We start from the raw sequence: 108,028 nt of genomic DNA, 5'->3' as shown, positions 1-108,028 counted from the left end.
TATTATTTTAGACAATTTATACTTGAGACAAAAAGTTGGCAAGTTCATTTCCCAAAAAGACTCGGCCATAGAACTAGCTCACTACTCCCTAAGTTTACTCCACCATCACCCCACTACTCCATATAATCTCTCAACTAGTCCCTCCATGATCTCCTATGACACTCCTATATATAAGGCATCACAAACATCAGGAAGGATCACGTTCTCCATTCACCAAATTACTGGGAAAACTGGAGATCATACCCTAGCATCATGCTAGCCCGATAATCACATTCTACATACTACTCATCACCAAGACTTAGACCTAGAACATCATCTAGCTAAGTATATACCCACAGTTCTTAGCAGGAACAAGTTTTAATTGTGTCATCTAGTCGATATTCTATAAATCTCTCCCAAATTATTGTTTTTAACTTGTATTTATTTATTTATTTATCATAAGAGTGCTTTTTTCGCGCCCATCGACCTTCTCACACGACCTTTGGCCTTCCAATTTTATCCCCCTCGCATCATAGGCAACGAGTGTGTAAATAGAAAAAACTGGGAAAAAATAGTCTGCATCGTATCCTAGGATGCGAACTAAGTTCGCTCCCTACGATGCGAACCTTGTAGAAATCAAATTTTTTTGTCTTCTTCACCCTTCTCTCTCACCTCCCATGAAACAATTTTGAATGAAACACAATTCGCAAGTTAAAGTGTGAACTTTTCCTTTATTCACCCCAAAAATATATTTTGAATGAAACATTGTATGAACGAGTGATTGAAAAAAGAGGTTTCAATCTATAGAATCTATAGAATCGGATGGGGGGTGGGTGTGTGTGTGGATGATACTTTCACAACCACTCTAGTGGCCAATTAAAATATGGTATTGATCGGTAGCCAAGTTTTTTATAAGGTTCACTAGTTAAAGTGCAAACTGAGCTTGCACTATAAGTAGCGAATTATGCCTTAGTTCTCACTCTAATAGCGAACTGTATTTTTTTATAATATTTTCATTCACCCCGCTTGAAGGGTGTAGACGTTGGAGTTGAATAAAACAAAATTGTCACTCACTACGTAGGGTGCAAACTGAATTCGCTACCTAAATAACGAAAGAGCATTTGATCATTTCAGAAGACTATATTGTTTTTAAAGTATTAAATGCACAAATTTTAAAATAAAATTTTGCGATCGGGAGGGGCCTGTAACCACTTGATGCCATCAAAACTAACCGTCGAACCAGATTATGCGGTTCAGTGGATTGAATACTGATGGTGAAAACAAAAAAAATAAAATCAAATTTTTATATTAGTATACTTAACTAGTGCTCTGAAGGCATAGTTTAGCATTTTTCTAATATTAATTACTCTTTTTTTTTACTTATAATATTAATTACTCTTCTATTATTTTATATGATTTTTCACTTTAAAATATTGTAATTATGAATACACCAATAGAACTTCATAAGATTAAATTATTAAAATTACAATTATTTTTATTTTATTTATAATATTTCTTTCATATGTGTGAAATAAAAAACTGCGTCGAAGTGTGCTAACAAGTGTCTTGAAGTATGGTACATTTATTGATTTTTACATGTCCTCCACTTAACTAGCGAATTCGTCCTCTACTTAAGCAGTGGGCGTAATGAGAAAGCTACTTATGTAACAGACGTTATAAGAATGAAACTTTTTGAGAAAAAACACTCCTACCAAAAAAAATTCAAGATTTTAAAAGTAATATTCACTATTTAAATAGCAAACAGAAATATTTTGATCATTTTGTAGAACGCACGAAAAAAGTAGAGTGGAAAAATTAAATCTCAAACTTTTTTAAGCTGGCCGTTTTGCTACCCCTGAAACTTATTTGGACAATCCATCTTTTTATTACAAAATAATTTTAGCACCGGTGCCTCATATAGTTATTATGAAAAAATAACACCATATAGATAATGGTTTAAATGATCATATATCATATACAGACTCATAATAAATCTAGCAAATTCATTTAATCCAAGACAAGAATTTCTTTTGAAAATGTTTCAGCCCTTGTACATTTAATCCAAAAGCAGGATAAACATGATCACAATACAATATTGATTGCACTTGAAAAGGGGGTTCATATGCAACCACGCAAAAATACACAGTTGTGTGCCATTCATTAGAGTTAGAGGTATTCACAAAGAGGAAGAGTCTTCTATGTCTCAATTTCTTCAAAATAACCGTCTAAATAATTTAGCCGCTGGCAGAGTGTATAATTTGATATTCTCTAGTTGAAAGGAACCTCGTTTTCACTTTTTTGGTTGAAGGGAAGAAAGAACGCCGCGGTAAAATTCCCAAGATTCACTTGTCTCACTGATACGTTGTTGACCAAATGGGTGCTGCTCTACAAACTTCAACATATCTTCAGCCTTTGCCAATCTACGCAGATATTTTCGTAGAGCACCTTTAGGAGCTGTCACAAATCATTTTTTGTTATTAATCAATGCATATCATACACTTTGAAGGGCATGAAAAGGAGTACTCTCTAGTCCCCACTATAAAATAGCCCTTCGACAATAAACAAATGTCCAATTTAAGCATTGAGTTTTTTTTGGGATAGACAAATGATTACACCCCAATCTTTTAACTAATTATCTCCTTTGGTATCATGGGTTTGCTTAAATCACGGTGTTTCCCTATGATTATACAAAAGCTACAGTCTATCACTTTTGTAAAATCACAATGGCTTACCGTAATTTCGGCAAACATGCACTAGGCTCCCAAACCCCCCAAACTTTAGGAAATAACTTGCGTGTGTTTCTTAGTATACCATACAGATGATAGTATAAAATGGTTTCCCTTTGTTTTTTGGCAGATGTGGTGAAATGTTAAAATAAAGCTCTATAAAATGAAGTACACATTGGAGCTATAGAGAAAGAATATAAAAGTCGTCCTAGTTCATTAGCATAATCGAGCAAAACATTTTGAACATGCAAATAAATAGGTCATTCTGTAGCATACCTAGTGCTTTGTCTTGCTGATTCCGACAATCGAATGTATATGGAAAGACTGAGTTGTATGGCTACAATAATTTATTTATCAAAATATTAACCATAAGTCAGTACATATCATTATATATGATAATTGAGAATCAAAAATGAGAATTTAAAAAAGAAAGAGTTGGTATATTTACAGGATTAAGTAACGCCTTGTAGGGAGAGTCATCCAAAAGTAATGTATTTGATTCGTTGTAGTATCCTTTCTCCCAAGGAAGATCAGGATCATACTTATCCCAAATTTTCCTCAGATCCTTAAAAACCAATGTCTTGCGGTTGTCTTCAAGAGTTGCGATAGTTGTCGTAGTACATTGCGAAACGTTCTGTCATGAATATATAGAATGAGATGAAAGTAGACCGTTTTTCGAAGTAATTTAAACAAAATAGACCGAACAGGTTAAGCAGAAACAATGAAACTGTATCAATAAAGAATCATCCTATGCTATTATGATAAAATAGTATTCCAAAATGTAAAAATGAATCAGATTATCAAGTTGATGCAATGTCATGTTTTATGCAAAACAAACAGACTAACAAGAATAACGAAGAGACATCCATATTTAAATTTAGTTTCCGGCAAAGTGGCAATACCACCACAAAATTGAGTTATAGATGTACAATTCAAAACCTGGCTGGTTGCCAAACAATGAATGAAGTATAAAATACATGATTAAAACATCTCATCTTAATACATCATGTCAGGAACAGAACATGGTCCACCGAAAACTCACAAGTCTAACTATATATACATGTGAAAACAGTTATTTGATAATGAACGGCAACAAAAGTATCAGTGTGGAAGTCAAAGCTAACAGATGAAGTGCTCGGTACTCACCCAGCAGAAAATCAACTTCTGACTCATGTCTCCCATCAAACAACTAACGATATTGTTGACATTTCTCCTACAAAATTATAAAACCCAAGAGTTAATAAGCAACAGCTAATTGATTGCTTACCATAGGTCCCTGCAAAAAGGGGCAGCTATTGAAACATAAATGCAGACAAAGTGAGAACAGGATAGTTGTTGAGTGATATTTTTAGAACAAAGTTGAAGTTGAAGAGTACTCTAATCTTGAAGACCAAACAGCCACATCAAATCTCTTGAAGCAAAAGTTCAGAAATTCACTACAAAAAGGCCTCTTGAATACTGAAATAAAATAAAATTCAATTAACACCGAAGTCTTAATTCATTGAAAAAAGTAAAAATAACAAAGTAATTTCTTACATGCTTTGTTAGCTATCATTGCATCTCTTTTTATTTTCATTGGGAAAGGATGTGAAACTACGTCAGCAAGAATCCCGTTAACATCAAGAACAAGAAGCTTCTTCTTCATACATTGAACAGACTTTCCAATGGGAGGAATTTGCAAATCTTTTGGCCTATCTTCTTCATCCATAACCGATAATTTTTGCATTTCATTAGTACGTGAATTGTAACACCTCGGTTACATTGGGTTTATATAGTTGGAAAAAAGTGGAAATTTATAATAAATAAATAAAGTAAGCATTTACCATATGATAAATAGTAGTATGAAAATAGCTTCATAAAAATTATCATCAAAGGCAATAAATCGTACATCTAAAAGATTCAATAATAAATCCAAAAATCACAAAAACTTGACGGCTTTTAAACAAACCCAAAATAAATAACTTTCCCACCCAGTCAAAAGTTGCTATAATCTCCGATTACTAACCAAAAGAAAAAAATAATCATCCATTTCAAAAATATCATTAATAATAACTAATAACAACTTAAAAAATCATTTACACTAAAACTTATCATTGTAATTCATAGAATGACAAATCAATTCAATTACCACCATTGCATTCTCAATTTCCGTTCAAATCATTTAATAATAAAAATAATTAAACACGATACCATGGCGTCTCATCTGCCTCATCCCATTGGAACAGTGTCTATTATCACTTCCCAGAAGGTGATAGTACGCAAATCTTTGGAAGACCAGCTCATCTCATGTGGGTAATCAAGTCTATCTTTGTGGAGCTCAAAGTTCATCTGTGTGGGGTACGATGACCGTCTATATGGAGCACATAGCTCATATCGACGTAAAATATTTGTGGACTACGAGACCCATCCATGTGGAGTACACAGCTCAATATCTTGGTAAATAACCATGGACTAATCGGCACATGCATATGGAGCACATAGCTCATCTTGGGTAAATAACCATGAGATACAAGAACCATCAATATGGAGCATGTAGCTCTTTCAAGGTAAATAACTGTGGAACGCATGGCTCGTCTTGTACATATGGCTCATCCTGGGCAAGTAACCATGAGACACAACCATCCATCGATAAGGAGCACATAGCTCATCCTGGGTAAATAACCGTGAGACATACGATCCATGGATAGGGAGCACATAGCTCATCTTGGGTAAATAACTACGGAACACATGGCTCGTCTCATACATATGGTTGAGCATGGGTAAAAAACCGAGATAGATAGGATCCATCGATAGGGAGCACATAGCTCATCCTGGGTAAATAACTATGGAACACATGGCTCATCTCATACATATGGCTCATCCTGGTTAAATAACTGTGAGATATAGGACCCATCGATAGGGAGCACATAGCTCATTCCGGGTAAATAACTATGGAACACATAGCTCGTCACATACATATGCATCATTGTGGGTAAATAACCATGAGATACAGGACCGGTCGATAGAGAGCACATAGCTCATCTTGGGTAAATAACCGAGGAACACATGCTCATCTCCCACATATAGCCTCATCTCATGCATATGTAAATAACCGAGATACAGTACCCATCCATAGGGAGCACATAGCTCATCCCATAAATAACTGTGCAACACATGGCTCATCTCAAACGACCACCCAACAATCATCGATCAAATTCCCTTCTCATTTCATACAAACATGTCTAAAATTGATTATTCATACCAATCATTCCTTCTAAATCCATTTTTTCACAACTATCATAAAATCAAATTTCATAAAAGGATTTAATTCATATAATTTCTTTGATAGTAACCAACAATTACCAATCATATAAACATCATCAATAATCATTGAAACAGCAGATCAATTGAATACATAACAATCATCAATTTCATAAAATCCAGCATTTCATTAATCCCGCAATTTACAGAGTTGGGTTTTCATTAAAAACCCTAACTTTTGCCAAATTCCATAAAAATTGGGGGAAAAAAGTTTAATTACTAACCTGCCGCAGTGTTTTCAGATTCACAAATCATGTTACAGTTCAAATTATCATTTTCTTGTGGTGCTACTGCTACCTTCTTCTTCTTCTTCTTATGCTTTTTCTTTCGGATTTTCTTACTCATTGGAGCAAGATTATTATCCATACCTGTTTCGGATTTTCTGATTCTGATAACGAATTTACCAGCTTCAGTATGATACTGAACTAAGGAAATTCACAATTGAGAATGTGATGAATTTCTGAGAGCAATAGACGGTGGTGTTGTGCCGCCGCCAGCGGTGGTTTAGAGAGGAACGGTGGCAGTTTCGTTTGTTAGGGTTTCAGAAACTGAACGCGCACTTCTCTTTTCATTTTTTAATATAAAAATAAATAAAAATATATAGTATTGCTAAACTGGACTAAGGCCCAATAAAGCCCACTTACATACAGTCCATTAGGATTTTTATATTTGCCGAAAAAACATTAACTCAAGTAGTTAATGAGCTTTCATATACGAACTATATTCGAGTTTGATAAAAAAAAAATTAATTTTTATATAAAATTTTGAACCTTTAGTGGGAACAGTTATGGTAACTTAACCAATTGTTGATTGGTTATGTGGTGCACTGAACTTAGTAGGGGCATGATATTAGAACTGACCTCAAACCATATTATACGGTCCAATAAACTAGTGGTAAAAATAAATAAATAAATAAATCTGGTAACCTACAACATACTTTCTTTTTGAAATCTAAAAAGTATTACATATGGTTTCTCAATTAGTCTTGTATATTCATAATAAAGAAAAATATATTTAATATAATTCTGTGTTTGTGTATAAATAAATACGCTATTTTTTTGGGGGATTAAAATACACTATATATTTAGTCTTGTGACAAACACTTTTTTTATACGATGCTTTCTTAAAGAATGGGTCTCCAATATTTAAGAAAAATGCTTATTATATGAAAATGTGTACAGTAAAAGAGCTTCGTCATGTCATGTGATAATTAAAGACATTGAATCTAAAATCACAAGTACAGCTTCACTGAAGTACATAGTATATTATTTGGACATCAATGTTTAGGTTGTTGGTAGTTAGTTGCATTGTTGGTTAGTTAGTACGTCAAATTCCCAGATACTGTAATGGGGGCAACAAATGAGAAGCATGTGAAAAGTGAAACTTTACCATGAATAGTATATATAGCATTGTACCCAAAAAAAAAAGTATATATAGCAAAAATTCTTCTTGCAATCAGCAAGAGAATAATGATATTATTGATTGAATAAAATCCAAAAGGGAGTCTCTATAGTAGCGCAAATAGAGCATTGACGGGAGCTCTAAAATTCTTCGTATATAAAGAAGATGCGTAGTTATTTTCCGTTATGATGTTTCAGTCTGAACCTCGTATGTTGTAGGGGTTGGTGTACCTCTTGTATTCATTTTCATTTTAAAATAAATATCTTTTTAATAAATAGGTCCACTTTAGTAGAGATAATCTCCTTTGAAGCATGTGCAAAACCAAATATAAGCATCTACCTTTCAAATATCGGTTCACCATGTTGCGGGAGTTTACTTCTCTTTTGCTAGACCTAATTTCGTTGGTTATAATTTATTTTTTTCATTTACAGTGGAGCAGAAAATCGAACACAAGACCTCATGCATACTAGCTACCTCAAATCCCTCACCACTAGACCAAACATAGTGGCTTGGTTATAATTTAATTTTTACTTCTTTTTTTATTTTTTTTTAAATAAGTGTAATGTAACATTGATTTTAATTTAAGTATATATTGTAAAAAATTAAAATGATATTGTGCCCAAAAAAAACTTAAAATGACATTCACCCACTTTTACTAACAAGAATAAAATTAAGCTTTGATTGGGGAACAAAGAAAAGGAACCATCATAACAAGATTTAAATGGAACTTATAATTATTGATACACATAGTTACATGCTCGTGGTTGGAGAATCATAATCATGTGTTAATAAAAAAGCACTCAAAGTAGAAATGATAAGTTATAAATTTAATTTAAGTGGGAATAAAAATTGACCAGATCCTTAAAGTTGATTTGATCATGCCAACAAGTTCAATAAATTCATGTAACTTGTTAGTTGCTTAATTAGTTGCTACTACTACTTTGCAGAGATATCCCTATAGGATCATGTGCATTTGATGCAAGCCATGATGGTATATTCACATGCTTGAACATATATATTGTACTTCATCCTAACTATATATATGTAAGATTAATTTGTGACATATGCTTTTGGTAATGCCCCCCTTATGCATCTTTGATCAGATTATAAGCTAAAGAAAGTAGGAAGTGAAGTGGTCCTCACTTAGGAATATTAGCTAAAGTGTGGTCCTATAAGTGAAACACATCATAAATTGGACATAATTTGTATTTAGATCATTAAACATATTTTTTTATGTTATTTCATACTTATAAACTATTTAAACAACTAATTTAATCGAACATTACAAATCTAATCAGCCAGCATATTAGTTGTAAGTTAAATGATAGCTTATAAGTTCATCCGATATAAGTTAACTTATTCTATTTATTAGAGCTTTTAAAAAAAAGTTTATACTCCCTCCGTACCACAATATATGTCACTTTTGAGAAAAATTTTGTACCACAATATATGCCGCTTTATATTACCAATGAAGTATTTAATGTTATTTTTCTTATTATACCCTTAACTATTTATTACTTTATCTTCTTTCAATTCTTCAATTTATTTTTTCCATACCATAAATGAAGGACAATCTTGTAAATCAACTCATAATCTTTTTTTTTCATACAACATTAATTATATTTCTTAATATGTGTAAAAGTGTCAAAACGACATATATTGTGGTACGGAAGAAGTCCTAACAAAAGATAATTTGGTTGGCGTGAAATTTTGAATTCGGATTCTCTTGTTTGCTTAGAAATATGTGTAGAGGGACGAAAACTTACCCCATTATTTATTGTTTGGCAGTGAATTTCTTAGGAGCATTTGGAATTGGAACTCTTCAATTTCATTTCATGTCCTACATTTGTAGTATTAAAAAATATTCAAACAAAGACTTCAAATGATTTAGTTGACTTTTTGAGTAATTTAGAAAGAAGAAAATAGTAGGCTATTTGGTCAAAATGAAACATTCGTGATGAATATTGTTGATAAGGTAAAAATTCATTCATGATGGTGGATTCAAGCAAATTCTACATTATTATGAATTAATAGTGTGGATCGTTGGATTGAGATTTTCTGCCGTTCATTTTACATGCTGTATTAAATCTCAGTCATTCATTCAAGATCTAACAGTTATAATATTTCATACAGTTTTATGATCAAATCAATCTCAACTACCGATTTTAAACCGGACAATTGAAATCAGTTACAGCGAGATGTTGTATCCTATTACGTGGATTGTTAGTGTGTTTTATCTTGGTTGAGTATCATATTCGTTATTGGTGTTGTATGATGTAATTTATTTGTATTGGTATTTGGTAGAGGGTATTGTTAAGGGCTAAGGGTAGGGTGCTCTATGTTTTTATTTTCTTGATTTATAATAGGTATGTCATGTTCCCGCAAATCTTTTGGTGGGTTGTAACGATATTTTGTTCATTAATTTATGGCTTAACTACACATTTGATCCCTTATGTTTATTTTAGGTTTCAATTTGGTCCCTTACGTTTAAAAAGTATTAATTTGGTCCCTTACGTTTATTTTAGGTTTCAAGTTAGTCCTTTCCGTTAGTTTTGTCACTAACACCGTTTGAACAGTACACGTGTCAGCATGTCCAAGTGCCACGTGTCAGTCCACATATGCAAATTGACTGCCACATGTGACAAAATTGACGGAAAGGACTAACTTGAAACCTAAAATAAACGTAAGGGACCAAATTGATACTTTTTAAACGTAAGGGACCAAATTGAAACCTAAAATAAACGTAAGGGACCAAATGTATAGTTAAGCCTTAATTTATAGTATATTCCCGCACACCTTTATTTGAATAACAATTTTTCTTTTTTTGGTACAATATTTGTAACAATTTACTAATCTTTTATATTATAAACTTGTATACACAAGCAAACTCTAAACCCTAATTTGCTTTTCCCATTTTCCCTCCATTTTATCTTGCAATTTTTATTAAAAATTAATACAATTTTGTCTTGACTGAGATTCGAACTTGCAACCCTTCAGTGCAAGGCAATATTTCAAACCATTATGGCAAGTATACCAATTGTGATTAAAATTATGTGCAATAATTGATAATCACCATCAATTTTAAAAGTATATCATATCAAAATTATTGTTGACTATATTATTCATCACGAAATATTTTCAACGAAATTCCACTTATATTATAAGCTTGTATACACAAGCAAACCATTAACCTAATTTGTTTTCCCTCCACTTTTATCTTGCAATTTTTATTAAAAACTAATATAATTTGAATTTAATTTATATGCACCGTCGGTGCAAAGTTATTTTGCACATGCGTCCAATAATATACCGACAGATCATGTATGGTAATTAAAAACACATGATGTGTCACCTTCTTTAAATGATGTGGCAACACGTCATTGGATATATGTATAAAAAAAATTTACACCGACGGTGTACAACAATTAAACTCATATAATTTTATCTTGACTAGGATTCGGCCCTTCAATGCAAGACAATATTTTCAACCACTATGGCAAATATATCAAATGTGATTAAAATTATGTGCAATAATTGATAATCACCAATGATTTTGATAGGAAAAATTTCATACAACAATTAAACACCATCAAATTACGTTGCACAGTTTAAACAATTAAAAACCGATAATTAGAAATCTAACAAATCATTAAATCATACATTTTCTTAGTGTTTTATTTTTTGAAAAAAATTTACATTTTTTATCCTAATTCAATATTTTTTACAAATTAACTAATCATGTTAACTATTTTCTTAGTGTTTTTTTTTACGGAAAGAAAAAAATCATTGGACTTAAAACTTACTTTTTTTTTTAACTAAACATGGTAAGAAAAATATATTTTTTTATGCAAATAGTAGTTGACTTCATGTATATATCAACGTGACTATATTATTAATTACGAAAAAATTCATTGATTCACATTTGTTTCTTTTGCTTACAATGTATCTTAACCTTTCCGGATCAAAGAAGGTTGTTTTCTGAATGAGTTTTGGGTGTTGGCGATGGAGAAATTGAAGATAACAACGACGATCATTTAGAACTTGACATTCCATCAGATTTATTGATTCCAAATTCAGGTGATCCTTTTGCTTCTATCGTTGAAAGCACATATCCCCAGCTTTTACAAAACATGAAAGATATAACGTGTTTCCAAAATAGAGCTATATTAGCTCCTAAAAATTCAATAGTCGACACAATAAATGATTTCTACGTCGAGACTCCGAAATCACGAGTTGAGACTTAAAGTTGGAGTTCCTGTTATGCTGTTAAGGAATTTGAATAAAAAATTAGGATTATGCAATGGAACAAGACTTATTATTACAAGATTGGGAAAACGTGTTCTTGAAGGAAAAATTATTTCAGAAAGTAATATTGGTGATCAGGTTTTCATACCTAGATTTTTTTCTGACACCATCTGACGTAAGAATTCCTTTTAAATTTCAACGGAGACAATTTCCTTTAATGATTTCTTTTGCGATTACTATTAATAAGAGTCAGTGACAATCTTTAAAGCATGTAAGAATATATCTTCCGTCGCCAGTGGTTTCACATGGTCAGCTGTATGTTGCGATTTCAAGAGTTACTTTTAGAGCAGAATTAAAAATATTGATCATCGACGATGACGCGAAGATACGACTAAGACTTCGAATGTGGTCTATAAGAAAGTTTTCCGTAATATACCTTCCTTTGTATGAATATTTACCAAAAATTATTGTTGAACTATCGTTTAATGTTACTAAAAAAAATTCATATACCTTATATTATTGCAATTATCATATCTAATTTATAATTACATATCTTACAGCTAATTAGACCCGTGCACCGCACGGGTCGATGTTCTAGTTCTTATGAATATTATTAGTGGATATCCTTATAGGTTATTGGTTCATGTAATTGGCTCATTATGTTTATCTATATATAGATATCATGTATTTTCCTATAAATAGGACTCACATTGTAATATAACATACACCTTGATGAAAATAATATTTTTTCTCTCTTCTCTTATTATCTTCTCTATACTTATATATTATTACTTTTGCTTATATTTCCCGCACACCTTTATTTGAATATCAATTTACTAATAAATTTTTTGATTTTCATAAAAAATATAAACCGACTTGCTTGCTGGGATCAACTAATTTTGCTATCCAAATTTATTCTCCATGGCAGGTATTCAATGTTGTGTCGCTCTTTTTTTTTTACAACGTAAATTGAGTATCTATGGCACACAATTGTTTTTGAAACTCAAATAATGATAATTTTTTTTATGTCCAAATTAGAGTTCAAACCCAAAATCTTAATTAAATTAGAAAAAATTCGTATCATTTCATCTAAGTGCTATTTAATTGTATCACTATTTTTATTATGCTTGTGTACCATTAATTTGACAAATATTGACCCAAGAGGGCAATTAGATGGAATGGTTTGAATTTTTTCTAACTTGATTAAAGTCTTTAGTTTGATCGTTGATTTTGATTTGAGCAATAACGTTAACTTTTTATATTAATTTTGTGTCAACATCTTTTATTTTTATAATAAAAATGAATATATATACACCAATATTTAAGATTATTTAGTAAGAATATTGGGGGTAGCAGGTGTTATATGATATTTTGACCAAAGCTAGTAGAATATATATAGACTTAATCAGTAAAATGATCCTTAAAGACATTTTTGATTTTAGATTGGTCCCTTAAAAAAAAAAAGGTTTGAATAGGTCCCTTAAAGAAGAAAAAAAAGGTCCGAATAAGTCCCTTAAAGATATCCCCGTTAATCAGTTTCCTAAAATGACAAGTAATTTGAAACAGAGGGAGTATATATATAAAAGTTGTAATTCGAACTCCAGACGTTTCACTTATCCACTTTAAAATGAAATTTTTAGCCGGTAAACTACTTGACAAAAAAAAAAGGGTCTAGAAAGAAAATGATAACCAACAATGAATTGGTCCAAGTGGTAAAGATGTTGGTTCCATTAAGCATGTAGTCAGATGTTCAATTCATGGCTCATGCGTATGAAGAAATTTTGGTCGGGAGGGAGAATTCACCTTGTGTGCCCCTCAGGTTTCCCGACAGAAATTAGTCATCGTTAACGACGGTGAAAACTTTGTACCAATTTCATGGTAAAAAAAAAATGACAAGTTATGTCTTATAGCTGAATTTGTGAAAGTATTTAATTCAATAAAAGAAAGAATAATAAGGTGTCCCCGTGAATTTAACTCAATTGACAGAGAAATCGCACTACGTTTGATTTGCTAAAAAACAGGGGACTGGACAGGACAACTTTTGTTGTACTCAGTTTGATTTGAAATTGATTATGAGACTGGACAAATTAGGTAGCAAGAGACAGAACAAAAACAATATTTTTTGTCCATCACTAAACCACGAGACAACTTTTTGTCCACAGTAAAACTATAAAAAATACGAAAATACCCATTTTATTTTTGAATATAAAAATATTATCGTTATATATCTTTCCGGTACAGTATTGTCTTGTCCTATATTATCTTGTTATGTGTTGTACTGTTCTATTCAGTTCTTGCTGTTTTACAAATCAAACGCTACGGACTCCGAACACTTCGTTTATTCATCTTTAAGGTGAATTTTTTAACTACTACTCGGTATTAGACTATTTTAAACAAAAAAAAAACTGATATATCAAGGAAATTGGAAAAAGGATGAAAATTAATGAGGCACAGTTGAGGAATTGTTGTGCGTTCTAGTGGCTGACATTTGATAACATCATCAATACAGTATCATTAAATTTTGTGTGGCAGCTTCCAACCTTCACGATAAAGTCAAAAAATGCAGCCTCATAAGTCAACCAATCAATGAAACCTTACCCCAAGTAAGAGGGACATGCATCTAAGGAGATGTTGAATCCTCTCCTTCTATGTTCTCAAAAAATAGTCTAATAAAATAGATGTTGCATCTAAGGCTTACACAAAAAATATTGAGCAAATCAATAAGAAATATTAAAATAATAAAAGAGATAAAATGTAATAGAGAGAATTAAATATAAGTAATTGAAGGAGAAGTTTCAAGCATAGAATTATGTATGTTTTTGTTCTTAGATAAGATTTTGAGTAAGCACCTCTAACAAGTAATAACAAGCAAATTTAAGAGGGATTTTTTTTTTCTACCTTTTCATGCATGTAAGTAATTAGATCTTTAATCTCAGAGTTTGAGTTTTACATTGAATAAAAAATAAAGTTATAGTCTGTTTTCTAAGAAGTCACTTGGTTGAAAAATCATTCGGCAACTGAGAGGTACTTGATTCAAAACTTAACATAAGAGAAAAGCAGAAAAATGATGTTATAAATTTTAATTTGACTTTAATGCACTTTTGATCCCCCTATTTTGAAAAACTTGAACTTTTGATCCCCCTATTTTAAAAACCAACTTTTTGATCCCCCTATTTTAGTTTTTTCTGAATTTTGGTCCCCCATCTCAATTTGGTCAAAGTTTTGCTTATGTGTCATGCTCATTGATGATGTGGCAGTGTCCATATTTACATATCATATTCCATGTCATTATTATTATTTTTTAAAATCAAATATTATGTTTTAAAAATATTAAAATAATAAAAAATAATTAATTAAATAATTAAAGATAGTAAATTACCCAAATATATAATTAAAAATTACTAAATAACCCAAATATTTAATTAAAAATTAATAAATTACTCAAATATATAATTAAAAATAGTAAATTACTCGAAAATATAATTAAAAATTAATAAATTACCCAAAAAAAAATTGAACAAGTAAATTACCCAAATGTATAATTAAAAATTACTAGATTACCCAGATATTTAATTAAAAATTAATAAATTACACACACACACACATATATATATATATATATATATATATATATATATATATATATATATATATATATATATATATAATTAGAAATCAGTAATAATGTTGTATAATTAGTTATATAATGTCTTAATACTTTTAATAATTACTGATTTTTTTTATAAAATTAATTACTGATTTTTTATTAACTATTTTTTATTATTTTAATATTTGATTTTAAAAAATAATAATAATGACATGGAATATGATATGTAAATATGGACACTGCCACATCATCAATGAGCATGACACATAAGCAAAACTTTGACCAAATTTAGATGGGGACCAAAATTCAGAAAAAACTAAAATAGAGGGATCAAAAAGTTAGCTTTTAAAATAGGGGGATCAAAAGTTCAAGTTTTTCAAAATAGGGGGATCAAAAGTGCATTAAAGCCTTTTAATTTTAATTGAGTCCTATAACTATTAATTTGTGCACTATTATTGTAAATAAATATTTTTTCACTAAAATAATTAAAATCCCAAACCGGATATTATATGTTTGTTAAAAAGATCTGGACACTACATTAGATTAATTATTTAGATTAATTATTGTCTTAAAAAAAAGGATTAATTATTAATTGCACAGACACACGTTTTCTAAAAGGAAAATTCAATTCAAACTATCATTATCATTATTAATTTACGTTCTAATTCTCATCCCATTATTCTGATTATTATATTCTTATAATAAAATACTATTTCATGTCACAGTAGACTTATTTTGAATCGTTTGTCAAATATTCTTTCCAATACTTTTAATAAAATACAATTTTTGGTAGATTTTACTTAATTCATAATTAAACTCTGAATTATCGATTATCTTTTTCAAAAATCAGAAAATTAACACAAAAAAAAAATCAACTCTAAAATACATCCGTTCAAATGATTAATCTATACATTTTTGGTAAACTAAATATATCTTTCGCACACAATTGCATAGACTAATTCTCTCGAGATAAGGATTGACTCCGACCGAGAATCAAACCCAATACCAAATGATTAAAGGATCCAAGTATCTACCACTTATGCCGCATTATATTGATGATTAATTTATACATTTACGCGCACTATAATAATACTTTGATTAAAAATCCAAAAAATGTTCTTTCCTATAAACAAACACACATTCCCATTCCCATCTCACAAATTCTCTCTTTCTTACTACACCAACTTCCCCTGAACCTTCCTTAACCACAACCCCACAAAAAAACACTTTCCCTCTTTCTTATACCCTCTTCTTCCTCTGCATGCACCACAACAACAACACCAACACCAACAATGGGTAATCTCTGTGCTCTTCTCAAACCAAAACAACAACAACCCTTTACATCCAAAAAACAGCGTTACTCAAACGCACCTTCAACAAGTCGCAGAGAGAAGAAAAAGCTAGATGATGCTGTGATTCGAGAACAAGCAATTGCTGCTGCTTTACTATACAAACAACATCAACAGAATCAACAATTTGATCGATCAAGTTCGTTAAGGTATCCAAATGGAGTGTCAAAAAGGAATAATGGTAGTAATTCTTTGCCTCGTAGTTCAAGTTCCAGAGCTAGATCACTTACCGACCCACTTCTTCAACCTCATCAACTTATTAATCAGGTAGTTTGAAATGGTTAAAATTATTATTTTTTTTAATTGGGTTGTTGAGAAATTTTATAAAAATTTGATCTTTTTATATGGGTTGGTTGATTTTGTTGTTTTATGTTAGTTTTGAAAATTTGTTGATTTGGTCAATTTTGGAGTTAGTTTTTTTTTTTTTTGTTGAAGAAATTGAAAGTTTCTAAATTGAGGCTTTGTTGAAGCCATGATCCTAAAATAATTACTTGATGAAGTTTATTTGTGTTGGAAAATGTGAGTGATTTGTATATATTGACTATGAATGAACTAAATGATTGATGTATATGAGAGATGATGATATACTTAATGTCTTAAGGTTTTGAGGGGAGTTGTGGATTTTGATCAATTGGCTGTTGTTGATTCTGACCCTCTCTCAGACTCCCCAACAAGTGGTATTAGAGGTTTGGTTGGCTTGGTGGGGGAGCGAGAGTGGATCCGAGTGAAATGGATCATAGCATCAAAAGTTTTCTCTGCGGCGGAGATTTTTGTTTTTTGACTGTTAGTTTGGTTTTTTTAAGAAATTGAGTAATTCCGAATTGAGGCCTTTGCTGAAGCTATAGCCTTAAAAATGATTACTTGATGAGGTTTATAGGATGTTGTACTTTCTTAGGCCTAAAGTTGGTGATGAAATTCTAGAAGGGATTGGTATGTTAATGACACATGATCAGGTTTCTTAGACTTCTAAAATCAGTAAAGTGGCCGCAATTAAAATAATCTATTTGATTTATATCCATTACTTCTGTTATTAGTTTAATGAGCCAGAACATTGTCGTGAAATAAAGTAAAATGTATTACATTGTCGACAAATCACAGCCAAAAAATGTTTCTTAAAAAATGTTTTTAATGGATCTGTCGATAATGATTGATTGACTATGTAAAAAATCTGTATGCCAACAGTGTTATGGTTGATTTGGGTTATTATGTTTTTGTTGAAAATTTGTTGATTCCGTCAATTTTGGAGTTATGGAGATTTTCTTCTTCTATTTATCAGTTTTATTTAAAAAAAAAATGAAATTTTTTAAACTGATGCTTTTGTTTTTGTTGAAAATTTGTTGATTCGGTCAATTTTGGAGTTATGGAGATATATTTTTTTCTATTTATCAGTTTTATTTAACAAAAAATGAAATTTTTTAAATTGATGCTTTTGTTGGAGCTATGGCTTTAAAATATTTACTTGATGAGGTTTATAGGATGATTTACTTTCTTAGACCTAAAGTAGGTGATGAAATTCTATAGATGAGATTGGTATTATGACACATAACCAGGTTCCTTAGACTTGTAAAATCAGAAAAGTGCCGGCAAATAAAATAATCTGTTTGATTTAATGGTTTATGTCCATTATTTCTGTTATTAGTTCAATGAATCAGAACATTGTCGTGAAATAAAGTAACTTGTTTGATTTGTATCCATTAATGTTAGAGTATAATTTTGATAAGTTATCTGCATAAAAAGTTTTACAGTGTATATGAATTAAATCCTTAATGTTTACCAGTTGAAGAGGGAATTCTACGGGCGTGTGTTAAAGCCGTATAGGTGGCATTTTATATTCTTAAATTAGAAGTATTTTTTATAACAATGTGTTCAAGTATTGAGTAGTTTGAATGCTTTTGAAGAAACTGAGATTTGACCTTTTGAAGTGTTTTTTACTAGTAGTTAAGTTTAACTTTGAAGGTAACCTTGTTTTTGCCTCTTTATTGTTACAATAGAGATGTCGAGGTTTCTAAAATGACATTGTAACTTAGATGGAGTTCAGTACTTCTCATCTGGTTTGATGCTGTAAATAAATGAAGTGTCATTTTCTTAATAAACATAATTTTTTTCTTAAAATATTTTTTGATTCTGGTATGGTGTCGCATAAAGCAGGAATCCATTTATGGTATGTTATTTATTATTTTCTAACTATAACACTGTCGTCTGTATGTGACACACATCGACACTTGTAATAATTTGAGAAAATAAATAATTGAATGTAACCACATGTGTCAGTGTCGGACACCAGACACATCTTCAATTTAAAGTGTCGGTGCTACATAGGGTGGTATTTTCTGTATATTATTAGTTTTCCATGTCATCTTTGTTGCTGTATTTTCTTTAGCTTACACATGCAAGTTTTCAATTTGACAGGGTATAAAGGTTGACGATCTTGAAACCAATCATTTTGTTCTTGTTCATGGAGGTGGCTTCGGGGCCTGGTGTTGGTACAAAACTATTGCACTTCTTGAAGAAAGTGGTTATAAAGTATCTGCTATAGATTTAACTGGTTCTGGAGTTCATTCATTTGATACAAACAACATTACAAGCTTGTCGCAATACGTAACGCCTCTTACTGACTTCCTTGAAAAATTTCCTGAAGGCAAAAAGGTACTTATTGTTTTATTCTATCTTTAATATATACATGTCAACATTTTTTACACTAAAAAAAAAGCATGAAGTCATGCACTCAATAGATCAGCTCTGTTGGATCAAAATCAGATGGTTCATGTTTCAACTTTACGAAATCTGATTCAAAATACCAACTTGGAACATAAGTGATATTGATCAAACGGTGGCGAGTGCTTGACTGCGGCATCTGCGTCATTCTTTGACCTCAATGTCATCACAACCACCGACGTTGAGAAAAATCCATAACATAACCAAATGTCATCACAAACACCGACGTTAATTGGTATTACGAAATCCATGTTTGAGAGAGTAGCTATCTACAGAATATTTCGTCTATTTAGTTCTGACTTTATATCTGCTTATTTTGAAGGTGATCTTGGTTGGACATGATTTTGGTGGGGCATGTATATCATATGCAATGGAGTTGTTTCCGCTTAAGATTTCAAAGGCCGTCTTTATAGCTGCCGCAATGCCGACTAATGGACAAAGTACTCTCGACATCATTTCACAACAGGTGTTTCATCTCATGCTAGCTTAATTTTCACTTGTTCCGTGATCAAACTTGGATAAGCTCTACCAAAATTAACGCAGAGCTTGATCTGCTAGTGTTTTACAATTTCTACTGGTCGTGTGAAATGCACTTACATTTTATATAAATGAATAAATCTTCTAACTGTTCATTGATGATATGATTGTAATTATCTGTTGCAGGCCAGTTCAAATGATCTCATGCCAAAGGCTCAGAATTTTTTGTATGCTAATGGAAATGATCGCCCTCCCACTGCTTTTGATCTGGACAAATCATTGTTAAGAGATTTGTTATTCAACCAAAGTCCTACCAAAGTAAGTAGTAGTATACGTCAAAAGACTCAACATTTTATTTGTAAAATAAAAAAACTTCGAATTTTTTAACCTTTATTTATTTCAATTAAAATTTGACGAATAACTATATAGGTGTAAACCATTTAATTAGTTCCGAGACATATTGTAGACTATACTGCTCTTAAAAGTGAAGTTTTGACTCATGAAAAGTGAATTTTTGCTACTAGTCGAATAACTAGTACAAGAAACTGGTTTTTCAGTGCTTCACAATTTTCATATTGATAGTTGTCAAATTTATCTGTTGAACTCTAGTAGTTTAACAACAATAACAGCAAAAGCCTTTCTCACTGTGCAAAGAAACGTAACTGTTTGATGATAATGAGATTCGAAATTTGAACTTACACGACTGTGTAAATTACCTAAGACAAACTCCTCCTCACTAGCCCAATCTTATCAAATGTTTTGGTAATTTAAGTTAGAGTAAACAAGCAAAATGGTCATTGAAATTGTAAGCATCGGTCAAAATAGTCTCATTTTTGTAATCGGCATTAAGAAATGACACATGCAACATGGTCCATGAAGATATAGTATACTCACTCTAGCTTTAGGGGCTGCATTTGTAAATATACTGATTATCAAATAATGCATTAATGTGATTAGGAATCTATACATTTGATTGTTTCTACCCTCTCTTTCAATTTCTCCTGACCCTCTTTGTTTGTTCATTGTTCTCTAAATACAGGATGTTGCATTAGCATCTGTCTCGATGAGGTCAGTACCATTCGCACCAGTTTTAGAGAAACTTTCCCTTTCAGACCCGAAATACGGAACTGTTAGGCGGTTTTATATAAAAACACTCGAAGACAATGCCATACCTACTACACTCCAAGAAAACATGATAAATGCAAGCCCTCCGGAGAAGGTTTTCCAACTGAAGGGTGCTGATCATTCTCCTTTCTTCTCAAAGCCTCAAGCTCTGCATAAGTTGTTGGTAGAAATCTCAACAATCCTTTGAGAACATTCATTACCTAAATTGTTTGTGAAGCCTCACTCATGCAGCTAAAGCTTCACCAACATGAAACTCTAATGTACAGTTTTTTTTATCATGAAAGAGAGTATTGTGTGCAAGTTAGAAGGTTCCTTCTTCCTCTTTTTTGGAGTTAAAACCAGGAAAACTAGCTTGTACAACCTTAGCACCAATACTTCAGATTGAAGACATGTTTGATGTCTGACATATGTCGGTGTTTGACGTACAAACACACGTGGTTGGTTAATTCAATTATTTATATTTTTTTGAAATGATTATCAATGTCAATAGGACAATATTAGTGTCGTTTCTGGTGTTTGTGTCAAGTGTTTCATAGTCTTCAACTCATAAACATGTATTACTTGCAACATAAAAACCTTGTTATATTGCTAGTGTTACTTGTTAGAAATACCAAGGTTTGATTTTTTTTGTTTTTCACCACCAGTATCCGGTCCACTTGACCGCCTAATCTGGTTCGTTCGGGGTCAGTTCTGACATGAAGTGGTTCTAGCCTCCTCCCGATTGCAGTTGCGTGAGATCGAATCGTGATCCTCCCTACCAAGTCCAGCACCAATCACCACCAGACCGACTAACGATCGGTAAGATTTGATGTTTTAACTTGCAAGTGACCCTAATTGGCAATTAGAGAATAATTGGGAGTAATGTAAAAAAATAACAATGCTGATTTTGGAACGTAGAAGATCAAATTAAAAAAATTAAAAGACTAAAATATTAGTTGAAATTACGTTAAGAAACTTAGAAACTACAAGATCAATTTTGTCCATTTTTTTTTAGAACTAAAATAAATCTTCACTCATAAATTTAGTTCTTAAAACTGGTAATTTTCGATCCACATATACCATATCGTGAATTGGGTAGACGAAGACTTGTGAAGACTTCACCAAGTCTTTGATGATAAAATAATTCCACTACGATAAATTAAAAAATGGTGTCACCACACAATCTGCCAAAAACTACAAATTGACTATTTTGTCACTAAGCCATAGCTATATAGCTGTTAACTAGTTTATAGTTTGAAAAAGTCTCTCATACCATATTTTGGAAAAAAAAATAGATATGACTTACAGGCCTAACTTACATGAGAATTCAAGATATGATCAAACAATGCCTTTCATGCGGTGCTGAAATAGTTTCGTATTGATATTATATCGTTTACACTATACTTATAAAAACACGGGTTTTCATAATAATTGCTAAATATAAACTTTGAGGTTTTGACATGAATATGATCGTGGTCTTGGATTCGGAATCTCCGAGAAAGGATGTTCTTGACTACTTGGCCATGCTGAGAGTGTACTCTCCTTGTAGGTGTGGGATCTTACGAAATGCAAATCACTTTCTTCATCACTCATAAACTGCGAGAATTGTGGTCCTTTCATATATCTTCCCTCTTTTTCGGCCTTACCAAATTGGCTACCTTCTTCGCTCACCACCAATTGCAACGCAAACTCTAAATCCCCAACCACTTGACTCATTGTGGGACGTTGAGTCCCATCGTCATGCAAACAACTCAAAGCCAACTTGCAATAACATTTCAAACACTCACCTGTGATAGAATCCCTAAGGAATGGATCAACTATTTGTTCAATCGCAACACCTTCGTCATAGCATTTTTGAAACCAACAAACTAGACTAGCTGTCTTCTTATCCAAATCGCGAACCAAAGGTGGCCTAGCACACAATACCTCAAGAAGAACAACACCGAAGGAGTACACATCAGATTTCAATGTAAGCCTTTGGAACATATAGTACTCGGGATCTAAATACCCAAGGCTCCCCTTCACCATTGTGCTGACATGGGTTGTCGATATCCCCGTGGGTCCCACTTTGGATAATCCGAAGTCGGAAACCTTAGCCACCCATTTCTCATCCAACAATATGTTGGTGCTCTTCACGTCACGATGTATTATTTTGTGTTTCACTTCTGCATGAAGATAATGTAGCCCTTTCGCTGCACCCAATAGAATCTCAAGCCTTTGCTTCCATGGTAAGGGATGGTTATTGGAACCATAGAGATACTCACAGAGAGTACCGTGTTGCATGAACTCATAAACAAGAATCATCTCTGTGTCGTCGTTGCAATAACCGACGAGGGATACCAAGTGAACGTGGCGAAGTTGAGAGAGCAACTCAATCTCGTTCATGAACTCGTTGGCTCCTTGTTGAGAGCCTGATTTGAGGCGTTTTATCGCAACGGGTGTGGATCCATCGATGCAACCTTTGTATACGTTGCCAAACCCTCCAACACCAATGATGAAAACATCATCGAAGTTGTTCGTTGCTGCTCTGATCTCTGTAATTGTAAAGTAGCGGCATAAATGTGGTGGCAAAGATAACGACCCTTCATTTTTCGTCTTAGAGTTATCTTCCCTTTCACCGTGAAACCTTCTCCACAGCCAAGAAACTGTTTTACCGACAACAATTACTAGCACGAGGCCTAAAAATGGAATCACAACTAAGATAGCTATGGTGATCTTATTTTTTTTTATGGATTGGGTTGAAACTACTTGATGCGGGAGAGGTAGAGCAATGGATTTTGGGTTTGGTCCTGCGAGATTTTTATTTTTGCCACTTATTTTTAGAATCTCGATTCCATTCAATAGGACATCACGAAAATATCTTTTGTTGTTGATATTTGCTGGTAATAGTTGTAGCTTGATTGAAAGATTGACTCTTTCAATTTTAGAGCTACCTTCCTGAGAGTACATAGTCACAACATAATCCTTGTGAACAGGAACCAAACGAGCACCACTCCACATAATCACATCAGCGTATTCCTCAGCCAAAGTGTTGTCTATGAAAATCTGAAAGACTCTATCACCCACTTGCTTTATTTCTTGCTCAAACTCACAAAAATATAACCTTACCATATAGGTAAAAGAAGAATCAACTTCAAAATTCCAAGTTACATTATAATTATCTTTCGCATCCAATCCATAAGTTCTTGCAGTTAAGTATACAAGTTCTGGTGCAGTGTAATTTGGAATGGTATTTTCTAAATAGTTTAGCTGATCTCCATAATCATTTTGTACACTATATGGATATTGTTTCTCCAAATAAAGAGGATAATCATTATCCCAATTACGAAACATACCTGTATCATTGCTTGGTGGAACTTGAATATCACCAACATTGACTCTATAAACCATCTCCAAAGCTTTATCTTTTTGAATTTTGTAATCTGTGGTGCCTGTGTCAACTGATCTTATATTATAATTCAAGTCATCAAGGTCTGAGTAATAGAGAAAAGAAGGCATAGACACAATTTCAATTCCGTTAATGAAAGCATAATAACGATTGGATTCGTCTATGCTGTAGGGAATGAAAGTTATGTTTAGCAGATTCTCATTTGGTTTGATTTGAATGCAATATTCTTTGATGATTGTTTCCCCATTATCATCATGATGAAGCCAAAGTGAAGCGTTGAAGTTTTTAAGAAGGGTAAGGTTGTTGTTTACTTTGACAGAGAAAATTGCATTGGAGGGATCAAAGTTTTGGTATGAAGTTGGGTAAAAATGAAGGCGAAGAAAAACAGTGGAATTATTAGTAATGTTGATAGGAATAGAGTATGTGAAATTTGAGAAAAAGAAACGTGCGGTTGTGTATGGAACTTTGGTAATGTTAAGGGGATTGTATATGGGCTTTTGGTCAATATAAGTAATGGGATCGAAGTTATCACCAACCCAAGTGCGATTATCAGATGCAGTAGCGTTTTTTGAGGAGCCACAATTAATGGCTAAATTGTAATCAGGGTTGTATGAGTTAGTAACTAGAGGGTACAATAGTAAAATGAGAGATAGTAGGGTGATTTTAGTGTGCAATTTGTTGTTCATTAACGAGTTTGCCATAGTTGTGAGTTGTGTGAGAAGGAGTGAAGAATGGGATGGTATAATGAGAAGGAGAGAAAATTCTATGAAACAGTACTAGAGACTAGTCATGAAATCGACCTTGAAATGGTCAAAATATCTCTTTGGTCAAAATATCAATGACAGTAAAGAGATTGGTTTTATCGCCAACCCAAGTTCGATTATCTAAGGCAGGAGTGTTTTTTGAGGAGCCACAGTTGATGGCTAAATTGTAATCAGGGTTGTATATGTTAGCAGCAACTAGTACTTTGAAACAGTGTTTTAAAAACTGGACTGGTCATCGAACCGGCGAGGGTATTGGGTCACTGGTTCATTGGTCGAACCACTAGATCACTGGTCGAACCGCATGACAAACCGGATTAAACCGAATTAAACCGATGGAATGAACCGATCTCCATAATAAAATTATATAGTTATTAAACCGGTCGAATCGTAAAATTTAGTTGAATAAATTGGTCTCTATAACAAAATTAACAACCAAGTTAGTAAGAAATGTGTTTTTAATTATAATATATTACTATTACTATTGCTATAAATTAAAATGAAGTTAAAAATATTTAAAATAAGGGAATTTTTTTTATCGAAAAATGTTGTTTAAGAAATTGGAGTTTGAGTTTAAGAGGAAAAAAAAAAGGTAAAAGTTTATATAATAAATTCATATCTCAATTTAGATACAATTGGAGTATATGTATTATAATAATTCATAATAAAAATTACTATTTACCACACACAGCTGTCTACCACTTTATTAGGAGTATTTGTTTTTTTTTTTCCACGTCAAATATTTACCTTCCATTTATACTTTTTCGTTTGAGACCCTAGTTTCAATCTCTCTCTCTCTGGTTTTCTTTCAAATGTATGTTGTCATGTTCTTTGTATTTTTATTCTCCTCTCAGCTAAACATCAAAGCAGGCAAAAACATCATGATTAAACTGATCTATTGGCTTCCTTCGTCCTGCTATTTCCTAATCTTCTTCTCTTTCTAAAAATCTCAATGTTAAATCTGGACTTCTTTGTTGATACTTTTTTGTATAATGAATTTGTTAGATCTGGATCTGGAATTGTTTATTGATACTTTTATGTATAATGAATTTGTTAGATCTGGATTTGGACTTGTTTGTTGATGTTTCTGTTCGTCCGATGAAGAGGAAAAAAAAAAAAACAGTCAAGTAGTCAACCCGCCGGTTTTCAAAACCGCCGGTTCGTCGGTTTTTCCGATTTTTTCCGGTTTACACCAGTTCAATTGCATACCCGGTCCAGATGTCGAACCAGACCGATATACCTCCGGTTTACGGTCCGACCGGTCCGACCGACCGGTCCGGTTTTTAAAACACTGCTTTGAAATCGACTAGTCTTTAGTCAGGAAAAAAAACACACTACAGACTAGTGTTGAAATCGACTAGTACTTTGAAATGGTCAAAATATCACTATGGAATCATTTAGGATCATATAATTGTGGGGAGGAAAACACTCATATATGTTGGATATCTTTTTCGTAAAAAAAATTAATACAGTCTTTTTAAAAAAATAATAAACCATAAATTGCCACAATGAGACAATTATTTATTTGAAGAAAATATGTACCCATCGTGCCATGACAGAAGCCATCATGCCATGATTAATGTTTGTGAGACATCGTGCCACGATGGAAAAACCCAAGTCCAAGAAAAAAGCTATAAATAGAGTCTTTCTCTACCACAATTATTCCTTCAGAAATTCGGAGAAATACAAACCTCTTAAGGAGCAAAGGAGGAGAAATAAGGAAGACAATGAGCTCTCAAGGGAAGGCACACTCCCACCATTGGGAGGGTAACTTCCTTCGCAAGGCAACAAGGTTACTTTGTATGCATAATTTTACTCTTTTGTTTTAATTATACCTATGAGTAGCTAAACATCTAATGTTAGGTCGAGTAGATGAACTCATCTATGAATGTTTGATTTGTGTAATTTGGTTTGAAAAAGATTATATTACTTACGGTTAATTCTATTATTTCTAATTTCTAATTTTATTATCATGTTTTACATTATAATTTATAAGTAGACGTATCTATGAATTGCTCATAAGAATTAAGTGTCGTCCTAACAGAGCCCTAAGGTTGAAACCGAAATAGTTAGTATTGCCTGTATGGGGAACAGTAGCTCAAGCACCCCACAACATGATGGCAATAGGATTAACATTCACACAAATAATTAATGCATAGATGAATTCTTGCTAGTCTTAGTACTCGTGTTTCAATTGTATAGGGTGATTTTAGTACTCGAAAGCACATTTCACTATTAAAGAGGTAATCCGCTAACTTAATATAAATAATTGCAAGTGATATAACCTCAATTACCAAGCAGGAGTAGGGGAAGGATTCTAAAGCGCCTAACCTATCTTTTTCTTCTATTTTAACCTATCTTTCTTCAAATCTATCTTTTACTACAAAGCGAATGCAATATCTTTACGTGTTAATTCCTAAACGAAACTAGTTATCTTTGCATGATTCCTATGGAGACGAACTCATTCAAGTAAAAACTTATTATTCGACGATACACTGATGCACTTGTCAAGGACTAGTCAGGATCAAAACCACATTATTAGTGTTCCAATTCCATGATTACATTCATTTATCTTTTCTTATTTTCATATAGACTTAATTTGCCCTTTTACTTTGATTATAATTTAAGATGGATTGGTTTTTCTTCCCATTAACATCTTATTTTATGATTTGGAAATTTTGAGAATTTCTTTGATGCTTTTGAACATTAAATTGTTGTCTATGAAAGGTTATGAAATATTGGTTTTTTATGCAATTCTATTTAATTGGGTTTGGTTGCAATTTTGGCTGCATTCATACCTAGTGTGGAAAGCTACTCTCTCTCTCTCTCTCTCTCTCTCTCTCTATATATATATATATATATATATATATATATATATATATATATATATATATATATATATATATGTGTGTGTGTTTTACTTGAAGAAAAATAATTTCGATTTAACCTGGGCTATAAATTGAGGTTGCTAGGATCCAATTTAAAAAATAAACTTTTCAATTTGACCATTAACATATTTATAAAGTTTTTTTTTATATTAAAACTTATTAAATCGGCTGAATATAAATCAAACGCACAACCAATTCAAAATGTCTTTTTTAACTGATCAAAATTGTGTTTTTTTCGCACCAGTGTTCTTATAAAACTGACTTGTAAACTATGAATATCATTTTTTCTAAACTTCAAGTATCAATTTATTTGACATTATATTTCTTTTAAATCCGAGATTTAGGTTTTTCATCCTACTTCTTCCTTCCCCACTTCATCTCGTATGTAACAACAAATTAAAAAGAATGAAATTACAAACTATAATTAATTGGCTTGTTATATAGTTATATTTTGTAAAACATACATTTGGAAACTTTAGAATGTAGGATCAACTATCTATCGAGCTCTTGGATTACCATTCTCGGAAAAAATCGTAGCAGAAAACAGCGGTTGGTCTTCAGTAGTGGCTGAAATGGAACTTACCTTGCTGGTATGGGACTCATCATAATCATCACCACTACTTGTGAATTGCGAGTCACTCGCGTCATCAATCGTAAATTCCGACAACTTTACCCTCTGCTCACTTTTTTCCTTGATTTCACCAAACTTACTATCCTCCTCACTCATATTCAGCTGCAATGCAAACTCTAAAGCTCCAACCACATCACTCATCGACAATCGTTGATTTCCATCCTCGTGCAAACAACTCAACACCATTTGACAATAACACTTGAAACATTCATCTGTAATAGAATCTTTTATGAACGGGTCCACCATCTCTTCAATTACCACACCTTCATTGTAACATCTTTGGAACCAAACAGCCAAACTCGCTTTTTTCTTATCCAAAGAACGAATCAAAGGAGGTCTTGCACACAACACTTCAAGAAGCACCACACCGAAAGAGTACACGTCAGACTTTAGAGTCAACCGTTGTCGCATGTAGTATTCTGGATCCAAATACCCGAGACTACCCTTCACAATTGTAGTGATATGGGTCATCGACATTCCAGACGGTCCCATTTTTGATAACCCAAAATCAGAAACCTTAGCCACCCATTTTTCATCCAACAATATGTTGGTACTCTTCACATCGCGATGTATGATGTTGTGCTTCGCACCTGCATGAAGATAATGCAACCCCCTTGCTGCACCCAACAGAATCTCGAGTCTCTGCTTCCAGGTAAGAGGTTCATTATCTGAACCATAGAGATATTCAGTGAGAGTGCCACGTTGCATGAAATCGTAAACGAGAATCATCTCTGCACCTTCGTTGCAATATCCAATGAGGGAAACTAAGTGAATATGACGAAGTTGAGAGAGCAACTCGATTTCATTCATGAACTCATTTACACCTTGTTGAGAACCTGGTTTAAGACGTTTTATCGCAACAGGTGTAACACCATCAATGTAACCTTTGTACACGTTCCCGAACCCTCCAACCCCGATGATAAAAATATCATCAAAGTTGTTTGTAGCAGCTTTTATCTCCGCTATTGTAAAATAGCGACACAAATGGGATGGTAAAGACGACGAACCTTCTTTCTTTTTCTTCCATGATATATCTTCCATTTCAACTAGAGATTTAGATCTTTTTCTCCTTTGAACAATTTTTTTAATTCCGATAACATATGCTAGCATGAGGCATGTAACCGCAACCACAACAAGGATAATTATGGTTGACATCTTGAATTGTTTATTGGGTGAATGTGAATCTATTTCTTTGGAAGACAAATTAATCGGTTTTGGATTCGACCCAAAGAGATTATTATTTTTATCATTTATTTTGAAAATCTCTATTCCATTCAATAAGACATCACTGTATAGTGTGTACTCAGCTGGTAATCGTTGAAGCTTGATTGAAAGATTAACTCTTTCAATTTGAGAGATTCCTTCTTGAGAGTACATAGGCACGGCATAATCCTTATGAACAGGAACCCTGTTATCACCACTCCACCTAATCACATCAGCAAATTCCTCAGCCAAAGTGTTAGCTATGAAAATCCGAAAGACTCTATCACGTTGATTTTTTATAGCCATATCAAACTCACAAAAATGTAACCTTACAGTGTAAGTAAAAGCATTATCAACTTCAAAATTCCAAGTTACATTATAATCCTCTGTCACATTCATTCCATAACTTCTTGCAGTAAAGTATACAGCTTCTGGTGCAGTGTAATTTGGAATGGTATTGTTTACAAAGTTGAGATGATCTCCAAAATCAACTGGGTCACTTAGTGGATATTCTTTCTCCAAGTAAAGAGGAAAATCATTTTTCCAATCACGAAACATACCTGTATCATTACTTGGTGGAACTTGATTATCACCAACATTCACTCTATAAACCATCTCCAAAGCTTTGTCGTTTTGAATTTTGTAATCTGTGGTGTCTGTGTCAACTGATCTTATCTGATAATTCAAGTCAGAAAGGTCTGAGTAATAGAGAAAAGGTGGCATGGACACAACTTCGATTCCGTTAATGAAAGCATAATAAACATTTGATTGGTTTATGTTGCTTGGAATGAAAGTTATGTTTAGCAAATTCTCATTTGGTTTGATTTGGATGCAATATTCTTTCGTGATTCTGTCCTCATCATTGCGAATCCAAAGTGAAGGGTTGAAGTTTTCAAGAAGGGTAAGGTTGTTGTTTACTACAACAGAAAAAATTGCATTGGAGGGTTCAAAGGCTTGATAAGTTGTTGGGTGAAAATGAAGGCGAAGAAAAACAGGGGAAGTAGTGATGCTAGAAATTGAGTATGTGAAATTTGAGAGAGAGACACGTGCCATTGTGAATGGAATTTGGATATTTGAAAGGGAATTTGGAGGTAATTTAAGAGATGGGTTTGTGGTTTTTGGTTCAATGAAAGTAAAGAGATTGGAGTTATGAATATCATCATCACCAATCCAAATTCGATTGTCTAAGGCAGTAGTGTTTGTTGAGGAGCCACAAGTGACGGCTAAATTGTAAATAGGGTTGTATGAGTTAGCAACTAGAGGGACAAGTAACCAAATGAAAGATAGTATGGTGAGTTTAGTGAGAAAGTTTTTGTTTATCGAGGTTGCCATAGTTGAGTGAGAAAAGAGTGTGAAGAACGGGATAGTATAAGTTGCATATTTATATATTGTTTAAAAGGAGAAAACAAATTATCAAAAAAGATAGAGGGAAAATTTCTTTGACGGAAAATAGTAGACTCCAGATTACTAAAGAAATTTCTTTGACATGGTCAGGATGTGATGGATAGTTCATCTGGTTAAATTAATTGAACTAAGGTTAAAGAGTTGGAGGTTTAGGGTTCAAGTCCTGACAAAAGAAAAAAAAATTAATACTACCTCTATTTATAATTATAAGGGTCTGTTTGACCACTACACGTTGCCTAAAAAAATACGGTCAAAACAAAGTAAATGAATAGTATATTTTTGTCAAAATAGGATCTTATAATTGGTGACGGAGGTAGTATAATATTGTAATATACTAAAAATTTGCTTATTAAAAAATAAAACTACTTTGAAATGGTCAAAATATCTCCTTGAGAATCATTGTGGATCACAAAATAGTGGAGAGAGTACGGGCGGCTCTTGTTGGCCCAATTTTCTGTTGAGAATCCAATGAGTGTTTAATAAAATTTGGTATTGTTTCAAACAATAAAAATTAATAAAAGATATTAAGGAAAAAAAAATTGCATACGTACACCGTCAATCTTATATAGATTTTTTTTCTTAATCAAACAAGCTTAATGCATTTATTAACCAACAAAGTTGTAATATAAAAAGGAATAACATGAAAATAATGGCGACCAGCATAAAAAATGGTCACCCTTATAAGGTTAGGTTAATTGTGGAGAGGACATCTTGAGTTATAAGCTATTCCTAATACTCGTAAATAAGAGAACTAAATGTATTCCACCCATAATAAATAGCTAAATGTATAGCCTTAAGCATTGCCAAGCCTTCTCTCCCCCTGCCGTCAAAAACCGTGTGTTAAAATTGACGGGTTGGTGCCAATGAAATTCGTCGTTGTTGTCTCTCATATATAGATTAAAAAAACAGTAAAATATGTAAATAAATTGGTGAAGTATATTATGTAAATAAACAGTAAAATATGTAAATAAATTAGCGGAGTATAACATAATAAAGTCATTATAAATATATTATTTTGCCCAATAGACAACATGAATGACTTGATAATGGGACTTCTAATTTTATTGTATGGATTTTCATCTCTCACAATGCAAGCCTTAAACAAAACGAGTGCGGGGGCAAAATGAGAAAAAGATAAAGAAAGAAACTTTTAGAAAATGATTAAGATAACGGTTTGTTTAATTCTTTTTTTTTTGGTGAATAACGGTTTGTTTAATTTAATGCTAATGATTAGTGGTAAAAATACAAGTTTTAAATTGGAGATTTTCTGGGTCTGAGCTCCATTTCTGTTATTGAAGAAAAATAAATATAAATATTTTCGCAAATATTTTTTGAGCCTTCAAATATTTCATGGCTTGGATTTGTTGGAATATTTTATATTTAATTATTATATTCCAATAATTGTTATGTGGGCATTTATATTTAAATTAATTATATTAGCTATTTATCATAATAAAAGCCTTAGTTGATAAGTGATCAGATAAAGTTAAAAGGCTAAATGGATTTCTATTAAGATATTAATTAATGAACTAATTAGTGGATATGGACGAAAATACGAGTGGATGTCAGGATGGCCAATTCCGGAATAATGGGAACCCTAATTGGCCATCACACTATATATAGGCTATGGTCCCCAATATACCGTACACAAGCAAATAACCTCTTCTCCCCATCTGAAGAGAATTCAAGGCATAAGGAGTACCAGTTGAGGAAGAACCACACTAGCCAATGGATACTTGTCGTCCGTCTCTCTCTTTACGTTTCAGGATCGGTTTGTTCTACTTCCATCTAACGGTTAGTATCTAATGGATTCTTCTATCCAGGTATTCCTAATACTAATTCTTTATAAATCAACATGTCGTAGATCCTGTTTTATATGCATGCTCCTTCTGTTCTTTCTAGCTTCCGCACTATTTGTATAAGAGCATGACTTGTATGTAATTAATTGGTAAATTAATTATTAAAATCTATCAATTGGTATCAGAGCGGGTCTTCATAGTTGATTTATCGGGAATGGTCAAAATAAAGATTTAAGTTTTTGGTTTGTAAATTATGCGTGAACCGTTTGAAATTTGGGGAATTTTTTTGTTTATCGACAATTCCTTATTTTTGTTGTGTCTTGTTATAAAACTGGAAATTGGTTTGGATAACAGGGAATTAAACATCTTTTGATTAAGTGTAGTGTTTTATTTTACACTACTTTTATGAGTATTCTGTTTTCGGTTTCCATACTGTTGTTTTTTTTTTTTTGGTTTGGAAATAAAGCCCTAATCTTTTGGATTAATTAATTCAAATTATCATTCTCATATAACAAAAGAATTTGGTTCAATATAAAGATTTAAGAATTTGGTTCAGTATAAAGAATTTGGTCGTTTGAAACTTAAGTTTAGATTAAAATTTAAGAGATGGTTACATGATTGTCCATCGTATATAAAGATTTACTTTTGGTTTAAGTGAACATATGTGTTTTTTTTTGTTTCATCTCTTCGGATTCTAGACTTATTTTTTATACGGATTTATCGATCCATAAGGTTTATTTGGAATGATTAGGTTAATTTCGGTGTTCAAATCAAATTTTTTAATTTGACTTATTCATAAAGTTTGTTGTCTAAAAGTAAGGATTTAAATTTGATTTGATTTGATTTGATTTTTTTTTTTTTGTGACTTTAGTTTTTAAATCAAATCTTTCAATCTATATTTATAACATTTCTTATATTGTTATACTATTTTGAATGAGTTTATTTTAGTGATTCGAAAATTAAACTTATTTGAATCTTTATACTCAATATTTATTTTGAGAAAGAAGGTAAATAAAGAATTGTCATACATATTTGGTTATTATATACTTTACGGAAGATTATTTACCTTTATATAGCACTTATCAGTGATTCTCAAAATATTATGATCCAATCTGGTATGTATAAAATTAAAGGTTTCGATTCTTTAAAATTTTTGGAAATATAGATTCTATAATTATTTGTTTAAATATAGAGTTATGAAGTTTTTTGTTTCCTTTTGTTTAAGAAAAAAAAAATAATAATAATAATTATAGAATTTTATTTATTGATTTAAAGAATCATTGAGTATATATATGTGAACTAGTTCTAGCATGACAGTATTTTGCTACATAAAGATGCAATTTTTATTTGATTTAAAATTGAATATTTGGACTATAGCATGATTATGATGTTTGAGGTTATTGTTATTAAGTTTCTACAATAATTTTTTCCATGCTTTTCAAATTTATTTCATGCTAATGTTTGTTTAATAGTGAGATTTTATTCTCACATAAGGGATGTCATTTAATCTTATGATTATCAAGCGACGTCATAAAGAAAAATGGCCTACATTTTGTGGGTAGTGCCTTGTAAATTAAAGAACTTTCCCATTTTAATTTATTAAATTGTCTAGTAATGACGATTGAGTTGGTTGAAACAACATGTTGCCGAAGTAACCTCTGTTGCGTAGATTTGATTCAATTGAACTTACAAAAGATGTAGTGTGAAATTATTCATGTGAGTTGTCGTCGGGCCGAAGCAAGGCAAAACTTGACCGGATAACTGCATACTTGTGATGGTAAATGTGTGGTGATTATAAAGTTATTTACCATGTGGATAATAGGATGCCCGAAGGTGACTATTGTTTGACAGGACTTATCACCAATGTTTGATCATTGCATTGAGAGTACCACTTGCAATTAATTCTTACAATCCGAAGATTGGGGATTGATGGTGCGCTTGGTATCTTGTTTGAGTATTTTAATTTACAAATAAAGTTTTGCATGTCTCTATAATAATTTATTGACATGTCGAATAAAGTGGTGTTGGTGTAAATCCATACAAGTATTTAATTAGTGGATTGCATTGACACTTATAATGGTAAACATGTGACGATTATAAGGAATTTTTTTTTTTTTTTTTGTCAATGTTTGATCATTGTCACGAAATACCACTAGCAATTGATGTGATTTTCTAAGGGCTTGACAACAATGGTGCACTAGGTATCTTGGTGAGTAAGTTTTGTTCTCTATAAACTAATATAGTTTATGTATCTGCAAATTCATGTTAGAACTTTAATTCTTAAAATTCTAGCGATTATCAATAAAGGAAGAACATTGTGTTCTCGGATTTAGACCTTATGTAAAAGTGGAGAAACTCAAATTCTCTCACAATTTAGTATATTTTAAGTGAGACTCAGGTTAACAAAGTGAGTATACTCCAAATCACATAAGTCATATGGTAATAAAGTTTTGAATTCCAGAGACATTTGAGGTATTATTTAAGATCACATAATATTTTGTCATGTTTTCTTTGCTTAAATTAAAGTGCTTCTAAAGCAATGAAGCGAAAAATAAGCTCTCGTCGGAGAGATAATATTTCATTCGGATTATTAAGCAAAGAAAATCTCAAGAGCACATTAGGTAACTATTTAATCTTGCTAAAGCGTTGTGGTATCGACAATCAGGTAACTTGGTCGAAAATTTAGCATTTAGTATTTTATTTGCACAATTAGTCTTGTTAGAAATGATTTATGCAAGTAGTTTATCGTATCATATTTTTTGTGCACCATTCGGTGATCGATTGAAAATATGTTGTTAAAGTTTTGGAATTTTAATTTAGTTCATAAAGTGTTCGTTAATTGATCACGGATAAAATATTTTCCTTTTCATGTTAGCCTGTGTGTTTCGTTGCCTGTTATGTTTACATATATGGGTTCTTGAGGTACACATACAAAATTTGTATGTAGCTATTTGGTTAAACTTCCTGAAATTTGTTTTATAAGCTATTAGTACCCATAGGAGACTTATTTTAATTGTGGATTCGGATTCTGAAAATTTTCTACAATTTTTCGAACATAAAACTTCTATTTTGTATTGATGACATGTTTTCTTTTTAAAGAACATTTCATAAAGTGTCCAATGAAGAAAATATTGAAGCAAGAGAAAATAATATAGTGCTCATTATGTAAATACCTCAAAGGATAAAGGTAAATAAAGAATAATAAGAAAATTTGATCTAAACTGACAAATTTCCATTGATGTTGAAAAACACATCAATCTGGCGGGGAAATAAGTCGGTGAAGATTGATGGTTTTTCAACTATTTGTTAAATTGTTGTTACTAACATATATTTGTATTTAAAAGACAATTTGGTGAATCATCATGTGAATTAAATTTTTTGCTTTAATGTTATAAATTCTTTATTATTATTATTTTAAACGAGAGATTCAATTTGTCTTTTAAATTCAAATATTATTATAATCAATTCAGTTATGACTTGTGACAAACTATAATTGTTGAAAATCTTGAGAAATATAAACTTTGGTCCCAAGTTAAGGAACATTTTGAGACAAAAACTACAAGTCTCTTGAAGATATTGAGTTTGGGGGAGAGATATGGTAAAAAGAACAAAATTGAGTGAGGAAGAATTGGTTCTAAATCAATTCATATAGTTACTATTTATATAGTAAATTTGGATCCTCATAAGGACATTAGCGTTCTTCCTCTCAATTAAAGTTAAGAGATTAATTCATTAAGATCAAACTCAATACCTTCAAGAATTAAAGTATCAAGTGTCATAAAGTATTGACGGAAAAGAGAAATCATATTCGTTTTGTTTTGAAAACTCTATTAGGACAGTCACGACACTTGTTATTTATTATAGTTTTTGGAGCTAAATAATATGGATATCAAGATAGTGATTTTTTAATGGCAACATTAAGAAACACAATAAAGTGCAATCAGGTTAAACTTTATGTCAATAGACACAAAGTAGATAATGTGCAAACAAAAGAAATCCATTCATTTGTTAAGAAATATTGTCACACAAAAGTCTCATAAGGTGATTGTCTCATTTGGTTTTGAGATACATATTATGGAGAGTTGTGGGTTATACAGATTCAGTGGGAGTATGCTTATATTTCTAATAAGTTTAATGAGTCGATTTTATTTTATTTAGTCAACATTGATATATGATTGTTGTGTGAAACCAAGAAATCACTAACAAAAGTTTAGTGACAAAAGATCTTGGGCACATCTCTTTTGTATTAGGCACTTTGATACTTAGATTTCTCAATGTATTATTCGGTTATCACAAAAGAGTTGTATCAATAAAGTTGAAAGTAAATTCGACATGAAAGTCAATAAACTAAGGGATTGCCTTAATCACAAAGGGAGATTGTTTAGTCTCAATCATTGTCCAAAAGAAAATCTGGAAATTTAGAAAATAAAGCATTTTCCTATATGCTTTAGCATTGAGGAACTTATGTATAATCTTACTTATACGCATCCGGAAATAGTGTATATAATAAGATCATTTGGCAGATACTTGAGCAATTCAAAAACTTGAATTGTTGAAATGAGGCAACCATAAAGATTGTTATAGAGGACAATAATTTGTGCTCACATATCGGAGATTTAACAATTTGGAGATCATATGGATGTTCAACTCCGATCCTTTTAAATGTCTATATATAATGGACAATCTAACTCAAGAAATGACTGTAAGTATATATGTCACTTGGTTGCATAAAGTAAAAGATTTTGAAAGATAACTCAAGTTATATTGTGACATACATCGGTCGGATAATGTTTCAACATCTATTTTATAAAGTTTCTTGACTTATTAGTTGTTGTTGAATGATAGAACATATAGAGATAAAGTTTATGCTAGCTGACTCATTAATCAAAGACGTGACACCTAAGGTCTTTCATATTATTTTTGTCACTAAGGATGTCTTGGATTAGTGGGAGTCTCTCCTTCGTTATGTTCTAACTTTGGTTTTAACACTTTATTAAAGTTTTCTGCAGAAATAAAGTTTAAGGTTATTATTGTTATAACCGGTTCTGTACCTTTTGTGCAAATATTGAATTTGCAAACTTCAGTTTGATCTCACTAAAGTTTTTAGTTGGACTAGTTGGAAATTGACATGATTTAGAGATCACATTGCATGTAATTTCCATGCCACTCATCCATATCGATCTATGTCATCAAGCACATTGATGTGGTGGTCGTCGGGGTTCCGTCACGTTATACATCAGTGACTAGAGCCGCGGTGGTCCCATTATTAATGTGTGAGGTGGACCGGATTGTAAAGTTGAAATCTAAAAGATAAATAGCATTCAGAAGCGCGCCTAAAGAACCATGATATAATTATCAATATATATTGCCCAGGTGGGAGATTGTTGGAATATTTTATATTTAATTATTATATTCCAATAATTGTTATGTGGGCATTTATATTTAAATTAATTATATTAGCTATTTATCATAATAAGAGCCTTAGTTGATAAGTGATCAGATAAAGTTAAAAGGCTAAATGGATTTCTATTAAGATATTAATTAATGAACTAATTAGTGGATATGGACGAAAATATGAGTGGATGTCAGGATGGCCAATTCCGGAATAATGGGAACCCTAATTGGCCATCACACTATATATAGGCTATGGTCCCCAATATACCGTACACAAGCAAATAACCTCTTCTCCCCATCTGAAGAGAATTCAAGGCATAAGGAGTACCGGTTGAGGAAGAACCACACTAGCCAACGGATACTTGTCGTCCGTCTCTCTCTTTACGTTTCAGGATCGGTTTGTTCTACTTCCATCTAACGGTTAGTATCTAATGGATTCTTCTATCCAGGTATTCCTAATACTAATTCTTCATAAATCAACATGTCGTAGATCCTGTTTTATATGCATGCTCCTTCTGTTCTTTCTAGCTTCCGCACTATTTGTATAAGAGCATGACTTGTATGTAATTAATTGGTAAATTAATTATTAAAATCTATCAGGATTAAGACACCATCCTATCATCGTAAATTTATATTAACAATTTTTTTGCCATAGTATGGTGAGTTTAGTGTCTAAGGAAGTAGTGTTTGTTGAGGAGCCACAATTGATAGCTAATTAAATTGTAAATAGGGTTGTATGAGAAAGTAACTATAGTGTACAATAGCAAAATGAGAAATAGTACGGTGAGTTTAGTGGGAAAGTTTTTGTTTATCGAGTTTGCCATAGATGTGTGAAAGAGACTGAAAAGTGGGATGGTATTGTAATTAACTTGGATTTGTTTTTTAAAGTGAAATTTATATGAAACATTATAGTATAGACTAGACTACTCATGAATCAATTACTTTGAAATGGTCAAAACATCTTTGTGAATTATTTAGGATCACATATATAATTGTGGAGAGGAAATTTCTTAAAGAGTTTCCACAAGGTCAAGCACTTTTGGATTATGCAAGAAGTCGGAGTATTGCAGTAGGACATACGTAAGTAAATAAATTAGTGAGTATTTTTTTTTGGTTATCATGATATTAGTATGAAGTTTTCACCACCTTTAGTGATGACTAATCTCCATCGGACAATCTGTAGAGCACATAAGGTGTATTCTCTCCTTCCAACTGAATTTTCATCAGTATGTAATCGAACCTCCGACCACATGCTTAAGGAAACCAACTGACCAAAACTCTTACCACTTGGATCAATTCATCGTTGGTGAAGTATGTATAATTATCTCCATCATAATGAAAAAATATTTTTAAAATATAAAATGTTTTAACAAAATAAACGGTCTCAATTTTTTTTATTTGAGCCCAATTGGTAATTTGTTAAGACATCTAGAGTACGTTTGTTTGTTTTAGTCGGTTAGAGCATCTTCAATAAAAGTATCTAAGAGAGTTTCACAGACTAATGGTACGGTGCCTTATATTTTTTATCATTGGAGTTCCGTAACGTGACACATAGAGTATCAAAATTGATGACATCGGTACCTTAAATAAGGTACCGTATCATCAATTTAATGTTATTATTAGCTTCCATATATGTCAAAATACTACCGTTGACATTCAATGACCAGATCTTCTATTTCTTTTTTTTACTATAGGAAGGTTTTATTTTTTTGTTACCTTTCATTTCATAAGTTTTCCTTCAATTTTGTTTCTTCAACAACAGTGCAGAAAAGATTTTTTTCTTCTTGTAGTTGGATGTTAATTTGATGATATTTCATATTATCTATATATATATATTACATAATTTTTATTTGTTTTGTTCTCAAGTCATATTTTATTTGTTTTCTTCACATTTTTTATTTATTGTCATATATTTCTCACTATATTTAACTATTAATTTATTTAACTACGTATTTTTTAAATTAAATAATTTTTATTTTTATTTAGACAAAATAAAAAAATAAATATAAAAGAGACCACTTGTTATTAATATATGATACTCAAAAAGTGGTATCACCATTGGAGCAAAATATGTATGAGTTGCATAAATATTATATGGCATTGTATGAACCACTTTTTAGTAATGTATGATACGCAAAATGATATCACCATTGGAGATATGCTGTTAGTCAATTAAAAATTAGTTGTTCAATTAATTAATGCAATTCATTAGACTCTTATAAGTAGACTACTACATCAACTCTTAATCATTGAATTCACATGTCCAGTGTCCGTGACTTTCCATACATACATATGGCAAGAGAGAACCATACTGTATTCCTTTTCGGAATTAGATTTGATGTAGTAATCTCGTTAACGTAGTTATTGTTCTCAACCGTTTGATCTCAATCAAACACTAGTTGAGATTAATTAATGAGTTAAAATTGATGTACAATCCTAGACCATCTAATCTAAAATTAACAGATGTAATTAGTTTTACACATGTTAATCTTATTTTAGTTACCTTAATCTTATAATTATTTATATACTAGACAAATCAACATATTATAAGTAGAACAAAAATTGGAATTCAGTTCATAAAATTTAAGAAAAAAAAAACTCATAAAATTTAAGTATATTAATAATTCGTACCATTTACTTTTTTGTTTCTGGTCTAGTAGTATAATGGTTAGAATTTCACATTTTAAAGATGAATAGTAGGAGTACAAAGGTTCGAGCCTCAATTGCTGCATATTACATGCGATGTTACTACCAATTGAGCTACACTCACCACAACTATATGCCACTTTAAATTAAATAAAGATGTAGGACATTGCAAGAGACCGAAAATATGGTCTTATTTAAATTTTGTTTTGTCCTCTGCTCTCAATTTGTTCGGTTTGAAACGCAATTTGAGAAAGAAAAAAAAAAAGCATTTAAGTTATCTTGTCTAGTGCTATATTTTTGTCAAAAAAAATACAAGTGTTCCTAATAGAGTCATTTTATTTGGTGGGGGTAGGGACAAGAGAGTGAGTGAAAGAACAATTTTTATATATGCACTCCATATTATATGCTTTAATTATTTATATATAAAATACCGACAAGTTACCTATATAATTGAATTGGCACAAACTAAATAATTTCTTTTAATTTTTGAAGAAAATGAGAGGATTATTTTCTTTAATTTTGCTGGTAGCACATTTTTTATAGTGTCATTTTATTTGGTGGGGGAAGGGACAAGAGAGTGAATGAAATATCATTTTTTTTTTATGCATTGTGCACTATATGACATAAAGTATATCATGGTAGACGATTTGATGGTTGAGATCAAGATGGTAAAGGAATGGGGATTCAGCTTAAGGGAGGATGCGTGCCTGTATGAGGAGGGGGATACACAGGAATCGAATTCGAAACATACAGTGGAACACAACGATCAAGAACGTAGAATCATGTCGATATATTGGTAGAAAAAATAGCAGAAGAGTTAGCTCATGTGGAGGGAGAGTTTGCTGAGACTCCTGAAAAACACTTGGATGAAGGAAAGTCAGACAATCGAGATACGCCGCGTGACGTGAGGAACCAGTTCTACAACATAACATTAGCGACACTGAGACCACTGTTACAACGAAACCTATTGATACTGCAGTAATGAGCAGCGCTCAGGAGTTACCAGAGGTTATGACAATGGAAGGTGGTGTACGGACACCAACGGATAGCAGTCCTAATCTTATAAGCGAAATTTGTCGTGCCCCCCAGACGGAGAGCGGCCAAGGAGCTTTGAGTGGCTCAATGATGACTTTTAGGCATTGCATGCTATTTCAAGTTATTTAAAGACAAAAGTATAGGAAAATAATGTAAGTTTTAGACCTAAACAAGGGAAGAATTGCACGGAAAGTGAGATAGCTTACTCCACATGAAAGTGAAGGTTTTTGGAGTGTTTGCCTGCACGTGGCGCGGAGTAACTTGTGCGTAGCGCAATTTGAAGCATTGGAAGTGAATGTTATTTGGTCAATCTGGATTTTCCGAAACAACTTAATATTTGTTGGGGGGAATGTCATATGTTGAATATTTGGTTGATAGAGTGAAACTTCTTTCTTGGAAGTGGTATAAGGCAAAAACAACCTGGCCACTCTTGCTCTTTATATGAATGGGAGGTGAAACCTTTTCCTTTTTGTGCTAGAGCCATAATCTTGTTGGACATGGAGGGTTCTCAGTACGTCTTGTACTCCATCTATTTGGATATGTTGTAACTCGATTTTCTTTTATTACTTTGGCATTAAAAAAAATTCTAAATATAATTAACAATAATTGTTCAAATTCGTAGTACAAAAGATACAACAATTCTTACAACAAAAATGAAAGTCCAGATCCAGCAAAACAACTATGTCCACTTTTATAAACGGTTGTATAAATTCCATCAAATAATGCAACAATATATCAATTCCAAACAAAGGTGGAGAAATACATGACAATGAACAAAATGACACCTCCACGATCCTCACCCCAGACAATTGTGATATTTAACACTCATATTTTATTTACCTTCATGCCAAACTCTTAAGAATTAAAGATAAAAAAAATTAAAATTTCAACATATTATACATATATATTAATTTTACCTTAATCTCATGGAAATTATTCAACATATTATACAAATCAAACCATATATTCACAACGATTTCTCAAATTTTATGATACATCAACAAAAGACTATATAAAATTTTAAAATATTTATAAATACATGAAAATAATTTATTCATAATTATTAACATAAGTGGCAACTGTACAAAAAAAAATAGTAAAATATAACCGCAAATAATAATATGTAATGTTTCAAAAAAAAATCTAGAAAAACGTAATAATACAAGCAAAACGTTAACATAATAACAAACAGAATATACATTGTAATAAAAAATAAAAAAGTAATAATTTAGTCCAAAAAAAAAAATATTGAGGGCACGCAAAAGAAACTTTTTTTACCCACAACAAATAAAATATGTAGGATATAGCATGAATAATAGAGAGATAATTCCCGTAAACAATGTATCAAAAAAAAAATCCCGTAAACAAAAAATAGAGATAATTAATTTTTAAAATTTTAATAATGATAGTTTTAGATTTCAACATAAAATTAGGGATAATTTTGTGAATATATGTCTTGACAGGAATATTTTTGTTTTGATGATTGACAAAAGAAGTTCAAGAATGACAAGGATGCAAAAAGCGGGAAAGAGGATTAAGCTTACAAGACTTGAGTTATAGTCTTATTTAGGGGTGATCGCGGTGCGGTTTGGTTCGGTTTTGAGCATAAAAGTCATCCTAACCGCGAGATAAAAATGCATGCGGTTCGGTTTGGTTCGGTTGATTTTTAAAAAGTCATCCAAACCAAACCAAACCAAACCAATGCGGTTTGGATCGGTTCGGTTGGTGCGGTTTAAAACATAACGATTGTACCGAACAATTTTAAGCATAAAAAAAAAATAAAAAATTGAAGTTCCAAAATAACATTGTAGTACCAACAAAAATTATTTATCCAAAATAACATTATAATAACTTACAATTTTAAATATATAAAAAAATTGAATTTTCAAAATAACATCACGGGTACCGATAAAATTTGTTTATTTAAAATAACATTACAACACCAAAATAAAATTTCAGTACAAAAAATAAAAACAACTTGAAGTTCGATTAATTTGGTCGACTGACTTGGTAATTGGGCATGTATATTGGAATATAAATATATTTTCTTTTACGATATTGGAATATAAATATATAATAGTAACTTAATGCGGTTTTTGCGGTTATCCGCGGTTTTTGCGGTTTTTGCGGTTTTTGCGGTTTGCGGTTCAGTAAGAAAGCCATCCAAATACATCCAAACCAAATGCGGTTTTTGCGGTTTTCGGTTTGGTTTTGGTTCGATTTGCGGTTTTACTTTTGGATTGGTTCGGATACGATCACTCCTAGTCTTATTGAGTTATATATAATCCATGTTATTTTAGGATCCTTATGCGAGTAGTAGAAAAAGTTATCTTGAAAATATATCACAAACTCACAATAATTTTTATTTAAATATAATTTTTCATAAAAATATTTTGGCATAATTATTTTATAAATTGCATAAATATTATTTACCTTAAAAATATGTTTTAGCATGCATACTCATTTAAGGGGGCAATAATCGATTATGATGATATCAGAGTTTATATTTGTTACTGTTGGCACAATTATGGTAATGCCTATATGAACACATTCATTTGGAAATGAAACTCATATTTTTATATAAGGCATACTTTCATTTGGAAACAAATAATCTTATATATTCATAGCAATTGTCCAACGGCTATTTATCATTAATATGATACAACGGCTATTTTATTAATACACCTCACTTTCATTTATCCTATAAATATATATATGTGTATTACCGTAGCTCATAGAACTAATACATTTTGCATAAAAATATAATAAGAATATTACTCATCATTTTACACTTGCTAATATATTTACTTGAGAATTTTTTTATATTACATAGTTTACCTGTAGTATTTGTGTTTTAATTTGTTTTATCTACACATATGGTGTAATATCTTGTAACTCAATTTATTCCACTTGTATATATTGGGTGTGATCCCAAGGTTTTCAAGAGAGGTGATATCTGCTTATCAAAAAAAAAAAAGAGGTGATATCTCTTGGTTTAGAGGCTCTTGCACAAGGGAGGTGAGATCCCATTATTTGTGTTGAGAGTTCTCGGTTGTAAAAGTTATTAGCTTATCCTATTATAAAAGCTTAGTTTAGTGAAATCTCAAGGTACTTTCCTTGGGGATTGGAGTAGGCTCTTTGTCTTTGGCCGAACCAGAATAATTTCTTTGTGTTTTTCTTCTTACCCTTTCATCTCTTTTATTTCTTGCTACAAGTTATTTTTATTTGGTTAAAATATTTTAAGTGCTCATTTTTAATCATTTTTTGAGTACACAATTCACCCCCGCCTCTTGTGTCGTTTGGAGTCACTTGACCAACAAATTTTACTTAAGATTTTCTTAGTATTTTCTTGAATTGTGATTTAAGAAAAGTATAGCACCTTCAATTTTATATAAATTGCGAGACTTATTTCCCTTTATTTATTTAGTTTATCAATTTGGTGTGGAAATTATATAATAGTCATTTTGCTTGATTAGTTATTTGATAAATAAAATTCTATAGTAATTATTTTATATTCTATTTTATTATAGTATTTGATGAGACAATGGTTATTTTAATTATTTAACTAATTTGTGAGTTTTTGAAATTAATTTTATATTAGTCTTAGATGGGGAGTGGTAAGTAAAAATTTTACTAAGTCTTTTTATTCTGGTGAGTTGCAAGTGTGGTATATCACACGTGCATGTCCTCAACAAGCATTGACTACCTTATTGTTTTTTTAAGTTATAATCCTAAAACCAATTACCCTACTTAATAGCATTACTTAAGCTAATTTTCCACTTACTCAAAGCCACTCACATAGTCAAAATTATTGACCATTGATATCATGAAAATTTCTCACACCCACGTTTCCCATGATCTGCATCATTATTATAGCTTAACTCATTGTTTCTCTCATGTAAGTGCCTAACTTATGCCACTTAATCCTAATTATGTTTATATATATGATTTGCCTGCCATTTCTTTCTCTGATCATCAATGAACCTGATGCGAACTAATCCACATAAAACCCAAATGAATGGCTATCCCCTATTTCTTTCCTCTACTCTATCATCTCGTTTCTTCCTTAAACCTATAAGCAACTTCTTTCGACAATTCTTGGTTCACACTTTCTTTTGCATAAGAATATGTCAAGACCATTAATCAATTCCTAGCATCTACTTCTCCTATATTTCATTAGGGTTATGGCACGTGATTCTTCATATTTAGCGGTCGCATAGTCAAAACGGACTCTGTTGTGAGAGATATTGCATGAGTACTACAGCTGCAAATTTTAGGCTTAGGGTTTTGTGCTTGGAAGGAAAGCGGCTAAGGTAAGGGCTTTTTCCCCATACACTCGTGCACTTAAGGTTTATGTTATAGATTGATAATGGAGTATTTAACCGATAGAAAGAGATGGAAATAGAAGGAATGACAAAGACTTATTTTTATAACATTTTATGCTATGTTAATATATGAAGTACTTATGTGTGTGGCTGATTGTATATTTAATTTCATGATTTTGTGTGTGGTTGATTGTCAATTTGAGTATTCTGTCAGTTTCGATAAATGGTGAATTTGTCGGGTTTAAAAGAAAGTTTTACACTTTCAATTGATTTAACCAAATGGTGCTTGTTTTAAAAGGTGTCTATAGTATGCATAGCATGGCATATAGTTGTTGTTATAGGTTTGGTGTGGTTCGGAATAATACCCAACGGTGGGGTACCGAACCTTAATACCCAACGGTGGGGTATTGTGTCCAACGGTGGGACACTGTCCAATGGTGGGACACTTTATTTTGCTCTGCGGAGAGGTGATATCCGGATCATGGTTTAAATGCATTTCATGCATTATTAACTGGTATAGAGTGTTATTAAGAATAGTTTCTGGTATTGACTTTATTTTATTTCTTCTTTATGGCCGAGTATTTTATTGTTACTTTATGACATTTACCTTCCGTTCGGCATGATTCAATTTGGATAAGGAAATTGACCCTTGCATTAAATATGGTTGTAGGTACCAAAGAAAAATGAAGTTGATGTGTTGCTTGTACATGCGTGGGGATAAATCGAAGGGTTTTTATTAGAGTATAATTGTAAATTTAAATAAGGCTTCTTAACAATTATATAGCTACTTTATTGTAAATTTAACATATTTTGAAATTGACAACTTGTAGTATTCTGGACTTAATAAGTCTTTTTAAATTTTTACAATAATTAGATAGCTATATATCTTGATATTTTGAGAAAATAATTATGATGACTTGTTTTCAAATCTATTATAAAACTAAAAAGGAAAACAGTGTAGTGTTTTTCAATTAAATGAAAGAATTGGTCTTAATGTCTCGGAATAAAAATCCGGGATGTTACAGTTGGTATCAGAGCAGTGATCCTCGGACAAATATTTTTGGGATGGGACGATCTTATATGACGCATGTCTTGTGTGACTTATATATGTTGCTGATTCTTAATGGTTATGAGTGTTATTCTTCGGCGTGACAAGTTGTTTTTGAACTTATTACCTTAATCCTGGTTTTGTTGTCATTGCTTCACAAAGGGAGTGTTACTATTTGACCAGTTTGGAGTACTTGCTGGCTACTTATGTTCATGGGGTTGGTTTTGGATTGTGTTGTGTTGTTGTATGGGGTAGTATGTTAATCTTTGGAGATGAATAATGGAAAGGAGAGAAATACTTTTCTCTAATCCAAAATTTCCACATCTCATTTAATTTGGGGGGGTTTTATGAGGGTTTTACAAAAGTGTTAAATTTATCAGATTTTTATGCATAACTTGTTGAAATACATGTTGTATGATGATTCTATATCATAAAAATGAATCCTTGCCTTATGTTTGTTTCTATTTTGAATTCCATGAAAATGTGGTTCTGTATGATTGTGATTGATGATGAAATGGTGCATATATAATTAAATGATGTTGTTTTGATCTTCTGTGTTGTGTGAAATATGATATACGTATAAGTATGTATAGATGTTCTTTATTATTTGTTAGCCTGGGCGTGTTTTTGTTGTGTCGGTATAGCAGAAGTGGCGTGCTCAGTTTGTTTGTTTGCTGCATTGACACCTCTTACTAGTCATGCTGTAAAACCATAGTGAATTTGGTCTAGTGAGTTCTAGTGAGTAATATAGTGCCTCTATACTAGGGAGGATTATTTTAGTGCCCCGAATTCATTGGCTTGTGATCATCTAGTGATCCTAGTTCTTTTGTTCTATCCCTGCGTTTTGTTGACCTACTGGAAGTGGTAGAGTATTCATTAACCCTATGGTGGCTTATATTTGTCTTAGTGGGTATTGTTTGTATCTTTTGGTAGTGTACCTTGTTTGGCTTTATTTTGAGAATTTAATTGAGTCTAAATAATTCTTTTCACAATAAATTTAGTAAGTAGTTTAGGAGAGAATTATTTGGAAAATAAAATGACTTAGTAGATAATTAACTAAGTGGTTAGAGTGTGTAATTGAGTAGAGATAAGATTAGTTAAATTATTTTATCTAATCTTCGGAATGTTGATTTTTGGTAGTAAAATACTGATACTTGATTGAGTAAATTGGTTGTGGTTCATGAATACTTTTAAATGATGACAAGTTCATGATGTGTTTGTTTTATGAATTCATTTGGTGTTATGTGAATTATATTGATGCTGAATCCGTTTTTTTTTTTTTTTTTATGAATTATGAATAAATTGGTGGTGAATATTGATGGTGATTAATGATGATGAGTATTGATGTCACTTTTGAATGAGATGAATAGATATACTAGGCCAATGAAGTGAAGGACTAGGTGTTAGAAGCCTTGAAGTGAATCATTTGATTTATAGGGTTGGTATGATGCAGTATCATTGAGAGAAGTATCATGCCAGATGTGGCACAGTATCACTTGGGAGAAGTGACCACATGGTGCAGTATCATCGAGAGAAGCACACTCGCATTTATATCATGAGGTGTAGTATCGAAGGAGAAGTATTTCGGAGTAGAATAATATTAGTATCATAGAAACCAGAGGAGTTTGTAGCTATAGTTTGTGATTTTGAATTGTTTTCTTTGTTGTTCTCCGGTGTGCAAGATGTGAGTGGGTTGATTTGCTTGATGATTAGTTATTTAATTGGTTTGTGTGTCCGAATAATTTGTGATGATAAGTGGTTAGACTATTCTTATTAGACAAACGATTTTTACAAAATGTGATAACCGTAATTTGTGAGATAGAATTACTTTGATATTGATATATGGTTTTATAAATAATTTTGTTGGATTAGTATAATAATTTTGTAATTTAGGATTTACTACTATATTTTATTTTGTTGTTGTCTGTCACTAAAGGTTATATTATGTATACTTAGTTTCTGTCACTAAATATTAATCCTTGTGCAATCTGTCACTATAATTCATTTTTGGAGTTCTGTTTTTCTTCTGTCCGTCACTATAACATGTTTTCTGGATGTGTTATTTTTCTGCTATCTGTCACTATAATTTTTGGGTGTTCTGTTTTCTGTTGTCTCTAAAAGTTGTTCTCTATGAAAATCGGTTTTCTGCCTTTTGTCGCTATTAGTGATGACGTTTTATGTTATTTTTGTGTTGAAATTTCTATTCATTCAATGATGCTACTACCAAAATAATTTTTGGGAGGAAATTGAACAATTTATGATTTGGTGTAAATGATTATTTTGGATTGACGATATATAACTGTGGGTTAAAGAAAGGAGTTGGAAACATGAAAACGGTGTGTGTGAATGCATGTCTTGTATGTTATGTGTCTTCTTCTTGTTGTTGGGTTGTTGGTTGATCTTGTTTCGTTTTGTAATTTTTAAGTGAGATGTTACTTGTGTGGCCCTGAGTTAACATTAGATCGTGAAGATCTTTTCAGACTCAACTTAGGTAGAATGTAGGTAACTCGTCATTCATCTTCAAGAGATAGTGTGTACCACTCGAACCTCGTTTGAAATATTTTGAATAGCATGTCCTTTAGGCACAAATACTTGGAATCCCGACGTTGGTTGTGATAAGTCGTATCATTCTGTGAGGAGAGTGAATCAAGAGTGTGACTACTATCGAAAACTCGACAGATGCTAAGTGCAAGATGTAATGAACAAGATGACTTTTGGAGTGGATGGTCTATACCACCATTATGATTGTTGGCTTACTATTGATAAATTGGGGAATTGATCTCCCTCAATCTCTTGTTAATAGTAGACGGGATCATGGTGGCGGGAATGGACCAACCGTTAGAGCGTGCAGAGTCAAGGCAACATTTTTGTGCCAAGGGGTAGGTGACAAATTATCGGATTTACTGAATAGTTTGTGGCACGATTAGATTTAAGTAGTTAGTCCTTGTTTTCGAACCTTTCTGACTTATTACTTTACATGATTATTTGATTTTATGAGTGACTTATTTTGATATAAAGGTATTTAAACTATTTTTTTTTCTTCCATCTCTCTAAAGTGATATTACTATACTAGGAGTTTGTCAAAACAAAGTGGGAATCACTATTTTCTTACATGATATTTTATCTTGAGCCGTATCAAACTTTTATGTTGATGAATTATTTTATCTTTATAAATTATTTAGTAATTTCTGCTAATGACTTTTATTAGAATTTTTTCTTTGAAAGTTTCTGGTTATGATTGATATATATTTGACATCAGAGTGCGCAGCGGAAAAATGACATTTTACTTCATTCTTATACTTGATCATCTTGTTGATATTTACATAAAGAGGTTTTCAAAAATTTGTCCTCAAATCTTTTTACCTTCTAGTTTCGAGGGCGAAACTATTTTAAGGGGGTGAGAATGTAACATCCCAAAATTTTACTTAAGATTTTCTTAATATTTTCTTGAATTGTGATTTAAGAAAAGTATAGCACCTTCAATTTTATATAAATTGCGAGACTTATTTCCCTTTATTTATTTAGTTTATCAATTTGGTGTGGAAATTATATAATAGTCATTTTGCTTGATTAGTTATTTGATAAATAAAATTCTATAGTAATTATTTTATATTCTATTTTATTATAGTATTTGATGAGACAATGGTTATTTTAATTATTTAACTAATTTGTGAGTTTTTGAAATTAATTTTATATTAGTCTTAGATGGGGAGTGGTAAGTAAAAATTTTACTAAGTCTTTTTATTCTGGTGAGTTGCAAGTGTGGTATATCACACGTGCATGTCCTCAACAAGCATTGACTACCTTATTGTTTTTTTAAGTTATAATCCTAAAACCAATTACCCTACTTAATAGCATTACTTAAGCTAATTTTCCACTTACTCAAAGCCACTCACATAGTCAAAATTATTGACCATTGATATCATGAAAATTTCTCACACCCACGTTTCCCATGATCTGCATCATTATTATAGCTTAACTCATTGTTTCTCTCATGTAAGTGCCTAACTTATGCCACTTAATCCTAATTATGTTTATATATATGATTTGCCTGCCATTTCTTTCTCTGATCATCAATGAACCTGATGCGAACTAATCCACATAAAACCCAAATGAATGGCTATCCCCTATTTCTTTCCTCTACTCTATCATCTCGTTTCTTCCTTAAACCTATAAGCAACTTCTTTCGACAATTCTTGGTTCACACTTTCTTTTGCATAAGAATATGTCAAGACCATTAATCAATTCCTAGCATCTACTTCTCCTATATTTCATTAGGGTTATGGCACGTGATTCTTCATATTTAGCGGTCGCATAGTCAAAACGGACTCTGTTGTGAGAGATATTGCATGAGTACTACAGCTGCAAATTTTAGGCTTAGGGTTTTGTGCTTGGAAGGAAAGCGGCTAAGGTAAGGGCTTTTTCCCCATACACTCGTGCACTTAAGGTTTATGTTATAGATTGATAATGGAGTATTTAACCGATAGAAAGAGATGGAAATAGAAGGAATGACAAAGACTTATTTTTATAACATTTTATGCTATGTTAATATATGAAGTACTTATGTGTGTGGCTGATTGTATATTTAATTTCATGATTTTGTGTGTGGTTGATTGTCAATTTGAGTATTCTGTCAGTTTCGATAAATGGTGAATTTGTCGGGTTTAAAAGAAAGTTTTACACTTTCAATTGATTTAACCAAATGGTGCTTGTTTTAAAAGGTGTCTATAGTATGCATAGCATGGCATATAGTTGTTGTTATAGGTTTGGTGTGGTTCGGAATAATACCCAACGGTGGGGTACCGAACCTTAATACCCAACGGTGGGGTATTGTGTCCAACGGTGGGACACTGTCCAATGGTGGGACACTTTATTTTGCTCTGCGGAGAGGTGATATCCGGATCATGGTTTAAATGCATTTCATGCATTATTAACTGGTATAGAGTGTTATTAAGAATAGTTTCTGGTATTGACTTTATTTTATTTCTTCTTTATGGCCGAGTATTTTATTGTTACTTTATGACATTTACCTTCCGTTCGGCATGATTCAATTTGGATAAGGAAATTGACCCTTGCATTAAATATGGTTGTAGGTACCAAAGAAAAATGAAGTTGATGTGTTGCTTGTACATGCGTGGGGATAAATCGAAGGGTTTTTATTAGAGTATAATTGTAAATTTAAATAAGGCTTCTTAACAATTATATAGCTACTTTATTGTAAATTTAACATATTTTGAAATTGACAACTTGTAGTATTCTGGACTTAATAAGTCTTTTTAAATTTTTACAATAATTAGATAGCTATATATCTTGATATTTTGAGAAAATAATTATGATGACTTGTTTTCAAATCTATTATAAAACTAAAAAGGAAAACAGTGTAGTGTTTTTCAATTAAATGAAAGAATTGGTCTTAATGTCTCGGAATAAAAATCCGGGATGTTACACTCTCCCCTCAAAATCCTCCAATTTGGGGGTTGCAAAAAATGATTTTACGAGGGATTTGGCTCACCTCCCCTCCCCTCCAAAAAAATGAACCAAATACATAAAATCTAAAATATTCCCTCACCTCCCTTCCCCTCCCCTCGAGAAACCCCGAACCAAACAGACCCTTACGGTTTCCGAATTTTGACTATTAAAAAATTGTTCATTCCAAATATCGAAATTTTGTCTTTAATTTTTTCTTGATATTAACTAGTAAAACGTTTTGTAGCAAATTTTTGGTAGCAAATCAAGTATTTTTCTTATAGTGGCCGAATTAAAGACAAACTTGTCCATAATTTCTAGCGTCGGATGTCATGATCGGGGTTTGAACCCCAGTTACTCAACTTTGTGTGTGTGAATTTCAATGACTTTGTATTTTGTCTATCAACCAAAAAAAATTAAAGACAAAATTTATATTTTTCTGTTAAAAAAATTTAGTAGCAATTTCAACTTTTTCGGTGGCTATATGACATATTCTTTGAAGGGAATAAATAACTTTATAACTAAAACATTCAAGAAAATACTAGTCCTTAACCATTTTTTTATTTCTTTTTTAACAACAAATGTATTAGATATAAATATAAAATGAAAAAAAAAAATTCAGAAAAACAAGGAGGTACTAGAAGTACACTCCACAAGAATCCAACAATCTCTAACGTAAGAGAGAAAAACAAACAAATAAATAAGAATGCAAGGGAATAAGGAGGCACACCACTACCAAAATAAAACTCCTCAAAGGCACCACCACGAGAAAAAGAAAATCCATAAGGAAAAGAGAGATAAAAATCAACCACAGGTATGACAAAAACAACAAGAGCGACTCAAATTCCCCCGACCCAACGAGACCCCACATGACACCCAAACAACCTCTATCGGTTCCAGCATAAAGTAGGGTGGATATCCCACTCGTAAAAGAAACAGGGAAACCCGAATTTTTACCTAAAAATCATTTCCGCAATAAAAATTTCATTTTATCAACTAGATACTCGATGGAAAAGGTCTCTTCAAAGAATAAGACGTCATTACGAGAATTAGTCGTTAACTATTATTATTGCACCAAGTGGGACACAAAAGATAAAGCTCATAATTCACCAATTTTTTTATTTTTTTCTGACAAAATAATTCACCAATTTACATATAATATTCTTTGGTCAAAAAAATAATATTATCCTCAATTATTATTTATCCAAATACGTGATTTGGCATTTTTCAAAGAAAAAATTAAAATAATAATAATAATAATAATAGCCTAGTTGTCCTGCCCCTTTCACAAAGGGTGAAAAAAGAATAGTTAAATTAACATGACATCTATATCTGGAAATTAACAAAAAGACATTTTGGATCTTTCTCCTTGTCTCTGCTTAAAATTTCTTCGATGCCTTTAATTATTCAAGGAGAGTGGTTTTAAAACTAATATATTGTAATATAAGCTTGTATGCATCAAATATTAGTTAGTTTAGTGGTGATTGGTGCTGGACTTGGTAGGAAGGATCACGGTTCGATCCCTCGCAACTGCATTTGGGAGGGGACTGGAACCACTTGATGCCAGAACTCGCCCCGAACTCTGGACTACTAGGGCCCCATTTCCCAAGATCCATAGGGTGAAAACCAAAAATAAACTTGTATACACAAGCAAACCCTAAACCTAATTTTTTTAATCCTCTATTTTTATATTGCAGATTTTTATTAAAAAAATACAACTTTGTCTTGACTAGGATTCAAACCAACATTTTTTTATTACAATACAACATTTCAACCACTACGACATGTAGACCAATTGAGATTAAAACTATGTCCACAAAGTGTTAAATCTCACTAACGTTATGAATCAATTATATTTATTGCGGAATTAATTTACATCCATATTGAGGAATCAATTATCATCAATCAAATAGGAATCAATTTCATTACAAATTTTACAAAATCCACCGTTGGATTGAAAATTTATATCATATAGATCATTCATGTTAAATTTTATAAAAAATCTAAAATCGTTTGATATGTTATTGAGATTGATCAAGCTTAATGGTATTCAATAAAAACACATAAAGCGTTAATCTTGATCAGTCTCAATAACATGTCAAACAATTTTAGATTTTTGTAAAATTGAACATGGATGATCTATATGATATAAACTTTCAATCCAACGGTGGATTTTGTAAAATTTGTATTCATTAAAGCGTTATTGAGCGGTGTAACATTACTCAAATAACACCAACTAGTTTGACATCATATGTTACACCTTTCAATAACGTTTTAACCGATATAAATTTCATAAAATCCAGCGTTGGATTGAAAGTTTATATCATATAAATCATTTGATATGCTATTGCGACACTATTATCTCGAATTTTTGACCTTATAAATTTAATGCTAATTTGGTGCGACATTTTAATGCGTGACTAAGTTAAATGAATGGAAATAATAATTGGAATGTATCTATGAAAGTCCAATATAAACGTATTGAATAAGTTAATAAAGGATATGAAAAGGCGATTTAATTGCCTAATTAAGCCTATTTAAAGTCTTAATATCATAAACGTTTTATTAACAAAAAGGAAAAAGTGCCTTCGAATCCAACAGGGATTTTTGAAACTTAGTATTCGAAAGCGTTCTGGACTTAAGAATTATTTTCATTATTTTTAAGCAGGAGATAGCAAGAGTTTCGAAGGCAAGGTTCGAGCGACGGTTGAAATTAAAGAAGCAGTTACTTTCTCCAAACTTGGTCAAGAGTTCGTGGGTTCATGGGTTTGGGAAGCTGGCGAAGCACGTCTTGCACAAACATTTATTCATCCTTGTGCCTATAAATAGTAGTTCTTTTAGTTGGAATAAGGGTCACAATTCATATACAAAAATTCACAAACCTAAAGTATCCATGCGTTCGAGAGAAAAGGGTGAAGTGAAAAACATGTATGAATTCATGAACCATCTATTTTTCTTGTAAAACTTTTACACTTTAATGCAATTTTAATTTTCCTTTACAATTTGTCTTTTCAATTCCTCTCGTTTGAGGGAATCTTGTTTGATTTACATCCTTCTTTGTAAATTATCTTTTTAAACTGGTTTACCAAATGTTTATTGCGTTGATGAACATTAAAACTCACACACGAAACATGTCCTAAGATTTTCTAGTTGATCCTGCAAGTAATTAAATTAAAACTAGCGATTGTTTACGAAAAACCAGCGTAAACAGACACATAAAGATTAACGGCATATAAAAAAGACGCAAACCGTTAATTTTGATGTATCTCAATAGCATATCAAATGAGTTTGAATCTGTCTGAAATTTTACACAAATGATCTTCATAATATAAACTTTTAATCAAACGGTGGATTTTATAAAATTTATACCGGTTAAAACGTTATTGAAAGGTGTACCATTTAGTGTCAAACGTTATTGAAAGGTGTACCACTATGTTGCCCGGGTGCGGGTACGGTACCGGTATCCGATACCGGTACCGGTACGGGGTACGTCATTTTTATAAAAACTAAGGTACGGGTACATCCCTATAATTTTTTTAAAAAATATAATTATATATATCAAATAATATAGTTATATTGTTAAAACAAATAATTAAACATAAAAAATATCACAACACACTTTAAATGTAATTTAAATTGTTCGAAACATCAAAATATGAAATTAAAACCAATTAGCTCAAAAAGAGTCAATTATTTCCCTCTTCATCATCACTAAAAAGAGTGACCTCTAGTTAGGTTCACCGCGAGAAAGACTAGCAATTTCAAGAATATCAACTATATATTAAATAAATCTCATTCATCTCTACGAATATCCCACATTTTTGTTGCACTTTCATTATAAGTATTAATATTTCTCTTTCTTGAGAGAAGACGAAGATTGGTATGAATAAAAACTAGATCTTCATCTCTCTTTGAATTTAGTCTATTCCTTTTCAACGAATGAGTGAATAATTCCGGCGGCTACTTTGTTATTGTTTTTTAGCAATAATTGCTACTTTATATTATAAACAAATAAAAAACGTAAATCTTCCTATAAAAAAAACTAATAATAAAAGAAAAAGGAGAAAAAAAAATCGTGTTTTTTTGAATTGGTGTACCACGCGAGTACCACAGGTGTACCACGCGTGTACCCGTTGCAAAAAACAAAAAAAAAAATTAGGTACGGCGTCGGTGCGTACCGGGGGAGTACCATACGCGTACCGGTACCCGGTACGTATCCGGTACCGGTACTCGGTCTAAAATGGAGTACTCATGCAACATAGGTGTACCATCTATCGTTGAACGCACATATCCACAATTTTACAAAACATAAATGATATAACGTATTTCGAAAATAGAACTATAGTAGCTCCAAACAATAATTAAAACATGTATTTTAATAAACTACGACGAGTAACAGGAAACGAAAAACAAGTGGAATTAAGATGCAACGTTATACAAAGGTTCAACCCCATAAACATATAATACATAGTTTACCTCAAAGCATGGACATTATATTTTGCAGAAAATAGTAGTAGACCAACAAGAAGAAAAAAAAATACATTATACACGGATCTAATTCATATACGTTTGTCAGTGTAAAATAACAATATTCAAATCATTAAAAACGTTTGCCTTGTTTCATTTTTCTTAAATGGGCTCCTCTGTTTTTGATTATGATCCGGTGAGTTTTACACTGACACAATGTATAGAAATTAAATAAACAGCATAACACATACTATTTTGTTACTCTGCAAGGATAGTTGGATGAGGGTGCTCTGTCCGTTGGTTCACACGTTCTCGTTACGTCATTCATCATGCCTAACTTGTTGTTCGGAATACATGAAGTGCTGTACAATACAGTACCAGGCGGACACACCGGTCCTTCTTTTGGTGTTGATTCTGTTTTGGAATTATCACTGCCGCCGAGCATTCTGCTCGATCTTGCAGTCAGTTGATCCATGAACAAATCGTCTTCCACAAAATTGACCTCAATTAGGCATTGAAGTCCAATGCATCCATTAGCTTCTTGATCAGTATTGTTTTGTGATGCTGCTGAGATTTGTTGTGCTTGAAAGAGTAAAGTTACCAATAGTGTTGTTAAAACCAGAGAAATTAATGATCCTTTCATAGTGAAGCTCTTTTATGACACTTGTGTTGTTGTAGCCAATATCGAAATGTATAGCATATATAAAGGATAATATATATAAGGATATATAAAGGATAATATATATATAAGGATATAAGAAGGATAATAAGATATGAGGATGAGGTTCATTTGAATTATTTGTAACTTTTACACCGACACATATAGCAAAGGAGCGAGGCCTATTGGATTCAAATGTTGAACTAATTAAAGTTTATGGTAATTGAATAAGATGGGTTTATCTTTATCAAAAAATAAATGTGCTTATAAAATATTAGTATTGTATAGTTATAAAAAGTATATGAAAATATATATATATTCGCTAAAATAAAAAAAACCAACATACATTAGTCAATCCTTCAAAAACTATTTTGGATATTTGAATTTTTTATAGATATTAAAAATGAAATTTGAGATTTTTAAAAATTTATTATGGATTGGACTAAAATCCAATACACCAAAGGCTCAGTAAAGTAATGAGGCGCAAAGCTCCGATGCATGTTACTAATCATAGGATAACTCCTCTAAGATAAGCACATGCACATTCTAGAAAGCACATGGCTTCGGCCAATAGAAATCCAGTATAGTACTAAATAAATACTATTCTAACCTCCACCAACATAATGGAACTGTTATTCTCTTTGCATAGTCATGCAATGTTTGACTTATAAACGCGCATATACCTCAAACACCTAAGGAATGCAATATTCATCCTATTTCCTTAGTATTTCCCTTATTTAAATATTGACTTGAATGTTGGAGTACCAACATTATTACAGAAATATTTCCTCTCTGTGCCTGAATCCCTAAACAACCACAAATTGCCTTCATCTCATCATAAGGAGTTGTTCCTGTTGTATCTATTCAGAGCAAAACCAAAAACTTCATTAACCTTAAAAAAAAAAAAAACTGAAATAAAAAAAAAAATAAAAGTTCAATGATATGACTAAAATATTCCTCTTTTATTTTTGTGATGAAATTTAATTTAATTTATTTATTTGTGCATATGTGCTCAAACATTTATTTATTTATTTCGAGTTGTGTACAAACAATCAGACTTGCTGATACAATTATTGTTAAGCTCAAGGCCCATAAATTATGTGGACCTTACTTGTTGTCACGTTGATAAAAGGTGTTACTATTTTTTATTTTGTGATACTATTTTTTATGTTATTAGACAATATTTCATAAAATAAAACTAAATAAACTACAATAATTTCATTTACTTAATAAAATAAATTATTTCCATAAATATTTATACACTGAATTATATTATATTATTTCATCTAATATTTTTTAAAAAAGTATTAGTAATAGATTCAATTCGGTTCATGAGTTCATCAATTTTTAAAATTAAAATCCAAAACTCAAACCAAACTAAAGAGGATAGATATATAAATAAACGATAAGTAGCTTCTGGTTTCTAAAAAGTGACTCAGCCACACTTATTAACATTTTCCACATTAATATTTTTTTAATATCAGTATTCGATTTATTGAACCATTTAATCTTGTTTGGTGATCATTTCTAACATCAATTGATTCAAGCTCCCTCTTAATCGCAGTTGTGATTGATCAAACCGCGTTCTTCCCTATCAAGTCCAGCGCCAACCACCATTAAACTAATTAACGATCGATTGTATTTTTTTGACTTAAATATCACATTGGTCCTGGTATGTTCCCGTTTTTTTGGTTTTAGCCTCTGTATATATTTTTTTTTTTTAAAAAGTCCCTGCATGTCCAGTTCCTTTTGGTTTTCGTCCCTCCCCTCTCAAAAATGCTGATGTGGCTAACGGCATGACATGTAACATGTAGCCAAGTGACTAGAAATTTTACCTTAAAATGAAAAAGTCAAGTGTCCAGGATTCGAATTTAGCTCCTGCAAATAAAATCGGTTGTATTTTTCTTATTATAATAACTACACAAATTCATTGTCAATAAAATAAACAAACATGTGAATTATGGGGTGCATCGCTTTGCCATAAATAAAGGTGGTTTGATTAGTTGGGGAAACAAACAGAACAGTATAAATGATTTATTTTCATTTTTTTTTAACAAGAAATAATATATTTTCATTATTTTAATAGCATTTGGTATAAATGATTTTAAAAAAAATCTTTAAAATGAAAAGTTAATCCTAATCATATTTTAATTTTTATCTTTAAAATGAAAAGTCAATCCTAATCATATTTTAAGAATTTATTTTTTCAAAGAACGAAAAACTTAAATGTAGAAACTTCAAATTTTAAAAATAATTTTCATGATAATAAACAAATGAAAAATAATTTTAGATTATTTAATTTTAAAAAAAAATATCTAATTTTTTTTAAAAGCTTTAAATCCCCAACAAGTTGTTGCGAAAATATGACATAGAATCATTTCGTGACTTTTTCATCTTTAAGGTCAAATTTCTACGAAAATATTGGTACAAATTAATACAATACATAATAAAATAAAATATTGGTACAAATGTGTTGGGCTTAAGAGTATTTTGCCATTATAGGTAAGTTATCCAGTGTAGTTACACTTCAACGTACAACAGTCACATCTTGCTAACATCGCACGTGAATTAGCAAAGTCTCATGAACTACTTTTCAATGCTCAAGGAAATTTAGGATTATATTTCTCATCATATATGTTTATAAGTATATTATATTATTCTTTGTATATCGGCCTGTTATACATATACGATCTTTCTATAGTTTTGTGATATTATTGATATTTATTCCTTTTAATTAGGCAATTTAAATCAAATTGAAGCACACTTAAAAAAATGATTAACGGCAACATATGACCAAGTCAAGAGAATAAACAAATCATTAATATAATAATGAACTTTAAGATAAAATATCCAACAATCCCTCACAATATTTATTTTAAAGTTTTAGATTTTAAGTGTTCCCAAGAGCGTGAGACATCAACGCATAAACACTAGTGTCTTTTGAACTATGCACATAGAGTAAATAAAGTTTGACCCACTAGAATGTCGGTGAAACTATAACTTCTATGAACTTCATTCCATATGTGAATCAGTGATCTCATCACTCACATTGATCTCTCGTTCAAAGTTGTTCAACGCGGTGTGGTGCATTTTGGCCTTGCACCTATACCTGAATTTCATGAGTGGCTCTAGAAAGTCTGTCCAAGCTTTCCTAGAGGCGACCCCATCTCAACACTCATATAGGTGAATCTATCAAATGTACACCACAGTCAAACACACCACTCATTCATGAGCTATAGATTCATTATACACTATCCTACATCATAGGGTTGAACGCTAAAAAAAATGGATAGTGTCTCTTCAAATTGACACGTGACTTGTTCTTACCACCTGAATAAACTATTAACACATACATAAGAAAACTATGGGAAATTAATCCACAAAATGATGATAGAAAACTCCGTATACTTCATTCAAATATCTTTTTCTTTTATAGTAATATATTTCCATGCTTGATACCAAAAAATCAAGAATATTAACCCAAACATCCAAAAATCATAAAGATAATTTCTAAGATTTTATATTGAATCAATATAACAATTTTCTTAAGTATCATTACAGCTTATCTGTGATTTTGCAATTTGCAAAATAGGATTCATCACAACAATTGTATGTGTCACCTGTTAGTTTTCGGTTTTAAAAATCGTTTTGAAAATAATAGCAACTGTGAATTTATCGGCCGAGTCGCGGTTCGATACGCTCTCTTTAAGACGTTTCACGGCACTACCCAAATTGTGCAAGGTAGACTATCAACCGTGAAGTCCCCAGGATAAAACAGTCAATTCAAGCGAAAATACCGTTAACTACTGCACTGTAGAAAACGGTCAGAAAAACACCTCCGATGGTTACTACGAACCAGTCTAGATTGATATACGAATATCAATTCGAAGTGGTAAACCACTTTCTCTGAAACAACAAGAAAATAAATTTAGAATTAAGAATATTGAGAGAGAGAGAGAGAGAGAGAGAGAAGAGAGTTGCAGTTTTAACGTGAAAAATAATTGTGAGAACTGATGTGTATTTATAGGGAAAGAATGCAACTGATGTGGAGCAAGAAGTGGGAGAGAATCAGGGCCAGCACATCAAAAACTTCGAATTGATATTCGTATATCAATCTAGACTGGTTCGTAGTAACCATCGGAAGTGTTTTTCTGACCGTTTTCTACAGTGCAGTAGTTAACGGTATTTTCGCTTGAATTGGCTGTTTTATTCTGGGGACTTCACGGTTGATAGTCTACCTTGCACAATTTGGGTAGTGCCGTGAAACTTCTTAAAGAGAGCGTATCGAACCGCGACTCGGCCGATAAATTCACAGTTGCTATTATTTTCAAAACAGTTATGACTGAGTTCAAATTAATAACGGTAATAATTCCGTTTGACTTGACATTTGAACCGGTTACACTTAGTGAAAATTAATTATTAATTAATTTTTTCACTTCTGAGTATTAAAAATTAAGATATCACCAAGCCCGAACCGAACCGAGCCGAGCCGGCCGGACGGCGGCGGCGCGCGCGTGATATTCGACATTGTGTGCGGTCTCCCTTTCTTACAAAAGTGGGTACCCCAAGGGCACATCCTTGATTGCCACTTTGTGGTATATAAAAACTACTAAAGGTAGTGACCCAGCCAATGTGAACTTTTTCAAATTCACAACTTTAGTTATTTCACTTGTGTTTACATCTATGCCAAGTTCATCATACAAGTAGCTAAGTTGCTAACTTGTTCAACCATGTTCCAACACCAAAGTAAAAATAAAAGAATGATACATACCTTTATAATGAACAACATTTTAGAACTATACTCAAACCATGTTTGGCTTCCAATTTAGTGAAGTGAGCAACTTCAAATTTGTAGTATCAATTTGATTTCATTTCATAAATTAAAATTCTCCTTCTCATCGACAAATAAATCAATTACTAATCAAAATAAAAATTAATAATAACTCTATGCCAAAGAAATAATCTTAATATTGTTAGGAAAATATGACATAGAATTATCTCATTAATATAAATCAAAGAAAATAATTAATCTGATACATAATAGAATAAAATTAGAACGAGAAGAACTTATCGAATTGTTGACTTAGGTCGGGTGATGGCCATTGGGGTTTAGGTCTGGTACTGCGGAGGGAGGATGGCCACTGCATTGGAGCTGCAACGAAGATGATTCAAGGGACGGACGATGTGTGTATGGCGGAGGTGATGGGTTGCTGCGAAGCTTTAGAGCTTATTTGGAAACTTCAACTCCCACAGGTCGTTATTGAGATGGATGCGGCTACGATGGTGCGAGCGATTCTGAAGCAACAATTTCCTCCAAGCCATTGGGGTCAAGCGGCTCGTCGTTGTGCTAGGGCACTCTCTCAAGACAGTCAATCTCATTTATCTATATTCGTTGGATTGCAAGGGATGGGAATAGAGCTGCACATGCTCTGGCTCGATGGGCCTTAATTGAGCCCAATAAGCTTTGGACCAATGAATTCCCTACTTGTCTTATTCACCATATCCAAAAAGATATGGAATTTGTACCCTAATTTTGTTTCAATAAAAGTTTGTTTGCATTAAAAAAAAATATATATATGGAGATCAAAATTCTCTTTTTATTAAAACACCACTAGATGATTAAAATTGCAATTAAATTCTTGACAAAAAATGCAAATAAATCTATTATTCATAAAATTAACCAACCTAATTACATTGTGTGACCCATAAAATACTACTAGACATGTATTTTCTATATTCCACAATTATGTGATCCATAATGCTTCCCAAAGACATCCTTTGACTATTTCAAAGTAGTCGATTTCATGACTAGTCTGTGGTGTAGCTTCATAGAAATTTCCCTTCCCACCTCTGAAAATATATATAACAATAAATAAATGCATCATCCACCATCCCAAACTTCAACAACAACAACGAAAGATTTTACACTAAAATTCTCTTCTGCACTCTCAAATTCTCCCAACTATGGCAAATCCAGTAAATAAAAGATTTTACACCAAAATCAATCTACTTTCTCTGTTTTTTCTATCGTACCCTCTAGTTGCTAACTCATACAACCCAGATTACAATATAGCTATCAGTTGTGGCTCCTTAAAAAACACTTCTGGCTTAGACCATCGAATTTGGGTTGGTGATAGCATTGATAACTCTAAGATCTTTTCTTTCATTGAACCAAAAACCAAAAACCTATCTTTTAATACAAAGCCTATTTCCACCTATACCAACATTCTTTACACAACCGCACGCGTCTCTCACTCAAATTTCACATACTCAATTTCTACTATCACTACTTCCCCTGTTTTTATTCGCCTTCATTTTTACCCGTCTTCATACCAGAACTTTGATCCCTCCAATGCACTTTTCTCAGTTCAGGTAAACAACAATCTTACCCTTCTTAAAAACTTCAACCCATTACTTTGGCTTGATCATGTTGATGATGTGACTCCAATCATCAAAGAATATTGCATCCAAATCAAACCAAATGAGAAGCTAAACATAACTTTTATTCCCAACAACATAAATCATTCTAATCCTTGTTATGCTTTCGTTAACGGAATTGAAGTTGTGTCTATGCCTCAATTTCTCTATTACAGTGCCCCAGATTATCATTTCAATTACCTTACCCTTAACAGCAACGAATACCAAATTCATAGTGATAGTGCACTTGAGATGGTTTATAGAGTCAACGTTGGTCAAAATCAAGTTCCAACAAACCAAGATACAGGTATGTTTCGTAATTGGGAAGCTGATTATCCTCTTTACTTGGAGAAACAATATCCACAAAGTTTGTCAAGTGATTTTGGAGAACGTGTAAACTATTCACTAAATACCAATCCAAATTACACTGCACCAGAAGATGTTTACAGAACTTCAAGAAGTTATGGAATGGATAGCACAGAGGATTACAATGTAACTTGGAATTTTGAAGTTGATTCTACTTTTACTTATATGGTAAGGTTACATTTTTGTGAGTATGATTACCATATCAGGATTGCAGGTGATAGAGTTTTTCAGATTTTTATAAATGACACTTTGGCCGAAGAAACTGCAGATGTGATTCTTTGGGCTGGTGGTCGATTGATTCCTGTTCATAAGGATTATGCTGTATCCATGTACTCTCAAGAAGGTAACTCTAAAATTGAAAGAGTTAATCTTTCGATCAAGCTACAACGATTACCAAAATCTATGTCGTATGTGTTTACAAATTATCATGAAGTCATCTTGAACGGAATCGAGATTTTCAAAATAAGCGACACAAACTACAGTCTTGCAGGGTCGAATCGCAAATCCATTATTTTAAATCCCAAGCAACAATTTTTACCAAGTGAAAAATCGAAGAAGTCAATCTTAGTTGTTGTTGTTGTTGTAGTTTCATGTTTCTTGTTAGCATCTGTTATTGGAATGATAGTTTTTGTTCGAAGGAGAAGAAGATTTGAATCTCATCCTGAAATGGAAGAAAGTACACGGAGGATAAAAAAAGAAGGTTCATCAACTTTACCATCCCATTTGTGTCGCTATTTTACAATAGCGGAGATAAAAGCTGCTACAAACAACTTTGATGAAATTTTTATCATCGGGGTTGGAGGGTTTGGCAACGTGTACAAAGGTTACATCGATGGAGTTACACCTGTTGCGATAAAACGTCTTAAACCGGGTTCTCAACAAGGTGTGAACGAGTTCATGAATGAGATCGAGTTGCTCTCTCAGCTTCGTCATATTCATTTGGTTTCCCTCATAGGATATTGCAACGATGGTGTGGAGATGATTCTCGTTTACGACTTCATGCAACGTGGCACTCTTCGTGAATATTTATATGGTTCCGATAACGAACGCCTTACTTGGAAGCAGAGACTCGAGATTCTATTGGGTGCGGCAAGAGGGTTGCATTATCTTCATACTGGTGCGAAGCACAGTATCATACATCGTGATGTGAAGAGTACTAACATACTCTTGGATGAGAAATGGGTGGCTAAGGTTTCTGATTTCGGGTTATCAAAAGCGGGACCAACGGGAATGGCTATGACCCATGTCAGCACTGTGGTGAAGGGTAGTATAGGGTATTTGGATCCAGAATACTACCTCCGTCAAAGGTTGACTCTAAAGTCTGACGTGTACTCTTTCGGTGTTGTGCTTCTTGAAGTGTTGTGTGCAAGACCTCCTTTGGTTCGTTCTTCGGAAAAGAAAAAAGCAAGTTTGGTTATTTGGTTCCAAAGATGTTACAAGCAAGGTCTGATAGTCGAAGAATTGGTTGACCCGTTCATAAAGGATTCTATAACAAGTGAGAGTTTGAAATGCTATTGTCAAATGGTGTTGAGTTGTTTGCATGATGATGGAAATCAACGAATGTCGATGAGTGATGTGGTCGGGGCTTTAGAATTTGCATTGCAGTTGGTAACGACGGAGGAGGATAGTAAATTTGGATGGACCAAAGAAAAAGAAAAAAGTGAGCAAAGACTGTTACCGCATTTTACGAGTGAGGACGGTAGCGACGTGTTCACGAGTAGTAGTGATGACTATGGATCTCAAACAAGTAAGGTAAGCACCATTTCAACCAGTACTGAAGGACAACCTATGTTATCTGCGACTGTGTTTTCTGAGATTGGGAATCCAAAAGCACGATAGATAGATAGATGTCATGTATCCTAAAATTTTCAATTGTGTATTTTTCAAAAGATAAGCCAAATAATTATAATGTATAATTTGATCATTTCTAATTTGTTGTTACCTACTCGATGAATTGAAGTTTAATATTGTAAAGTTTGATCAAGTTCTCACTCGAAATCAAATTCAGGTTTTCCTGAACAATTTAGTTTAAAAAGAGTTTTGTTATTTACTTGTCTAATATCTTAATTTATCTTACAAATCAATTCTATTAAGAATGAGTTAAATTTTATTAACAACTAGTAAGAGACCCCTGCGAAGAGACCCGTGCGATATACGATGATATTTTTTTAAGTTATAGTCTGGTAATCAAAATTAGTTGTAATTATAAATATTTAAATTGAAAGAAACAATAATATAGAACATATTTATATATCAGTTAGAATTTACCCATTGTAAAATAGTTTTTTTTTTTAAATTTTTATTAGTTAGAACTTGTTTCACATATGATAATTATTTTTAATTTTTTTATCAGTGATAATTTATCCCGTGTATGATAGTTAAAATTTATATATCAGTTAGAATTTACCCCGTATAAAATAGTTTTTTTTTAAAAAATTTTTATTAGTAAGAACTTGTCTCACATATGATAATTATTTGGAATTTTTTATCAGTGATCATTTATCCCGTATATGATAGCTAAAATTTATATATCAGTTAGAATTTACCCTGTGTAAAAGAGGAGAGGAGAGGAAATAAGAAGTAAGTGATGATGTGTATGAAGCTGCATTTCTTCTACTCATTTGAGTGCATATAGCAAGCCAATGACTTCCCCAATCTCTACGTCGAGTATTGTCTCTGTCCACTTTGTTCTGGCAACCACAGTTATACCTAGCAATTTTGTTTTTTGGCAAATTAATTTCGCAATTTCCAAACGTCTAATTTACATATAATACTTTTTCAAACACGTGATTTGGAATTTTCAAAGAAAAACTTTAATGTTTTAGGAAAAATCTAAAATGATAATAGCCTAGTTGCCCTGCCCCTTTCACAAAGTGGGGAAAAAGTATAGTCTTTCTTTCCACTCTTTCTGCATGTGGTCATGAAACATCTTATCTTCAAATCAACAAAACAACGTTTTGGAGCTTTCTCCTTATCTCTTTTTAAAATTTCTTTGATGCCAAATATTCCAAAGACTTCACTAAGTCCTCGTCTTTACTCGAGTTTGGGATGTAGAAAATCTATTCAAAGAAAAATGCTAACTTGGCTATTGGAAACATTTGCTGCGGCTTATTTAGAAACTAACTTGAATAGAATTATATGGATTGGCAAATGTTCTATATTTTCTATGTTTTGTCACAACAATCATAAAAAATATTTAAGTTTAAATATTTGATTAGTCTATGCAAATATACAATTTATCTGTTTTTTTCTTGCAAAAAAAATTATTCAATCTAATCCTTGCAATCTTATAACCCATATGAAAAAGTACTCTTTACCATCTAAATCTGTTCCTTACAAAAAGATACTATATTATTTAAGAATCTAAAGAGTTATTCCCCAGAGTTAGTTTTGTAATAAAACATACTATATTATTTAAGAATTAATAATAACAAAAATAAAGTTCTTTGGTCTGTGTAGGTTTTTTTTAAATATATTCTTTATAAAAAGGACATGAGGAAGTATATTAATATTTCTCTCAAAAATTGTACATTCAACTTTTCAAAAGTCAAATTGTCCTATTTTTCAATCCATTATTTCTACTTTTAAGTTCCTTAACATGCGACTCTGGACATACATTAATAGGACCCTAAAATTTTGATCCTTTGAAACACTTTTTATATCAATTATCTAGGAGTATCGGAAGCACTTAAATAGCTACATAATTCACACATAGTATCTAACTATATTGAAATTTGCAAGTGGTGCAAGCTATTAGCATTGGCCTAAAACTAATACTGAGTTTGGTGTTATTATTGAAACCGTAGAGTTAATTATGTTATGAGATAAGCTAAGTGGATAGTTCATAATTTAAGTCAAGTAACTCATTTTAATTGTAGTCCCAAATTTATGATTATTGTCCATTTTGTATTGAAATAACTATTATAAAAGAAACGCACAAAGTTTGATTTTGATTGTGTAAAAAAAAATATTATAAAATTTAAAACCATTTTCAAACCCAAAATGCTTCCCGAATTCAAAGTAAGTCGATTTCATGACTATTTACTAATGTTTCTTTTTTTATAACAACTAGTAACTAGTGTTGTTTCTTAGAAATTTCCCTTCCAACCTCTCAATAAATAAATGCAACTTCTAGCATCCTAAACCACACCAACAACAAAATTATACCTCACTCTCTTCTTCCACAACCATGGCAAAAATAACCATACTATCTCTCATTTTACTATTGTACCCTCTAGTTACTAACTCATACAACCCTGATTACAATTTAGCCATCAATTGTGGTTACTCAACAAACACTACTTCCTTAGACAATAGAATTTGGGTTGGTGATGATGATATTGAAAATTCCAATCTCCTTTCCTTCACAGAACCAAAAATTACAAACCAATCTTTTATAACAAAACCTATTTCCCTCTCAAATACTCAAATTCCATTCACAACTGCACGTGTCTCTATCTCAAATTTCACATACTCTTTTCCTATCAATATCACTAATTCCCCTGTTTTTATTCGCCTTCATTTTTACCCAACTTCATACCAAAACTTTGAACTTTCTGATGCAATTTTTTCTGTTGAAGTAAACAACAACCTCACTCTTCTTAAAAACTTCAACGCTTCACTTTGGCTTCATCATGATGATAATGAGGAAAACATCATCAAAGAATATTGCATCCAAATCAAACCAAATGAGAATTTGCTAAACATAACTTTCATTCCAAACAACAAAAATAATGTTTCTTATGCTTTCATTAACGGGATCGAAGTTGTGTCCATGCCATCTTTTCTCTATTACTCAGACCTTGATGACTTGAATTATCATATAAGATCAGTTGACACAGGCACCACAGATTACAAAATTCTAAAAGATAAAGCTTTAGAGATGGTTTATAGAGTCAACGTTGGTGAAAATCAAGTTCCACCAAATGATGATACAGGTATGTTTCGTAATTGGGACAAAGATTATCCTCTTTACTTGAAGAAACAGTATTCAAATAGCATATCTAGTGGTTATAGAGACCATCTAAACTATTTAAACAACACCGTTCCAAATTACACTGCACCGGAAGTTGTATACTTAACTTCAAGAAGTTATGGAATGAATGCGAACGAGGATTATAATGTAACTTGGAGTTTTGAAGTTGATTCTAGTTTTACTTATATGGTAAGGTTACATTTTTGTGAGTTTGATATTCATATAATAGACCAAACTTATAGAGTTTTTAAGATTTTTATAGATGATACTTTGGCCGAAGGACTAGTTGATGTATTTTTTTTGAGTGGTGGTCGATTGATTCCTATTCATAGGGATTATGCTGTGACTATGTACCCTAAAGAAGGAAACTCTCATATTGAAAGAGTTAATCTTTCAATCAAACTTCAACGATTGCCAGATCATACCCCCCTCACAACATATCGCGATGTCTTGTTGAATGGAATCGAGATTTTCAAGATAAGTGACAACAATAAAAATCTTGCAGGAGTAAATCCCAAATATTTACCTCCAAAGGAACCATTATTACCTAGTCCACAATCAAATTCAAAGAACTCAACCATAGTCATTTTTATTGCGGTTGGAGTTTCATGTCTCTTGTTAGCATCTGTTGTTGGAATGATAGTTTTTGTTCGAAGGAGAAGAAAATTTCAATCTCATCTTGAAACGGAAGAAAGGTCATGGCAGACCAAGAAAGAAGGTTCGTCAACTTTACCATCCTATTTGTGTCGCTATTTTACAATAGCGGAGATAAAAGCTGCTACAAACAACTTTGATGATATATTTATCATCGGGGTTGGAGGGTTCGGGAACGTGTACAAAGGTTACATCGATGGTGTTACACCTGTTGCGATAAAACGTCTTAAACCGGGTTCTCAACAAGGTGTAAACGAGTTCATGAATGAGATAGAGTTGCTCTCTCAGCTTCGTCATATTCATTTGGTTTCTCTCATTGGATATTGCAACGAAGGTGCTGAGATGATTCTCGTCTACGATTTCATGCAACGTGGCACTCTTTGTGAATATTTATATGGTTCAGATAACGAGCTTCTTACTTGGAAGCAAAGGCTTGAGATTCTATTAGGTGCGGCGAGGGGGTTACATTATCTTCATACAGGTGCGAAACAAAATATCATACATCGTGATGTTAAGAGTACCAACATATTGTTGGATGAAAAATGGGTGGCTAAGGTTTCTGATTTCGGGTTATCAAAAGTGGGACCAACGGGAATGTCAATGACGCATGTTAGCACCATGGTGAAAGGTAGTCTTGGGTATTTGGATCCAGAATACTACATGCGTCAAAGGTTGACCGTAAAGTCTGATGTATACTCCTTCGGTGTTGTGCTTCTTGAGGTATTGTGCGCGAGACCTCCTTTGGTTCGTTCTTTGGATAAGAAAACATCGAGTTTGGTTATTTGGTTCCAAAGATGTTACAAAGAAGATTTGATAATGGAAGAGATGGTGGATCCGTTTATAAAGGATTCCATAACAACCGAGTGTTTGAAATGTTATTGTCAAATGGTGTTGAGTTGCTTGCATGATGATGGAAATCAACGAATGTCGATGAGTGATGTCGTCGGGGCTTTGGAGTTTGCATTGCAGCTGGTGATGAGTGAGGAGGATAGTAGGTTAAGTGAGACCCAAGAAAAGGAAAAAAGTGTGCAAAGGCTACCATTGCTTCAGTTTACGAGTGATGACGCGAGTGACAAATGTTTCACGAGTAGTAGCGATGACTATGGGTCTCATACCAGTAAAGCAAGCACCATTTCAGCTGGTACTGAAGATCAACTAATGCTTTCTGGTTCTGCGTTCTCTGAGATTGGGAACCCAAGAGCACGATAGGGAGGTGTCTTTTATTCTATATTGTATAATTTGATCATTTCTAATTTTTCGTTAGTTACATGATGAATTCGGTCTAAATCTAATAAAAGAGTTAACATCCAAAATTAGTTTATAAATGTGACGTTTATATATTACAAACTAATTTTATAAGAATGAATTAAATTTAATATAAAAATCTAATTATATCAAGATAGATTATATATATGTCGCTAAACTAATATGTCCAATGAAAAATCAAATAATCATTTGTCAAATGGTCGCATACGTTGTCTCTTACATTTTGCGATAAAATTAAATACATATTTTTTTTGAACAAGAAAATTAAATACATATTTTACTTTTCAGTATATGAATTTATGTCACTATTTTAACTTTTCCGGTAGTTTTTTTTTATAATTTATAACACATTCTTTGGGATAATAAGAAAATAAATTTTAACTTTAATTTAACTAAAACACCCAAGAAAATATTCGTCTCTAAGGGATTATTGCATGGAAAGAAAAAGCTTCTTAATTCACGAATTTTATCAGCAATTATTATCAGAAATTCATAGAAGATTAGAGCAAGCTAGGAAAGGTAAGGCTATTATCAGCATAATCACTTACTAATAAACCATGAACAGAAGAGGCTGACCGGTGAAGAAGTGGTCGATTTGATTCACCTAATAAGCTATAAAAGATAGCAAGTAAGATTGGTCAAATAATTGCAAACGATAAATCAAAGGGGTATTAAATAATGTTAAAGTTTAATGTAAACAAATAATTCTCAACTTATATATGACTACTTGACAATTGATGTTTTCTTTCATTTTAGATTTGATTAATAGTATTTAGTCAATAACATTTTGTTTAAATAAACTATAGAGCGTGCTCATACGTTATGAGAAGAAAATGAAAGAAAACTATAAATTGTATTGTAATCCTTATTTTGTTAAGTAATGCAATTCTGATATTATTGAAACCCTAGCCGTCTTTTTATATTTGTATCTGAATTTTAACATGGTATCTAGAGTAAGGTTCGATCCGCCTTGAACTGTTCTTTGCTTCCGCTGCTTGTGTTCCCAAAAGTTTGGGAATAAAATCGTGTTTGGTTTTTGAATTTTGAGTTAAGGTCACTTTACTGATTTTCGTTTGATTTGCGGGAGGGTTATTCATTGGTTCGTTTGGTAGGTACCTCTGATTTGCTTCTCGTCGGTATTGTAGGTGCCTTTTTTGATTTGCTTGCTTTCAATTAATGTTTGTGAGGCTTTGAATTATTTGATTATGTGAAGGATGATGTCTACAACTAGGACAAGGAAGTATTTGAATATGTCTGGATTTTTTTTGTTGCTATTTATTCAATTGGTGTTTTGGTTTTGATTTGTTTAATCGGTTCAATTTAGTTAGGTTCCATTTGATTTGATCCTGTTTCGTTAGTTTAGTTTCTTGCGGTTTGTTTTGTTCCGGTTTTGTTTGGTTCTGTCTGTTAGAACTATGAACAATGAATGGATGAATGTGAATGAACAAATTGTGAGAAAGAATGAGAGAAAGGGGGTAACTTTATTGATGATCAATTGGAATAGGTTTTACAATGTGTAGGCATGGTTTTATATACAACCATTTAGTTAGAATCATCTAACTATAGTTACTTGTTAACTAAGTAACTAACTCAACCAACTAATCCTACTCATCTCTAACTAACTTTTGTTACTTGTTACACAAGTAACAACTTTTGCAACAACTAACTAACTACTTTCTTAACTAACTTTGAATTATTCTCAATACACCCCTTTAATTCAAAGTCTCAAGGCTTTGAACATTCATCATTCTTCTTAGAACCTTGAATCTGTCAATCTTCAATGGCTTAGTGAACACATCTGCCATTTGTTTCTCTGTGTTGCAGTAGGTCATTTTGATCTTCCCCTTTGTAACTTGATCTCTCAAAAAATGAAACTTTGTTTCTATATGTTTGCTTCTTCCATGAGCTATAGGGTTTTTGGCCAGATTAATGGCTGATTTGTTGTCAACCATTAGCTCTACTTCCTGTTCAATATCAATCTTCATTTCCTGCAGTAATGCTAGCAACCAAATTCCTTGGCAAGCAGCATTGCAGGCAGAGATGTATTCTGCTTCACATGTGGACAAGGCAACTACACTTTGCTTTTTTGAACTCCATGAGATTGGACAATTGAACAATGTGAAGATGTATCCCATTGTGCTTCTTCTTTCAACTTTATCACCTGACCAGTCAGAGTCACAATAACCAATAAGCTTCTTTTGGTTCTCATCTGTTTTGGTGTACAAGACACCATAGTCAATTGTGCCCTGTAGGTATCTTAGGATTCTCTTCACTGCTTGCATATGTGACAGTTTAGGTGATTGCATAAATCTGCTAACAATCCCTACACTATGACATATATCTGGCTTGGAATTGCAAGCATATCTAAGGCTTCCTACCATTTGTTTATAGTGAGTACTATTCACAGATTTGCCTTCATCATCAGCATTCAAATTTGATGCAGTTTCCATTGGAGTGTTGGCTGGATTACAATCCATCATGTTGAATCTCTTTAGTATATCTGAAGCATACTTCCTCTGATGTATCAGCATACCACTACTTGTCTTAGTGAATTCCAGCCCAAGAAAATATTTCAAACCTCCTAAATTGGTCATGTCAAATTCTGAGCTTAGCAGACTTGTCAGCTTCTTAACTTCATCTTTACTACTGCCAGTTATCAGTAAGTCATCAACATATAGACACACTATGCAAAGTCTATTCTGTGATGTACCTTTGACATAGATTCCATGTTCAACAGTGCATTTTGAGTATCCATTTTTGCTAAGAAACTCATCTATTCTCATGTTCCAAGCTCTTGGTGCTTGTTTTAGGCCATACAATGCTTTGTTCAGCTTCAACACATGATCTTCCTTTCCTTTAACTATGAAACCCTGAGGTTGTTCAATATATACTTCCTCCTCAAGTTTGCCATTGAGAAATGCAGACTTGACATCCAATTGAACAAATTCCCAGTCAAAGTGATTTGCAATAGCAACAACTAGTCTCACAGTTTCAATCCTTGCCACAGGTGCAAAGATTTCAGTAAAGCCAATACCTTGTTTCTGTAGGAATCCTTTGGCAACCAATCGTGCTTTGTACTTTGCTATAGTGCCATCTGGTAGGTATTTCAATTTGTATATCCATTTGACTGCTATAGGCCTCTTGTTTGCAGGCAGATGGACCAAGTTCCATGTGTTGTTCTTTTCAATTGAGGCTATTTCTTCCTCCATTGCTCCCCTCCATTCTTCATATTTTGCTGCTTGTTGATATGTCAAGGGCTCAGTGTCTACATATAATGCAAAATGCACTATATCACCATCTGGTGTGATCATGTCATCTGAGATTGTTTCATACCCTTGCAAATTTCTGTTTGGAATACCTCCTCTTTCTGATCTTCTTAGCACAACTGGTTCATTTGCAGTTGTTGGAGGTGTTAGCATAGTGTTTTCTTCAATTGCTTCTTCATCAAGTAACTGAAATGGAACATACTTTTTATCTTGTGCTGTATTTCCATTCCAATCCCAGCTCTTATCCTCTTCAACAGTGACATCCCTACTGTTGTTTACCTTTTTTGTGATTGGATTGTAGAGTTTATAGGCACCTGTAGTGTGATATCCTATCATGATCATCATTTCACTTTTATCATCAAGTTTCTTCCTCTTTTGATCTGGTATGTGTCTGTGACAAAGACATCCAAATACCCTAAATAGGCCGGCATGTTTACATAAATAGGTCAGGCTTAGGTTTCTAAAAAGGCCTACGAAGCCTGATAGGCCGGCCTGTTTATAATAATTATAATTTATATAATATTATTATTTATATCTTATAAAAAAATATTATTTATAATAATTATTATTTTTCGTAATCGTATTTGTTATTTTATTAGTTTTTAATTATTGTGTTAATCATATTATTAGCTTTTTCTTAATGTTGTAGAAATTATAAAATTTTAAATGTGAACTTTTTAAGGCCTGTTTAGCCTATTTAAAAAAATTATATAAAGAAGCTTTAATGTAACACAGACTTTTAAACAGGCTACAAGGCCAGACCAGGCTTTTAAAAGGCTCAGGCCAGGCCAAAAAAAATAACATTTGATAGGCCGCAGGCCAGGCTTAGGCGTGAAAAAAAATCGTAGGCCAGGCTTAGGCCTGTTGATGACAAATCGTCACACTCTCTAATCCATGCCTATTTTAGCAACATTAGATACATTTTAGTAGGTTTTTAGCAATAAATATAAGAGAAATCTAACCATAAGCTTGATTACTTGTTTTGCAAGAAAACAGGAAAAAGTGCAAGAAATGGAGGATTTTCACTACGCTGGGGGCGTAGCCCATCACGCGCCGCGTGATGGAGTTCACAGGGAGCCAAGATTTTTACTCTGATCACGCGCGGCGTGATACCTGACCACGCGCGGCGTGATGCTCTGATCAAAAGAAGATTGCTCTCTGACTTGATCACGCGCCGCGTGATACCGTTATCACGCGCGACGTAGTTGATGGATCTGCAACCACGCGCGGCGTGATAGATCTGGCGCGCGGCGTGGTTGCATTCTGTATATATAGTTTCTGCATAATTCTGTTTTCTGGTTGGAAAAATTCTGCAACTTTGATCTACATTCTGGGTTTGGAAACTTCAAGATTGGGATTCAAGACTCCAGAGGATAGCTCCAAGCACATCGATAGCATGGATTCACAAGCCATGACGTTGAAGCTCGGAAGCGAACAAAGGAAGATGAGGAGCTAAGCATCTTTGGAGGTAGGATCTAGGATAGCTTAGGATGTAGATGAATCTCATGTAATCTGCTTAATTGTAAGAATTTACTCTTTAACAGTGTTTACTTAATGCAATTCGTCGCTTAATGCTTTATGATCCTTCATTAGTGTTGTAATGATTTCGAGTTAAGTCACGTGCGAGAGTATTGATTTAATTTCTGAACTGAATTGCATTGAGCACTCGAGTGTTTCCGGTCGAGAGATTGAGACATAGAGTGTAGCGAACGATTGACGTGCTTTAAAATCATTCGTTGTAGGTAGCTTCCGCCCGAGAGATCGGGGGAGTATCGACAACGAATAGAGTGGATTTTGACAAGAGATTGCGATTCACTAATTTGTCGATCTAGTTGTGAACACTTGAGTAGATTCCTATGATATAGTAGATTGCATGTGGTTTAGCTATAGACTAGGCGATTCCGATGATTCTACCTCGCTTTTCCATTATATCAAAGCACGTTTTCTAACAATTCATCACTCAACATACCCCCAATTTATGTGTATTTCTTGCATAATGTCTATGAGCACTATTCGACTAGTTTAATCACACAATCACTGTGGATCGATATTTTTATTACTACGTGGTAATTCGTTCACTTGTGAAATAATCCATCAAGTTTTTGGCGCCGTTGCCGGGGATTGTGATTGATTCGACAAGGCAATAGTGTTCATATTTTCTGTGTTTTTCTTTATTTGTTCTGTTTTTACATTTTTCTGTCGAGAGCGTTCTACTTGTGTGTTTCCTTGTGCATGCGGAGGACAGGTCCCATTGAGCTGCAGTTCGATCCAGAAATTGAAAAGACAGCTCGCGCAATTAGGAAGGCAACAAGGGAAGCTCAAGCTTCAAGAGGAAGAGCTTTGCTAGGTGGTACACCGGACTGTCAAGGACAGAATTCAGCGACTATGGAAGAAGAACAGGTTCCACCGGTCCACGTTCCACCGGTTCCTCAACCACAAAGACGTACTCTTGGTGATTATGGGAGAAGAGACAACGACGCTCTAGCCAATCAAGGCTTTCAACCGGCGAATCCTGTTTCGTTTGACATCAAGAACACCGTCTTATCCGCACTCAAAGAAAATCCCTACTCCGGATCGGAATCCCAATGTCCCAATCTACACTTATCTCACTTCTATGAGGCATGCGATTATACCGATCCACCGGGGGTAAGTGAATCGGATAAGAGACTTAGGTTGTTCAAGCACTCTCTCACCGGCCGTGCTAAAGATTGGTTGGACACGATACCCGCCGGAACGATTGCGACATGGAGACAACTTGAGCGAAAGTTTTTAGACCGCTACTTTCCCATTCACAAGTTTCTAGAAAGAAGGGCTGAAATTAGCAACTTCGAGCAAGCGGATGGGGAAACGTTGTATGATGCTTGGGAGAGGTTCAAAGTTGGTCTTAAAAGGTGTCCGAATCACGGTTTCGATGGCCACAATCAGATGCAAATGTTTACCCAAGGTTTGAGGGCTCAAACGCGAATGATACTCGACGCATCAGCCGGTGGTTCGTTGAAGAACCGCGACGAAACTGAAGCAAGAGAATTGGTGGAAAGCATGGCTCAAAACGAGTATAGAGCTACTAATGATAGAGGAGCCAAAAAGAAAGGCGGAGTGTTGGAATTGGATACTCAAACAGCCCTATTAGCACAGCAAAAGCTCATGACTAGCCAAATGGAAGCAATGATGAAGCTGCTGTCCAATCCACAAGTTCAAACTTCTCCAATAGGAAAAATTGACAATGTGCGCTGTGATTTTTGTTTGCAGGACCACCCAAATGGCGGATGCTTCCCGGAGGGTTCAGAGGAGGCTCGTTACTTAGCCAATTTCCGGAAACCGTACAACAACAACAATAACGGTTCCGGATGGGGGAACGGTATGCAAAGTCAAGGTGCACCGCAACAGCAGCAAAGGCCTCCATCAAGGATGGAAGAGACTCTAAATCAGTTCATGCTTATGACCCAAAGCAACTTCGAAGCGATGAAATCGAGTCAAGCAACCTCTAACAAGAATCATGAAGCATCTATCAAGAATCTTGAGGTGCAAATGGGTCAGCTCTCAAGGCAGTTTTCAATGTTGCAAAACCAAGGAGGTTTCGGAGGAAACACTCATGATAATCCGAAAAATGAAACTTGCAATGGAATCACTTTGAGGAGTAGAGAGATACCGGAAATGTAACATCCCGGATTTACATCAAAGATATTTGTGAAAAATCTTATTTAGTTAGAAAATGTGTCGCTATTTTTTTTTTCTTATAAAAAGGTTACAAAGATAATTGAAGTGAAATTCAGATAAATATAAACTTAATTAAAAATGAATTATTGTTTGAAAATTTGCAGCGGAAGAAAATACAACGACGAACTATTCATTACATAAAATTCTCAATTTACAAAACCCAATTTTTCCCCGTTCGTACGCGCTTCAAGCATCACATCACATTCAATCAAAGCTTTCTCCTTGAGTACCTAAAATGTTGGTTGTAAGGGTCAATTTCCTGGTCCATATTGAATCATACACATCACAAGAAAATGTTATAAAATAATAACAAAACACTTCACCTTATCGAAAATATAATTATTAGTTTATTATAAAAACTTTTGGGTGAAAAGAGTCACATATACAAACATAGGTAGCATCTTATTGTTAAACAGCAGTAATAAACAAGGCAATATAATTATACATATTACAAATTGTACGGCAAAATCAAATGAAAGATGAGGGAGCAACGATCACCGCTTTACCATGGACTAACAATACTTTTTCTTTTGTTCCTTTTTCTTTTTCTTTGTTTTTATAATAACCGGAATAATTATTTACTATTGTATATTTTTTTTTCTCCATTTCTGGAATGCAATGTGACTAAGACAACACTATATGAAATACTAATGATCCGGATAATAAGTCTCATACCAATGAGAAAAACCAGCCACACAGGCTAAAAGTAATCCAGCCACACAGGCTAAAAGTAAAACCAGCCACAAAGGCTCAAGCCACACAGGCTAAAAAAATAAACAAGCCACACAGGCTAAAAATAAACCAAGCCACAAAGGCTACCTATAGGAACTCTGCTATACACATCCTATATGATGCATGAAACTCCACTTCCTTAACAAGACCAACTTGACCTGCGACATAACTAATACTCCCTGTATTTTTATTCACATCCCTTAATTTATATTTATTAGATCACACCCACAAACTAATATTCATACGCCGCAAAGAAAAGAAGGAAACCAAAATCTTTAATCATATGAAATAAATAGGAAATTAACAAACATATATATACACGGCATGCATGAGCAAACACAAGGCATATGTAATAATAAGCAAACACTAGGCATATGTATAATTAGTCTAATCACTAGAAGCATATACACACACGAATTTATTTATTTTTATAGAATTAATTCCTTTGGTTTATTTTAAGTGATAAAGGTTCTACCATCATCTCACAACAAATCCCTATGTAGCATGAATGTATGGGGAAAAAGCCCTTACCTCAAGTGCTTTCTTCCAATCACTATACTATCTTAAATTCGCAGCTACCGTGCATATACGATATCTCACGCTCCAAAGGTTCGATTCGACGATCCGACGGTTAACGGAGACAACCCAAGGGAAAATGAAAATGACATAGAATTAGGATTCACAAGGTGAAACAAGGGATAAAATAGAGAAGGATGTATAGAAAGACTTACATGAAATATAGAAGAAAATAGATGGTATATAGATACTTGAGAGACTTAAAATATTTTCAATGGACTATAGATGATGATCGTGAGACTTGAAAAATCAAGAGAATGGTGTGAGAGTCTCAAAATTTGCGTGAGGCTTCTAATAGAGATTTTTGATATTTTCCTCAATATATGTGGCTGAGCCATGAACTAATAGAATGGTCTAGATTAAATAGAATAATGGTAGTTAAGAGAAATTACTATAGCTTAATTGCCTTGACCTTATATAAGGAATGGAAAATAAAAAGGTATGAATTTGGTCTCATCAAGAGAGTAGGAGAATGGTTACTGGCAGCATAATGACGTAATAATTAGTATTCACAACTTAAGAAAGTAATTAAGGTGCTAATGAATGATCATGGTTGGCCAATATTCCATAACTGATACATTGGATCTACGTGTGACATATTTTGAATACTATGTAAGGCAAGACTTTCAATCTTGAAGACTAGCTAGCGTGGACTATTCCCTTAAGGTAGCCAAAGTTGATTTGATTATTTCATAATTCAATACTAAAATACTAAAATAATTAAAGAATACAAAATAATTAATATCGATATTACTATAGAATTTATTTATCAAATAATAAATCAATAAAGTGCATATATAAAATATTGGGGCGTTACAGGAAAGGCCAGCTGTGGAGAAGCCCTTGAAAAAGAAGGTCATTGAGGGAGAGGTTGAAAATAAGCAAGAGGTTGTAGTTGAAAATGAGAGATATGAGGGAGAAGTAGAAAATGAAAATATGTCTAAGGAAGTTGAGATTAGTGAGGATGAGAAAGAAGAAGTTGAAAAACAGAGGGAGATAAAAGAAAAAGAGAGTAAGAAGGTTGAGAAAGGTAAAGGAGTTGATGAATCGCCATATGCTAGGATGCCTTTTCCTAGGAGAAAGAAAGTTAAGAATCTTGAGCGGGAGAAGGAGTTCAAGAAGTTCATGAAGGTGTTGAACAAGCTTGAGATGGCTATACCGTTAGTGGAGGCATTGGAGCAAATGCCAAGTTATGCAAAGTTTTTGAAGGAGCTGCTCACAAAGAAAAGAAAACCATTAGATGATGAAATGGTAAGTATGACGGAAGAGTGCAGCGCCCTCATTCAACGGAAGCTACCTCAGAAAAAGAAAGATCCGGGGAGCTTTACAATCCCTTGTTCCATTGGGGATCTTACTATTGGAAAGGCTTTGTGTGACTTGGGTGCTAGTGTAAATTTGATGCCATTATCAATGATGAAGAAGATACCGGGAGCTGTAGCAAAGCCGACAAAGATGAGTCTCTCTTTGGCGGATAGATCCATCGTGTATCCGGAAGGTATCTTACATGATGTTCTGGTTCGAGTCGGCGGATTTGTGTTTCCAGCTGACTTTGTTGTCTTAGACATGGAAGAAGACAAGAATTGGGAACCCCTGCTGTTAGGAAGACCATTCTTAGCTACCGGACGCGCCCTTATCGATGTGGAGTTGGGAGAACTAATGTTCCGGACTGACGGTGAACAAATCCTCTTTAATGTGTTTGAAGCTATGAAACAACACGACGATGACACTCAATGTTTCAGAATTGAATTGGTTGACGAGGTCATTGAAGATATCTTTAAGGTTCAACACTCCTCTTCCACTCTTGAAAAAGTGTTAGTTAACTCCATGGATAATGTGGAAGACGAATGGGAGCGAGAAATTGAGTTATGTCTTCGCAATTTGAATGCTAATCGGATAGATGAAAGTCCTAAGTTTGAAAACCTCCTTGAAGTGAATGATAAGGATCAAATGGAAGAAGAAAGGAAAGTTCCAGAACTGAAGCAACTCCTTTCACATCTAAAGTATGTGTTCTTAAGTGATGATGCTTCGTTTCCAGCCATCATCAACAGCAAACTCACTCATTTGGAAGAGGAAAAACTGTTGAGAGTCTTGAAGTCCAACAAAGCCGCAATGGGGTGGACTATCTCCGATCTAAAAGGAATAAGTCCCACTTTTTGCATGCATAAAATCAAGTTGGAAGCTGAGTTTAAACCAGTTGTGCAACCTCAACGAAGACTCAATCCTACCATGAAGGAAGTTGTGAAGAAAGAGGTGCTGAAACTATTGGAGGCCGACATGATATACCCTATTTCCGACAGTGCTTGGGTATCTCCGGTCCATGTGGTGCCGAAAAAGGGGGGGATGACGGTGGTGAAAAACGATAAGAATGAGTTTATTCCATCTCGGACTGTTACGGGGTGGCGTATGTGCATTGACTATCGCCGACTCAACACCGCTACTAGGAAGGATCATTTTCCCTTGCCATTCATGGATCAGATGTTGGAACGGTTAGCGGGGCAAGAGTTTTACTGTTTCCTTGATGGGTACTCAGGTTACAACCAGATCACCGTCGATCCGGAAGATCAAGAGAAAACGGCATTTACTTGTCCCTTTGGGGTGTTCGCATATCGAAGAATGCCATTCGGATTATGTAATGCCCCAGCGACGTTTCAAAGATGTATGCTGGCCATCTTCGCCGATATGATGGAGGACACAATGGAGGTATTTATGGATGACTTTTCGATTTTCGGTAAGTCCTTCGATTTTTGTCTTTCTAATTTGAATGATGTGCTGAAAAGATGTATAAGTACCAATTTGGTCTTAAATTGGGAAAAATGTCACTTCATGGTAAGAGAAGGGATTGTTCTCGGCCACAAAATCTCCTCAAAGGGGATTGAAGTAGACCAAGCCAAAATTGAGGTAATCAAAGAGCTACCTCCACCGTTAAATGTAAAGGGGGTAAGGAGTTTTCTCGGACATGCCGGGTTCTACCGGCGGTTCATTAAGGATTTTTCAAAAATTGCAAAACCCTTATCGTCCTTACTAGTCAAGGATACGGTGTTTCTTTTTGATGAGGCGTGTGTGACTGCGTTTAATTGTCTTAAGGCTAAGTTGGTTACTGCTCCCGTGATCGTTGCGCCACAATGGGATCTCCCTTTTGAATTGATGTGCGATGCAAGTGATTACGCGGTTGGAGCAGTCCTAGGCCAACACCATAACAAACTTTTCCATGTGATATACTACTCTAGCAAGGTCCTTAATGAGAATCAGATTAACTACACCACAACGGAGAAGGAATTGCTAGCAGTGGTATTCGCTTTGGAAAAGTTTCGTTCCTATCTAATTGGGTCAAAAGTGATTGTTTTTACAGATCATTCAGCTTTGAAGTATTTGTTGACAAAGGGCGATTCCAAACCGCGATTGTTGCGATGGATGTTGCTCTTACAGGAGTTTGATTTGGAAATTCGAGACAAGAAGAGGGTAGAGAATGTGGTGGCTGACCACCTCTCAAGGCTAAGCAATCCGGATGTTACTAATAAGGAAGAAGCTATTAAGTGTGAATTCCCGGATGAAAAATTGCTTGCCGTATCGGAGTTTCCATGGTTCGGTGACATTGCCAACCTCAAAGCTAGTGGATTCATTCCGGAAGAAATGACGGCACAGCAAAAGAAGAAGCTCTTCGCGGATTCGCGACATTATTTCTGGGATGATCCATTTTTGTTCAAGATGAGCAATGATGGCATGATTCGTCGATGTGTGGCCGATAGTGAGATCTGAGGTATTATGTGGCATTGTCATAACTCACCTTGTGGCGGGCATCATAGTGGCCCAAGAACAGCTGCGAAGGTTTTACAGTGTGGGTTCTTTTGGCCAACGATATTTCGAGATTGTATGGAGTTTGTAAAAGCTTGTGATGCATGTCAAAGATCGGGGAGTGTTTCTAAAAGAGATGAGATGCCGCAGCATGGCCTAACTGAAGTCGAACCATTTGATGTGTGGGGGATCGATTTCATGGGACCATTTCCTTCGTCCCAATCTAATGTGCACATCTTGGTTTGTGTGGATTATGTTACAAAGTGGGTCGAAGCTACAGCCTGCCAAGCCAATGATTCAGCCACTGTGGTGCGGTTTCTCAAAAAGAACATATTTACAAGATTCGGGGTGCCGAGGATCTTAATCAGCGATGGAGGAAAGCACTTCATTAATCAGCATCTGGAAAACTTGTTGAGGAAGTATAACGTTAAGCACAAGGTTGCTACTCCTTATCATCCTCAAACCTCCGGACAAGTTGAAGTGTCCAATCGCCAGTTGAAACAGATTCTGGAGAAGACGGTTTCTTCATCAAGGAAGGATTGGTCACTCAAACTCGACGACGCGTTATGGGCATACCGTACTGCGTTTAAAACCCACCTCGGTTTTTCCCCGTATCAGTTGGTTTATGGAAAAGCATGTCATTTACCCGTGGAGCTTGAGCATAAAGCATACTGGGCTGTTAAGCAACTGAACATGGATGCCACACTCGCCGGTAGAGCTCGGTTGTTGAAGCTCAATGAGTTAGAGGAATGGCGCGAAAGGGCATATGAAAATGCGGTACTGTACAAGGCAAGGACTAAACGCTATCATGAAGCGCAATTAGTTCCAAAAAAGTTTCACGAAGGACAGTTGGTGCTTCTATTTAACTCTCGATTCAAGTTATTCCCCGGTAAACTCAAGTCCAAGTGGTCTGGTCCTTTTGTAGTTAAGGAAGTGTTTCCACATGGGGCTGTGGAAATCTTCAAATCAGGGGAGGAGACTCAGAGTTTTAAGGTGAATGGTCAAAGGTTGAAAGTTTATCGTGGTGGAGAGCTCGTTCGGCACAATGTGGCTCTTTTCTTCCAAGACCCTTAGGGGCATGGAACGTCAAGCATCGGGACGTTAAACAAGCGCTGGTTGGGAGGCAACCCAACGGTTTCTAATGATTAGTTGTTTTGTTTTGCAATATGTAGGTAGGTGACAGAGCAAAAACAGAGGACTGTTGAAGTGAACTACGCTGGGGGCGTAGTGCAGTCACGCGCGGCGTCGTGTAAGTGGAGGAAAGAGGTGCCACTAGAGTATTGATCACGCGCGGCGTGAAGGCTTCCTACGCGCGGCGTGATGATGGAAATGGATAAGTGAGCTCTCTGACTAGTGATCACGCGCGGCATGGTATCTTTCACGCGCCGCGTGAACAAGGCAGAGAGGAAAGTGGTTTTGCTAAAGTAATCACGCGCCGCGTGAGGAGGGCTACGCGCGGCGTCATCAAGTCAACTTGACCGTTTGAATTTGGTCAACATGACCGTTGGATTTGGGGCCAAAGAGAAATTTGAACTAGATCACGCGCGGCGTGGAGTAAGTCACGCGCGGCGTCATCAGGTGACTCTGTTCTGATTATTTAAACTCTCACGTTCTAGCTAAAGACTCACCATTCATCAAGGTTCAGATTCATCTGCTTGGTTTTAGGCTTCAGATCTATCAATTTCACTAAAGTTCTTAAGTGCGATGTGAAGCCTAAAATCAGTGCAAGTGAATTCAGTAACCTTCATTTCATTAATTCAATCTCATGAGGGTTTTCGCAGGTATTAAGGTATACAGTCTAGTGTTTGGTTTTAGGCCTCAGATCCGTCCATCTATCTCAGTATCTCAAAAAGGATGTGAGTCCTAAAATCAATGCACGTGACTACTATTAACCTTCCTTGTCTTCAATCATAGATTATGCACTGTTATTGGTAAGAAGTGTCAAAAACTGTGAAGTAAGGACTTCTCTGCGTGCTGATCTCTGCTGCTGCTGCTGCTACTATTCTACTACTCTATCTCTACTTTTTACTTTCGTCTATTTTACTTTCGTTGGTTTGTAATAATAATTTGATGTTGCTTGGATATTGGCTGGATGTTTTAATTGTGTACTCTGAATTTGAATCTTCTTTTGTTTGATTGTGGAATGGTTTTTACTTTTAGAGTTTGTTTCAATACTTTGGCATGTTCCTTCTTGTTACTTGAGTATCAATTACTTGATTTTCTCCGTGTGTGATATGTGAAACCTGCAGTGCAATAGCTTGTTGCACTCATGTGATCAAGAGGCAAAGGAAGGGAACGCACACTTTTTGACCGGTTCTTTGATTCGACCCAACCGAGAGGTATTGAGCCAAACACTCCTTTTTCTTCTATGTGTGATATCCACTCATGTATTGTCTCTCGATTTTGCTTGTCGTCTTTGTATTTGATTGGTACTTTTGTAGCACACACGAGGCATGTTCCTTGGTACCTTTGAGCCTTTCTATCCACCCTTACATATAATTATCCTTTGCTTAACCAATTTGAGCTGAAAAAGAAAATGTTATTTTTGCAAAACCTTAAGAAATTTTTGATGAAAAAAGGAATGACTTTCTTGGAGGTTAGGCACCTAATTAGTGGTTGATGCGCATTGCTCACCACTAAGTTTGGGGTTGCTCTTTGGAATTAGCAACAAATAAAGTTTGGGGTGAGGGTACTAGAGAACTTATAAAAGTTTTGATTGAATAATTTTTCAAAAATTTCAAAAGTTGCAAGGCAAAGAAGAAGAGAAAGGAAAGAAAAAAAAAAAACAAAAAAAAAAGAAGATGAATGAATGTGAAAAAAAAAATATAGAAAAGAAGTGATAGCCTTGAATTCAAACGAATTGCAAAACTTTGTTTGATGTTTTGAAAAAGTTCTCTAGTCCACTATATTTCAAAAGGGGTTTGGTTTATGAAAATGTTCTTTGACTAATAGGGGGATCTAACTCCAAGTTTTTCTACTACTTATCCCAAAATGTCACCATCCACCCTAGCCAAGCCACGTTATAACCCTAAAAGACCTCTAATGTGTGTGCACAAAGTGAACCGAATGAATTCTTAGACTACTTGCAAAATTATTGTTGACTTGCATTGATGTGTTGATTTGAGTGAATTACCAAAAACTGAAGAGTGCATGTGAGTAGTGTGATGAAATCATAGAGCCTTGGTCGAAAAGTGTGAACTACTTGAAAATGTCTTGCGGGAACGATTGTGCAATTGAGCATTGTTTGCAGGTGGAGCATTGATCATCAGGTGATCCTCACGTATGTATGATTCGAGTGAATTTAAGGAAAATGCCAAGGTCTTGACACAAAAGCTTGAGGTAAAAGTTGTTTCCTTGAGGACAAGGAAAGGTTTAAGTTTGGGGTTGTGATGACAAATCGTCACACTCTCTAATCCATGCCTATTTTAGCAACATTAGATACATTTTAGTAGGTTTTTAGCAATAAATATAAGAGAAATCTAACCATAAGCTTGATTACTTGTTTTGCAAGAAAACAGGAAAAAGTGCAGGAAATGGAGGATTTTCACTACGCTGGGGGCGTAGCCCATCACGCGCCGCGTGATGGAGCTCACAGGGAGCCAAGATTTTTACTCTGATCACGCGCGGCGTGATACCTGACCACGCGCGGCGTGATGCTCTGATCAAAAGAAGATTGCTCTCTGACTTGATCACGCGCCGCGTGATACCGTTATCACGCGCGGCGTAGTTGATGGATCTGCAACCACGCGCGGCGTGATAGATCTGGCGCGCGGCGTGGTTGCATTCTGTATATATAGTTTCTGCATAATTCTGTTTTCTGGTTGGAAAAATTCTGCAACTTTGATCTACATTCTGGGTTTGGAAACTTCAAGATTGGGATTCAAGACTCCAGAGGATAGCTCCAAGCACATCGATAGCATGGATTCACAAGCCATGACGTTGAAGCTCGGAAGCGAACAAAGGAAGATGAGGAGCTAAGCATATTTGGAGGTAGGATCTAGGATAGCTTAGGATGTAGATGAATCTCATGTAATCTGCTTAATTGTAAGAATTTACTCTTTAACAGTGTTTACTTAATGCAATTCGTCGCTTAATGCTTTATGATCCTTCATTAGTGTTGTAATGATTTCGAGTTAAGTCACGTGCGAGAGTATTGATTTAATTTCTGAACTGAATTGCATTGAGCACTCGAGTGTTTCCGGTCGAGAGATTGAGACATAGAGTGTAGCGAACGATTGACGTGCTTTAAAATCATTCGTTGTAGGTAGCTTCCGCCCGAGAGATCGGGGGAGTATCGACAACGAATAGAGTGGATTTTGACAAGAGATTGCGATTCACTAATTTGTTGATCTAGTTGTGAACACTTGAGTAGATTCCTATGATATAGTAGATTGCATGTGGTTTAGCTATAGACTAGGCGATTCCGATGATTCTACCTCGCTTTTCCATTATATCAAAGCACGTTTTCTAACAATTCATCACTCAACATACCCCCAATTTATGTGTATTTCTTGCATAATGTCTATGAGCACTATTCGACTAGTTTAATCACACAATCCCTGTGGATCGATATTTTTATTACTACGTGGTAATTCGTTCACTTGCGAAATAATCCATCACCTGTCAAGGCCTGGCCTGGCCTGGCCTGTTCCCAACCCTATTCACTGATGGTGTGTGACCTGACCAAATTGCTTCTGGTACCTTATCCATTTGCTTTGTAGGACATCTGTTCAGAACATAGCAGGCTGTAACTACAGCTTCACCCCAAAAGCTGTGAGGTAGATTCTTTTCTCTTAACATACATCTGGTCATGTTCATGATAGTTCTATTCCTCCTTTCAGCCATTCCATTGTGTTGAGGAGTGTATGGAGCTATTATTTCATGCTGAATTCCATTTTCTGAACAAAGTGTCTTGGATTCATTTGAGGTGTATTCACCACCACCATCACTTCTTAGAATTTTAATCTTCTTTTCTGATTGCTTTTCAACTAACATTTTGAATGCCTTAAAATTCTGAAGCACTTCATCTTTGCTCTTCATTAAGTGAATCCACATCATTCTGCTGAATTCATCAATGAATGATACAAAGTACTTGTTTCCTCCTAAAGATAGTGTGTCAAATGGACCACATACATCTGTATATACTACATTAAGTACCTGCTTAGCTCTCATTGCAATATCCTTGACAAAAGACTTTCTTGCTTGCTTGCCTATCAAGCAATGCTGACATATATCTCTAGGGATCTTAATTGCAGGTAATCCATTGACTAGTTCATTGTTTTGCAGATAACTCAAGCTTTTAAAGTTGAGATGACCATACCTCAGATGCCATAACCAAGCTTGGTCATTGATCTTTATTGTAGCCAGACATTGGGATTGATTTGCAGTCAAGGTGACTTGGAATGTTCTATTCTGAGATAGAGGGGCTCTCAGAATAGTGTTGTTCTGAGAATCATACACTTCCATGATGTTATTCTCCATATGCATAATGAATCCCTTCTCTAGTAACTGTCCCATACTTAGTAAATTTGTTTTCATGTCTGGTACATATAGAACACCAGTGATGATGGCTTGATTTCCTTTCTTGCCTTTGATCAACACATCACCTACTCCTTCAGCTGGAATTGTTCTATTGTCTGCAAACCTTATTTTAGTTTTTGATGAACTGTTGAAGTTGATTAGCCAATCTCTATGACTTGTCATGTGATTGCTGCAACCTGTGTCAAGATACCAATGTTCTTGATCATCTTCAATATCTGTAATGGTAGCCATGTACAGTGTTGGATCAACCTCTGAGTCACTATCTTCCTGAGCAATATGTGCTTCAGCCTTATTCTTTCCTCCATACCTTGGAACCTTCTTGCCTTTGCAATCTTTTGCAAAGTGACCAAACTTCTGGCAATTATAGCACTGTATGTTCTTCAAATTGAACTTCCCTTTCTTATCTTGATTTGATGCAGTGCCTTGAGATGAAGATTCAGCTTGATCATTGTTTTTCTTTGAGTTATCTTGTGAATTATTATTCTTCTTGGACTTATCTTTCCCCTTCCATTTGCCATTGCCTTTCTTTTCTGCATGAGCTTGCAATGCTTGATCAGTGGCCCTATCTTTTGTTCTTTCCATGATTCTTTGTTCATGAGACTCCAGTGTACATTGTAATTCATCCAATGTCAATGTTGACAAATCTTTGGTTTCCATTATTGCAACAGTGATATAATCAAACTTAGGAGATAAAGTTCTCATAACCTTACCAACAATGGTTTGATTGTCACAAGTATCACCACAGCTCTTCATCTGATTTGTGATGTTTGTGATATTGTTAAAGTAATCTGCAATGCTTTCATTGTTTTCCATCTGCAGCAGTTCAAATTTCCTTTTCCAAGTTTGTAATCTAACCTGCTTCAGATTCTCATTCCCTGAGTGTGCTTTCTCAAGAATGTCCCAACATTCCTTAGCTGATGTTGCATTCTCAATCTTCTGGAAATTCACCAAATCAACACATTGATGAATGAAGAACATTGCCTTGAAATCTTTCTTCTTCAATGCACGATGTGCATTCCTCTGATTGTCTGTTGCATCTGCTGCTAATTCAGTGATAGCAGTTTCAACCACATCTTGTACTTCTTGAAACCCAAATATCACTTTCATTTGCTTATTCCATCGATCCCAATTATTTGCATCAAGAATTGGCAATTTCCCACCAAAACTGTTGCTGAGTGTTTCTAGTTGGCTTGTCATCTTCTTCCTGAGTTAATTGATCAAATTGCAGTGAATCTTGATCAATTCTTTAATGCCACGAACCGTGAGGCTCTAGATACCAGTTTGTTAGAACTATGAACAATGAATGGATGAATGTGAATGAACAAATTTTGAGAAAGAATGAGAGAAAGGGGGTAACTTTATTGATGATCAATTGGAATAGGTTTTACAATGTGTAGGCATGGTTTTATATACAACCATTTAGTTAGAATCATCTAACTATAGTTACTTGTTAACTAAGTAACTAACTCAACCAACTAATCCTACTCATCTCTAACTAACTTTTGTTACTTGTTACACAAGTAACAACTTTTGCAACAACTAACTAACTACTTTCTTAACTAACTTTGAATTATTCTCAATACTGTCCGGTGAGTTAAGATAGTACTCACAATCTGAATATCTGAATCCGGTGAGGGAATACTCACAATCTGAATCCGGTGAGGGAATACTCACAATCTGATTCCGGTGAGGGAATACTCACATCTAAATCCGGTGAGGGAATACTCACACTCTAAATCCGGTGAGGGAATACTCACAATTTAAATCTCCGAAATCTGAAGCCAAAATCTAAAATCTGAAGCTGAAATTTGAAATCTAAAGCCAAAATCCAAATCTAAAGCCGAAATCCAAAATTTGAAGCTGAAATCCGAAATCTAAAGTTGAATCTGAGGTTAATTTAGTTTATTTTCATGGTTGATTTTGTGACAAGCTCAAAGTTTAGTAAACTTTAGCTCGAGGGGTATAGTATTAGAAATAAAATATTTAGTTAGATGTAGTATGATTTCTTTTTTTTTTTTTAACAAACTCTCGAGTTCATGAATGAGATAGAGTTGCTCTCTCAACTTCGTCATATTCATTTGGTTTCTCTCATTGGATATTGCAACGAAGGTGCTGAGATGATTCTCGTCTACGATTTCATGCAACGTGGCACTCTTCGTGAATATTTATATGGTTCTGATAACGAACTTCTTACCTGGAAGAAGAGACTCGAGATTCTATTGGGTGCGGCGAGGGGGTTACATTATCTTCATACAGGTGCGAAACAAAATATCATACATCGTGATGTTAAGAGTACCAACATATTGTTGGATGAAAAATGGGTGGCTAAGGTTTCTGATTTCGGGTTATCAAAAGTGGGACCAACGGGAATGTCAATGACGCACGTTAGCACCGTGGTGAAAGGTAGTCTTGGGTATTTGGATCCAGAATACTACATGCGTCAAAGGTTGACCGTAAAGTCTGATGTATACTCCTTTGGTGTTGTGCTTCTTGAGGTATTGTGCGCGAGACCTCCTTTGGTTCGTTCTTTGGATAAGAAAACATTGAGTTTGGTTATTTGGTTCCAAAGATGTTACAAAGAAGATTTGATAATGGACGAGATGGTGGATCCGTTTATAAAGGATTCCATAACAACGGAGTGTTTGAAATGTTATTGTCAAATGGTGTTGAGTTGCTTGCATGATGATGGAAATCAACGAATGTCGATGAGTGATGTCGTCGGGGCATTAGAGTTTGCATTGCAATTGGTGACGAGTGAGGAGGATAGTAAGTTAAGTGAGACCCAAGAAAAAGAAAAAAGTGTGCAAAGGCTACAATTGCTTCAGTTTACGAGTGATGACGCGAGTGACAAATGTTTCACGAGTAGTAGCGATGACTATGGGTCTCATACCAGTAAAGCAAGCACCATTTCAGCTCGTACTGAAGATCAGCTAATGTTTTCTGGTTCTGCGTTTTCGGAGATTGGGAACCCAAGAGCACGATAGGGGGGTGTCTTTTATTCTAAAATTCCCAATTTATATATCTCCAATGATAAATATAACTAGCCAACTATATTTCTTGAAAGTCTATGTTGTAATTTTTTGAAAGTCTATGTTTGAATTTTCTCAGAAAACTTTAATTTTAGTTGTAATTTAATTCAAAGCCTACGTTGGAATTTAATTTCTTAAATTTGCAAATTATTTTCAAATGTGATGCGGGTTTGGGTGGAAAAAACCTGAACTCAATGGGTGTGGGTGTGAGTGTTGTTTTGCCACCTGAACAACTTTGGGTTTGGATTTGAGTTTGAGTGATGATTTCGGGTGCGGGTTTGATAAGTGTCAAACCCACACCCATGAGCGTCCGTTGCCATCCCTCCTAATAAGCTATAAAAGATAGCAAGTAGTATGAATAAAACGTATAGATTATTGGTCAAATAATTGCAAACGATAAATCAAAGGGGTATTAAATAATGTTAAACGTTAATTTAAACAAATAATTCTCAACTTATATATGACTACTTGACAATTGATGTTTTCTTTCATTTTGGATTTGATTAATAATTCTCAACCTATTTATAGAAAAATAATATATGCCAAAAAAACTAGTAATAAATTTGTTTTAAAATAAAACAAATTCAAGTTAGAGTTTTCTCCAAAAAAAAGATATTTTCACAAAAAAACTGCAAAACATCACAACTGCATATCACGCGTCTGCGCCTCATGCAGCCCTCCCTACGCCTCGCGTAAGAGGCAGAACGTGACTCCATGAGACAAAAACAAGTCCGCGCCTCACGCAGCAGACAGATTGCACCCAAATTTTTCTGACTTTTTTTAATTGAGATTTCAAGGCATATTTCAACATTTGTTTTGATGTTAATATATTCCATTTTGCTTGTTTAAAAAAAAAAATACTACACGAATCTTTCACCACTCGACCAAATCTAATAGCTTTATATTTAATGTACATTGATTTTTTTTTTGTTGACACAATACATTGATTTATTTATAGAATAAAAACAAATCTGTCTAAAGACAGGGAATTATATTATTACATAAACCATGGAAATTATCCTGCAGATAAAAGGTATAGTAATCAAGACAGGAATTATAACTGCGTACACATGCTAAACGACATAAGAAGTAATAAACAATACAAGCCACCGGGGGTGTGATCTAGTGGTGAGGGGTTTGGATAGTATGTTATAGGTCCTGAGTTTAAATCTTCTGCAAATTTATAACGGTGAATATTCTACTCATCCTATTTGAATATATATTTTTATACTTTATCAGAATTAAATAATTCTGATATATTCACAAATAAGCTGGAAGAATTCACCATTTATAATACCAATATCAGAATTCATGGTGCACGCGCTGCACAAAATATATTTTTGCAACCATGTAATTGTGGGCTGCCGCCGCCAGTACATGTAGTGTACTTACCATCTGGGCCTTTTTTTGTACAGCCAGCAGGTTTATGACGATCACTTGTCCCCGATGTTACACCTGGCGTCTTAGTGTTGGCAAGCATTCTGCTTAATCCCACGGCCTGTTGGTCGATGAAGAAATCGGCTTCGCCATCGTCGATAACTCGGCATTGAAGTCTAGCGCATCCATTAGCTCCTTCATCAGTATTGTTCTGTGATGCTATTGCTGATAGGATATTTTCATCGGTAGAATCCGCTGCAACCTGTAGGATAATTACCAGTAGTGCTGTTAAAACCAAAGAAATTAATGATCCTTTCATAATGGATGGCTATTTTTGAAACTTCTGTTGTTGGAATTAATATCTAAATCTTGCTATTTATCTGTATATTTTAAAGCGGACTTTATGGATATTTTAAATAGGACCCATATGGATATTTTGTATAAATAAAGGATAATTTATATGTGGATAGTATAATAAGGATATCTAGAAATGGGGATGAGGATCGTTTGTGATTATATATAGTACAACTTTTAAACCGACACTTTTTCGTCCCTATAAATTCACAAGGTTTTCGTCTCTATATATTTTTTTTTTTAAAATAGTCCCCGAATGTGTAAATTCTTTTAGTTTTAGTCCCTAATGTTAAGTGTCGTTTAAAAAATGATGACGTGGCAAAGGGAGGCTGGCGTGGCAACGTGTGACGTGACAAACGAGGATGATGTGTCCGTGATAATGCTCGGTCATCCACTTAGAGGATCAAATCCAAAAATAAAATTGCAGAGAGGGACCAAAACCAAAAAACGAATTTAAACCCAAAAACATATTTTTCTTCTTTTTTCTCTAAACCCAAAAATGGACTCATATTTCTCTAAATCCATAAATTTGTGTTGAATGTACTAAAACGATATTTTCTTCTTCTTTCTTCTCTCCAACCTAAAATTCCATAAAACTCTTTAACCAACAAAAAATTGAGTTTCCTGATGCACCATTTATTTTGATTTAATCAAAAGACCATATTAATTTACTAATCACCATCTTCAAAATTTGACATGAATTTATAATCAAACAACTTTATATATTGTAAAATTTGAATTCTATTATATCTTCAAATGTCAACCAAAAAATTTACAAACTTTTAAGATAAAATGACTCATTTTTATTTCTTTTTTCTTTTGAATCTCTCAAATCGCATACATTAAAACATATTTTGCAATTTATGGGTTCAGAGAAATATGAATCAATTTTCGAGTTTAGAGAAAAAAGAAGAAAAATATGTTTTTGAGTTTAATTTTGTTTTTTTTTGTTTTGGTCCCTCTCTGCAATTTTATTTTTGGATTTGGTCCGTCGAAGTGGATGATTGGGCATCGTCATTGACACAACATCCTCGTTTTTCACATCACATGTTGTCACGTCAGCCTCCGTTTGCCACATCATCATTTTTTAAACGATACTTAATATTAGGGACTAAAACCAAAAGGATTTACACATTCAGGGACTATTTTAAAACAAAAAAAAAATATACAGAGACGAAAACCAAACACTTACGAACTTACAGGGACAAATTGATCATTTAAGTTTTTTTTTTTTGTTAAAATCATTTAAGCCATTTTATTTTGAATAAACCCAACACTTATGACTTCACCCCAATCAAGGAAAAAAAAAGTCAAGTAATTTATTACGATTACCATTGAGAAAGTGAAAAATGAGAGAAAAACAAGTTTATTATTTTAAAATCTGATGAGTTAGTGCTTTATACTACGTGATCACAATGGAGTACATAATAGCTATAGTGAACTACATAAGATCATAACTAACTACTCTAACAACTTTGAAGCTGTTCTAACTTGTAACTAATCGTAGTAGATGGGAGGAGTTATTGGCTGTCTTTTTCTCTTGCAACTACTCTTAACATCTGGTATCAATCATGGAATCGAAGGGATAAAGATCATAGATGTCGGCAAGATAGAGAACATAAGAGTATTCATGAGGAAGATACTCATAGAAATTCATATTGAATGAATATAAATTGATAAAAAATGAGTAAAATGTACAATAAAGTAGCTTATTTATAGGACTATTTGGAGTAACTAACTCCCTAACTAACTTTATAACCTCCTAACCAACTTAGTAACTCTAGTTGATTAACTAACTATTTATATTCTTAACAACAACTTTTTCTTGATTTAATTTCTTCACTTTTCTCTATCGGATGTCTGGTAATTTCAGATTGGCATTTCTCAGTCTAATACGGGGACATCGTAGGAGTGTTGTACCTTATGACTAGTTATTGTTTTCCAAAAAAAAAAGTATGATAGAATGTATATCAATATAGTGTACAGTACACATTGCCCGACATGAGCCGATTTTTGCCTTAACCCAAAATTGGATCATAGAGAGAATTCAAATTTGATTTTGCTTAAAAATCGCTAGTTGGTATTAGGTCAATTTGGATCAAACCACCGTTTGTGTTGGGTTGGGTTGAGTACGATAGAATGTGTAGTATTATACTACTCCCTCCGTTTTCGTATAAGTGTTCAGTTCAATCATATTTAACGTTTCTAATAAACTGTCCAATTTCTGTTTTAAGGATACGATTTGTCAATTATACCATTTGTCATTATTGTTATATTTTTCAATATATTTTTTTATATATATTTGAAAAGTCCTTGAATCATGCAATTCCAATTAAACAACCTTGATGTCACACAAATTCCTTAAGTATTATGATAAGGTTAATCTTGGTGATGAACACCAATTTCTTGATTAGTTCATCCTCGCCATTGAACTTTAGGTTCTCAATTTCTTGGTAGAACCTATGATCAATGGAGGAATTAAGCCTATTAACCTATGAATCACACCAATTCAATCAAGATCTTTAAAGATTAAACTAGTGCTCAATGAATTTCAGTCCAATTTCATTTAATATTCTCATAACAAATGCAATCTAGAATTAATTTCAACTGTGATCAATAGTGAAAAAGCATTAAACTCACAATTCATTGAATAATACTTGCAACTGAGGAATTCATTACATCAAAGAAGGTTTACAAAGAGAATTACATCATTCAATTCCTAATCTAGATCTAACCTTGAGAATTTTACTCAAAAGTCCAGTTCTCTGCCAAAAAAACTGAACCTCGTGCAAGAAGACTCTGTTTTCTTTTATATTAGTGTGAAGCTGCACCATGTGGAGGTCTCCTGCACCATGTGCAGTTTGACGATTATGCCCTGTGCCATGCGCAGCCACCAGATCGATTTCTCCTTCTTGAAAAATTGCATTGCGCCATGCGCAGCCAAGAGACTTTTTCCACATCTTCAAACCTTGAATTGCGCTATGCGCAGCCAACAACGAATTTAAAGATCTTTAGCACTTGGATTTGCGTCATGCGCAGCAACCTATGCGCCATGCGCCAGTGTTTTACAACCCGGACCGGACCGGCCGGTCGGACCGGTTGAACCGAAGGTCAACCGATCTGTCTGATAGTTGGATCGGGCATGCTGTTGAACCGGTCTGAACCGGTCAAAACCGGGAAAACTGGCGAATCGGCGGTTTTTTCAAACCGACCGGTTTAATTGCAAGCTTGGTTTTTTTTTTAAAACAATTTTTTTTATTGAAACACTCTTAACTTTTTTTTTGTAGTAACATGCATGGATTATAAATGTCTAAAAATATAAGAAATTGTCAAAAATAAGATTCGAACCACTGAACTCTCCATAAAAGATGAGGATCATTGCCACTGTGCTAAATTGTTCTTTATATTGTATATATTCTGGAATTATATTATAAGCTTCCTCACAATCTTTTATTTATTTGTTTCAAAAACACATTTGATTTTTTTTTAATGTTGATTCAATTATTCAATTCTCATTTTTACTTATAATAACTAATGTTTTTGCGGGAAAAAAATAATTAATTACTCTAATTTATTATATTTACAATTAAAATACATATGCTATAATTTTTAAAAAATAATTAATGACTCTAACTTATTCGTGTTTGATGTTTAAAACTTATTTCGATTTGTATTTTGTACTATTTTAATGTGCGTGAAGACAATGTTTATGATTTGAATTTAACAACTCGTGACATTATGCGTTTATGAAATTTCATATTTTTTATGATTTTTTTTTAACTATATGCCGGTTCAATAACTATATAACCGGTTCATTCCATCGGTTTAATCCGATTTAATCCGGTTTGTCATGCGGTTCGACCAGTGACTCAGTGGTTCGACCAATGAACCAGTGACCTAGTACCCTTGTCGGTTCGATGTCCGGTCCGGTTTTTAAAATACACTTTATGTAAAAAAAAAGAAAAGTATACTACATATATATGTTATTGGGCCAAGCCCATTTAAAAGTAAAGTAACCCTAGTTTTATTATGTTTCTCTTTATTGTTTTTCCTAATACTTAACAGTCGCTGTATTCCTTTTTCTTCTCATGGCATGTGACAACACCCTTCTTTCAACTTCTTTCTTTTGTCATTTTTTCTTGTTATTACTGTGTGCTCATGAGATGTAGGGGATCTGGATTCCCTGCTGTTGGGAATCACACAGTTTCACGCTGTTTTGCATCTCAGCCATCCATTATCAGATCGGACGGATCAGAACAATTCATTTACAAAATTACTCAAAACGATCACAGCCACACGATTATGATCGGACGGTCCCTAGCTGTTACAGCGTCCTGCTGTAACAGCAGGAAATCCATTTCCAGATGTAGGAGATAACCAAAACTACTTTATTATCTTCTTTTCTCTTTTTCTCTTTTAACTTCTTCATATCATTTTCTCTTTTTCTTCTTTTCTTGATGTAAATTGGATGTGGAAATAATTTGTTATATTCAGTTCTTTTTCTCTTTTAAATTCTATATTCACTTCTTAGGGCGCCAGTCTTTAACATAGAAAACTATAGATTGGAAGAATTGTATGCGTGTCCCTTTTAAATTTCTTTGATACCAAATTCCAGACTTTGCTCGAGTTAGACATGACAGATTTCTTTGATACCAAATTCCAGACGGTCTAGTGACTGGATATAGATGGTGAAAAAAAAAACATAGAATTTTATATTAAATAATATAAATATAGTTTATTAAAAAAATAATAATAAATACAAAGAATATTTTTATGTTTGGCTCTGTTAACATATGTCCTAACTAAGCGATGTACCAAAAAAAAAAAAAAAAACATATGTCCTAAGTGATGACAAATGCATTGACATACAACAGTATTATTCTAACAATCCTTATTCACCAGCCCCACTCTCAAACCCTAATTCCTCTTGATTTTTTCATTTCTTGTTGATCCAATAGAGAGGGGTGATTTAGGGTAAATTTGAATCTGAAATCACCCCTTTCTTTAATTTTTATTCTGATAAGTAATTTTTCACATCTTTTTATGTTTTGTTTGAATTTAATTTTTATGATTTCTTCGTCTGACATTGTTTGTTTTGATTTTCCGTCTTCGTACATGTCGACAGTGGTTTATTAACATTAAGAAGTGATATTTTTACACTCCAACAGAATGAATTCAACAGGAAATTTAGGACTTGGATTAGATCCTTCGTGAGTTCTCAGTTAACTTGTTTATGGTTGTTTTGTTTTCAAATTACATATTCGAATCGGCGTGTTTGAGAGATTAAAATCTAGGCACATCTGAACTTCAACGGTAAGTAAATTGCATGAAAGTTTTTTTTGGGTACAATGCATGAAAGTTAAATTGCTAAAATTATAAATTGAGTTCATACATCAATTGAGAATTTACAGCTTGTGTTAAGAAGTTGTACATTTTTGTGTGTGTTAGTATTGCACCCTTAACGTGGACCGCAATTTAAAATTATGATTAACATTACACCTTTAAGTAAAATCCCATCCGGAGTTTGAACAGCGAAGTTAAGATGACATAGAGAAATGAGTGTTTTCTTTTTCTTGGTCAGGTAGTTTAGTACTAGAAATTCCACCTTAAAGGTGGATAAGTGGAGTGTGTGGGATTTGAACTCCAGCTCTTACATTTATAATTGAGTTAAACTTACGGGGACAAGTGGTTTGAAAATGATAGTGTTTTCTATCCACATATATGTGATCCAAAATTGTAATTGAAAACAAAATTATGTGATCCAAAATATTAATTCCCAAACCCAAAGATATATTTTGACCATTTCAAACCCAAAATGCTTTCGGAATCCATATTGCAAAGTAAGTCGATTTCATGACTGGCAACTAATGTTGTTTCATAGAAATTTCCAACCTCTCATCAATAAATAGAACTTCTAGCATCCCAAACTACACCAACAACAATATTATATCCTCTGTACCTCACACCCTCTTCTCACACAACCATGGCAAACTCTATAAACAAAAAAAATCACATGAAATTCACCTTGCTATCTCTCATTTCCCTATTGTACCCGCTAGTTACTAACTCATACAACCCTGATTATAATTTAGCCATCAATTGTGGCTACTCAACAAACACTACTTCCTTAGACAATAGAATTTGGGTGGGTGATAATGATATTGAAAATTCCAATCTCCTTTCCTTCACAGAACCAACAACTACAAACCAATCTTTCATAACAAAACCTATTTCCCTCTCAAATACTCAAATTCCATTCACAACTGCACGTGTCTCTATCTCAAATTTCACATACTCTTTTCCTATCAACAACATCACTAATTCCCCTGTTTTTATTCGCCTTCATTTTTACCCAACATCTTATCAAAACTTTGAACTTTCTAATGCAATTTTTTCTGTTGAAGTAAACAACAACCTCACTCTTCTTAAAAACTTCAACCCTTTACATTGGGCTAAGGACAGTACAATCATCAAAGAATATTGCATCCAAGTCAAACCACATGAGAAGCTAACCATAACTTTCATTCCCAATCCTAACAGCATAAACCAATCAAATCTTTATTATGCTTTCATTAACGGAATCGAAGTTGTGTCCATGCCACCTTTTCTCTATTACTCAGACCTTTCTGACTTGAATTATCAGATAAGATCAGTTGACACAGACACCACAGATTACAAAATTCAAAACGACAAAGCTTTGGAGATGGTTTATAGAGTGAATGTTGGTGATAATCAAGTTCCACCAAGTAATGATACAGGTATGTTTCGTAATTGGGATAATGATTATCCTCTTTACTTGGAGAAACAATATCCACAAAGCGTGTCAAGTGATTTTGGCGAACATCTAAACTATTTAAAAAACAACGTTCCAAATTACACTGCACCAGAAGCAGTTTACTTAACTGCAAGAACTTATGGGTTGAATGTGAAAGAGGATTATAATGTAACTTGGAATTTTGAAGTTGATTCTACTTTTACTTATATGGTAAGGTTACATTTTTGTGAGTTTGAAGAGATTATCAAAGACCAAGGTTATAGAGTCTTTCAGATTTTTATAGATGATATTTTGGCTGAACAATATGCTGATGTGTTTTCGTGGAGTCATGGTCGATTGGTTCCTGTTAATAAGGATTATGCTGTGACTATGTACACTCCAAAAGGAAGCTCTCAAATTGAAAAAGTTAATCTTACAATCAAGCTTCAACGCATGCCAATTCATTCGAAGCTCGCACCAAAATATCGTGATGTCATATTGAATGGAATCGAGATTTTCAAGATAAGTGACAACAATAACAATCTTGCAGGAGTAAATCCCAAATATTTATCTCCAAAAGAACCATCATCACCTAGTCCACAATCAAAGTCAAAGAACTCAACCATAGTCATTTTTATTGCGGTTGGTGTTTCATGTCTTTTGCTAGCATTTGTTGCTACTGGAATAATAGTTTTTGTTAGAAGGAGAAAAAGATTTGAGTCTCATTTTGAAATGGAAGAAACTTCATGGAAAACAATAAAGAGAGAAGGTTCGTCGACTTTACCATCCCATTTGTGTCGCTATTTTACAATAGCGGAGATAAAAGCTGCTACAAACAACTTTGATGATATATTTATCATCGGGGTTGGAGGGTTCGGGAACGTGTACAAAGGTTACACCGATGGAGTTACACCTGTTGCGATAAAACGTCTTAAACCGGGTTCTCAGCAGGGTGTAAATGAGTTCATGAATGAGATTGAGTTACTCTCTCAGCTTCGTCATATTCATTTGGTTTCACTCATTGGATATTGCAACGAAGGTGCAGAAATGATTCTCGTTTACGACTTCATGCAACGTGGCACTCTTCGTGAATATTTATATGGTTCCGATAACGAACGTCTTACTTGGAAGCAGAGACTCGAGATTCTATTGGGTGCGGCAAGAGGGTTGCATTATCTTCATACTGGTGCGAAGCACAGTATCATACATCGTGATGTGAAGAGTACTAACATACTCTTGGATGAGAAATGGGTGGCTAAGGTTTCTGATTTCGGGTTATCAAAAGCGGGACCAACGGGAATGGCTATGACCCATGTCAGCACTGTGGTGAAGGGTAGTATAGGGTATTTGGATCCAGAATACTACTTGCGCCAAAGGTTGACTCTAAAGTCTGACGTGTACTCTTTCGGTGTTGTGCTTCTTGAAGTGTTGTGTGCAAGACCTCCTTTGGTTCGTTCTTCGGAAAAGAAAAAAGCAAGTTTGGTCATTTGGTTCCAAAGATGTTACAAGGAAGGCCTGATAGTTGAAGAATTGGTCGACCCGTTTATAAGGGATTCTATAACAAGTGAGAGTTTGAAATGTTATTGTCAAATGGTGTTGAGTTGTTTGCATGATGATGGAAATCAACGAATGTCGATGAGTGATGTGGTCGGGGCTTTAGAGTTTGCATTGCAGTTGGTAACAACGGAGGAGGATAGTAAATTTGGATGGACCAAAGAAAAAGAAAAAAGTGAGCAAAGACTGTTGCCGCATTTTACGAGTGAGGACGGTAGCGACGTGTTCACGAGTAGTAGTGATGACTATGGATCTCAAACAAGTAAGGTAAGCACCATTTCAACCAGTACTGAAGGACAACCTATGTTATCTGCGAAGGTGTTTTCTGAGATTGGTTATCCAAAAGCACGATAGATAGATAGATGTCATGTATCCTAAAATTTTCAATTGTGTATTTTTCAAAAGATAAGCCAAATAATTATAATGTATAATTTGATCATTTCTAATTTGTTGTTACCTACTCAATGAATTGAAGTTTAATATCGTAAAGTTTGATCAAGTTCTCACCGTAAATCAAATTCAGGTTCTCCTGAACAATTTAGTTTAAAAAGAGTTTTGTTATTTACTTGAGTCTAATATCTTAATTTATCTTACAAATCAATTCTATTAAGAATGAGTTAAATTTTATTAACAACTAGTAAGAGACCCCTGCGAAGAGACCCGTGCGATATACGATGATATTTTTTTAAGTTATAGTCTGGTAATTAAAATTGGTTGTAATTATAAATATTTAAATTGAAAGAAACAATAATATAGAACATATTTATATATCAGTTAGAATTTACCCATTGTAAAATAGTTTTTTTTTGAAATTTTTATTAGTTAGAACTTGTTTCACATATGATAATTATTTTCAATTTTTTTATCAGTGATAATTTATCCCGTGTATGATAGTTAAAATTTATATATCAGTTAGAATTTACCCCGTATAAAATAGTTTTTTTTTTTTAAATTTTTATTAGTAAGAACTTGTCTCACATATGATAATTATTTTGAATTTTTTATCAGTGATCATTTATCCCGTATATGATAGCTAAAATTTATATATCAGTTAGAATTTACCCCGTGTAAAAGAGGAGAGGAGAGGAAATAAGAAGTAAGTGATGATGTGCATGAAGCTGCATTTCTTCTACTTATTTGAGTGCATATAGCAAGTCAATGACTTCCCCAATCTCTACGTCGAGTATAGTCTCTGTCCACTTTGTTCTCACAACCACAGTTATACCTAGCAATTTTGTTTTTTGGCAAATTAATTTCGCAATTTCCAAACGTCTAATTTACATATAATACTTTTCCAAACACGTGATTTGGAATTTTCAAAGAAAAACTTTAATGTTTTAGGAAAAATCTAAAATGATAATAGCCTAGTTGCCCTGCCCCTTTCACAAAGTGGGGAAAAAGTATAGTCTTTCTTTCCACTCTTTCTGCATGTGGTCATGAAACATCTTATCTTCAAATCAACAAAACAACGTTTTGGAGCTTTCTCCTTATCTCTTTTTAAAATTTCTTTGATGCCAAATATTCCAAAGACTTCACTAAGTCCTCGTCTTTACTCGAGTTTGGGATGTAGAAAATCTATTCAAAGAAAAATGCTAACTTGGCTATTGGAAACATTTGCTGCGGCTTATTTAAACTAACTTGAATAGAATTATATGGATTGGCAAATGTTCTATATTTTCTATGATTTGTCACAACAATCATAAAAAATATTTAAGTTTAAATATTTGATTAGTCTATGCAAATATACAATTTATCTGTTTTTTTCTTGCAAAAGAAATTATTCAATCTAATCCTTGCAATCTTATAACCCATATGAAAAAGTACTCTTTACCATCTAAATCTGTTAAAAGTTGCAAATGGCGATGGTGTGGTAGATGATTGTTAGTTTTTAAGTGTGAGTGGTCGAGTCTCACGTCAACTATGAATGAGAAGAATATTGGATATATAATAGAGGTGACATGAACCATTAAGTCTTACGGTTTTAAGTGAATATTGACCAATTGTTTCTCCTAAAGCTCCTCCAGACTCTACAATAAGGGGTATCAGAATCTCATTCTGCTTGGTGGGGGAGCGAGAGTGGATCATGTAATTGGATCAACTATAGGGTGTGAGTACTCACATTTTGGGGGAGATTATTGGATATCAAGTGTGAGCGGTTAAGTGTGGGAACACGTGAAACCTAACGATCTCACTTCAAGTGAGTTCCACATAATATAATTGATCCAATAGCATAACACACTTCCACACCAAGTCGAACCACGACTCTAATACCAATTGGTATGTGATCCTTAAATTTAGTCTAAATAAAGAAAAATTATGTGATCCTAAATGCTTCCCATAGATATCCTATGACCATTTAAAAGGAGTCGATTTCATTACCACTCTCTAATGCTATTTGATAGAAATTTCACTTCCTACATCTTATCATATTCTATATAACAATAAATAAATGCAACTAATTCTAACATCTCAAACAAGAAAAAAGAAATACTCTACTTCACTATATATCTTCTCACAACTATGGCAAACTCAATAAACAAAAAACTTTACACTAAAATCACCCTACTATCTCTGTTTTTGCTATTGTGCCCTCTAGTTGCTAACTCATACAACCCTATTTACAATTTAGCCATCAATTGTGGCTCCTCAACAAACACTACTTCTTTAGATAATCGAATTTGGATTGGAGATAATATTGATAACATCAATCTTTTTTCCTTCATTGAACCAAAAACCACAAACCCGTCTTTTAAAACATCACCTAATTCTCTCTCAAATACACAAATTCCATTCACAACAGCACGTGTCTCTCTCTCAAATTTCACATACTCATTTTCTAACATTATCACTAATTCCCCTGTTTTTATTCGCCTTCATTTTTACCCAACATTGTACCAAAACTTTGAACCAACCAATGCAGTTTTCTCTGTTAAAGTTAACAACAACAACTTTAGCCTTCTAAAAAACTTCAACCCTTCACTTTGGCTTAATGATGCTAATGAGGAAAAAATCACCAAAGAATATTGCATACAAATCAAACAAAATGAAAATCTAAACATAACTTTCATTCCTAACAACATAAACACATCAAATGTTTATTATGCTTTCATTAACGGAATCGAAGTTGTGTCTATGCCTTCTTTTCTCTATTACACAAACCTTGATGACACAAACTACCATTTCAAATTTATTGGTTCAGACAACACAGAATACCAAATTCGTAACGACAAAGCTTTGGAGATGGTTTATAGAGTGAATGTTGGTGCTAATCAAGTTCCACCAAGTAATGATACAGGTATGTTTCGTGATTGGAAAAATGATTTTCCTCTTTACTTGGAGAAAGAATATCCACTAAGTGTATCAAGTGATTTTGGAGAACATCTAAACTATTTAAAAAACACTGTTCCAAATTACACTGCACCAGAAGTTGTATACTTAACTGCAAGAAGTTATGGAATGAATGTGACAGTGGATTATAATGTGACTTGGAATTTTGAAGTTGATTCAAATTTTACATATATGGTAAGGTTACATTTTTGTGAGTTTGATTGGCATATCAAGAATAAAGGTGATAGAGTTTTTCAGATTTTTATAGATGACACTTTGGCTGAAGAAAATGCTGATGTGATTCGTTGGGCCGGTGCTCGATTGGTTCCTGTTCATAAGGATTACGCCGTGTCTATGTATCCTCGAGATGGAAGCTCACAAATTAAAAGAGTTAATCTTTCGATCAAGCTACAACGATTACCAAACACGTACGCACAATATCGTGAATCGTGATGTCATATTGAATGGAATAGAGATTTTCAAAATAAGTAATAATAACAATCTCGCAGGTTTGAATCCAATGAAACACGTTGTTCTATCATCTCCAAAGCAATTACCAACTCAACAATCAAAGTCAAAGAAGTCAACCATAGTCATGGTTTCAGTGGTTGGATTATCATGTCTCTTGCTAGCATTTGTGATGGGAATAATAATTTATGTTAAAAGGAGAAGAAGATTTGAGTCTCATCTTCAAATGGAAGAAAATTCATGGAAAACAAAGAAAAAAGGTTCATCAACTTTACCATCCCATCTATGTCGCTATTTTACAATAGAGGAGATAAGAGCCACAACAAACAACTTTGAAGATATTTTTATCATCGGGGTAGGAGGGTTCGGCAATGTGTACAAAGGTTACATCGATGAAGTTACACCAGTTGCAATAAAGCGTCTTAAATCAGGTTCTCGACAAGGTGTAAAAGAGTTCTTGAATGAGATCGAGTTGCTCTCTCAGCTTCGTCATATTCACTTGGTTTCCCTCATTGGATATTGCAACGAAGACACTGAGATGATTCTCGTTTATGACTTCATGCAACGAGGCACTCTCCGTGAAAATCTCTATGGTTCCGATATTGAACCTCTTAGGTGGAATAAGAGACTCGAGATTCTATTGGGTGCAGCAAGGGGGTTGCATTATCTTCATGCAGGTGCGAAGCACAATATCATACATCGTGATGTGAAGAGTACAAATATATTGTTGGATGAAAAATGTGTGGCTAAGGTTTCTGATTTTGGCTTATCAAAAGTGGGACCCACGGGAATATCGAATAGTCATATCAGCACTATGGTGAAGGGTAGTATAGGTTATTTGGATCCAGAATGCTACTTGCGGCATAGGCTGACTCTAAAGTCTGATGTGTACTCTTTCGGTGTGGTGCTTCTTGAGGTATTATGTGCAAGACCACCTTTGGATCATTCTTTGGATACACAAAATGTAAGTTTGGTTGTGATGTTCAAAAGATGTTACAATGAAGGTGTAATAATTGAAGAGTTGGTCGACCCATTCATAAAAGATTCTATAACAAGTGAGTGTTTGAAATGTTATTGCCAAATGGTATTGAGTTGTTTGCATGAAGATGGAAATCAACGAATGTCAATGAGTGATGTGGTTGGGACTTTAGAGTTTTTGTTGCAATTGGTGATGAATGAGGAGGATAATAATAATTTTGAAGAGAGTGATGTGTGTTTCACAAGTAGTAGTGATGACTATGGTTCTCATACAAGCAAGTTAAGCACCATTTCAACTAGTACTAGCTAAAGAGTAACTTATCACTTATGTTATCTACATGTGTGTATAGATAGTTTGATCGTTTCAAATTTGTGGTTGGGTACATAATGAATTGGGAATAACTAATAAGTATGAAGAAAAACCTAAGTCTCGTTAAAATGTACTTCTTTTTTACACAACATTAAAATGTACTTGGTATCTTACGATTTAATTTTATAAGAATGAATTATACTACTAGCTTCTTTGATTTTTACCAAAAAAAAAAAGCTTTTTTGAACGTATCTTTATTTTCTTTGAGTTTATTATATAATAGGCTTCCAACAAAAGTTAAATTGGTTTGTTACAGAATCGTTCATTTCACTACAAGAAAATATGTGATTAGCTACGAAGGCTCTTGTAGCTACCTCGTAGCTAATCTCTAGTAAAACAGACCGGCTACAAATTTGTTGTGAATTAGCTGTCGTAGCATGGATTGGGCAGCAAATCATTTATCAAAAAATTTCCTAGCTAATTTGCATCTAATATAAAGAATATCCTAACTACTTCCCAATTAATACCTAGTTAAATAATGTTCAAACGTTTATGTTTC

General features: G+C 33.6%; 9 protein-coding genes and 3 long non-coding RNA genes across 13 annotated transcripts; 8 read left to right on the top strand and 4 right to left on the bottom strand.

Annotated features, from left to right (window-relative positions):
- Positions 1-1,965: 1,965 nt before the first annotated feature.
- LOC123888483 (ubiquitin-like domain-containing CTD phosphatase 1) lies at positions 1,966-6,580 on the bottom strand. Of its 2 annotated transcripts, none has more exons than XM_045937545.1 (7): positions 6,230-6,580; positions 4,242-4,403; positions 4,082-4,163; positions 3,852-3,918; positions 3,154-3,339; positions 2,982-3,042; positions 1,966-2,433 (listed from the first exon to the last, which is right to left on the bottom strand). In XM_045937545.1, exons 1-7 carry the CDS (start codon positions 6,369-6,371, stop codon positions 2,270-2,272), a joined length of 864 nt encoding a protein of 287 aa, XP_045793501.1. In that variant the 5' UTR covers positions 6,372-6,580; the 3' UTR covers positions 1,966-2,269. The 2 variants fall into 2 exon arrangements, with proteins under 2 accessions (XP_045793501.1, XP_045793502.1); XM_045937546.1 differs by having other exon boundaries at positions 4,242-4,400; positions 6,230-6,579.
- Positions 6,581-16,376: 9,796 nt separating this feature from the next.
- Positions 16,377-21,561, top strand: LOC123888482 (putative methylesterase 11, chloroplastic). The gene is made up of 5 exons (XM_045937544.1): positions 16,377-16,874; positions 19,017-19,253; positions 19,645-19,788; positions 19,986-20,117; positions 20,839-21,561. Exons 1-5 carry the CDS (start codon positions 16,551-16,553, stop codon positions 21,109-21,111), a joined length of 1,110 nt encoding a protein of 369 aa, XP_045793500.1. The 5' UTR covers positions 16,377-16,550; the 3' UTR covers positions 21,112-21,561.
- Positions 21,562-21,954: 393 nt separating this feature from the next.
- LOC123888481 (receptor-like protein kinase FERONIA) lies at positions 21,955-25,272 on the bottom strand. The gene has a single exon (XM_045937543.1). It carries the CDS (start codon positions 24,990-24,992, stop codon positions 22,338-22,340), a length of 2,655 nt encoding a protein of 884 aa, XP_045793499.1. The 5' UTR covers positions 24,993-25,272; the 3' UTR covers positions 21,955-22,337.
- A 2,949-nt stretch (positions 25,273-28,221) lies between these two features.
- On the bottom strand, positions 28,222-31,209 carry LOC123888480 (receptor-like protein kinase FERONIA). Its single transcript, XM_045937541.1, has one exon. It carries the CDS (start codon positions 31,104-31,106, stop codon positions 28,437-28,439), a length of 2,670 nt encoding a protein of 889 aa, XP_045793497.1. The 5' UTR covers positions 31,107-31,209; the 3' UTR covers positions 28,222-28,436.
- Positions 31,210-45,917: 14,708 nt separating this feature from the next.
- LOC123888479 lies at positions 45,918-47,268 on the top strand. The gene is made up of 2 exons (XR_006802080.1): positions 45,918-46,365; positions 47,048-47,268. It is a non-coding gene; the product is annotated as an uncharacterized LOC123888479 (long non-coding RNA).
- Positions 47,269-51,388: 4,120 nt separating this feature from the next.
- LOC123888478 lies at positions 51,389-52,739 on the top strand. Its single transcript, XR_006802079.1, has 2 exons — positions 51,389-51,836; positions 52,519-52,739. It is a non-coding gene; the product is annotated as an uncharacterized LOC123888478 (long non-coding RNA).
- A 10,976-nt stretch (positions 52,740-63,715) lies between these two features.
- On the top strand, positions 63,716-66,773 carry LOC123888476 (receptor-like protein kinase FERONIA). The gene has a single exon (XM_045937540.1). The coding sequence runs from the start codon at positions 63,981-63,983 to the stop codon at positions 66,636-66,638; it is 2,658 nt and encodes an 885-aa protein (XP_045793496.1). The 5' UTR covers positions 63,716-63,980; the 3' UTR covers positions 66,639-66,773.
- A 2,119-nt stretch (positions 66,774-68,892) lies between these two features.
- LOC123888474 (receptor-like protein kinase FERONIA) lies at positions 68,893-92,407 on the top strand. The gene is made up of 2 exons (XM_045937539.1): positions 68,893-70,734; positions 91,400-92,407. Exons 1-2 carry the CDS (start codon positions 68,989-68,991, stop codon positions 92,300-92,302), a joined length of 2,649 nt encoding a protein of 882 aa, XP_045793495.1. The 5' UTR covers positions 68,893-68,988; the 3' UTR covers positions 92,303-92,407.
- On the bottom strand, positions 78,842-80,485 carry LOC123888475. Its single transcript, XR_006802078.1, has 2 exons — positions 79,941-80,485; positions 78,842-79,567 (listed from the first exon to the last, which is right to left on the bottom strand). It is a non-coding gene; the product is annotated as an uncharacterized LOC123888475 (long non-coding RNA).
- Positions 92,408-99,827: 7,420 nt separating the features above from the next.
- On the top strand, positions 99,828-102,832 carry LOC123888473 (receptor-like protein kinase FERONIA). The gene has a single exon (XM_045937538.1). It carries the CDS (start codon positions 100,062-100,064, stop codon positions 102,738-102,740), a length of 2,679 nt encoding a protein of 892 aa, XP_045793494.1. The 5' UTR covers positions 99,828-100,061; the 3' UTR covers positions 102,741-102,832.
- Positions 102,833-104,906: 2,074 nt separating this feature from the next.
- On the top strand, positions 104,907-106,014 carry LOC123892130 (receptor-like protein kinase FERONIA). Its single transcript, XM_045941961.1, has 2 exons — positions 104,907-105,908; positions 106,000-106,014. Exons 1-2 carry the CDS (start codon positions 104,907-104,909, stop codon positions 106,012-106,014), a joined length of 1,017 nt encoding a protein of 338 aa, XP_045797917.1.
- Positions 106,015-106,018: 4 nt separating this feature from the next.
- LOC123888472 (receptor-like protein kinase FERONIA) lies at positions 106,019-107,776 on the top strand. The gene has a single exon (XM_045937537.1). The coding sequence runs from the start codon at positions 106,081-106,083 to the stop codon at positions 107,467-107,469; it is 1,389 nt and encodes a 462-aa protein (XP_045793493.1). The 5' UTR covers positions 106,019-106,080; the 3' UTR covers positions 107,470-107,776.
- The last annotated feature ends 252 nt before the right edge of the window (positions 107,777-108,028 follow it).

This window comes from Trifolium pratense, linkage group LG6 (assembly GCF_020283565.1).
Source record: "Trifolium pratense cultivar HEN17-A07 linkage group LG6, ARS_RC_1.1, whole genome shotgun sequence".
NCBI classification, from domain to species: domain Eukaryota; kingdom Viridiplantae; phylum Streptophyta; class Magnoliopsida; order Fabales; family Fabaceae; genus Trifolium; species Trifolium pratense.
This window is presented reverse-complemented; position numbering and strand designations above follow the sequence as displayed.

Excerpts from the sequence above, each read along its gene's own strand:
- LOC123888476 (XM_045937540.1), top strand. The coding sequence starts at position 63,981 with ATGGCAAATCCAGTAAATAAAAGATTTTACACCAAAATCAATCTACTT.
- LOC123888480 (XM_045937541.1), bottom strand. The coding sequence starts at position 31,106 with ATGGCAACCTCGATAAACAAAAACTTTCTCACTAAACTCACCATACTA.
- LOC123888472 (XM_045937537.1), top strand. The coding sequence starts at position 106,081 with ATGGAAGCTCACAAATTAAAAGAGTTAATCTTTCGATCAAGCTACAAC.
- LOC123888473 (XM_045937538.1), top strand. The coding sequence starts at position 100,062 with ATGGCAAACTCTATAAACAAAAAAAATCACATGAAATTCACCTTGCTA.
- LOC123888483 (XM_045937545.1), bottom strand. The coding sequence starts at position 6,371 with ATGGATAATAATCTTGCTCCAATGAGTAAGAAAATCCGAAAGAAAAAG. Across the intron at positions 3,919-4,081 it reads GTTTGGTCTTCAAGATTAGA|GAGAAATGTCAACAATATCG; the intron begins GTACTCTTCAAC and ends ATAATTTTGTAG. Across the intron at positions 2,434-2,981 it reads TCAGCAAGACAAAGCACTAG|CTCCTAAAGGTGCTCTACGA; the intron begins GTATGCTACAGA and ends GATTTGTGACAG.
- LOC123892130 (XM_045941961.1), top strand. The coding sequence starts at position 104,907 with ATGGCAAACTCAATAAACAAAAAACTTTACACTAAAATCACCCTACTA.
- LOC123888482 (XM_045937544.1), top strand. The coding sequence starts at position 16,551 with ATGGGTAATCTCTGTGCTCTTCTCAAACCAAAACAACAACAACCCTTT. Across the intron at positions 16,875-19,016 it reads CTCATCAACTTATTAATCAG|GGTATAAAGGTTGACGATCT; the intron begins GTAGTTTGAAAT and ends TCAATTTGACAG. Across the intron at positions 19,254-19,644 it reads AATTTCCTGAAGGCAAAAAG|GTGATCTTGGTTGGACATGA; the intron begins GTACTTATTGTT and ends CTTATTTTGAAG.
- LOC123888481 (XM_045937543.1), bottom strand. The coding sequence starts at position 24,992 with ATGGCAAACTCGTTAATGAACAACAAATTGCACACTAAAATCACCCTA.
- LOC123888474 (XM_045937539.1), top strand. The coding sequence starts at position 68,989 with ATGGCAAAAATAACCATACTATCTCTCATTTTACTATTGTACCCTCTA. Across the intron at positions 70,735-91,399 it reads AGCTTCGTCATATTCATTTG|GTTTCTCTCATTGGATATTG; the intron begins GTTTCTCTCATT and ends CATATTCATTTG.